Source organism: Passer montanus, unplaced genomic scaffold (genome assembly GCF_014805655.1).
Source record: "Passer montanus isolate IOZ18808 unplaced genomic scaffold, ASM1480565v1 scaffold73, whole genome shotgun sequence".
Classification (NCBI taxonomy): Eukaryota; Metazoa; Chordata; class Aves; order Passeriformes; family Passeridae; genus Passer; species Passer montanus.
In genome coordinates this window covers 1393672-1536301 of record NW_024372481.1, presented here as the reverse complement: position 1 = coordinate 1536301, position 142630 = coordinate 1393672, and the positions used below count along the sequence as shown (strand labels likewise).

At 46.9% G+C, this 142630-nt stretch overlaps 4 protein-coding genes across 4 annotated transcripts; all 4 read right to left on the bottom strand.

The window, feature by feature from the left end:
* Window positions 1–26122: 26122 nt before the first annotated feature.
* TMEM250 (transmembrane protein 250) lies at window positions 26123–28713 on the bottom strand. The gene is made up of 2 exons (XM_039730789.1): window positions 28559–28713; window positions 26123–26681 (listed from the first exon to the last, which is right to left on the bottom strand). Exon 2 carries the CDS (start codon window positions 26573–26575, stop codon window positions 26156–26158), a length of 420 nt encoding a protein of 139 aa, XP_039586723.1. The 5' UTR covers window positions 26576–26681; window positions 28559–28713; the 3' UTR covers window positions 26123–26155.
* Window positions 28714–74599: 45886 nt separating this feature from the next.
* Window positions 74600–80350, bottom strand: LHX3 (LIM homeobox 3). Its single transcript, XM_039730737.1, has 6 exons — window positions 80256–80350; window positions 77657–77828; window positions 77190–77392; window positions 76899–77050; window positions 76618–76789; window positions 74600–75051 (listed from the first exon to the last, which is right to left on the bottom strand). Exons 1-6 carry the CDS (start codon window positions 80323–80325, stop codon window positions 74633–74635), a joined length of 1188 nt encoding a protein of 395 aa, XP_039586671.1. The 5' UTR covers window positions 80326–80350; the 3' UTR covers window positions 74600–74632.
* Window positions 80351–85283: 4933 nt separating this feature from the next.
* On the bottom strand, window positions 85284–106274 carry QSOX2 (quiescin sulfhydryl oxidase 2). Its single transcript, XM_039730639.1, has 12 exons — window positions 105947–106274; window positions 101349–101449; window positions 100127–100175; window positions 98942–99047; window positions 98653–98743; window positions 97310–97455; window positions 96631–96774; window positions 94791–94920; window positions 92782–92904; window positions 91575–91725; window positions 87977–88165; window positions 85284–85834 (listed from the first exon to the last, which is right to left on the bottom strand). The coding sequence occupies exons 1-12, from the start codon at window positions 106272–106274 to the stop codon at window positions 85284–85286; spliced, it is 2109 nt and encodes a 702-aa protein (XP_039586573.1).
* A 2357-nt stretch (window positions 106275–108631) lies between these two features.
* CCDC187 (coiled-coil domain containing 187) lies at window positions 108632–126466 on the bottom strand. The gene is made up of 17 exons (XM_039730829.1): window positions 126412–126466; window positions 126074–126267; window positions 120415–120512; window positions 119951–120061; window positions 119542–119654; window positions 118929–119062; window positions 118321–118448; window positions 118020–118207; window positions 117185–117272; window positions 116255–116469; window positions 114932–115109; window positions 114583–114745; window positions 111501–113845; window positions 110795–111136; window positions 110373–110513; window positions 109830–109955; window positions 108632–109547 (listed from the first exon to the last, which is right to left on the bottom strand). Exons 2-17 carry the CDS (start codon window positions 126189–126191, stop codon window positions 109362–109364), a joined length of 4674 nt encoding a protein of 1557 aa, XP_039586763.1. The 5' UTR covers window positions 126192–126267; window positions 126412–126466; the 3' UTR covers window positions 108632–109361.
* Between the last annotated feature and the right edge of the window lie 16164 nt (window positions 126467–142630).

The window sequence follows — 142630 nt, the reverse complement described above, 5'->3', positions numbered from 1 at the left end:
CACACCGGTGGGTGGTACCACCAGACACAACTCCTAAGCTCCCAACCCACCTGCTGCCACCTGGGCAGCCCTCACCTGGCCACCAGGAGGGAAAACTTCTCCCAGCAAACACCGGAGCTGCCGGCACGTGCGCCAGGGCGGGCACCGGGCTGTGGGCACCGCCTGCACCAAATATTTCCATTGCTCATGCTGCACCCTGGGTCTCACACAACATTCCTGAGGCACCCAGGAGAGGTCAGCAGCAGGCTGCGGGGCTGGGAGTGGACACCAAAGCAGCCAAACAGCACAAATGCCTCAGGCACAGCCAGGGGAGGCTGCAGGAGCACGGCTCCCCTGGGGCTGGCACTTGGCATCACTTCTGATGCTTCATAAATGCACTGCAATTGAACTGTGCTTCCAGGATTTTGGGGGGGGGGAAAGCCACTTGGGAGGTGAGAAAAAGAACCAAGAAATCATGGCTGTCACTCTAGAGAACCTTACAGAAGAGTGGTAAAAGCCACTGGAATATTTTTGTTTAAAATCACTTGCAGTACTCTGCACTGTGGACATCACCAGTGTGCCAATGGAGTTCTCTGAGCTTTCATGATAGTCCAGCAAAAAAATTAAGCTCAATGCTCTGCCAAGCTGTGCTGGGGTGACAGCCTGGACCAGACACACACAGGCTGCAGCTTCTCCTGGTCTCTCCACCCCCTCCAAGTTGTGCTGCCCTCCTGTCCCCCTACAAAGAGTTAAGTCCTCCCTCCTGCATCATTTCTCCTGCCAAATGCAGATTAGTCAGCAACTACTGCAGGATACACCTCTCCTAAGGCACTCATGAACAAAGCAACAGCCAGTTTGGGATCTTAAAGGGAAGGTAAATGAGGAAACTTCCTAAATTTGATTGCAAAAATATTCATGAAGGTACCCCATGGCTCAGGTACCTCCAGCTGCTCTGCTGAAGCTCCCACTGGCTCCCAAGGGACTGCAGAGGTGTGATGGACACTAAATCAGTGCTGCAAGCTGGAATTAGAATCCACCAGTGGATCTGAAAAGCACCCCAGCCCTCACTGCCTGACCCCAGAGCAAACCTTGGGATGGAGGCTCCCTCTGCCCAACCAAAGCACTGCAAGCACCCTGGGCTCCATCTACATTTTTACAGTTGCACAAAGAAACCAAACAGCCAGCAGTCATCTGAAAGGCCAGTTATTAGATCACTTGAAATGAGCTGAAATGAAATTCCCACAGGTTTTATTGGACTACTGAGATATTGATTCTGGTGTGCTTCTCACTCAGCCTGCAGCACAGAAATTCACCCTGCTAGAAATCCCACCTGTGTGCTGGGCCAGACAATTCACTGGGAATGTCCAGGGCTGCTTTTCCTTGCTCCCTCTTCCTGGGCTTAGAACTTTCCCTTCCCCCAAGGGAAAGTCATTTAACTTGACTGGCACAAATGGCACAAACCACCCCTTGGGGCACCCCTGCTGCAGAATACACCCCCAGTTCATCTGACCAGCTGAGCTGGGACAAGGATGGCCCCCACTCTGGCAAGGCCTCCCCCATCCCTGTCATTATTGGACAATTTTGGATCCCCCATCCCCAATTCTCTCAGGTTATAAATTCACGCGATGCCTCGACAACAAAACAACACCACCATAAATTATTATTTTTTTTTTTACCCACATAAAAAGGGAGCAAAACAATTAAACCCCAGGCTGTGCTGTGTGTGCAGAGAGCTCCAAGCAGCCTTGCCCAGCCGGGGTGCCCAGCGCTGGTGCCTGTGATGCGGTGCCAGCGGCACGCTCTGTGCTTCACGCCTGGCTTCCCACGGCATGAACCCAGCCCCAGGCCACTGCCAGCCCAGCCTTCTCCTGCTCCCCCAGCCCTGCAGATGTTTCAGCTCCACTGGGCTGCCTGGCCAGCCCAGCACCAGCCATCCCTCCTCTCCTGCCCGCCTCGGAACGCCGTGAGCGCCTGGGAGGCGGCAGCGCTGCGGCTGGCACGGATCTGTTCAGCTTTTTGCCTTTTTTTTTTTTTTAAATATCTAAATAAAAATTCGTGCTTGCAGCATAAACACAAGCTGGGCTGATACTCCACTCCTCCCTCGGCGGGATGTGCTCATCCCTTGACTTCCAGCTCAGCCAGTCCTGAGGTGCATCATGCCTGGACAGCAGCACGGCCGCCCTCCCAAAAACCCCAAACCCCGTCCCCAAGCTGGCAAGGACACTGCTCTTCCCTAAAGAACCCTTCCCAGCTGAGCCAACATCCCACAGGAGGTGTAAAGTCCTTGGGCAGCACAGGCAAAGCTCTGGAGAAGGTGTCCAGGAGGGTGTAAGGCTGGGACTGAGCAGCACAGAGTGTTCTGGAGGGGCTGAGCACAGCCCATGGCCCTGATGCAGCCATGGCACGGATCCTGGGAGCTGTGTGGTGACTCAGGAAGTGCTGGTGTTGGATTCACTACACAGCCTGTGAATTAGTCAATCCTCCTCTTTCGCCTGGGGAGGGGGGCTGGTCCCAATTCAAATATTGTGTAAGCTGAAAAAGGGCCTCTTATAAAAAAAAAAAAAAAAAAACCAACCAAACCCAAACAGAAAAAATGCAGAAATACTATTTTGGAGGAACTGGGGTAAGCTGAAGCAATAATGACAAACGATTCCTTGCTGTTCTCCCATTCCCTTCCTCCCAGGGCCTTAAAAAGGCCTCTCACCATCCTGCTCTGGCCCTGCTCACGTTACACTGGGATCAACCAAAGCAGAGTCTGGTGCTCGTGTCCTGCCCAAGGTCACCGTGACAGCCAGAGCCCAGGAGGAGCCCAGCCTGGAGCTTCTGGAGCTGCCCAGGGCTCTGCCCCAGCCCCTGACCCCGGCATTCCCAAATTCCCAGGCATGACCTGGGGAGAACACAGACCAGGGAGTGATGGAGCAACAGGGCTGGGTTTTTTTGGGTTCATTTCCATGGACACCACGCAGAAAGCCAAGGCAACCTTCCCAACTTCCCCTTTTTCCCAAGGCTTTTCTCTCTCCCTCCTTTTTCTTCCCCCCAGTTCTTAAAATCCAATTATAGCACGACTCTCTCAGCAGGGGTCAGTGTGGAATAAGAATCGCCCGAGTTAATGGACATGAGACCAAGAAAGATTAATGCCTAAATGGTTTCAAAAGTTGTATGATGCCGATTTCATTAACATTTTAATTGTAATGTATCTTTTTAATCTTCTTTCACACTAATGGTTTTTATATGCTTCAAAAAAGAAAGAAAGAAAAAAAACTGCTGACAACAAAAATATCAACATACCAAAATTAACAGACGGAACTGAGTGCTGTAATGGGAACTGAATGAAATGCAGAAAACCATGTTAATGATGCATTAAGAGTAGAAACTGTGCTCAGACAAGAGTCAAAAAATCAGCCCTACACTTGCATGCCCTGACTTTGAACAGGGGCACCTTTCCCCAGGTGCTCAGCACAACCCCACGTTGTGTCTTTCAGGGGGGAAAAAACCCCAACCTGTCAGGTTTCTTATGCTTAAACGTACATTTCATAATCACTTAGAAGTTTTATGAAAAAACTACCCCAGCAGCTTTACCAAATACTGAAGTTTATTAAAAAAAAAAAGCTGGCAATTAATCTGATTTTTAATCTGATTTAACGAGGGTGACAGAGAGGAGCAGCAGGTTCAGGGGAGGAAGCAGCTGCTGTCCATGCCCCTCTCCAAGGAATGGCACTGCTGTGGCTGTCACCACTCCCTGGGCTCAGGCACCTCAAGCACAGCAGAATTCCCAGACAGGAAAGATGCTGCTGCAACCGCCGTGCAAAATTTTATTTTACTTAATTAGGAGACAATTAAACCTAAGCAATAATGTTTCATTAAGCATGGGCATGTATTGATGATGTTAGCATGGATAAATGGAGGCACAGAAGGAGCAGATAATTGGGGAGCAGACAGATGAAGTTTCAAACAATTTTGGTTTGTAGAAATGAGTGAGAGATATGGTTCTGTCACCTGCCTTGAGGCCAAGCTGCAGCTGCAGGGGTGATGCAAAAACCACAAAGTTTTCCTTCCCAGTCCGTCAGAACTTCTTAGAAGGGAGAAAACCCAGTCAGAGGGATTCAAAGCCTCCTTATGCCCATTAGGAAATCGTAATCCCTAGGTTTTCCATGAGGATGTGGTTCCAGCCACAACAGAACAACCAAAATACACATTATCCTGCTCAGGTTTAAACCTTTCAATGTTTCTGCAGCTGGTGCAGTGCTGAGGGAGGTTTCCAGTGAAGGGGCACCTATGGAGAGAGGGATTTTATCCCACAGGATCTCAGCCATGGAGCAGTGCCTCTGCCAGGAGGGGTCTGCACTCCCACAGGGCAGCCAGGCTCAGGCAGCCCACTGCAAGTCCCCCAGCAAGCCCCATCTGCCTCTCCCCTTGGAAATCAAATCCTTTTATCCACCTCCAAATGGATAAACCCTCACTCCCCATCTCCTCTGGGCACCTGGCCATTGCCTTCATGGCACATGGTGAAACACCAACCCTTTATTGATGCCTCACGTTAAACCTCTGTGGAGCACAACCCCATAAAGCTCAGGAGGGCCAGAACATGATCACCCCTTTGCCCTGTCACCACTGCCCAGCCTCTCCTCCAGCCTCCCTGCAAGCACTGATGTTCTCTCCCGTTTCCCTAATGCTTCCTATAATCCAAGTGTAAATGTTTGTCCTATGACAGGGAGAACTGGCATGTAAAACATGTCCCCCCACACAAAATGTATATATATATCCCAGGCTGCCATATGCTTCCCGGTGGATACCACGGCAGGAATGCTGCGTGGAGCAGAGCCAGTGCTGGCAGGACCCTTCCCCACCTCCACCCCAGCCCCACTGAACCCCCAGCTCCCTGCACGGGCTGAAATGCAGCCCCCAGCCACCCCAGGATGGAAAACACCGGCCTGCTGTCCCCCAGCCCATACATCCAGAGCAGCCCTGATCATCCAGAGAGATGCTGCAGGGGAAAAAAAGAGGGATTCTCTCCTGCACGATGAACAGATCCTGGCCATGGCTTCGTGGCTGTGGGGATGGCACCGGGGAGGTGAAGGGTTTAATCTCATCCCAGTGACTAAATATGGTCACTGTGATGGAGCCACCTCCCTGTGCTCACGCTCTGCTGCCCTTGGCTCCTGGCACTGGGCTCGCAGCAAACTGGCAGGGCCTGGGCACGGCGCCGGCGCGCCGCAAGTCAGCAGACTCCCCACGTTCCTGTGCTCTCTCTCCCCCTTTCCCGATTTTTTCTGGCTTGTAAAAATCTTTTATCAGTTAAAAAACAGAGAGAACGCGCGATACTCAAAGAAAAAAAAAAAGCCCTAAAAGATTTTAAGAGTGCTTTATAGGGAATTGTTGCACGGGGGGAAAAAAAAAACAAGCTGTCAAGTTGTGCTTGTGCTTAAATGTACATTTCATAATCACTTAGATGTTTTGTGAAAAAGAATAAATTCAGTCTTTTGGTGAAAAGTGTATCAATTTATTCAGCCCACATAGGCTGTTAGTGCTGGGTAGTTTGTGGCTGCAATTCCTGCCCCCCCATCCACCCACCTAGGGGAAAAAAACTCACTGAAATACTTGTCTTCATAGGAAATGCAACACCAAAAAATGTACTTGACACGCAAAATTCTGTGAAAAGTCTGATGTGAGGACCTCTGAAAAGCCTGAGGCCAAACTGCGCCGGCTGGGGGAACACACACGGCACAAAACCTGTGCCAAGGGCTATTTATCTTCATTTTATCCCATTCAGCCAGGAGCTTTCAGAGGGTCTTGGTCACAGTTACCAAAGAACTGCTCTCATCACCACGGTCCCAACAGCACCAGCATCCCCCATCCCTCCTGTCCCAGGATCCCAGCCTGGATCCTTCACTGCAGAACCCCCAGCAGGAGAAGGAGGAAGCTCCACGCTCTGCCTGCATCCTCTGTCCCAGCAGTGTAATTTTTATTACCTCCGTCCCCATTTAGGAGTAACCACATGACAAAGCCCAGCGCAATCCTGCCCGGGGAGCTCGCCTGGGATTGCCTCTCCCTCCCCTGGAACACAGCATTTCAGCAAGTTTTCCCTTCACAGCAGAATTTGTGGCTACAAAGAACGTAAGATTTAAGTATTTTTTTTTTCAGATGCCTGCTCTGCCTCCAAACATTTGCTCAAAAACAAGTTGAACTTAAAAAAAAACCAAAAACCCCAACAAAAAATAAACCACTAATGAATCACAGTTCCTAGCAAATGAGCAATTGCAGTTGACACAATGAATTATGCCTGAAGCAAGCTGGGAAACATATTTTGCAAATGATCTCATCCACAGGCAAACCTGGCATGACACTTGATTTGCTAAAAAAGACACAAAGCCTGTCAAAATTCCTGTCACTCCGCAAATAAAGTCAGGTAGAGAAAACCAACAGCCTCACCCTCTTTTAAGCACGCTTCACCTATTTCTCAATTGCTCTACAGGCTTGATTTAATAAAATACAAAAAACCCCACACGCCCTCCTGTAGGTGTGCCCATCCCAGTGGGTGCTGAGGGCCGCGGATCCGCTGCCACTTCCCTGGATGAGGAATAAATGGGCTGGGAAGCTGCTCTCTGGATGCCAAACACAGGCTCAGCTCGATTTGAAGCCTAATTGCAGCAAGATACGATGCTCAATGCTCGCTCTGGCCATTAGGTATGGCAGGGAACTCACAATTCCCTTTAATTTCCTCCAGCTGCATGCCTGGGTTTTGTTTTTTTTTTTTTTCTTTCATTACATTCAAGTAAACCCAAAGGTTAGAAAAGAGAGGGGAAAAAGCCAGTCAAGTGCAGCCCCCCCTGCATCCCTGGAGCTGTCTCGGAGCAGTTCCCTTTGGCCCAGCACATCCCACCCTATTTCCCCACCTGAAAAGCTGCTGGCTCAGAAAACCTGGAAAAACTCAAAGCCATGGCTGAACCCTCCTTCTAACCCCATTTTGTCAGGCTCGAGTATTTTTAAACACAGAGCAAAGCAGGAGCCGAGTCCCAGCACTCTCTCCCGGGTTGTTCCAGGGTGTTTGTCCCCAATCCATGCCACCCCAGTGCTGCTGTGCCAGCTCTGCCCCCATCCCTGCCCACCCCACAGCCCTCCAGGAGGCTGGGCAGGGACCAGGAGCTGTGCAACAAGACAGCCTGAAAGAAATATTTCCATCCCAAGGTGAGCGGGGCTGTGTCCCCAGCCAGGAAAGCACAGTCTGGAGGTTCCTCCCAAGGCTGCCCAGAGCTCCCCGGGTGGATCAGGCTCTGGCAGGAGCTCTGTTGGTGTTCCTTCCCTGGCCAGCAATGCTGCAAAGTGGCCTCGCTCCTCCTGACACCTCCAGCTGGGATCTGAGCCAAAGCCCAGCCCAGAGGGACTCACCTGGATGCTCCAGCCAGGCTCAAGTTCAAGGAGAAGGGATTTTTCTTTCCTGGACTTTACAAGCAGGGAGGATGCTCCGTGTCCCCCCCTGAGCGTGGGGATGCTGCCCTGTCACTGGCACCAGCCAAGAGGAGCCAAAATCTGCCTCCAGCTCCAGCAGGCTCCCTCAGGAAAGCACAGTCATGGCTGGGGGAGCTAAAAGGCTTTTATATTGCCAGAGGGCTCCAAAAATATCACTTCCAAAGTGATCCAGCATCAACGCACGCATCCTGGCTAATGGCATCCATCTCTCAGAACACAGGGGGGCTCTGGGAAAAGCTTGGGGAGCCCTGGACAACGTTTTGGGAGCACTGCCCTGCACAGCCACGGCCCAACCAACACACAAATCACATCTCTGGCCCCCGTGGGACCCCCTGCTCCTGCCCTGATGCCTGGCTTTACTCCACTCTCTGTAATTCCAGCCGCCTTGGGAGAGTTTTTTTTGACAAATTTTAAGTTTCAGAAATCCATCCCCACCCTCCTCTGTCCCAATACGACAGCTTTTACCCAGTGAAGCCTTAATTAAAAGGCCTCTGCAGGAGGAAAATCCCCAAAACACAGCAGTTACAGCCACAAAAGGACATTTACTCTCAGGGGGGAGAGGATGAGACCCCTAATTTTTTTTTATACTTGCCACTTACTTCAAATCCAAGCATTATCACCTCCATCATCCTCACCTTGGGGTCACAGCCTCACTGTCCTCAGCTGGGCAAGCCACAGCAAGTCAGCTCCTAAGGAACAGCTCAGCTTTGCTCTTTTCAGCTAAAAGCTTTCAGAATTTCAGAGCAGGCTGTGAATCTGGCAGGAAATTTGGGGGGGAGGCGTGCTGGGATGCTGCAGTTCGGAGCAGCCCCGGCTCCCCCGAGGAGCCCAGGGGCAGTGTCCCCACGGAGCAGCAGCAGCAGCAGCAATCATCCCGGTTTGTTTACCGATCCCAGCTTCTCCTGCTGTTTAATATTTCAGCCGGAGAAGGTGAGCCGGCACGCCAGCCCCTCAATTACGCAGGGCGAGAGGCAAACACTTGGCAGGCAGCGAGCACATCAAGCTGCCCACAAGCTTCGCAAATGCCTCCGGAAAGGAGGAGGGGGGGGAGAGAGGGGAAAGAATTAAAAAAAAAAAAAAAGAAAAATAAAAATAAAGGGAATATTCAAATTAATGAGCCGGCGGGTAATGGAGACTTGGCTGGAAGTGATCCTGCACTTCGCGTTCGGCCGGGCCGGCGGAGCAGCACGCGATGTACCGCCGGCGTTGGGTTTTCCTAGGGCAGGGAAGATGTTTGGAGAAGTCCTTGAGCGCTGTAACTACAGCAGGCTGCGGCGGGCAGGGAGCGCTGCCCCAGCCCAGCCCGGCTCCCTGCCCGGCTCCAGAGCACCGAGGGGGTTTTATTTTATTTTATTTTATTTTATTTTATTTTATTTTATTTTAATACTATTCTAGTCTATTTCAATATTATTCTATTCTATTCTATTTTCTCCTGGGCACCGAGGGGGCCCCGCGGGATGGGGGCTCAGCTCCCCCCGGCTCGGGGTCCACCCCCAAACCCCAGTTCCAGGGTCCGGCCGCGATTTGGGTTTCAATCTCTCCCTTCTCGCCGCGTTTCCCTCCCCTGGCAGCCAAAGTCCGAGCGTGCGCCTGCACTCCCCCCTTATTTTATTTTATTTTATTTTAATATTATTCTAGTCTATTTTAATATTATTTTATTCTATTCTATTTTAATATTCTATTCAATTCTATTTTAATATTATTTTATTCTATTCTCTTCTATTTTAATATTATTCTATTTTAATATTATTCTATTCAATTCTAATATTATTTTATTTATTTATTTATTTTACATTCTATTCCATTTTAGCCCCCGAGGGGGTCCCGCACACCCCAACAGTCCCCGCCGTGCCGCAGGACCGCCCGCAACCCCCGGACCCCCGACCCGCTCCCCACGGGGGCACAGCCCCGCCAGGGCCCCCCTGCCCTTCCCCTGCCCGGCCGGGACCCCCGGGGCGATGTGCGCGTCCCTTTTATTTATTTATTTATTTTGCATTCTATTCCATTTTATTCTATTCCATTTTATTCTATTCTATTCTATCCCATTCTATTTTTTTTCTATTCTATTTTTTAAAATGTTATGTTTTGCTTTTATTTTATTTTTTGTCCACTTTATTTGATCTTTATTTTAGTCTGTTTTATTTTTATTTTATTATCGCTTAATATTTCTTCTCACTTTAGTCTTTCTTTTATTTTATTTTTTTTGCTGTTCATATTTTTAATTTCCTTTTCCCCTTTCACTTTTCAAATTCCATTTATTTTGTCCATTTGTATTTTATTTAATTTTATTTTTCTCTCTTTAATTAATTTCATTATTGCCTTGCTAATTTACTTTTAATTTCCTTTTTTTTTTACCTGATAATTTATTTTTTCTTTTTATTTATCATTACATTTATTACCTTAATTATTTCACTACATAAAGAGCTCCCATCCTCAGCAAACCCACTGGAGTTTTGGTCTTTATCCCAGATTTGATGTCACAGGGCTGCCCCTTTTCCATACCCTCCTCCTGCAGAAAAAACCTTTCAAGCATCACAAAAAGCAGAGTAATCTGAGGTGGGACTGCTCGAGCCTTGTGGGCACATTTCCATTCCAAATTTCATCCTACAGCCTAAAAAATTTTAAAAGTCCTTTTGCTTTGTTGCCTCCCTAAGCCCAAAATATTAAAATCAGCAAATTTGCATGATGAAAGTGTGCAGCGTTGGCCCTACGTCTGCTGAAGGAATTTCAAAGGAGTAACAAAAAACCTCTTTAAAGCAGGAGCCTCTTGCTGTCTGCTTTGCATGCGAGATTATGTCAGAACTTCTTTGGATCTGGAAGTTTCTCTCCTCTCACGCTCACCAACATTCATCATTTCGAGGCTGCCTTAAAATCCGCAGCAAAATATCCCCATATTTTAAAAATCAGCATTGAATGCCTAGAACTGCTCAAGGCTGAGGAATTTCATTAGCACTTGACACTTTAAAAAACAGTGTCAGGTCAGGACAAACACATTTGCTTTTCTGCTCAAGATAAATTCGGGGGTTTTTTTTTTAGAAATGATGCATGAGGAATATTTCCCCAGCCGCATCCTGAGGCAGAGCAGGCAGAGAACCCTTCCCGTGTGAGACCCCAGCTCCCCTCCCTCGCTGTTCTTTGGAGCATCTCCACATCAGGAAGGAGCGATAGGAAAAGGGGGAATGCTTCCAGGGGTTAGGTGGGATTTTGGGAAGAAACCCTTCCCTGGGAGCGTGGGGATGCCCAGAGCAGCTGTGGCTGCCCCTGGATCCCTGGAAGTGTCCCAGGCCAGCTTGGAGCCACCTGGCACAGGGAAAGGTGAAAGGTGAGAAATATCTCCTGCAAGAGCTCCCCTGGCCCAGGAGATGCCCCAAATCCCCTCTGTGGGGTGACCAGCCCTGTCCCCTGTCCCTCCTTGAGCACCACAGCCACCCCAGAGCATCCCCGTGTCACACAGGACGTGGGGACACAGCTCAGGGTCCCCAAAGTGCTTCACTGAGCGGCTCCGTGCCCTGGCTCAGCTCAGGGATTTGGGGTTTGGGACCCCCAGCACCTCCTTGAGGGTCTCAGAAAATCCAGCCACATTTCCAGGGCTGGAAATCTCCAGTTCCTCCAGCAGCAGAGGAGATCCCAGCTCCGAGACTCGCCCAGGGCCTCCCCAGCTTTGGGAGACAGCAGAGCCCTTAATGCTCCAGTGCAGGAGCATCCTCCCTCCCTTCAGCCGTGGACATTTTAAAAACGTTCTGCGATGGAGAAAGAAACATTTCTTAAGTACCATTTGATGTCTCGGAATGGCTCCGGGGCTAGAGAAAACATGTTTATTTACTACTCTGCTGATTTTAATGCGAAAGATTGGTTCAGTGAGTAGAGGAAACAAACCAGGCAACATTTTCCATAATGTCTGCAAAGTGTTCTTGGGCTGCGGAAATATTTTCTTTCTCTCTCTCTCTCTCTTGCCTGCGTTTTTTTCAATCTAGCATTTCAAATTGAAGAATGGCTTGAGGGCTGAAGAAATCACTTGATAAAATACCCAACATTTACATTCTTGCAGGAGAACAGCTAACTTTTTTATTTTTTTTTTCCATCTGAACAGTGGTTTAGTGAAGCAGAAGAAACAATCCTGCAGCATCCCACGTCCCTTTAACCCTTTCTGGCTGCAGCTCTTCAGCTGAACTTTCACTGTTCACTGCAAAGCTTTAGGGATTTTGTTCCTTCTCCAAATCCTGGGCTCTAAGGCCACTGGAGGTGGCTAAAATACACTTTGCAGCTTGATTTCCAGGTGGATTTCTGGATGTCTGGGTGAGGGAGCCATCCTGGCTGGGGACCAGCCCGTGGCAAAGCATCAATCGCTGCACCAATCTCTGATTTATTTTGTGCAGGGACATTTTGTGACTTTCCAGCAAACTCTGGACAGCAAAAAGGTCTTTCTAATCTTCCTGCCCCCAGAGATGCTGCGGTGGGAATGCCCCTGGACTGATTCCCAGCACTTTGTGGTGTTGGGGATCACCCTGAGCACCCACGGGGCTGGAAGGGGTGCTGGAAGACATGAAAAATTCAGGATCTGCCAGGAGACTCCTTATCCTGCAGCAATCCTTCAGAGGACTTCAACTGTCGCATCAGGGAGAATTTTTGTATTTGCTTTGTAGGTAGAATAAGTTTTTATCTCCCCAGCCCAAGGTGTGACCAATATTTGTGCTGGGCTGTGAGCTACAAAGTCTTGTGGAAGGTGGGGAGAATCTCCAGAAACCTTCCCTGTGATGGCCCCTTGGCCACCACTGCAGCACAACTGATCTTCATGGAGGGAGGAGAGGACACAGGGCTCTGTCACAGCCCAGCAAAGTTCCCTGGGATTAACATAACACCGAGGGTGATGGCAAAAACCAAACCAAAATGTGTCAGAACCCCTCGTTTCTGTGCTTTACTCCTTCATGCCAGAGGGATCTGCCTTCTCCTCTGCTGTTCACAGCCCAGTGAGCTCTGCCAGGCGATGAGTTCTGCTGGTGCTGCTCCCTCCTGCAGGAGTAGAGGCAATATTTAAAACCAAGGAACAGCACCTGGGTGAGGGGTGAGCTGGTTCCGTGGGGATTTGTGGCAGCCAGCAGGGCAGAGGCTCTGGCCACGGAGAGCTGTGACCCTCCAGGTGCTCCCCTGTCAGCCTCAAAGCTCAAATCGGGGCTGAAGGCAGCTCTTGCAGCACCTTTCCTCCTGGAAAATGGACATCAAGAGGTTTGATGGCCCTGCCACCCGTGTTGTGGTGTCTCCATCTCCTCCTGCTCCAGGATTTCTCTCTGCTCCCATCAGGGCTGGATTTCACTGGGAAAGCTCTTACCCTGCTGCAGTAAATCCCTCCTGGGTCACAGGGGGTCTCATTCCAGCCCAGCAATGTTTCCATGTCAGCCCCCAGAGCTCCCCTGGGAGGCCTGGGGCTCACAACTGGCGTTTTGATGGCGTTGGAGCTCTCTGAACCTGGCTGTGACCCTGCAAGGTCTCTCCTCGCAGCCCTCTGGTGACAAGAGCCACTGCAGCTGGGACAGTGAATGTCCCCCCAGTGCCATACAGGGAGGAGGGATGAGGTGTTAACACCACATTTTGGGACAAGCCCCTGAAATCTTTGTTCAGCCAAAGCCACAGCACCCAGGGGGATGATTCCTTACCCAAGAAAGCCTTTTGTTTACTGCCTTTGGTGGCTGTTCAGCTCTGTCGTTTTTATCTCCATGGGGTTTTCTCCTCCCCAGCTCTGAAAGGGGTGTGATGGCTCCGGCTCTCCCGGCCCTCCATCCACTGCAGTCCTGTGATGTCAGCCAGGAGAGGGAAGCTTTGGGGGCTGCCTCTGCCACCTGCTCTGGGCAGGGCTTTCCCCCACATCAGCAGGATGATGGGGGTGATGGGGTGGAACCAGACATTCCTGGAATCCCAAAATGGTTTGGAAAGGGCCTTAAAGACCAAGCAGTGACACCTTCCCCCATCCCAGGCTGCTCCAAGCCTTCCCAGCCTGGTGTTGGACACTTCCAGGGATGGGGTGAAGTTAAAGTTGTTATATTTTATCAATACCATCAATAAATCTCTTGAGTCCTTCACATGAAGCCTCCACACAAGGCTCGAGCATCGCCCTGTGCCACGCAGCTGATGTAGATTATTTGATTTACATTCAAATGATTAGGAATAAGTTAAAACAAACAGAAATGAGATGTCTCCAAGGCAGCTGCGTTGTCCTGACCAAACTGGCACAAGGCTGTGTGTAAAAAGGCTTTAGTTGTTAGTAAATAGAGAAATCCTTCAGATCCTGCCGGGAGGATTGCTCCAGAAGCACAAGGCACCGCTGGTTTCCAGCTGGCTCCCCCGAGGTGAGAGCAGGACAACAACAGAAAATCATGTATCATTGGCCTGGTTTAGTAATTATTTATTATATAATGGTGTGGTGCTTGTGCAAACGGCAGAAGAGAGAGCCCAGCCCTGGGAGGCATTTTCTGGCTGTGTTAATTCGTGGCAGGTACTCAGCTGAGGCTGCTGGCCTGGGAGCCTCTGACCTCCCTGGACACAGCCTGCAGACTGTTTTCCCAGGAGCAGCATTAAAATAAATTTCCATAAAAGTATCTGCTTTCATCTTAAAGACTCAACGTGCTGGTGGATGGAACCTCGTCTGGTAAATGATGTTGATATTTAATTGCCTCTAAAGCTCAGAAATGGTATTTAAGCCGAGCTGGCGCAATTCACAGGACACCACCAGCCTTGCCCTGGCTGCCTGCTCTCTCTCTGGGCTCTGCCCATGATTCCTGCTCCCCAGATGAACCATCTGACACTTGGCTGTGGCAGCAGACGTCCCGTTAGTGCCGGGTCCAAGAGCCCTGGGAGGCTGAGGCAGCTCTCCAAGGGACTCGCTCCTGCTGCAGCTTTGCACTGCACTCAGAGATTGCTTCAAAGAGTTTGGAAAACTGGGAAGGGGCTTCTCTTTTGGGTCTGGCAGAGGAGGTGAAGCTGCTCCCCGGGCACCCCTGTGATGTGGAGGGGGCCAGCCTGGGGGATTTGGGGACGTGGAGCAACACCTCAGGGTGTATCTCAGCCCAAACTCCCTGCAGGCTCTCTCAGGCCTCTCATGGAGGGTGGCTCATTTCTCTAGTCACTTTTTTGATCAGAGAAAGTGGCCAACCATCACTTTTTCAAAGCCTTCCTTGGTTCATAATTTTAATTCACTCAAAGCTGGCCACCCAGTGGACTGCTGAGCCAATAAATGGTGCTCAGGCTCTGCCTGCAGGTCTCTGACACCCCTCACTATTTCTGAGGGTGCTCAGGAACACAAGCAAGACGCCTTTAAATCAAGATGCTCAGGTCACCCTTGCAGGCCAAGTAACTCTGGCCAGGTGGAAAGGGGAGGAGGTGGCCACGTGTGTGCTCTGCAGGAGATGATGATACCCTCGATGAGAGCGTGAAGCTGCCAGAGACAGAGTCAGGCATTTGATTTTTCTGAGCTAAGCATGTAAATGAGCCTGGCATAATCGGTCTGTGTTTCCCCTTCCTTTCTGTAGAGGAATATTTTGGGTTGAAGTGTCTGTGATGTGACTGATGCAGCAAGTCAGCGCTGTCAGAGCCTGATTCACGAGTCGGTGCTGCAGTGCTGGGGGTGGGAGCGGGTAACCTTGGCTCCTGCTCCTGCTCCTGCTCCTCCTCCTGCTGCTCTGCCGGGATCCGGTGTCACCGGGAGGTGCTGCTCTGTCCCCGCTGGAAAGGGGTGACACCACAGGGCAGCAAAACCAGCAAAGCTCCTGTCTTGGTCACTGCCAATGGACCAGGAGCAGCCCAGGTGTCTCCTGAAATATTGCTGCTGCTCTGGGTTTTTATTGCGAGGGATGGAGTGGCTCTCGGTGCTGAAGTCAAGCCAAGTCTCTTCATATTTCCCACAGAAGTCCAGTGTGATCTTATCACAGGAGCTGCAGTGGGGCCTGTGCGTTGGCACAGCTCCTTTGCTATTGTTGGGGAAGCCTTGGTCTGAGAAAATTTAGAGTAATAATGATCCCCCCTGAAGTGTATTGTTACTCTTTATTCTGTGTTTGCCCTGGTAGCTGCACCTTTAAAGCAGAGAGGGCACCCCAAGGAAAAACACTGCTCCAGCCCACCCAGGACAGCACTCCAAGAGAGGGGAGAGAGCTTTGCCAGCCAAACTTCTGTTGGAAATAAACCTTCAGCTGATCAATTTTCCAGGCTTCCCACAACAATTTTGGGAGTTTTTGTTTCCCATTGTTATAAAACAAATTTCTGAGCCTCCCTTCACGAGGAGCTGGGCAGGGATGAGAGGTCCTGCCCAGCCCCCAGACCCATCCACCCCTGGGGGATGTCTCCCACCTGTTCCAAGGTGCTCCTGCTGGGGCTGGGCTGGGCTCCTGGCACCAGGCAGGAGGAGGAACTGGAGCACCAGAGACTGCACACAAAAGCATGGGAAAAAACCTGCTGTGATTTACCCACACGGGGTTCAATAAACATTAGATCTGATGGCATTCATCGTTTTTTCATAGCATGCTCGATTACTGCTTCAGTTATTGCTCAAATGACATCATTCCTGGCAAAGGAATTGATTGATTTTTTAATGAATATTCATATGGCATTTCAGCCAGGAGTAGGCATTAATATTCTAAGAAAGAAGAATGAAACGTACATCCTAATTTAATGAATGATTGTAAATATGTATCTGATGGATAATGTGACGATGAGCATTTAAAAAGGCATCCATAGTCACCTCGGGGGCTCTTTTTGGGAACAAAGGGGCAGCCAGGGTGCAGGCAAGGCAAAGGGGTGAGGGAGGGACTGGGCCACCCGGTCAGATGTCACCAGAGATTCCCTGTCACTCACGCTGGGATTCTCTGAGATAAATCATATATTGATAACTCTCCCTGATCCCAGGCCTTGCTGGGGCTGTGGCGTGGAAAACAGCGATGAGAGCAAGATGTGAAGCTGGGCAAAGAGACAGGGACAGCAGAGAGCCCCCATTTCCCCCCCTGTCCCACCCCAGAGGTGCCGGGGGCTGGCTGGAGGCAGGTAAAGCATCGTCTCCATCCCCCCGTGGAGCTCTGTCATGTTCAATTCCCTTCATCACCCTGCGGCTGCCAGGCTCGTGGTCCCCGAATGCACATACATTTGTCAGACATCCTTAAGATGTCTCCCCGTTCCGAGCGCTGATCCTTTGTGAAGGCAACAGTTGTAGTGCTCAAACAGCGACAGCAGCCTCGCTTCTCCCCCACCCCGTGCCATCCCGGCTCAGGAAAACGCTAAAACCCGGCTTTAGAGCCTCTTAAACAGGTTTAATGCATTCAAATGCGCCTTGGGTCGCACGGGGAGAGCGCGCACCTGAAGCATCCTCCGGACGCAGGGATAAACCAGGGCATCGCCTTGGAGCCAGGAGGTGACAGCCACGAGAGGCTCTTTGTACCCAGCGGCGGTCCGTGGTGCGAGGCAGGGAGCGGGCCCTTCTGCTGACCGAGCAGAACCGCCGCGCTTTGAAGCGCAAAAAGCATCCCCGAAATTCCCGGCGAGCCTGCGGAGCCTGCCTTGACACCGAGGAAAGGGACCTTAAAGCTGCTTTTCTCCCCTTCCCAACCAACTGCTCCTGCTGGAGCTGGCGGGGAAGAGGGATAACCTTGGGGGGGAGGGAGGGAGGGCATCTCCGGTGGTGCCCGGGAGCAGCCCCGGGAGCAGCCCCGGGAGCAGCCCCGGCTCCGTTCGCTCATCCCCGCGCGTGGGACCGAGTTTGCCGATAAAAATACAGCCGGAGTTATGCTTGGTATGGAACAAGCAGGCAGTAGCTGCCGGAGACTTCACAACATCCCGCTCTTGGCTCGCCTCCAAGGCACCAAAACAAAACAAAAATTCAGTTGGCATCTCTGCGGATTGAAGCGAGTTTTTCTTTTTTTTGCAGCAATTGCTGAACAAACGTTTCGAGGCTTGTGCCGCCGCCCCCGCCCCGGCTTTCTCCCCCGAATCATGCGCTGGAAGGGTGGAAAAGATGCTCAAGGTCATGGGCATGCTGTGAACAGAATGACAGAATCCCAGAAGCACTGAGGCTGGGAAAGCCCTGCCAGACCATCGGGTCCAGCCTGTGACTGATCCTCACCTTGTCACCCAGCCCAGAGCGCTGAGTGCCCCCTCCAGCCCTCCCCTGACCCCTCCAGCCATCCCCTGACACCACCAGCCCTCCCCTGCCACCTCCAGCCCTCCCCTGACCCCTCCAGCCATCCCCTGACACCACCAGCCCTCCCCTGCCACCTCCAGCCCTCCCCTGACACCTTCAGGGCTTCCCTGGACACCTCCAGCCCTTCCCTGGACACATCCAGCCCTTCCTTGGACACATCCAGCCTTCCCTGGACACATCCAGCCCTTCTCTGGACACCTCCAGGGGTGAGGCCACCACCACCCCCCTGGGCAGCCCCTTCCAACCCTTTCTGTGAAGAAATCCTTCCTGACCAAACCTGCCCATTGCCTGTCTCTGTCCCCACTGCACCCTGTCACCAGTGTGGAGCTCAAGCCGTGGGTGTTGGGGGCCTTGGCCCAGCAGGGCCTGCAGGACTGGGGTGGTTTCTCCAAACCACTCTTTTATCATTCTGGGGGCTGCTGGACCCCCAGGGAGGTGCAGTTTGTGCACCTGAGCTGAATTCAACCCTTCACCTTCCTCCCATCCATGGGCTGCTGCCTTGCACCAGCCAGGAAGGAGCACAGCCCAGGAATTACAGCAGAGTCAGGCTGGGAAAGATCCCCCAGCAGGGGCCTGAAATGAGGGAAATCAGGGTCTGGCCTCATATTTCTTGTGTGACACAGGACACAAGCAATGTACATCTTCTGTAGGTTTGAGTGTTGCAGCTTGACCTTCCAGGCTTTGCTTTCATCTGGTTTATTTAATTTCCCAAGAAAAAGCAGGTTTGTTTGAGAGGAAACAAGGTGAAACCCTGACCTTGCTGAAAGCCCTGAGAGTTTGCCATTGATTGCAGCAGAATTAGACATTTACACAGAGTTATAACCAGAGGTTCAGGTCTTGGTTCTTGTTTCTTTGGTGCTTGATGCTTTAAAGGAAGAGACCAAAAATTCTCCAGCCCTTCCCTGCATGCCCACCACTCATTCCCCCTCCTGCCAGCCCCTTCCTGCCCTCTCTGGAAGCAGCTACAGTCCTTGAAGCATGAAATTTCCCTCTCCTTATTGCAGCACATTGCTATCATGTCGTTACTGATCAGAAACATTATCCTGCATTTTCCCTGCATCCAGCCCTTCCCGAGGGCGTTCACAATGTGTGAGCACGGGCACCACTGGAACAATCAATCTCTGTGGAAACCACCCCCCTGCTCCTGCACGGAGCAGTCAGGGCACTCCCCTGGCTCTGGGCAGCCAGAGTGCAGAAATGCATCAATTTGGGTGAGTTTTGACCCGACAGCAGCCCCCCCCAAACGCTGCAATAGCAACTTTGCAACCCAGACTCCCCGTGCACCCAGAGGAGCTCTTCGTACAGTGTCTTAATCAGTACATAAAATGCTTCCAGTGAAATGCTGCCTTCTTCTGTCTATTTGTCACAACTGATGCTCTGGTGAGCAGTAAATAGGAAATTTGTTGGCAAATCAGCACCACCAGCTCGCTCTGCAAGGCGAGGCTGGAGCACAGAACTCTGGGCAAGTCCCTGTCGTGCCTCGTGCTGGACCCTCAGTCCTTGAGGCTCCTGGAGGCACATAAATCCATCCTCAACAGCCCAGCAAAACCCAGACAGCTCGTGGTTATGTAATTCCCAGCACTCCTGGTGTTATTAAAAGGGCTGATTAAAGCAATGTATGCACGAGAATTCCCCGTCAGTTTTGCTGGGAAAGCTCCACACTGAGGATTCTGGCCTGTGCCTCTCCCCGCCTCCCTCCCCTCATCCCCATCCCCGTTGCACAACGCTGGTTTCATGTTTGCCACCAGACAGTTTGCAGTCAGCCTCACATGGAAAAGAAGGAAGTAACAGTGCCTACATTGCACAGAGCTGCGAGCAAACGCCTTTCCAAGAAACTATTAAGCAGTGCTCATTTGAAGTTTAAACGAGAGGAAAAAAAAAAAAAAAAAAAGAAGAAAAACTTGGAAGGATTTTTCTTGGCTCGGAGCTTTTTATGAAACTCAGATTTTTGAAGTGAAACGTGGCCGGGCAGCAGAGGCAGAGAGCAGGCAGGGATGCTCTGGCAGAGCCAAGCTCTCCCGGGTGCCATTCCCTGCCCTTGTCCCCTTCCAGAGGGACAGCAGGAGCAGCATCCCCCGGGGCACAGCCCAGCCTCTCCCCTGCTCCATCCCCTGCTCCGGTGCCCGGGGATGCTGGCAGGGCTGCAGCGGGCACGGCGCTGTGAAACGGCCCCTTTGTGCCGCACACAGCGGCAATTGTTCCTCGGGAGCTGTGCAGGACGAGCCCGCTGTCCCCCGGCGGCTTCAGACACCCCTGATGGCAGAATAAACCAACAGGCAGCGTTAAAGCGACAGCGCTGCGCTTTTCGGGTATACATCGCTGGGATTTCGTTTTTAAAGCGTGGCTCATTTTTCCAGGCAGGGAGATAAGACTCCTCCGGAAAAGGAGAAAAATAAAAAAAATCTCTTTGCCCATCTAAATTCTCCCCATTACTGAGCAAATGGTTTGCAACAACAAATTTATTCCGCAGCGTCTCCTGTGCTCTTTTTTGTTTGAAAAAGGCACAAACAGATTGTGATTTTCTCTAACAGATTCACCATCTGGGAAATTTTTCATGCAACTCCTTTCCTCACTGGGAGCAAGTTACTCAGAGGGGAATTCCCAGCAGAGAGCAGACTCTGAAGGGATGGGTCGTTCATTTAATTAGCATGCATAATCTGGATGTCCTTACTCAGGCAAAACTCTCACCAGGGCCAATGGGAGATTTATTTCTTTTTTTCAAGAACCAGCTAAGGACTTTGGTATTTGTCTCTTGGTGTTACATACAGTGTTTTCCTTGCAGGGAGAAGTTGGCTGCACTCGAGGCTGTGATTTACTACAGTCTTGTGCATCCAAGGTCAGTTCGTGGCCCTTGCAGGCCGTGTCACAAGGCTGAGCCCTGGCAGCAGCAGCTGCCTCTCACACACTTCCCCAGCCCAGGGAACGTCCCAGTTTTGGGGTGGAGGTCAGTGGGGGAAGAGGCTCCACAGAGCATCAGCACAGAGAAGTGTCCAGTTCCTTGTGCAAGGGATGGGGGGTGGTTTTTTCCCCCTCAGCGGATGAATTTATCACTTGGGAAGGTGCAGGAAGCTCAGGGATGCTCCTTTCATCTGTTCCCCTAAAGCTGCTCCTGTGGAACACCGGCTCTGACTGCAGCTGAGAGCAGACCCCACTGCCCAGCTCTGCTCCCAGCTCAGCACAGCTCTGAGAGCTGCACAAGGAGATCTTACACTGAGCAATTTTCACTGGCTCATTACTGGACAGAACTTCGCTTTGAACTGACGTTTTCTGGGCACGACGAGTGCTTTGAAGCAGGGAGACAAAATTAGTGCAGAGAGTTGGCAGGTGAAGAAATGACAGGGTGGTTTTTTTTTCTTTCTTTCCCCTAGCAGCAGGGCTGTCCAGGAGCTATGGAAACCTTGTTTGGCTAAATAAAAATGCAGAAAGATAACAAGGCTTCATATTTTCCAGCAACGTGTTTGCTGGAACAGCGTTCTATCTGTGTGTGCTGGAGGCTCCAGAACAGCCAAAGCTGTTCCTGAAGGGAAATGTGCTGTGCTGTTCTCCACAACTGGAAGCAAAGACTGTCTCCTACCTCCCCAGCAGGGAGGGAAATCAAGCCAATGATGCAGGAGAACCCTGGGAAGAATTGCAGGGAGCCTTCAGGCAGGTGAGGGCCTGGTTTCCTCCCCATTCTGTTCCCGGTGACTTTTTGAGACTTGCAGCTATAATCTGGGACAAAACTTGGCCCCAAAGCTCCCTCTAGGAACTGGGCAAACAAGTTCTTCCCCAGGAGATGGCAAAGGCTTATATCCACATATTACTGAAAGTGAAAATGCATCCACCCTGTCCAAATCCTGCTCTCTCTCAGAAACATCCCTCCCTTCAAGGGGGACATTCAGCTCTTGGGGTAACAGAAAGGAGCATCTCCCACACACATGGGGATGGTGGGCTGCTCTAGCCACAGCTGGGTCTCCAGTTTGGTCTGTAATGGTCCTGTCCATGCCATTGTGGTTCTCCAAACCTGTGCTCCGTGGACTCCAGCTTTGCCAGTCCCGGGAGCAAAGTCCTGTCCAGCATCTGCTTCAGGGTTTCATGCTGCTGAACACCACTGCAGTACTTTCCACACGAGGATAACAGGAATGAGAGTGCCCACCACAGCAGGAATATTCCTCTATTCCCAACTGTGCCCTGAAACTACAGCCCTGCACAGCAAGCTCAGCTCCAGCAGGGAAAGGAGCAAAGGCAGCACCTCCCAGGAATTAACTGCTGTGCCCTCAGTGGGAAGTGACAGCTCCTTCCATCCCCTCCACCCTGCACTGCTCTGTTTTGGAGAATCACAAAATCATTCATTTGGAAAGGAACTCCAAGATCAAGTCCGACCTTCAGCCTAAACTGTGCTCCCCCCCTGCCATCCCACCGCCAGGACATCCCCGCATCACAACGACACCACCACCAGAAGAGGAAAAGGAAATTCTTCCTTTTTCTTCCCAACCCCTCCACCAACATGTTAACAACCCAAGTTTAATGTAGGTGGCATGTTTCATACAGAATCTTACAGGCACCCAAAACACCAGCTGGTGCCATGTTCTGAAGAGTTAACGAGGTGAAACTCCAACACTTCAGTCTCCTTCCAACGTTCCCAGGCTGAACAACAGGCCCAAGGCGGCTTCGCCACCGCGGGGATCCCCAAACGCCCGCCAAGCCCTGGAGCCAGCAGGACTCATCCCCCAAAGGGCTTGGAATAGCTCTGCAATGGACACACTCTCCCAAATCCGTATTTCTAATATTTTTCCTAACCAGTCGTAAGGGGGTTTTTAACCCACGATGAGGAATGGAAATGTTTAAAGACCAGACATGGAGAGAAAGGAACAATCCAAACAAACCATCTGCTCTCGCCGCTCAAGATGGGATCTGCATGAAGGAATGATGGAATGAAAATTGCAGTAATTTTAGAGTTAAAGCCATTTATATCTTTAATAGACTTAATATATTTTGGAGCCTGATCCATTCCTCCCAACACTGAATTTGGAAAGAGTGAAATACCCAAAAGAACACGAAATTCCCCAGCGAGGCACAGTTTGCAAGAACCTGCTCAACATGAAATATTTCTGGCAAATACCATTATAAACCATTCTTGAAAAGCAGCAAGTTCAACTTCCCCTGTTTCCTTACTTGTATTCTACAACATTTCGTGTGTCCCTTCATTAATAATGCCAGGTTTTTCAATGAAATTAAAGGGGGGGGAAAGCTCAACTTATTCTTTGCATAAACGTAATACAAAATTTAGTCTGCCTCTTTCCCCCTCCCTCAGTTGTGGTTTGGCTCCCTTTCAGCTTCTAAGAAAGTTTTGGAATCTCAATTCTGCAAGAAAGAAATACTTTGGCAAAATAATCCTGAAAGCTTTTTTAAAAAAAATTAAAACCAATGAATTTACATTCTGAACCATTCCCAAGATCTTACTTACTCTGCAACCTCCTGGGGATGTTGTGAGGTTTAATTAGCTCCAGTTGGAAAAGGCTTTGAAGAGGAAAAGTGCCAAATATTGCTCCACTCAGGTAGAGCTAAAATGTCTAAATTATTACATCATAAACCAAATAATTTGAAAATTAATTCCTCTTCCTTGCCAGCGTGACTTCACAGGGACTTCACTGCCCCAGTGTGCTGGTAGGATCACACCACCAAGGTGTGAAAGGGCTGGTAACAACCAAAAATCAGAGATTTTTGAACATCATGGTGCCTTTGAGGCCGCCTCAATCACTTAATTTTGGGGATCTTTAACTCTGTTTGCCACAGCAGACCTGATCCTCAGGGCATCCTCAGTGGAGGTGCTTGGCCACCTTTGGAGAAGGTGCTGAGGAGTCCCTGAGCTAAAGCAGCTCAGCCCCAGGGCCTGTCTGGAGGAACATCTGGGCATTTGGCACAGGTTGTTTTTTGTGATTTAACAAGGACACGTCCTTCTTCCTCAGCACACGGCCACTGGAAATCTGAGCAGCCAAGGGGGTTTATTGAAGGAAGGTGTAAAAGTGAGGCTCCATCTCCTGCTCCACAAGGACGTGATAATGACCCGAGGCTCCCAAGATGGGATTTTAATGCTCTGTGGTACCGAGGTTTTGCTCAGCATCATTCACTTCCCCACACCTGCCCTTGGCAAGGGTCTCTCAGCCCCAGGAGTGACCTTGAGAGGCTCCAGCTCCAGGCAGATCCCCCATCCCGGCAGCTGCTCAGCAGGGACAGCTCAAAAAAAGGCTCACTCAGGCTGTCATATTTATGGAATAAAGCAGTTGGCTCGCAGTCAAATTACAAGTGATGAAAAAGGTTGTGAGACTCCTTGTACCCACGGGCTGCTTTGTTCCTTGACCAAATTAGCGCTGGAAGAACCACCTGCTATTCATGTGTTAATCGCATGATCGCTGCTCCCCTCGCGGGCGCACACACATCAAAGGCGGCCGTGGCACCCTGTTCCTGTGGGGGTTTGCAAAGAACACCGAGACACCAGACAAGTTCACGGCCTGCCACAGCGCAGACCTTTATCTCCTCAAACCAGCCCAGGGTTGGCCAAGCAGGTGAGTGTGTCCATCACAGAGGAGCACAGGACCACAAATCACCACAAATCCCCCCAAAAACCCACATTTTTACCCAAAGAGCGCTGAAATTCAGCCACTCCCAGGTGGAACAAGGACCCACCGTCCAAGGAGGGTCCCGGCTGCTCTCCCAGGGCTGTTTGCTGTGGGTGTGACAGGTTTTGTGCAGGAATTCTGGAGCACAGCCACCTGAGAGCATCCCCAGCCTGCGACGCTCCGGGCTGGCAGCTGGGCTGGGCAGGGAAGCTCCGGGCTGGGATTCCTGGGAGCTCTCTCTGCACACAGAGCGAGCTCACAGAGCAGCTCACACCTACAGGACACTCAGAGCAATCCCAGGAAAGGCTCTGGGGAGCTCTCTGTCGGGAGGAAAGTTCCAGACACCAGTTTGTGACAGATGCTGATGCTACATCTCTGCTGCAGAAAGAGCCTTTGGCTCTCCTGGGGCTAATCTAAAGTTCACACCACCGTGGCCATTATTTATTCAGCTCTGCTGTTCAGCTGCATTATCTGTAACACTCCATAATGAGAGAATTTTGGGGAGTGCTTCAGCTTTGGGCTCCTCTATTTTCTATCCACAAGCCTCCAAACCAAAGTGTGTCAGCAAACGACAGCACCACTCACCAGCTGAAATGGGAAGGATGTTTCCCTGTGGGCAACTGGAACTCGCAGCTCTGACCAAGGAGGTGATAAAAAATCAGTCACATAATTTCACTTATTTCCCTGTGATTGACCCTGAAGATTTTGTGGAGGGAGGGAAAAAGGTTCTGCAGAATTTTTACCAACTTGTTTTCAAACAGTTCCTTAAAGAATGCAGGGAAAAAGGCAATAGCTCATCATAAGGCAAAACAAACAAACAAACAATAGCAGAATAAAAACAAACTTTAGGCCAGCTTCTGGGCTCCATAAATAGAGTTACTTAACTGACTGCACACTGACATCTTAGATCAAGACCAGTAGAAATGAGCTTAAAATTCAGCTGCCTTTTTGAGCTGTTGGTAATGCTCTGCAGTGACCCTCCCTCTCCCTGCTGCAGAGGTAGAACAATTTGTGTCATTTCAGGGAACAATTATTGCCAGCTCAGGCTGCACCCTGCCTCCAATCTCTCCTAGGTAAGACAGTCTCACCTCATTGTGCTCCCTGAGACAGAAGAATCTCTGTGAGAAAGCTGGAACGAATCAATTCAGGGAAAAGTAGAAGCAAACGCCAGGATCTGAACGCTGAGGATCATTGCAATGGGTCCCCCTTAATCACTGCAAAATGAGAACATATTTGCCGTGACTGGGAATTTCAGGAGCACATGATAGCAAGCCCTGCTCCCATCCCTCCTGTGGATTTGTGCTCTTAGGGAAAGACTCAATTACTCAGCACTAAATGCCTGAAAAGGACAAAGCCACTCAAAGCTACATAATCACCTTAAAGTGGATGAAACAGTGGGGCAAATGTATGTCTTGCATAAATCTAAAAATAAAAGAGGAAAAAAATCCCAAAGCCCTACAGTCTGATGGATTTTGGGCCCAGATTCTTATTGGGAATATGCAAAACTAAAACCTACAAGATACTTATTACATGTCTGAGACAACAAGGAACATTTTTAGGAAAATGGTAAAGATGGATTAAGTGTGGAGTAGAAAATTATTTGGCTTCTGTCCTCCAGATAAATCTCTGCCTTTTTCATGGCCACGGGAATACAGGAACAGCAGGAAAATAGGCTCTTATGGATTAAAAGGAACTTACACTAACCTGCACTGTGCAAAGAATAAAACACCCAGTCAAGTGTTGCACTTTGATAATCAAAATGGCACCTCAACCATCAAAGAGATACAAACTCCAGAGACAAGCACGTTAATTTATCCACAAAAAATTATCACTGAGAAATAAATTAATTTATATTAAAAAAAAAAAAAGAAGATATTGACACATTTCGGGGCTGGAAGAAAAGTCACCTCCTGATCCCACATGCGCTTGGTTTTATTTACATATCCACAAAGACCATGAAACACCAGCCCAGCCCTCCCACCAGCAGCATGGTCACATGGATCCCGTAGATGAGCAGTTCATTCATGAGGCTGAAGTCCACCCGCCTCCGCCCCAGCAGCAGCAGGATGATGGAGAGTTTGTACTGGAAGCGCAGGAAGATGCGGATGCCGAGGTACTGAAGGCAAAACAAGATCGAGAGAGCCACCCAGAGGATGGAGGTGAAGAGGCTGCAGCTGAAGTAGAGCAGGAAGCGGATGAAGCCGTACATCCATCGCGACTTGAGATAGATGTCGAAGTTGTTGTACTTGGTGCGCACCAGGTGCGCGCTGCGCACGGGGCCGCAGGCGGAGTGCAGGCAGGTGGTGTGCGGGCCGTGGAACGAGCGCACCCGCCGGGGAATGGGGATCACCGGCATCGGGCCCCGCCCCGAGCAGCCCGCCCCAGGCCACCGGGGCACATATCAGACGGCAGCGGGACGCGGCGCAGCTAACCCTGGGCTGGACGGCCGCCGGGGGAGACACCTGCGGGGAGGCACAGCGAGCACATCGGTTTGGGGCTGAGAAATATCACACATGGGAGGAATTTCCCTAAGCAACACAGACAACAGGAATTTTCTCTATGTGATTTTCTCTAAATAACACAGAGAGAAGAATTTTCTCTCTATAATTTTCTCTAAATGACACAGACAATAGAAAGTTTCACTTCTCCTGAAGCTGCCGAATAGCGCAGCCGATTTCAGTATCAGCACTCCCTACAACTGCTTTCCAAATCTCAGCTTCTTCCCTTGAAACATCTTTGTTTTGCCTCTTTGCTTCTTATTTCCCACACAAACACGCTCTATTTCCATGCCAGATTGCAAATAAATTCCCCAGCCAGCTCCGGTTGCAGCCTGTTATAAACTTTATCCAGGGTTAACGCGGCAAAGAGGTTTGGTCTGAAATTATCCTGACTAATTCATAGATCCTTCCTAATCTAAGAGCCACCCACCTGAGCAATAATATTCATGTGAGAGCAGTTATATTAGTGTATGTGTTTGCATGGGGTCACATTTCCTTTAAAATAAAAAAAAAAGAGCTCTCTGAGTACTTTCGCAAGTGCATTCCAGATTTGCGCTCATTTCCAAACTTGGCAAAGCTTCACCAAATAAACAAACTGCAAATAATGGAAGGTCTTGGAAGAACAATGAGGCAATCATGTTTTTCACACCCCACAGGATGTACCTCCCCTGGCTCAGGCCAGCCTTGTGCTCTCACTGTCACTGCAGGGCCAGGCCAGGCAGCCTTTCAAAGGCAGCCACCAGTTTATTCCTCCCCTTAGGGACCTGCAGAGATAAGTGAAATTATCTTGATCTTCTGCAGTGTTTAGGATTTATAATCTTAACATCCTTCCACACGCCCATTGTTGTTGTGTGAGTGATGAGCAGGAGCCTCTGAGCTGCTCTCTGCTTCACCCCAGGCTTCTGATGTGCCAAATTCCGGGAATTATGAAATGACAATGCACTCATCAGATAATGCTGGAAAACAACAGGGACTTCCCCAGACCCCTTGCACACCCAAGTGCTCAGATCCAGGCAGATCTTTCCTTTGTTGAACCCAAAGTCTGACTGTTCTTAAAATTATAACTAATTAAATAGTTACTTCAAGAATTCTTTAGTTTCATTACTAACAGAACTAACCACAGAGCAAATGAAAAAGCTGCAGGAAATTTTAGTTTTTGATACCAAAATCCTTCTCCGATTCAATGTGTATCAGTGGGGAAGTCTCTGCCCTGCTTCCTGCCTCAAATTCCATGGAAATGGAAATTCCAGCTCTGATCTGCTCAGCCCCACATTCCAATTCCTTTCTGCCATTACAGAAATGTGAGGCAGCATTGGCTCTGCATGGATCAGGGACTCCCAAAAAGGAGCAAGGGCTAAATGATCATTTAAGGAATTCAGGAAACCAAGGGCTCTCCTCAATCATCACAGACACCCTCATAATTCTGGGTGCCTCTTGCCCTGTTTCCTGTCAGGAGCAGGAAATGCCAATCAGAAATGTGGCTGCAGCAGGGCACAGGAACTGCCCAGGCTCTGAACCAGCCCTGCCTAAACCCAGCCCAGCCCTGGAGCAGGGAGCCCACACACCTCCCCACGGCGGCTGTGAACTGCTCAGTTTGCTCTCAGGGGTATTTTTGGAGCGGATTAAAGCAAGACAGGTCAAAAATCCCACGCTGGGGATCCAGAGCATTCCATTCCTGAGGATGCAGCCTCTCCTGGCAACTTCCCTCACAAACTTTTCCAGCAAGCTCCAGCTCAGCTGCTGTGCCCACCCTGAGAACAAACAGCCTTTGGTGGGCTCATGCTCTTTGGGTGAACTCAAACATCAACACTGGGAGGACAAAAGGAACTCAGGATTGTTACATTTTAGGGGTGCTGCCATCCAGCTCGGGCCGTTCTGGGATGCCACTCAATTCCTGGAACAAAAGAGTGAAGTTTTCCTGGGACACCTTCTAGGAAAGGCGGCAGAAACTGCTGAGGTGCTTCATGAACTCACAACCCTCTGCACAGCAGCTGATCTAAAAGACAAAACCACACGACCACTTTCAATTTTGTGCATTAAAATGCTCGCAATTACCAGGCCTCTCCTCAAGCATGAATTTTTAAGCCCATGAAGACCCTAAAAAGAGCTCAGCACTGAGCAATTTAAGGATTCCAGCTTGTGATCCATGCTGGCACAACCAGGGAGCTGCTGTTCAATGCCAGGACAGAAAACCTTGTGCTGGCCACCTTCTCCTGCCACAGACAGAATGTGTTTCATGTCCCGGGGCACGTGAAACACCACGCAGGGAGCACAGACTTTCCAAACTGAAGGTGGAACAGCAGATGCTCCCCTGGGCGGGCGGGCAGGCCCTGGCACAGCGCGGCTGCCCCTGGATCCCTGGAAGTGTCCCTGGAAGTGTCCTGGCACGGTGGAAGGTGTGGGTGGACGGGGTCAGTTTTTAAGCCCTTTCCAGCCCCAAACTTGCAGCGCTCCCGTGATGATCCCCGGCCCGTATTTCACACGTGGTGCCCACACAAAGATCGGGACACCCGGTCCGACGTTTCGGGGCCGCCTGGGTCATTCCGGGGCACCCCCGGCCCGTCAGAACCGCCCAGACCTCCCCGTTTCCAGCAGACTTCCCTCCCTCTGCGGTGCAGAGCGGTGCCCGGTGAGCAGGGAGCGGGAACCGCCGCGCCCAGCGGGGCTCCACAGCGGCACCGGCCGCTCCCGCCCGCCCGGAGCCTCCGCCGGGCCCCGGCCGCTCCGGGAGGCGCCGCACGACGCTGGGACAATGACAAATAAAGGTGAGAGCGAGCGGCGAGCGGCGGAAACGCCAACTCCGCCCACAGCGGGGCTGCGGAGGGAGCCCGGCCTGCCCTTCCCCGGCCGCGGTTCCCCCCCGGCGACGGGGACCGAGCGCCGCCGCACGGCCGGGCCCCGGGGCGGAGCGGCGGCGGCGGGCGGGGAGCGGCGGCGCGCGGTGATGGCGTCATCGCGCCGCGCCGCCGCCGCCCATCCCGGCGGAAGTGGCGGGGACGCGTTGCCATGGCAACCGGGGCAGCGGGGCCTGGTGACACCGGGGGTGACACCGGAGGGGTCACGGGGGGATTACACCGGGGATTATACACAGGAGGTCACACCGGAGGGGTCACGGGGGGGATTACACCGGGGATTATACACAGGAGGTCACACCGGGGGTTACACCGGGGATTACACCGGGGATTATACACCGGGGGTCACATCAGGGGTCACACTGGGGGTCACACCGGGAATTACACCGGGGGTCACACCCGGGGGTCACACAAGGGCCGAGGTTCCGTGCCCAGAGCAGCACCCAAAAGCTGTCCAGAGAGTCCCCAAAAGACCCCAAAGAGTTCCTAAAAAAACAAACAGGTAGAGAAAAATTCCAAACAGCACAAGGCAAGGAAAACAACTTCCTCCCTGCTGCTTGCCCTTGGATTTAATTCGGAATTCTTCTCCATGATGGAAAGAAGACGCGACTTTGGCGTTGGCTCCCTGCCCCGCTCTCTGTCACAGTGGAAAAATATTAAATAATAACAACTCGGGCCATCTGTCACCTCTCAGAGCTGCTGCTCTGCACAGCCCAAACCCCTCCCGCTGTCCCGGAGCTCCTGCCGGGCCCTTCCCCTGCCCCGCAGAGCACTTTGATCCTGAAACACAGAGGGAATTCTGGATAAGGGAGTTCTCCTGGGAAATTGGCATCTCCCTGTGGCAGGGAGAAGGGGATGTGAGGAGCTGATGAATTTCCCCAGTGGCTTGGAACGGGGAGCAGCTGCTTGGTGGCTTGGAGAAGCAGCCCAGCCACCCTCACTCCATTTATTTCCCTCTGTTGTTCTTTGGGACTGGAGCCATAACCCAGAGATGGGAATTTCAGCCCGAGCAGCAAAATCATGACGGCGCTTTGTCTTCCCTGCCTCGGGGAATCACGAGGGTGCTGCTGAATGGAACTGTGGCAGTGGCAGTGCAGGAATCCCTCGGGTGGGAAAGGTCTTTCCCGCCCTCCAGAAAACCCCAGGGAGTTGCACTGAGTGCTCCAAACTCGTGTGTGCACCGCCGCCAAGGCTGACCCTAGGCCGGTCCCTGGCAGGGGCTGGGATGAGATGAGGCTTTAAGTCCCTTCTGACCCAACCCATTCCCTGATTCTGTGACAAAAACCAATTTTCTGGTGGCACGTTTGCTGCTGAAATGCCCCACAAAGGAGGGGTTGCTCCGGGGTCAGGCAGGAATGGCAGCTTTGACATTCAGGGAGATCAGACCCTGAGGGAGGGCCCGAGCCCAGCCCGCCCACAGCCCTCACGGCTGTATTTCTTCCCCGTGCTAATTTTACTAAAGACACAACTCATATTCCTGTTGATTGAACAGTTTTGTGCTGACAGCGTTGGAGATTTGTGGTGGAACTCATCACCAGCCCTGAGAGCGGGCCCATTAGTCCCCGTCAGCGCGGCCGGCGAGGCCTCACGTGTTTTATGGCCCTCTCTGAAGACAAACACACACATTTATATGTCACTTGTTGCAATATAAATGCTAACTTGTACTTCTTTCAAAACTTTTAATGAATTGTGCGCATTTCGCAAGATTTATAGCGAGAAGCGGACGGCTCAAAATATTGCTTTAAACATATTTGTCACTTTGGCAACAGAACAAAAAAATCTGGAGGATACTGCCTTTAGAAATAAATCATAAATATGTGCGTCTTAAAAGAGTTTTTTTTGGTCATTAATAGTTGATGCTCCCTCCCCCACCCGCCGCAGGATTTAAAGTTAAATTATGCAAAATCAAAAACAAACCTTATAATACTTAATCAAACATGCATAAAACTGTCAGGGCCAAATAAATTCTCTCAATTAACTTGCTTCAGATTGTGATTGCATTTACTAATTTAATCAACACTAGAATAATTTGGAGACTGGGTAATGATGAATTGCTGTGGTGCTGCACGTGAAGGGCCGCTGAGGTGGCGAGCTGAGGCAGGAGTGCAAGAAATGCCTTCGAGGCTGAGGGCAAAAAACTGCAGCTGAGTCGTCACCATCATTTCGTAATGGAAACATCTTTTTCTTCCAGTTTGGAGGGGGATTTTTGCCAGCAAACGCCCACCATGGACAGTCCTGGTGTGGATGGATGGCTCCAGTGTTAGCCCATGGAGTCGATCTCATTTCAGCCCGAGATGAGCAGAGGAGTCAAACCTGCAGAGCTGTTCCCTCCCCATTTTTGAGTCATTTTGTGAGTGTGATCTTTCCCTGGGGGCGCTGACCTCCAGCCCTGCTGCCTTCAGCCTGCTCAGGTCGTTTAGGCTGGAGCTGGAGTAACAGCCCTGCAATATTGAGATGTCCTTTAGCTCAGTCCTTTTGCACTTTGAATGGATCTGCACTTACAATAAAATGGGCCTGACCCCTGCCTAGGAAAGCTTTCAATACTATTACTTGTGGAGAGCTAAACATTACACTTCTGCAGGCGTAAGCAAGGTTTTATGGAGAGGTTCTCATTACAGGTCCACATGAAGGAGGCTTTAAGGTGTATTCAACCCTATAAAATACCTGAACCTCAGAAAAATCACACCCGTATTTGGTCTTTAACCTTTCCACACCTGTTTTACAAAAAATAACAATGTCCACCTAGCTGCTGGGGGAATGAACTCATTGCAAGGCTCTCCTCCTCTCTCTTTCTCTCTATCTCTGAAAAATAGGCTTTCCACAGCCTAACTGACCATTTTGGCCACTTTTTATTTGAAATGGAGATTGTGCTTTATAAATGTCTGGCACTCAGCACCGTTTGGTCCCCAGCAGAAATCAATACATAAAAATCCATGTGCTGAACAGAATATCCAGAAAAATAGTTAACAAGTTTCCTTGGGTGATCCAGAAACAATTACTTCCCCAGCAATTCCAGAGCCATGTAGACATCCATAATTCCTCAGGGTTTAAAGATAATAAAGTGTTAACATGGTGTTTTTCAAGCATTCACTGCTGCCTTCCATTCAAAACCAGCAGCATCTTAAACTTCCTTGGGTTTTGCTGAGCCAGAAATAAAACAAATGAAGGAATTAACTCTTTCCTTTTCCTTAAAGGAGATTTAGGGTTGACTCTGTCCCTTAAATTTTGAATGTAACCAATCCTCCCTGCAAATCTAAAGTGCAAAAGCTTGTGAAATAATTTTTCCTTGTTACTTCTTTCCAGATCTCATCTCGTGGCTGGAAATGTCATCTTTAATCAGTTTGAGGAGATTTGCATGTGTTAAATAATAATGCAGCCTATTAGACTAACCAAATAAAAAGACATGTAGCAGAAAGTGGAACTAATTCCCAGTTCTGCAGCCCTGCAAGCCCCGGGTGCAGCCCTGGAGCAGCACCCCGAGCTGCTGGCTCTCCCAGCTCCCCGGGGCTGCAGAGTTTTGGGGGGTGATTTGGGGTTTGGCAGCTTTGCATCCCGAGGGAGTGAGGGATGGACAGAGCAGCAAGCCCTGCACTGAGCACCCTGCAGGCTGGGGAGCAGCAGTGCCAGCACAGATGGTTGGGTTGTGGAGCTCAGCGAGGCCAGGCTGCCGTGTCCCTGCAGGAATCCTCCTCCTGGAAGGGTTTTATGGATATATATTTTACAGGTGACTTGTGAAATATAAAACCGGAGCAGTCTGCAGTTTCTAAAGAAATAAATGATTGGTGCGAGGCTCGGTGAGACAGTAATGTTTGATGTATTCCATCTACGTGACACCTCAGGCTGCTTTTGGGCATAATAATCTGCTGCTGCCAGGCTCTGCTGCTCTAAAAACAAACCAGGGGATGCTCAGGGGGCTGGGGGCTGCCTGCCTCCCCTCTGCCCCAGAAAACTGCTCCCTCCCTGCTACAGGAATCAGGACAGGGAGGGAAAGTCTGGTGTCAGCTTGGTGGGATCCCAGTGAACCCACAAAATGTTGATATACATAAAAAATGTGTGTTGTCCTCTGCTCAGGGGGCTGGGGGCTGCCTGCCTCCCCTCTGCCCCAGAAAACTGCTCCCTCCCTGCTACAGGAATCAGGACAGGGAGGGAAAGTCTGGTGTCAGCTTGGTGGGATCCCAGTGAACCCACAAAAATGTTGATGCACATAAAAAATGTGTGTTGTCCTATAGCAGGGACACTTGGCTACTCCAAAAGACAGAGCTTTGCTGGGCTGGCTGTTCCCTCCACCTCTGGAAAATGGGAAGGTGGTTATTTTAAAGATGCTGGAGTCATGGAAAGATCCCTGCTGGCCTGCGGGGGCTGGAGCAGGAGCCAGCTGCACACATATGGTGAGTGAGTAACTGTCTCTAAAACAAATGAAAATAGAATGGGATGCTTTGCCAGGGACAGAATTCCTGCCAAAGCTTGTTGCTGCATCATGTTGGCGAGTCCTGATCTGGCTGATGTCAGAAACTGCTTATTATGCAGAAAACTCTCGAGGAGAAGTGTCATTATTGCCTTCTGTTCCTTTGTAGGCTGGGTCTAATTTAAGCAGGAGGCAGAAAAACCCAATCCATGTCTGCCTTGTGGAGCTGAGCTTTGCTGGGATGGCTGAGAAAGCCTCCCAAACCCTCTGGCTCTGCCAAGTGCTTCTCTAAGGGTGATATTTCAGGTCAAAGGAACAGCTTTTCTCTGGGAATCTCAGTTCCCTGATTTCCCATTCATCAAGACTACATCTCAATCATATCATGTGCAGATGGGTCCTGTTAAAAATCATTGCACAGATCCATCAGGATCCTCCATGTGGATGAGATTGGTCTGCTCTGGGGTCACTTTAGCCACAGCAACCTCCTCTTGTGCCACCCACAGTGCTGGGTGACAGGACAGAGCAGAGACAAGCCTTGGCTTGGCAAAGGGGTTTGTGCCTCTGAATCAATGAACTCACCTCCCCTGGGCACTGGCCAGGTGTCAGATTTAGGGACAGCATTCAGCCCAGTGGGATCAATGGAAGGCCGAGTTTTCCTGTTTCTTTGGCTTCATTCCAGAGCATCAGTTAATGTCAAGTCCTCACTGCCTGGGATGGACCATGATGGCATCACTGTCAGCACGAGAGGGTCCACTGGGCCAGGAACCAAAACACCCCGTGCTTTTTGATGGGGTGCTCTAAATACACCTCTAATAATCCAATTTTAATGTACATTACTATAAGAACTCTCTTTTTAAATTATTATTTTCCCCAAACCAATAGGGAAGAGCAGGCGAGAGCATCCCTGCACCTCAAACCCCCGGGGCAGCATCTCCCGCGTGGGGCGAGGGTCAGCCCCGATGGCCGGGGCGTGGGCAGCCCCCGAGGGTCCCCGCAGCCGCCGGGGGTCCCCGCAGTGTCCCCGAGCCGGGGCTGTGCCTGCGGCCGCGCCCCACGAGGCGGTGCTCCTGCCCCAGGGATGCTGCGGCTGCCGCGCCGCAGCGACAGGGAGCGGCGGCGACGGGGAAAAGCAGCTCCGAAACGTCCGAATCCGGGGCGAAACCTCTCCCCGAGGCTCTCTCGGCGTCAGTAAGGCATGTTCCCCTCGTCCCGTGTCCCGGCCCGTTCCCCCTGGCACGTCAAAGCTGCGGGATGGAGCGGTGCTGCGGGAAGGACCAGCAGCGGGAACCCCCCGCATCCTCTGGGCTCCATTCTCCATCCCTGAGCCTTCTCCACCTCTGTTTTTGGGGGGGATAAACCAAACTCCCACGTTTCTGTGGGGCAAAGTACGCCTTTTTCTCTTTTGCTAAGTGGAATTTTGTCCCTGTGCTCCCAGGGCAATCGGCACTGGCAATCCAAGAGGTCTGAGGAAGGGTTTGGCTGCAATCTGGAAAAATGATTTGCTGACAGTTTGAGAGAAACTTCTGGTGCTCAAAAGCTTTTCAGAGTCTTTTTAACATCGATCATGCATAGAGTGTGTAGTACAAAGGAGAAAATGGCTTTCCAGCATCAAACAGTAGCAAAATCCATATGAATAAAAACCATCAAGGAAACGGAACAAAGTGTTTATAGGACAAAACTGTCTTCAGATTTATCAAGAACGATTTTCAAACCGGGGGAAATCATTGCAAGGAAATAAAACTGATTTTGGCGTAGATCACAGCACTGTCCCTCTCCTTATGTGGATCTCCATGGTGAAATTGCCCCTCCATCAATAATATGATATATTTTATGTAACCACAGGAAGCACAGGGAGAAGAGCTGAGAACATTGCTTCCAAAAATGCCACGCTGAGGGTCACCCAAGGGATGTGTTTTGCTGGGGTGTCTCTGCCAGGATGAATCCTGCTCCTGGCTCCCTAACTTTCTGTAATTCACTTCCAGCCTGTAACTTACTGGTGCAACATTTTTGCTCGGAAGAACATGAAGGAGACAAAAAACCCAAAGCCCTCATCAATCACAGCCTGGCTCCTGGTACAATTAGCAATTTCTATTATCTTAAGAATGACACTTGTAGCATGGAGCAAAGCCAGGAGCACCCAATATTCTAATTCTGCATGGAAAAAAGGGAAGGCTTGAATTGCATTAGCATTGCATTAGATTCCCATGACTTTTTATATCAGCACTTGTGAGTTATTTATGAATTCATTTATTTACAAGGACAGCCCTTTCTGCATTCAGTTGCCATGGTTGCTTTAACTCCTGTATCCTATTAATTCTGGATGTTGTGAAATAGATATAGATCAGACAATCATTGTGTGGTGGCAAAGGGTTTTTTTATTATTCTTATTTTACTCTTTGATTCCCTGTGTCCTGAGCAGAAAGGCTTTAACACCCATCATCTCTCCAGAGTATCCACTGCCAGCTGGCTGGGGAGGAGGTGTTGGGGCAATTCCCAGAGCTCTCCCCTCTGCCAATCCTTCCTGGCACAGAGATGCAGCCTGGCCTGGGGGAAATGTGGCAGCTGATTCCTAGCACAGAGCCACCCACTTTGGTCTGAGGCAGCAAGTGAAGAGCAGAGCTGGGGGAAAAAAGGGAATTCAGGAAGGCCAATGCCAGCCTGTCTGGGTGGCACAGGGTGGCACAGGGCACCCTCACCTTTGGGAAGTGCTGCAAAACCTGTTGTGATGGGGATTTAGGTTTTCCTGCCCTCCCCCTGCACAGTCTGTTTGCAAAAAGCACAGTGAATTCCAGGGTACCAAAGTAGGCTCAGCCCTAGGGAGAAGCCAGAGGGTTTTGTGTCACCTCAGAGAGGTCAGAGTGTGTTTGAGAGCACAAATCTCACGTGCAGCTACTCCCCAACTCCTTCTGGAAGGAGGAGATCAGTTTGGCTGCTCTGCCAGCTGCGGGACAGGGAGAAATTCCTCTGACAGGGAGAGCTTTGAGGTGCTGCCTGTTCCAGCCAGGACCTCATCCCCACACTGGGCAGGAATGTCCCCTGGGACTCTGGGACCTGCTGGGCCAAGGAGCTTGGGATTTGTCCCTTGGAGAGGGCAGAGGTGCTGCTCAGGGAGGAGGATGGTGCTGGAGATCCCAAAGCCAATGTGCTGGAAGTGTTTTGTAATGGAATTCCAGAAGAAAATTAAATCAATTACTGAGTCTAATAAAGCTCTCAAGGTTTTTAATTAAATGAAGTTTTAATTAAGGCAGCATGAGCCCATGCTCTTTTGATATTCTGCTTCAGACCCTAGAGGATTGTGACTCCTTTTTGTAATTTACAGGGGCTGGATCAATCACCAGAGTCACAAAAATGTGAGAACTGTGTCAATTTGATGGGATGAAATACTGTACACGAGCCTGCACACTCCAACAGCTCTGGCTGGGAGAGGTTTTTAGTTTGGGATCACCTTTCCTGCCTTGGGCAGAGCATCAGCCTGAGCTGCTGTCTTGGGAAAAGTCCTCTCCCAAGCAAAACTCCTGCCGGGAGGCTGCTGTTAGTGGAAGTTACATGAACTCAGTAATTCCCTGGTCCACACTGAGCTGGCACTTTTGCCCCTCTTCCCTCATCCCAGAGGGATCCCAGAGCCCATCCCAGGCTGTAACTCTGGTTCAGGAGCCAGGCAGGAGAACTGCAGGCAAACCAGACCCACATCTCCCAACCTGGACATCTGGTAAGTGGCCCCAGAATGTTCTGTCTCTATTTTAGTCTTGTTTTGTACACAATATGCCCAAAACATGCTTTGTTTCTTAAGGAGATAAGGATCTTTATGTAACCCATTTTTCCTTAACGCTAAGTCCTTTGTCAGGATTAAAGAATCCTAAAACATCTGTACAGGCTTGGGTGGCAGATGTATAGAACAAACAGCCTAAAATAACATGGAATATTAACCTACTAAATGAGGTATTAAAAATAAAATAAAATAAATGGACCCTCTTGCATTCTTAGTTACAGCCAATTCCCAACCCCAGCTACCATGGTGCAGGTGGATAACAAAGGGGAAATGGGGATTTTCATGGAGAAATGGGGATTTTTTTCTCTGAGGAAGAGAGGGGATAGGAGGGATCTTTGCTCACTGTGTGTTTGCAGAAGGGGGCAAAGGCAAACCTGGCTCCAGCTCTGCCCTGGGAAGGAGAATCCTGGTGCTGTTCCTGGACAAGTGTGCACAGCTGGGCTCGGAGCCTGGGGCTCAGGGGCTGGCAGGGAGCCCCTCTGCAGTGCTGCTGGTCCTGGAGTGCCAGGGGCAGTGTCTGGGAAAGGTTGAGAGCTGTGGAGAGCTCAGGAACTGCCCTCTGTCAGCTCCAGGGGTGCTCCTCAGCTTTGGCAGCTCAGCATGGATGGATGGGCAGGGGTGTGGGTGGATGGATGGCTCAGAGCACTCAGTGACCGTCCTGTCAATACCCAAGATCAAACCTGCTGCAGTTGAAAGTCTCCAGAGCAGGTCAGAAATCCCCTGCAGTGCCTTGGCCAGTTCGAGCCCAGCGTTAGCAGCCTCTGCCATCCTCATCTCCCATTTCCAACGATCCATACAGGTCCCATCAGTCCTGGCCACAGCCAGCTCCCTCCCAGCCAGCCAGCTAAGGCCATTAGTGTGATTACTGGAGGTCATGAAGTTCAAACCAAAATGTCAATTTTCATTTGGAAGAATGGTCCCATTTTAGGAGCAAAGGGAATTTTTTTCCCCTCTCAAAGAGACCCCGAGTGTGGAATCATTGCTCCCCAAAGACTTGCAAATTTCTGCCCAGAGAAAGGTGCCAATAGTTGCTGGAGCCAGTGAAAAGATTAACAAGGGTCACCAGCACTTTCCTCTTTGCCTGCACTCAAAGGCTCTGGGGCCTATTTGGAAGATATTAACCATTGCCTTTACCTTCTGCACGTTCATCATGGCTTTGGGGTCTTTATGGATTTATTGACAAGACACTGCCCATTAATCTTCCCCGCAGAATGCCAGCCTGGGAGTCACTCAGGTTACATCACCCTGCAGACAGGAGCCTTTAGCCAGAGTTTTAAAAGGAAGGTGGAAATGAGGTGAAGTCGGTGGTGGGTGAAGCCAAGCGCTGCTCTGAGAGGCCCTGGGGTAGGGAGGGCACCCACCCAGCAGCCTCTGCCAGTGTGTGATGGCAGAACCTGACCTTGGGGAGGCTGCTGGGCTCTGCCCATCCATTCAGCAGGGTCAGGATGACTCCTCTGTGGTCTGGGGTTAATGAGGCACATTTGGGGATGGTTCAGGAGAGCCGAGAGGTGGTGAGAAGATGGGTGCTGACCCCACTCGGGGTGTCCCGGGCAGGGCTGGTGATGTCATTGGAAGTTTTAGATGTCTCCTTTCTGGAGAAACTCAAAACTGCTCTAAAAGGCCTTTCTCACACCAGGCTGCTGCTGGGAACACTGGCTGGGCCGTTGGCACTGCGGGGTGGCACAGGGCAGGGTGGGCTCCTGCCCACCTAGGAGATGTCACGCTTTTAAAGTGGGTTTTTTTCTTCTGTGTCATTGTGCTAAATAATTAAGTCTGTTCCATCTTTACCTAGTGACAATGTGGCACTTAATTAAGTAGTTTAATTAGAAGCTGGCAGCTTTAATTAAGTTTAGGACTGTAGAGGTGATTGGGAGCCTCCAGCCGAGTCGCAGAGCCTTTCCCTGGGGATGAAAGTGGTGGGGGAGAAACTTTTGCTCCGTGGTCCATCGTCCCTGGACACAGCAGGGAGGGAACCAACACCTCCTGCAGCCCCAGCATCTCCCAGCCACTGAGGGAGGGGGGTTTGAGCACCCTTTGGGAGAGCTGAGGTCACTGTGCCCATGGAGCAGGAGGGGTTGGCCAGGAGGGTGGAAGAGGTGGGACAGCAGGAGGGGCTGGCTGTGCCCAGAGGGTGCCCAAGCCTCCTGACCCTGGCTGAACCTGCTGAACACCTGGGAAAGGTGACTCTGAGCAGGACAGGGTGAAGGCCGTGGTGGGCTCAGAACAGCATCTGCAATTCTACACCATGCCCAGGGCTGTCTGAAAGATGTATTGCTTTTTAATAATGTAAATATGTAAATATTACCGAGGTGCCATTAATCCTCATTGCCTCAACATGATACCACTCTTAAGAACAAATGTAATAAGAGATTATTAATATGCAAAGTAATAGGACATTAACCTGACTAACACCAATAAATTCCCAGCTTAGCACAAAGCCAGAGGTTGCTCACGGAGCAGCCTGAACCCCACTTGCCTTGAGCCACGTCCAGCAGCACCCCAAGCTCTGCACACAGAGGAATCCCAGTTTTCCCTGTAGGATCCCTTCCTTGGGGATCCCAAACAACTGGGGAGGAGCAAGGAGGCCCTGGGAGAGGAGGAGGGTAGGAGCAGCTGGGCTAGGCAGACCCTGCTCCTTGCTTTGGAGCCCCAACTGCTGAGGGTCCTTTTCCAGAGCCTCACATTCTCCCTGTGGGATCTCTTCACCCCTTCTGGCAGCAGATTCCTTTTAAATTCTAAACATGTATTAGGAAGGAGAGTCTTGTTGGTCCCAGAAGCACAGGAGTGAACCCAGGCTTTGTGCCAGAATTCCTGGCTGGGCTTGCTAAGACATGGCCAAGCCTCCATCTCCTTGGTGGCTGCAATTTTCACCCAAGGAGCTGCACCTCTATTCAGAGCCCTAAACCCCAGCTCTGTTAAAGGATTCCAGCCTCCAAGCTGGGTCCAGTGCAGCCCTTTTCTCACTGCCTGCCTTTGCTGGTGTGTTTCCTCTTGGAATACAAGCACATCCAGGGATTACACATGGAAACAAGTGCCCCAATTTGCAGGTTCCTGTCACCTCTCCTTGGCCCTGGCAGGGCAGCCTCTGCCTTGAGCTGTGTGAACTGACAAGTGGGATCAGAGGGAGGACACACAGCAGACCAAAAGGAGCAGGGGAAGCCATAAAGTCTGAATTTAGGGCTTGAAAAGGAAATTATTCTGTGCAAATGGCTGCTTCAGTTCAAATCAGCCCTGCCTTGTAAATCCTGCTCATCCCTCTCAGGAGGGAGACCCGGTGAAACAGCCAATATTTCAGGAGCACAGACTCTCAGAGACCTTCACCTCTGAGTGTCCCCGAGCCCCACACCCAGGCACGGGCCTGGAGAGCAATTCAGGCACGAGCACGGTCATGGTTTATGCAAAAATTAACCTGTTGCCCTTACTTGGGTCAAAGCAATTCCGTTTAATTTGGTAATCTGGGCCCTTTATCATTAATGAGTCCTTGGGGGGTGGGGGTCAGAGCATCTCTTTTTTGGCAGCAGAGATTACTGTTAATATTCAGGCTGTTCAATAGAGCAGAAAGACCTTTTGCTATTGACAGTACTGCTGGTTTTCACCTCATTGGTGAAGGGAAATTGCCAAATTAATCTCTCATTGGATCTGAAATTAATCCTCTATTTTGTGGTTAATGAACCTCAGAGCCACAGATTTACCTGGGTAGAGTATATTGAGAAATTGTACACAGTAGATGTCTGCAAATAATCAAGATAATATCCAAGGAAAATAAGAAAACATAGTTTCCTTTCTGTGGAAGAATTAAGTAGAACACAGTAGAATCATCAGGCTGATTATTTTTTTCCCCAGAGCATTACAGGATGATGGAACTCACTGCTGGAGGATCTGTATAAGTTTTCTTATGAAGGACCTTAAAAAGGCTATGCAAATTCATGTATTGTACCTGCATCCACTGCTTTTAACCCAGGAGTCTCTCATCAGCAGGTTGCTGAGGGCTGTGATATCAATTAAACCACTCCAAGCTCACATAAATGAGGGTTTAGGCCAACCAGAAGAGCTCCAGTTTATCTGCCTGAGCTGTTTTTGTCTCTGTCCCTCACCAATGCCCTCCTTGCTTGCTCTGCCAGAGCTCTGGTGCTCCTTTCTCCTCTTGCTCAGCTCACTGGAGCTCACTGCACTCAACTGCACTTCCCTCTCCAGAACGTGAACCTTCCCTTTCCTTCCAGGGTTTCTTTCATGCATCATCATTTTAGCAGGCCCTTTTGTACTGGAAATCTGTTTGCCACATGTTAGCTGGAGCTCATGTGCTAAGATCCCCAGTTAAATATTCATGGGGAGGGAGCAGTTGAACTCAGGTTACACAGCAGAGATGAGAAGAGTGCTCTGGCAGAGGAGACCGACTCCATATCAAGTTAAAAATCCTGTGGAAATGGTTTACCCCACATAAGGCCTGGGCATGGAGAGGTAGGAAAACATCCTGGTCACACTGTGCTGCTGAAGTGTCACCCCTGAAGTGGCACCCTGGAGCCCTAAAGCACAGCTCTGGTGGCAGGTGAAACACTGTGTGAGCTTGTGGCTGTTGGAGAAGCCAAAAGGAACTTCCAAACAGGTTGAGCTTCTAATGGGAAAAGGAAAATGAAGTGTCCTTGCAAGTGAAGTGCCCAAAGACACAGGGAAAGGAGATGGGTTGGATAGGGAATAGCATCCAACCTGCAGTGCCAGTCTGAAAGAGTGACTCCTGAACAGATGATGCTTGAGCAGGGCAAGGTGGAGAGAGCACTGCCTGTGACAGGTCCTGTGCCTTTGGAGAAGTCTGGGGACAGAACAGTGGCCTCAGCCCTTGGAGGAATGGCTGGGGACAGGACAGAGCCCTGTGCCTTCAGAGGAGGAGGCTGGGACAGACCACCCAGCCAGCTCCCCTCCACCGGCTCTTAACTCCCACAGCGCGGGGACAGGAACAATAAGGGCAAAAGGACAAGGGAGCAGAAGTCAGTCTGGGGTGTCGGGTAACCGGTTACCTGAGCTCTGCCTAAAGGTAACTTCCTCATGAATAGCCCAGGAGCGCTCATGCGAACGCTCAGCCCAGCAGCGCCGTGCCAGGCTGGTGAATTATGCAGGGCGGGTGCTGAGCAGATGGCACCGCTGCTGCAACCTGAGCAGCCCCGCGACACAACGCGCAAAGCCCAGCAATTAACCTTTTCCAAGGTTTCCTCTTGTCTCGGGGATTAAACCTCCTTCAAGCCCCTGCGCTCCACTCCTGCCCGAGAGAAACGAGTAATCCCCCAAATAAATAAGGGAAATAGATTTCGATAGCTCCGGCAGCCCTGTGAGGCTGTCACAGGGCTCCCAGCCCTCGGCATGGATAGCGGCGGGGCTGGGGAGGGAGAGCTCCGTGTTGCCTCTGGCTCTTGTCCTTCCCAGCCCCGGAACAGTCCCACCCCGGTGGGCTAAAGACAGGGAAAAAGTGAATTCCATTCCCTGTCACTCCACCTTGGCAGCAGCTTGGTGGCCACGCAGTGTGGTGTGGAAAGGAAACAAGAACGTGGGCAATGATTTACTGCTTAGATGAAAAAAAAAAATATTTGCCAAATGCAAGGCGTTCACCTTGGTGCATGACAAAAGCTATTATTTTAACTATGATACTTGATCCTCTTTGTAATTAAACTGATTAATTCACAACAATAGAGTCTATATTGCCTAATACTTTTAATTAACAAATTGTTGTACATATACTGGCAGAGCATTACTGGCATGCTTCCTAGGCAATACACTTAATTCTGTAATAAATTATTAGGACAAATGACTAAGATACATTGCACCCTGGAAGAGAATGTCAAGAGAGAAGGACTTGAGGCTCTTGGGCACTGGTTGGACCATCATGGAGCAGAACAGAGCCTGGGGAAGGTAGATATGTGTAAGTACAGCATCGACAGCTACAGCACCTCCAGAACGAGCTGAGTGCAGAGCCAGTCCTGCTCCTGCCAGCGCCGGTGACTCAAAACTGGGGTCACCAGCCACTGTAGGGACACCTGAGGAAGGAAAAGAGTGGAGGTACCAGGGGAAGAAAGCACCAGAATGGAACTAACCAGCAGGACTTGACCCTTGGCACATGCTGGACTTCAGATCTTAGAGGTGACTAAAGTTTTTATGATTGGTTAGCAGGTATGAAAAGGAAACCATATCTTGTAAAGTAAGAATATGGTGGTTAGGGGAAGGAATGTATGCTTTTCCAGGTTTCTTATGATCAGTTAAGAAACAAATACCCTCAGGACACATGCAAAGCAAAATTAATTCCTTCTACTTTTATTGGATCACAGTTGAAGAACCTCACGGTCACAGGTCATCTGAGTTGCTTTAAGACACAATCCCTGGGGTCAAGCTAATTAGCACCAGGGATCACATCGCAGGCTTTTCCCTTTCCTCTTTGTTTCCGAGCCCTCTCTGACCTCTGGTCAGAGCCTCCCAGTCACCACTTGCCTCCAGTTTTCTGGCTGACAGACCTGTGGCTTGGCTGAGGAAACATCCAGGTTTCTTCCTCTCTCAGTCCAGTTTGGAACCAGACAAGAGACAATTCATGGCAAACACCCCATTCTGCCTCTCTCCAAATTATGGGAGCCGTTTGCTGGACAGATGTACCCATAACAGCTGCTGATTGTAAGAGCCCCACAGCACCTTCAGCTGAAGGGTTCTCAGCAGCATCCAGCTGGGCTGAGCACATTCCCTGCTGTCCCTGGGCAACGTGGGCCAGCACCACTTCTCCTCTGACTGGCAGATCCCAGCCCGTTGTGCTTGGTCAGCACATCACAAAGATGAGTTTCATGCAAAAGCTGAGCCTAGCCCCAATCTCATAAATTTGTTATGCATTACATCCAATTAATGTAAATTATTACAGTGACTAAATAATGGCTCTGCATCAGATAAGGGAATAATCATAAGTGAGCCTGAAAAGTCCCAAGGTCCAACTGTGTTAACCCTTTCCCCTGACTCCACTGGACCCAATGTGAGGATTGGGAAGCAGCTCAACTCCTTTGCCTTTGGAAAAGGGGACACTTAGTCCTGTCTCTGAGGCAGATTTAGTGTGGGCTTTGGGGGGGTCTGTGGTCAGAGTGCCCCAGGCAGGGAGCTGATGCTGATCAGAAATGCCTCCAAGTGTCTGTGCTGCTGAGACCTGGGGGGACCCTGGTGTGTTTTTCAAGGCAGAAGTGGTCATCAATGTTTGCAATAATACTGGGCTCAGATTAAATGGAATAAAGGCATGAGTTCTGAGCAATAAATAAATAGTCCTCTCCCTGCCTCAACGTGCTTCTCATGGATTCATTCGGAAGCTTTCCTGCCTCTTCCTCCTTGCCTTGCTTGTGCCCAGCTCCTCGTGGTACCTGTTTTACCTTGGCAGAGCAGCCCACAAATCATAGTGACACACCAATCAAGAGATCTGGAAATTTTTACACCACTCTGCCTCTTGAAAGATGAGTCACCTTCTGCACCGCGTTCCTGGGCATCCAGATAAATCTGTCACAAACTTCTCCTTCCCTCAAGGTGCAAAATTCTCTCCCTCTTTCAGTAGAGCTGTATTTCCTCCTTTTAAGCTCCTCTTTCTTGCACCAACACACATTCCCACCCCTCAGCCATCTCAGTATATTTCTCCCTTTGTTCCTGTTTCACTGACAACTTCATCCTAATAGTCTCCTCAAAGGAATGATGAATGCATAAGCTGCATATTGATCACTGCAGTGATTGATTACTGGATCTCTTTGACAGATGAGCCTACTAAGGTAGTTGCCAATATGGAGGTATGGATGGCAGGGCCCCCTTGTACAACAGTCTAATGGTATCTGACCTGATAGGGCAGAGAGGCAACTCCCTCATTTCAGCAGAAAAAAAGGCCTCTTTATACTCTTTATAAAATAATTCATAGGAAACTTAAAACACTCAGACACAGAGAGATTGCAAATGGGGAAATATGATGGATTATGGGTTGAAAGGAGCCGACTTCTGGAAGCTAAATTGATCCCCAGGAAAATGTTTTTGTCTGCTGTGAAAAATGGGCAATATCTTAGCAGCTCTGGAGGGCTATAATCTGGAAAATAATTTGCTTTTGATTTCCTTTAGTTTCATGCAGGTTTTTTTTTTTTAAGTTGGTTCCTTGCAGGCTTTGTTGCTCAGCTGGGAGAATCAGTGATGAAACAGGCGAGGGATTAGCCATGGACAAATACGAGCTGATCCTTACTTATGGTTATAAAGCCCTCACCCCACCCAGTGTCACTTATTCCACGGGAGATGTTACACCCCCTGCAAACAGCATTCTGCCTAGGAAAAAAAAAAAAGCAAAGCCCAGCACAGAGTTTGGCATGAGTGTATCTGAAATAAATTAGAGAATCTGTGTCTGTGATCCTGCAGAGTCCTGCAACCAAATGTGATGAACACACTCCTTTTCTAAGTGTCTCCAGATTGCCTCAGTGACAATGAGGAGTAGATTGCACAAGGCTTGCTCAGTCCTTGCTCAGTGAGAAAGGCTCTGCATGAAATGGGAGGCACAGTTTTGGGAGCACTGCTGGCACCAGGCAGGCAGGGAGAGAATTCCATGAGCTTGTTTACTGCTTCTGCCCCTCACCAGGATGTCCTGCCTCCCTAATTCAGGGGCTGGAAAGACACAGAACATAGGAGTGGTCAGTAAAGCACATTTAGAGGCTTCTCTTCAGCAGAGGAGTTTCTTTTGCTCCCATTTTTTATTCAGCTTCCCGCTTCTGCTGCTAATAACGAGAAATGTTTTGGCAACAACTAGAAGAGTTTTGTCCGAGTTCAAAGTGCTAAGAATAAAATTTATAGGAATAGTTACAGCCTCTCAGTGCCTGGAAATTCCTTGGCAGTAGGCTTTTGCTCCAGAGAAATATTGAATCAATGGTGTGCTAACAGCTCAGGAGCCTATTACAATAACACGCATACCTTGAGTCCAGACAATCAATAACTCAGCGGGATGCAGCTACCAGAAAACAACAACAAATTAGTTAGATTTCCATAGACTATACATTTGGTGAGTAATAATCTGTAAGTGGAAATGAACCCAGCCTGGAGAGACCACTGAGCCAAATGGAGATCTTTTATTCATGGCTTCAACTATTCACCGAGCAGGACGTTTGGGGAGGGCTTCAAGCTTCTAAATATACATGTGCATGTTTGGCTTCCCACATTTTCCTACTGAGCCCAGCCACTTTATTGCAAAGGTTTCCCTTTGCAATATAAAAAAAAAGTTCTGTTTGCAAAGGTTTTCCTTTTCAGTGTAAGTCAGGATAAAGGTCCAGTAGTGAAAGACTGGCAGGCTTAAATTTAATGTATCTTATTATTTGCACGTTCCTGTTTTGAGATATGGCTGAAAATCCCTAAATACAGTCCAGAGGTCAAATCTTTCTCAGGTTACATATTATTGCTGCTGACTTATAGATCTTCTAAGTCAGCCAGGATTGACCTCTGGCTGTATAAAGCACTTGAAGTATAAGAGCTCTCAGAACAGCAGAACCACAAATCACTGGGTCTAAATACTACAAACAGTTTCAAAGCTATTTCCATGGTTTCTCTACAGGCAAACTCCTCTTTCCTCTGAGATATCAAAGTTCATTTTTCTCCCTCTGGAATAATGAACATTTGAATTAATTTTTAATCATAGAGTGCCTATCAAAAGTTGATTAGTCCTTTATTGCTAGAGCTTCTGTTAAATGATAAAGAAAAGTGTGAAAAAGCACAGGTGACATCCACACCTTCCCTACTGATTTATTCAGGCCACAGCTGTGCCTGTCCTGTCCCTCACAGATCTGGATCCCAGCTTTTACCCAACACCTGTACAGAAGAGAAGGGGTCACAAAAAATTGTTTAAATTACTTGGCTTAATTCAAAGCAGCTCAACTTGCTCATCTAAGTGTAAAATTAGATCAGAAAGTAGCCATGGAGCATCAAAACATTAAATGTTTCTCACGCTCACCGGGCAGGCAGTTTCTGAGGAGGCAGATCTCACAGGCTGGGAGCTGATTTTATCTGCTCAGGCATTAAACTCTCCTATTCTTGACAGATTTTAAGGAGCCCTTTTCTGAATAGCAGGTTTTATTTTGCCAGCTGAAACACAAATACCAAAGAGGATGTGTTACAGAGATGTATTTGCTTATTGCTTTTAGTAAAGCCTAAATGTCTGCTGCAAGCTCTCTGGGGAAAGCACATCTGCATTAAAAGTGGCCTTTCCAACAGGAGAGACCCTTCATAACTACTGCTATTAGTCAAAAAAGCTTTTAATTACATAGTTCTGACTGGAACCAGTGACTGGTTACATGTGCACATAACACTGAGCACTTGCCTCTGTATTTCTTTTTATTTTGTGGTCATTATATAATTGTATTTAATTTAGGAGAAACACAAGTTGTCAAAGAAAATAAGAATGCCTATAATAACCCCAAACTTCTGGACATTTCCAACCCTGCACCACACTTCAATCCAAGCTGAGAACAGGCAGGAAAGAGTCTCTTAAATGAAGATATGAAGATAAGGCTGTGCCTATCACACATTAAGTTGCTCCAGGAACATATGTACCTGTGGGGGTGTCGGGGAGGGACCAAAATCGTGAATTCCATTTCAGGGAGGCATTTTCATATGGATGTGGGGAAGCATTCAGCAGTGTCATGGAGTGATCTATGGCTATTGCCAGCACAGGCCAGGCACAAGCACTGCAGTGAACTTCCACACTCGTGCACGTGGAACTATTTTTCATGGATCTGATGAATTCTGCACCGACGTTCATCGCAGTAGGACACATTATTGCTGCAATATATGACTATCAGTAACACCTACAAGCCTTTAATATTCTGCAGCTGAGCTGTGGAAACAGAAGAAAGTCACTTGTAAATGCCTAATTCACAGTGTAAGTGGGTTGTCTGTCAAAATAATGCTCACATGTGAAACTTCAAGTAGGAAGCCTAAAAATCAGAAAAATGCAAGGAACCTCTTGATGAATGTTAAAGGCAGTTTAGAGAAGGAGAAAACGACCAGAATACTTTTCTGCTTTCGTCCTCATCACAGAGTTGCAATTAGCTCTGTCTGTACAGGTATCTAATCACAGGAATTTCTGCAGTCTTAGCAACCATCATCTGAAGAGTAAAGAGGGTTGTTTCAAGCAACAGGGCTTTGAATATGGCAAAATGGATTCTGCCCTTCATTTTGCCACTCCAGGAAAGGTCTCCTGCTTATTTCTGTCTCCCAGTTCATTTGTTTCAATAGAAGTGCTGGTTAAGTGTGCTGTGCTCCAGGATTTGCAGCTGCACTCCGTGTTCCTCTACAGATGGAGTCGGTCTCCTTCAGAGCACCCATGGGAACACGTCCTCAACTCTACCCCCTCAAGGACATGAAAGCTAGGTGGTGGCAGGAGAATTCAGATTCGGAGAAAGAATGAAGAGAAGGGCTGCCACACAAAACCCACATTTTAAAAAATGGGCATTTTGTGTTACATGACAGGATTGTCCTCTCCTGCCTCGCCCCAGTGCCAATCCCGCTGCGGGATTTGCAGCCTGCGAGTCCATCAGACCTTCCCTGTTGGTGCTGCACCCACACGGGGCTGGCACGGGGCAAACAAGGAGCGCTAGCTGCAGAAGCTGCAGCACAGACCGAGGGCAGCGCCCCTCTCCTGCACCGCGGCCATCCAGCGGGACAACCCTAGTTGGCATTCCCGTCATTGGAACCGCCCGACAGCTCTTTGCGTGAAACATCGTCCCAGGCTTTGGCAGGAAGTTGTGCTTGCCGACAGGCTCTCATAGGAGGCACTTGATTATATTAGACAGATAATTATTGATCCAGCTATAGTTTATCCTTGCTGCCTAATTTCAATAAACAACAGCTTGGGGGAATTAGCAAGGGATTCTGTTCCCCCTCCCCCTGCTTCTTCAGGATTTGTCAGAAACAAGATGATTTATGTGTATTCCAGTAAGATTCTCGTTTGGTGGCAGGCTGCAGGGATTGTTTGGGGTTGGAAGTACTAAGCTTTTATATTTAAATGCTTCCATGCGAGTATTCATGGGTCTCACTGCCTTGCATTGTAATATCTGAATAATAACTGTGACTTATGCAAACCAGTTTTCAGCTGTTCATCGGGATCAATTTTTCATTTTAAGCAACTCCCTGCCATCCCAGGGAAAAAAAAATAATAATCTGATAGGCAAGAAGAGTGAGACCCAAGGAAGGCAGCAATACTCTTCCCTTTTTAAATAATGCACAACTCATTTCTGGAGCACTTTCAAATGTGTTGCTTTCTATTAAGCACAGATAATATTCTGAGGATGTTCCCCCTCCTTTCAGGTGAGGCTTTTGGAATAGCAAACATCCACAAAGCACAGGCAGCATGGCCAAATAACTTCAGTTCCTTCAGGGAACACCTCGGTGTCATTTCTCTTTTTTAATAAAAATCTCCCACTTGGACAGTGAAAGAAAATTCTTACTGCTAATACTTAGATCTCTGCAGGTAAATATTTTTTTTAAAAAACACCCTGGTTTTATTTCTACTTCCTGGCTCCTTTGGGAATCCCAGTTGCTAGAAGACTGCTCGGGATTTAGTTGTCTCTTACTGGCACAATTTGGAAGCTTGCTGTACAATAAACACTTCATTAAGCACCAGACTGATGAGTTACAACACGATTTACAGATGAGCACTTGGGAATGATCTGCTCACTTCCAGGCCCGGGCTTCCCAACGGGAACCAGATCCCAGCTGGTGGTTTTCTCAAGGCCAGTTAGATTGATGCTCTGGTATTTCAGAGTCAGAGCAGCCAAAATTCTTTCATTAGCTACCAGATACAAAGGTCACACAGGAAATGGCTTGAGTGGGTATCCATGAAAAACCCCTGATTTGGCAATGTCCGTGTGCTCTCAGTCTGTGCAGTGAGGAGGAGCCCGGAGTTCTTGCAGGCGTCAGCAAGGAATCCTTTTGTCCAGGAAAATAGAAAGTAAAGAGATTCTATACAGGGCACACAGTATTTCATACTGTCACTTGATTATTTACTTTACTTTCAAGAAAGGTTTCAGGATAACCTTTAAAAACTGAAAACCAGGAAAAAAACCCTAAAAAACTCAAAAAACTCAACACAACCCTCTTCCCACCTTATTTCCAAGACCTCCTTACTCCTGAGTCACAGTCCCTATTATAAATTGTAAATTTTGCCCAGAAAAAGGTGAAATAAGGACCTGTTGTAGCTGGGAATCCCAAAATAAACTGTAAATCTGAGATGGCACAGCCTGCCCATTTCCTTTGGCCTCCCACAAAAGGAATCAAATCCTTTTCCAGAAGCTTTTGCAGCAGTGGGACAAGAGAACAACCTTCCAACAGACCCCTGGCCTGGTTTTAAAGACTTCATGGGGAACATCCCCACAACCCATGGGAAGAGCCCAGCCGTGAATCATTAGCACAGCTGAGAAAATTTAACAGGTTCATGCAAGAATTATTGGAGTGGGACAGTTTTCACAAAATATTGAGGCTTTTTCAGAAGAGATCCTGTGTTATTTTTCACTCTCTTGCAGCACAAGCATCCAGGATCTCCTTTGCTGCATATTTAGTGAACAGCATCTGCAGCATCTTAATTACAGTAGCTGTTCTCATCTTAATCCCTTGCTTCAGAATAAGGTTAAGTGTAATCTGTCCTAGATTCTTATACAGATGGTTCGTTTCTTAAATACTTGAGAAGAGTTTAGTCGATCTTTAATTCCTTAATCTGGGAACCAAGACCAACCAACCTGACTCTGACTGATATTTTATCAGATTTTACATGAAAAATGTAACACACACAAACACGGGTTGGTTCCTTTTCAATATATATTTTTTGTTCTAATGAAAGTCACTGGGAGTGAGAAGATACATGACTCTGCCTTCCTCCCATTTAACTCCAAGAACTACACAGCATTATGGATAAAGAGCACCTGAATGTCAGAAGAAGCCAGTAAATAATTTTTTCCTTAGCTGAAATATAGAAGTTTCTAAACAGTTCAATAATATAATCAGTAGATTTTTTTTTTTAATCTATAACCAGATTGCTGGCATTGCCAAAAAATACAAATCCTGATTGGACATAGATTTTCTTTCTTTCTGCAAGAAAGTTGTGCCGACCCAATTATGATCCTGGCAGGGAACAAACTGAGACACACAATGACAGTTTCAGTCTGGTTTATATTGAAACAGTTTCAGTCTGGTTTATATTGAAACACAGCAGTGAAAACTGATGTAAAATTTTAAACCAGAGTTTTGGTTTCTAGTTATTTATCTGAGTCTTGAACGAAACTTCTTGACCTTCACACAACCATGAAGAAAATAAAAGGGTAGATTTTTCACTCAGACTAAAGGAATGAAAACCTTAAGGGTTCACTACACTTTTTCTTGTCTGCTTCAATTTCCCTTTACGAGCTGAGTTGCTCTTTTATTCCCAGTATGGCACCAAGGGAACCCAGCTGATGAGAGCACAGTTTCATCACTCCACGCTCCCAGTGAGAAGCAATGACAGCTCCCAAAAGCAGCCAGAGGAAGTTATGAAAGAGAAATCACCACCCCAAAATCCCGTGGCAGTGTCAGCCCAGGATGCTGCATCCTTGGAGTTCCAGGCTGTCGTCCAGCACGGCCCTTCTTTTCCAGAGGAAATAACTGTTCACCTCTTTAAGCTAATAATCACTTCACCATTTTAATTCCCCAGCTCTTGGCTTGCGCTTATGATTTCAAGCTTTGCATTCAGTAAGACCCTAAAGAAAGCTCAAGAAATGAGCTCCCCAATAGTCACTTCTCTTGATGGGCTGTTCCAGAACAAGATCTGCCCACACTGACCTCTGGCAAACCTCCAGGGAAGGCATTTTATTGCCCTTTCCAGCAATTCTGGGAGCTCCACATAAGATAATTGAGATGTTTTGTTTCCCTTCAAATATGGAGTGAGGGATTTTCTGGGAGCATTTTAAAAAATAGACGTGATAGGCACAGGTTGGAAAAAACCTCTAAGATCATCAAGTCCAAATGTGCATGAAGAAAGCCTACGAGGAAGATGAAGAGGGACTTTTCATAAGAGCGTGTAGTGATAGGACAAGAGGGAATGGCTTCAAACTGAAAGAGAACAGGTTTAGAGAGATATTATTAGAGAGAAATTATTTCCCATGAGGGTGGTGAGGCGCTGCACAGGTTGCCCAGAGGAGCTGAGGCTGCCCCATCCCTGGAAGCATCCAGGACTCCACTACTTCCCTAGGCACCCAACGCTTTCCACAGAGAATTTTTTCCCTAAACCTCCCCTGGCACAACCTGAGGCTGTTTCTTCTGCTCCTTTCACTTGTTACTTGGCAGAAGTGATTTTCTTGCTCCCCTTTTTGATTCTCAGAACTGGAGCCACACGCTGCAGGATACCTGCACCCACCCTGCAGGGCGAATGAACCATTCCCCCAAAGCCTCGTATTAAGGCATTGATCCGAGTTAACAATAATCTTTATTTATGTCCTTGATAAATCAGCAGCTCCTCAGGCCCAAGCCGCCCAGCAGCACCCCTGGAGAGCCGGGTCTCCCCACACAACCTCTTTGTCACAGCCCCTTCCCCCTGCCCGCACTCAACTTCCCCAAGTTCCTAATGTGCCTCTTGGCAAGCCGCAATTTTTCTCCGGGATTATAAATTTCCGCGGTTGCCCTGATCCGGCAGCTGCCGGGCTGCCAGCGCGCCGCGATTGCTCCCCGGTGACACGAGCAGATCGATTTCTCGCCTCGCAGCGCGCGGGCGGATTAACACAGTGATAAATGGCCGGGGATTGATTTGCACTTAATTGACAATTTGGTGAACCTGCTCTAAAACCCCGAGGTTTGGCCCCGGGTAATGGAGCGGGATCGATCCGTGAGGGGAGCGCGGCGCGGGCCGACAGGGGGCGCCAGAGGCTGCGGCACCGTTGGCGCGAGGCCCTGAGGGCTGAGGGGAGCTGGGGGGGGCGGCGGCGCCTTCCCGCCTCTCGCTGTTCCCGCCTGTGGAGTCACATCCCTAAAAGGTTAAAAAAACATGGATATGGCCCCTGGGGACACGGGGTAGTGGTGATCATGGTGGTGGTGCTGGCGTGATCACAGAGTCACGGAATGGTTTGGGTTGGAAGGGCTTTGAAGCTCATGCTCTGCCGTTGGCAGGGTCGCCTTCCAGCCTGGTCTGGGGCAGCCACAAATTCTGTGGGGAATCTGTGCCAGAGCCTCGCCACACTCACAGAACTTTTTTTCTTTGTAATATCCAATCTAAGCCTACTCTCAATTTGAAGCCGTTCCCCCTAGTCCCATTACTCCAGACAAAAATAAAATAATTTCTCTCCATCTTCCTCGTAGGCTCCTTTCACGTACGGGAAAGTCACAATTAGCTCACTCCAAGCCTTCCCTTCTCCAAGCTGAACCACCCCAATTCTCTGAGTCTTCCCTTACCCAGCTGCTCTGGGAGTGGTTCCAAACTCATTACCTCTGGCTTTACCTGTGGCATTATGTTTATCTTAAATGTAACATAAACTCCCCCCAGGATCAGTCACCTGTGACTGCAGGGCTTTATGGACAAAGCAGAAATGGGCTTACTGGCAGGAGAGAAAGTAAAGGCCAGGGAGGAAGTTAATTAACAAAAACTGTAACCTTCGTTTGCCTTTTCTGTCGTCTTTTGTTCTTTCCTTCTGTTGTGCCAAATCCCACAGCTTTTACCCAACAGCCCCACAACACAGCCTGCATTATATGATAAAAGCTCCGTGCAATTCACAACAGCAGAGCAACGTTATCCTCCAGTATTTATCTATTATTTATCACAAAGAACTTTAGAGTTGACAAGAGAAGCACTATGGAGCCAACCTGTTGAACAACACATTTCATCCCCACCTCGTGTTTGAGGTTTCTGAAGGGCTGTGTCCCCATAGTGAGTACAACTCAGGCGCCTCCTGAACATAAAGGATGTCTGAACTGGGAGTTTTTCCAGTAACTTTTTAAATTCCAACTAACCTGAGCTTCAGTTCCAACAACAACATCCATACAACCACCTCTGCATTTCAGTCTCTAGGTTACAATTGCTACGTCTGGTGAAAAAAAAGAAAGGCAAAGAAAGATAAGCCCTTCCTATTGAAGAATTACTTTAGGCTGCACACCTTCTCTTCCTGCTCACCCCAGTGCCACCTTCTCCCAGGACATTGGCACAAACTGATAATGAGTTTCAGTTTTGTGAAACAAATGCAGGATTCCAGAAAGGATGAATCATTCGACAGAGCAGAGCAAGTCCTGCATTCCCACAACCATGTGTGCACACGTGTAGAACACCTCTCCCTGGAAATGCAGAGCTCCTCCTGAAAACAATCACACACTGCCCCCACAATGGGCTCTGACCCTGCAAGGCAGCCCTTCCTTGAGGAAAATCAGAGTTTTTCCCAACTCCAGGACTTGTCTCCAGCTCTGTTTCAAGCAAGAATGACAGTACTACCAAAAACTCAATCCACCTTGCCTACAAGGCAGCCTTCTAGACTCTTTTGTTACACTGGTTACATAATGGAAAGGAGATAGAGAAGCAAATTAATCACATGGGATAAAGAAAAGATCTTTTTAATGTTACCTGTAGCTTTGTGGCATCTTCATACTGATTACAGCAAAGGGAAAATGGATTAGAAGCCAAGTCAGAATGCACCGTCAGTACATTTCATTGGAAATGAAAGGGCAGGTTTACTAGTTAATTAAGAACCATATCAAAAGGCAGCTAAAATTACATGGAAAGAAAAACTTGAAATTTCTCTGGCCCCGGTATGACCTGCACTCCTGCCTGCAGCTCCCTTTGTATGTGGTTTAGCCAAACCTCTGTGTATTCCTTACCTGGAGACACAGGAAAGTGGCTGAGGGTGCCAGGAAGCAAAATAACAGTGGTTGGCATAATAAATAAATGCAGAGTTATAACTCCTGCCATGAAGAGGGTTTAAATAATTGTATGTTCAATGATTTTATTTCCTTGCGCAAGAATCAGGAGGTAAAATAAAACCTGATACTGCTAGAATGAAATAGCACCTTCTGACAATTCCAGTGTGGTAAAAGCTGGTGACTGCTGAGCATTCGTGTTTTAATTATTGGACACACATAAATCATTTATTACACATTGATTTGTTTTTTAAGGATGTTTTGGTAGTGTGAAAACAGCTGGTAATTAACTTGTGATCAGATAGATTTAGCCCCTTAGCAAAGCAGAGGGAACATCTGAAGGCTTATGTTTATCAACCATTTCACTTTTAATTCTAAAAACAAATCCAAAGCCCACAGGTTCTTGCTGAAGACATGGAAATTATTTTGTGGAAAGTCATTAAAAATTGTAAGAATTTTCCCTGTCCAGAAGAACCAAGAGTAAAGATTTCAGATTCATAAGAATTCGGATTGTGCCTGTGATTTTTATTTGATTCAAATCTTTGGTCCTTGTCCTCAGTTCCTTCTGCTGGCTCCAGTGGGTCAGGGTTTCACCCAAAGGCTCGAAAGCTTTTCAGCAGGGAAATAATTTTATTTACTGCACTTTTACAATGAAATTCTTAATAAAGAGACTTTCCTCTAAAAACAAGCAAGGAGGAACGGAAATGAGCTACTCTGTAATCAGGCAAGTCAAAGCAGCAAACGAACCTGGCTGGTTTGAGTTTCTCATTCGGATGCTATTCAATGCCACTCTTATTTCTGAGCACGATGGTGCAGCCAAGTCTGGAAATGGAGGGATTTGGAAAACAACAGGAAGAAATCCCGTATCCCCTACCTGTCCTGTGAAATGCTACAGGAGACCCCTGGATAATTATTGCCCACGGCAATCTGGGTCTGCACCAGGGGACAGAGGGTTAAGCCCAAGTTATTTTGAACAATAGATTTCACTTTATTTTCCTGTTTCCTACTTTGCAGACTTACATTCTGAGGCTTTACTACTTAATCCCCACTGTAGTAATAAAAATTTTTAATCCTGTGTTTAAAATATGAGATTTACTTGTCAAAATCTGGATATACAGCATGGAATTATAATCGCTGTTCAGCAAAAGCAATTCCCCTCAAGTTCAGGCTGCTGTTTGGGAGAGCCTGTCAGGTGCTTTGTGTCAGCACTGGAGGAATGTGCAGACTGCAGGGTCACAGCAGCTTTCCCTGCACACTGGGGACACAAGTTCACACACATTTCACAGGCACCAGCTCAGATTTCTCATTTTTCTCTGATTTTGTATTTTAATCCCCCTATTCTTGCTGGGGTGTTAATAGCAAGTTTGGCTCCCTCAGCCAGCACCTGCCAGGCAATTACTACCTGGCAATTAACGGGTAAAGCATTCATCCAGCACGAAATTAAGAGCAGATTTTTCACAGAACGTCACAACCACAGCTGGGCACTGCTCAGCTCTGCACAGACTTAAGTCAGGGAATTTTTGGCACCAGGAAAGCCTTGGAAGCCTCAGCAAGGATCACTCCCCTGCACTGGGCAGGCCCAGGATGCCCAGACCAGCCAGGCACTGCCCCAAAGGGTCAAGGTTAAACTTCTCCTGAATTAAAGTTGAGATGCTGATAAGGAGCAGATGTGGGATCTAACACAGATTAACATCTGATTGCCAGCACTGCCTCTCTGGGAGAGGGAATTCCAGGCTGACCTCACCACTTAAATAATAAACTTGAAATATATTCCTCACTGGAACAACATTTAGTTTCCTCACCCAATATTTATTCAGAGCAGGTTTGGAATGTGCCACACCTACCCATCTTGTGTTACAATAATATTACAGAAAATATTAAACTCCTTATGTGTTAGTGTGGTAAAATTAATACCAATATCCCTGAGCTGTTTACTGGATTCTTAAACAGCTCTAAGCTCTCACACAGGTATACAGATACTGGAATAATTCAGTTTCCAGCAAAAGCATCTCCAGGAAAAAGTCAGATGCCAATTTATCAACGGTTATTCTGGATTTTTTTTTATGTTTGATTTGTTTTGAGACAATAAGTAATAAACTTGAAATATATTCCTCACTGGAACAACATTTAGTTTCCTCACCCAATATTTATTCAGAGCAGGTTTGGAATGTGCCACACCTACCCATCTTGTGTTACAATAATATTACAGAAAATATTAAACTCCTTATGTGTTAGTGTGGTAAAATTAATACCAATATCCCTGAGCTGTTTACTGGATTCTTAAACAGCTCTAAGCTCTCACACAGGTGTACAGATACTGGAATAATTCAGTTTCCAGCAAAAGCATCTCCAGGAAAAAGTCAGATGCCAATTTATCAACGGTTATTCAGGATTTTTTTTAATGTTTATTTGTTTTGAGACAATAAACTGGGAGTATTGTATTTATCCCAGTGCCACCTCTCCCAGCATTAATCTTCTCCCAGCTGGAGAAAAAGAGAAGTTACTGCTTGGATTTTTTTTCCCCTTCAAATTGCACCATTCCCTTTTGCAGCTCATCTCCCTTATTAATTACAAAATTTGGTGCTAGGAAAGGAACATACAGTGAGCCAACTTGTGGCAAGGAAGGGTCATTACTCGGGGGTGTTTTCAGGGTACCTGGTTATTTCAGCATTGCTTTGAGATTGTTTCTAACCAACAGCTCTTTATCTTGTTCAATGGCAAGAACACTTTCCCTTCCTGGCTAAAGGAAGGTTTAAATCTCGATGAGGAAAAGGAAACCTAGGAATAGTGATTTTTTTTTTCTTAATGGAAAATTATAACTATCAACTAAATCATCCTTCATGCTAGATATGACAGACTTAAGCACTTTGAAGTGATTGATTTTTAAATGATATTATGATTTCGTGGTTGAAGCAGTAATACTCTTTGCTTTTTCAGACCCTCTGTATCATCCTATTCCTTACCCAGCAGAGACACCATTAAGTAGCAATTTGGGACATTTATTACTAGAGATGGAGATAAAATTACATTATTTTACTTGTACAATGCCCACGTGTCTCTGGCACACCAGGTCACGTGCACTGCCCAGGGCTGGCTTTACCCAGGACATGGTGCTGCCCTGCTTTTTGCTGTTTTCCTGAGAACTGCTCCAGTGTCCTCTTCCTGGCCAGGAAATGAGGACACAGCTCCACCAAATCCCACCTGCAGCCAGCCCTGCCTTTCATCCTGTTGGTAAAACCACTGCTTCATTCAGGGAAAGAAAATCTTCAAGGAACACACCCAAAGCATTTAAATTGCAATCAGCCCCCAGCCAAATATCTCACTTGGTTATCCTGCCTTGAAAACCTGTGCTGCAGAATCAGAGCTGGGTTCCAGCTCCAGTAGCTGGATAAAATAAAGATATTCTCTCTGCCTCGTTGGACCCAGCACAGACTCCCTTCCCAGCACATCTTTGTCCAAACACTCTGACCTAAACTGCTACAAATGGAGCCAACCTTTCCATCAAGAAAGCCTTAATTTATGGTGAGCAAAGAACAACAAATCACAGCCCCTCAGATTTATGGCCCCCAGGATCTGAATTGACCATACAGCCTTTCCAGCACTCGAGTCATTTCTTTAATAAAGTTGAAAATATCAAATCTGCATGCATGCAGAGCCACCCCATCTGAATTTTATGTAAAGTGCACAATAAGTTTATGGATGGTAGTAACGTATTACTCCTTGTAATTTCATTATGTAAAAAGACACAGTTGGGATCTCCTAGGCCCCTATTTCAACATTTATGAATTAAATAACAGAATGTATGCAAGGCTGGAATTGCAGAACAACATTTTCAAACAGGCAGAATTGATGAGGAAGGGCTCTCAGTATTTTACGAGGCTGTAACAAACTCTTTGCTGCCTAATTAGAGAGAATCTGACAGAATGAAGGGGGAAAGAACAACAAAGGAAAGCGGAAATCTGTCAAGATGGGGATAAAGCAAAACTTAAATTTAGGACCTTGGAACAAACCCACCCTGACCTGCAGATAGTTCTAGTGTCAGACCTGGGTGCAAACTTTAGGACTTGTGTCTGTCAGCAGGAGAACTGGGATCCCCTAAATCAATCCAGAAGCCCTAATGGTTACTCCTGCAGCTGTGTGGAAAAACCTTTGCTGTATCTCATCAAACTATAAAAATATGGTCATGCCCTGCATCTGTTCCTCCTCTCACTCCCCCTCCCAGAAATCTTGAATTTAATTTCATTAAAAGTTCAAGAGTTTGGTCACAAATGCTGTACAACCAAGGAAGGAAAAGCCTGGAGTAGATTCTGGGTTTATGATGTTATGCGTGGGACATCTCATGCCCTGAGTTAAGTAAACTCTAACCTGTTTGGGCAATGCCTTTTGGTCCATAGAAATGCCATTATTCAGACTATCACAATCAATAAATTGGATTTTGCTTTTGCAAGTGAAAGGGCTGTTATTTTTCATAGAGTTTGTCAATAGGCTCCAGGTTAGGAGATATATGAAAGATATTCTACACAGGCCAGAGAGTTATGAGCTCTCAGGCAGATGAATTATTTAAGTTCTTTTCACTTCTATAAAAAAATAAATACAGAGATGGCCAAAACAGATGCCATAAATTGTGGGTTTGATGTAGGATTTCCATCTTTCCTTGTCTGTTCTAAAAAGCCTGGGTTCTTTGTGCTGAAAATCCTTTTACCATTTGCATCTGTGCAGTGAAAGACATTATTACACACTGAAATAGTGTCCTGTGAACTGGACTTCCAGGTGAAGACTTACTGCACTCACAGCTGTTGGGTCACCCAGGGAACTGCAGCAGCCATTTCATTCCCTCCTGCCCGTTCCCTCCCTGGTGTAGGCCCCAGGAAAAGGCAGGAGAGCACAGTATATTTCATTTTTCCTGACATCCCTGTAATTCCTGCCTTTCTGCCAGTCTAGCAATTACCTGCCCCCATGAGCTACTGTAAAGAAATCTCAAATGAACCTAATTAATGGTAAAAATTATTTGAGAATATAACAAACTCTGTGTGATCTGAACAGAGAGTTCCTATGTTCCAGTGGTTTGAAATCTGTCTCCAACCTGCCCCTTCTCTTTGTCCCCAGTCTGTCTCTAACCCAACCACCCCAAGTCAGCAGAATTTGTGCCCTGCCATGATCCATTATTTAATCCTAATGTGCTCTGTATACCTCATCAGCATGTTACATACATATTTTCATTTACAAGTCTGCTCTCAAGAGCCAGGACAGAGAACAGGGCCTCTTTGCTGCCGGATGCTGCAGAAATGTTTAAGCAGAAAGGGAATTCTTACATCCAACCTCGTGTATTAGGGTATTGGTTCCTTTCCTCCACCAGCACATGCTTGGAGCACTCTAAGCCAGCCAGCTCTGCCCTTGCTGTTTCCTTACCCAATCCACTCTAGTTAAATACCTTTTTCATAAGGAGTTTTAAATTATAAGTCTAAATGAGGCCAATAAATTATACTTCATAAAATCCTGTGCACATCATTTCCTCACAGAAGAGGCTCCAAAGAAATATTTTCCATGCCACCACCTATGTTCCCATCCCTTTGCAATATAACATTTATTCTAATATTAAAATGGCAGCTGCTCTATAAATTGTGAATCATTAGCACTCTTCATTGATTTTTCCCTTGCAGCCTGCAACCCTGGGCAGCGACTGCGTGTGAATATCAGTCTATTGGATTGAGATTCATATCCTATTTGAGGGTCAAAGACCAAGACCTCGTGAGCTTGAACTTCTATCAGCCTAAAGCTGATCAATACCTGGAGATGTATTTGATCCTGGCTGCTAGCACAGATTAAGGGGCCATAAATACAACAGAAACGTGAGGCTGCTGGGGGAGCAGGAGATGCCAGCTCCAGTGGGATTTCTGGGAGCAGGGACAAACCTGCAGGGCTGGGCCCTGTAATTTTGGGGAGGCTCAGCCCAGCATGTGGCTGCTGGAGGAAGAAAGGAGGATTTGCAGCAGAGACTGGATGCAGAGCTGTTTTCCATGATGTTCCTGTCAGACATGGGACCACTTCACATTCCCACACCCCAGGTATCCCAGGATGTGAGGGGACTGCTCCTGACATGGATCAGAGCCAGCTGCTCTGCTTGGCATGGACACCACAGGGAGAAACACTGGGAGGATTAATTGAAAAACATTAAACAGGTCAAATAAGCCCCTTTTTTCCCTGTGTCCCCTCTCCCCCTCTATCTCCAAGTGAAACTTTAAATATATGATTAAAATGACCTATTAAAGAGAAGAGACTCATTCCATTTGAGTATATTAATGGTGATTCTCTGCTGGCTGAGGAAGAAAAAAATCCATAATCATAAGCCTTATTAAAGAACAATATCCTTCGAGAGCTTATTGTTTTCCCTTTTAGAGAGTGCGAAGCCTTGAAAAATAGACCTGGAAACAGAGAGAAATAAAGACACTGTGTAGCACTGCTCCAGACACCACGGCACTCAGGGAAATTACCTCCCTATTTTTAGGCATGTTTACAACAGGCCTATTTGCACTATTACCTTTGATCCTAAACTCTAATTTAAATTATTCTTTTAAACGCTTGGGAGATCAAGAGGCGAAATAATTAGAAGTGGCAGGAAGTCTGAAAAAGCAAAAGGCTCTTCTCTGCAGAAAGTGGCTGTGAGATGGGGTGGAGGATGCGACTCTGGGTAAGCAGCAAAGGGCACAAACCATCCTTGCTGTGTGTGGGGGCACCAGTGGCACCATCAGGGCACCTGCAGGATGCAGCTCCCTCGGTGCTGATTTTAGGAGAGAAGCCTCTGTCTGGTTATAATCAAATACAAGCTGGTGTTTATATTTACATGGTTTCATGTCCTTGTGGTGTCCTTGGGGGGAAGAGACTTCATTATCATAAAGAATATGTTTTTATTCCACTACATAAGTACTACTTATTATAGTCTCATATATTTTCTGACACTACCAAGGGGTCTTTATTGTTGTACATCGAGGTCACTGACAAGTAATATATTCAATCTATTAAGTTATTAGGGAGATAAATAATTTGGATGCAAGCTGAACTCTGAACTTTTACCTTTTCCCCTGACAGCCGGGTAGTTTCTTGGCATTCATACTAATCTCAGCTCTGCTTGAATAGTAATTCCATTAGGGTTATGGCTGCAGCTATACATATGCAATGACCTCAAACACAATTTCTTTATGGACATGGGCAATAGGAATATTAAAATTTTAAGCCAAAGAGGATGTAATGTAACTTTACATTATTTATTGTAGACACAAATCCTTTATAATATTAAAGGATAAAGAATTAATAAAAGAAAGATCCCATAAACAATCCATAAAGTCAAATGTAGTTCTTGATTTAATGCAATTGCTTTTTAGTGTCTTGTGGTTACAGACTTACACTTCATTAAAAAAATCTCGTCAAGAATCAGGAGCATCCTGGTAACTCAGTGGTCCCTGGGTGGTTTGGAAAGCAGCTTTAACCTTCTGGTTCTGCTTGTGGCAATCTACCCAGGGATGGTCATAAGCCAAGGAGGGGGTCAGCTTAATCCAGAGTTATTACAGTTATTTTAGTCCCTGAAACCAGGACTAACTGGTTATCTCAGTCCCTGGAGCTGGGACCTCTGCACCTGCTAAGCAAAGTTTCTCTCTCTGAGACCACACGAGCCAGGTCTTCCTGCTGCCACCTTGGGACTGGCTTGAACCTGGCAGTGCCCCAGGGAAAGCCTCTAAATTGGGAATTATTGTTTCTCCCCTCCCAAATGTTCCACCGAGTAGTTTATTACTCCTGATAAACCCAGCTGCAGGGACTGTGTGCCTCTGAAGCTGCAGTATGGGAATGTCATGTGCCAGATTCTGGGAAAGGAACTCATCCCTGAACACTGGAGCAGGGACACTGCTTCCTCCAGGCTGATGTGGTGGGTCCTGGCATCCAGAACTTTAACTATGCCAAAATCACATCATATTTGATAGGTGTTGATAACCAAAGTGTTAAAGCTGCTTTCATGTAAATTCTCTCTAATTTAGACCTGTAATATCAAGAGAATGTAAACCTTGCTGAGAACACCAGTAACCTAAATAATTAGCTAAACTTTGGAGAGAGCTTTTCTCTAATGAGAACAGAATGAAAGTGGAGGAAATAAACCAACAAGACTTTCCTATTGAATCTTATATTGCAAATACCTGCTGCTGTAACTTGTGGCAAGAGAACATTGATGATTATTACTTTTTTTTCCTGTGTTTATTTGGAATTGGAACTTGGGATACATATGAAAGAGTGTTCTAATCACCTTCTGGGCATTCTAGAACTACTCCTGTTAACTAACCTGGATTATTTTTCCAGAGGGAGGAATAGCTGTGCAATCCTGTCTCTAACTGTCCAGGGAGATGTTTTATTCCTGCTGCTGAAGACAGAAGTCAAACCCATCTGTGGTGTAACACTGCCACAGTCAGAGTTCAAGCACTTCTTTTCACATTCTCCATTCTCGCTTCTTTTTTTCCCTCCTCCCTCATTCATCATCCCCTGCCCACACCCTCTCACCACTCCTCAGTGTCTTCATCCAACAGGGAAATCTCCAGGGGCTCAGAGCAAGTTGTTCCCCAGGCAGCTGCAGATCCCATCCCACTCTCCCTGGGGATCTGGACACAAAACAGCCCCCCAGCACCCAGCCCATACAGAGCTGCCCAAATCCCTCCCTCAGCCCAGGGCAGCAGGAGCTTTGCCCACAGGGAATGTTTGTGTATGATGTTTTCACACTACAATGTGCCAATCAATGAACTTGATCCAGATTTTAGGTTTTTGTCAGTTTTCCTTTTTTTTGGGGGGGTTGTACCTGTGGGGCATTTGGCCTGCTCCAGCTCTGCCCCGAGCTTTTGTATTGCAATAAACAAAATTCACTTTACAGCACCACTTTCAAACCAAATATCTCATGTGTGCTATTGATTTAGATTTAATAGAATTATGCTGATTAAATAATTACCCATTGATTCTAATAGTGAATTGGGGGTTACTGAACTTGAGAAAAGAACCTTAAAACACTTAGACTGCAATAGTGAAGCTGTTCTGCCCAGCAGGGCTGGTGACCTGTTCATGAGTGGGCACAAAGCCAAGCAGAGTGAGGAGCTTTGGGACCCCCCCCAGCAGCTGCTCCCTTCCCCAAGTCTGCTGTTCAATAAATCAGTGATGGATGGGTCTGTCAGGTGGGCACAGCCCTAAAGAACACCCCTGAATTCTGTGGAACGGCTCTTGGGATGCTCCCAGGATTTGAGTTTGGCCCTTCCAAATGAGCATTCCAGCCTGGGGAGGGGTCCCTGCAGCCAGGGTGGGCTGGGATGTTCCTGCAGTGTGAGGGGAGCAAACCCCCTCTGTTCAGGGAGGGACATGAGGGTTTAGCTCTGCTGCTGCAAATCAAACGAATGACATGGATTTGTGGCCTATCATCTTGACAGCCTCCTTTAAACTGCTTATTTTAAAACAGGATAAACAGAGGATTAATAACCTTGCAGAACACACAGAGCCTGGTTCCTCCCAGGGAAGCCTCTGTAGCATCCCTCCCCAGCAGCTGGGAGAGGATGTCACCCCCCTCCTGCCCTGCACCCTGGAAATTGTGTCCCCAGGAGTGAGCTGTGTCCCCCTCAGCCTGCAAAAATAATTCAGGATACACCCCTGATTCAGTTACAGGAAAAAGATCATTTTCCTCTGTACTGCTTGATTTAGGAGGGAAGTGTACTAAATCTGAATATTTTCTTAATCATCAAAATAAAATTATTTCAAGGCCATCTCATGTTCCCACACTGAGGAACACTCTGCTCCCCCATCCCTCATTCAAGTTGGATAGAAATGCTCTTCCAAAACATTCCTGCAAGTTAAAGCTGTTGAAAAATTCACAGATTCTTTCCAATAAACACAAACACATTTGTATTAACAAGTGAGTAGCTCCACTGAGCAGCAAGGGAGGATTTGGTCCGAGTCCTCCTGTCACTCAGTCATTTCAGGGCAGATTTTCCATCCGTTGCTGCTGGACAGCCCCACAGAGCCCGTGGGTGAGCAGGGAACACCAGGAAGGTCCCTTTCACACTTCTGCCAGACCTTGCTGACTTGAAAATGCCACATTTGCAGCAAAGCAGCAGCACAACTAATAAATCACATCTGTACACTGCTTTATTCACAGGCACTGACAGTTTAGGATTGACGACACCCAGGGCAACCTAATGTCAAGCACTCCTAATGAAAACTATCCCATTTTGCTCCAGTAGCAGCAGCTGCCAACAGACATAATCTACTGGCATATGGAGAAGGCCATGCTAATCCCTGCAAGGTCATTAACAAGAGGGTGAAAATTACATGCAAAGCACCAGCTGTGGCATCCCCGCTGCCTCACACTTGCTGTAGCAGGGGCAGCAGAGGTGAAAAATGTGGCTGGGTCTGAGCAGGCTGAGTTCTGGTAGAGCAGAGCTATTTCCAGCCCTTCCTTCCCCAAAGCAGGGGTCAGTGCTGCGGAAATTCTTCCTGTGAAAGGAGTTGGGAGAATTCCAGGTGTCACCATCTGCAGTGGCTGGAGGAGAGAAGGGCTGTGGAGCTCACAGGAGAACAAGGAGGTCTTGGCTGCCCTTGGCACTCGGGCAGGAACCACGTCCCACCTTCCCAACAGCCTGACACTGCTGCCCTCCGTGGAACAGGTGAAAAGAGCATTCCACACCCACCTTTCCAAGCAAATCCAAGGAGATGTGGTGCCTGGGGAATGGGTTAGTGGTGGACCTCAGGCTTGATGGTCCTAAAGGGCTTTTTTTACCCTCATAGAGCACAGAATTCCAAATGTCTTCCTAGCAGTGAGGAGCAGCATTACACATGGACAAAGGGAAGCAAAGCCTCCAGCCTCTCTTTCCTCCAACCCCTAATCCACAAATAAGGCCCCTGTCACTCCAGACTCACCTCAGGTTTGTGCATTTTAACATTCATGTGCACATGAGCTCTGCTTCCATAACCCCAAACTCATTCCCAGAGAATATCCTACTCCCATATTTACATGGGAATTCAGGATCTCAGTTTGTCTTTCCATTAAATTGCACAAACATTTTTATAAGCCATAAATCAAAAAGTCTCTTAAAACCTCTCAGCAATGACTACCTAAAACAAATCTTTTCCAATTTAAATCCCGGCCTGCATAACGATCAATCCCATAAACCCCTAATTGTTAACATTACTTTCGGTAATGTTTAAAAACATTAATTTCAAAAAATGTAATAGGAAAAAAGCTCTTTAAATCGGCAAAAAGATAAATGGTCTCTAGCAGCATGACCTTTCCCCATACCACAGTGACATTGAATCATTTTAAAGTTATTTACATTTTCATTCTTCCCTGGAAAAACGTTGACAAGGCTTTCACGGACCATAATGGATACACAGTAACATCTGTGGGAAGTGTGACTGCATCAAGAGCCCTTCCTCGGTTCCTCCTCACACCAACCAGCCTTAATTAATAATGGGGAGGTGATTCCAGAGCGAGCAGGCTGAGCTCACTGTGGGAGCTGCCACAGCTCCCCAAGACGGGGTTAACCAGCAGTGCCTCGAGCTCACGTCCCTTCAACTCTGCTTTTCCGAGGTGAATTTGGCTCATAATCCCCATCAGGCTGCAATTGGGCTGTGACAGCACAAAAATACCTGAGATAAGTCTTGGCTTTTCTTTCCAATCTCTAGTGGAACATCCCCTGGCAGCTCCCTGGGCAGAGGATGTGTTGTTGTGTGCACACACTGTCCCCAACACACCAAACACACCAAAAGTGCTGCTGCAGGGACCTGTGACCTCAGCAAGCCTTTCCCGGGTAGGATAAAGTTTGGCACCACCCCTGTGCTAATTCCCAGCAGGAGCAGGGACAGGCTTAAGAAAAATGAAGAGAACTCAGGTTTTCCCTTCCTCCATCCTCTGCTGAGCATTTGGGGCTTTAGAAAGTAAAACATCTCCTCTGGTGGAAGCAGGAGGTGACACTGAGTGACTCCTGTCCCCACAGACACACCAGGAGTGGTGAGGTCAGACTCAGCCCTAAATCATGAGCCTTCAAGAGCTTTCCTGGGTATTCCAGCAGCCTTCCCTGGCATTCCTGCTCCCGTTCCAGCCCAGGCATCCCAGCCCTGTCCCTGCACCGCTGCACCAAGGCTCCCCGATGAAACTCGAGCCCTGCTTGGCTTCCTCTAATATTCATGACAAGTAATGTGTCAACCCCCCGAGGCAGCGAGGGATCGAATTCCAGCAGTGCCGTGCCCAGAGGGGTGACACAGGCTCACCTGGGCTCCAGGGTCATGCCAGGGACCAGGACAGGTGCCAGGGCACAGGGACACGTCCTGTGTCATCATGGACGCACTGCAGATGTCTGAGCTGCTCCTTCAGTGTTATTTTGGTGACAGCTCCTGCAAATGCTGGCACTGAGGGCTGGCTCAGGACTCATCCCTGTGCTTGGTCCAAACACTTCAACTCACACGCAGGACATGATCCTCGTGTTGAAGTGGGACAGAAATATCCCACCTGATCAAAGCATGTCAATTAGTGTTCATCTAAGTTAACGAGATGCTTCAACTAGCACAAGGGAATTTATTTTGGAACATAATGATTTTTCTGCTGGCAAATGTAGTGATAAAAACCTGCACAAATCTGTATTTCAATTTCAGACTGGCTCAGCGTGGTTGTGCTGCCCTGGTGCTGTGGCATGGCAAATATCAGCATGCCACAATTAGCATGCAGCTTATTAATCCCTGCAAATAAATGAGCCTGGTCCTCCAGTCCAGAAAAACACTTGGGGGACCAATTCTTTATTTCTGAGTGTACGATTAGTACAAATTAAAACCAGAATAAGTTTTAATTTTGCCACATCAAGCAGGTTCATCAAAACACCCTTAACCCCCAGAGTCAGATTCCATAATGGCATAACAAGGGGATGTTTCAACTAGAATGATTAGGATAGTCCAGGAAAATTAATTTTGAAGTTCATGGCAGCCTCCTGTCAGAAACAGGCCACAGTGAGGAGGGAATGTTCAGGAAATGAAAAAGAAAAGGCTGTCCTAAGTACTGCTGGTGGCAAGGAGCAGGCAGGACCTGGCTCTGCTCCTCCTCAAACACTCTCATAAACAAATCACATCCTATGAAGCCAATTCCATGTGATACACTCAACAACTGGAGCCCAATTCCCAAACACAGAGCCCTGCTGCCCAAATCCTCCCTCATTTACTAAAGGCTCCCCGTGGCTCTGATTTGGGCTGCTCAGAGCCATTGGAGCAGGTGCTGCTGCAGAGGGGCCCAGGGGCTGCACATTGACCAACAAACACAGGGCACCGAGGACAGCACTGGGTGTTCAACTTCACTTTCGAAAAAGCCAGGGGCTGCACATTGACCAACAAACACAGGGCACCGAGGACAGCACTTTGGAAAAAGTCAGGTTTTTTTGTATTTTGTTGTTTTGTTTGTTTTTTTTTCTTCTATTTGAGAAAAGAATCAGGGGTCCTCCTTATCTGTTTCAGTTATGGTCCAGACAAGTGCCAGGAGAAATCCTGGGGAAGCACCAAGCACCACGTCCTGAGATGAAATCAACCCCACACCTCGTGATTTTGCAACCACCTCTCCCAAACACAACTGGCCTTCAATCCAGAGGGAAGACTCAATCCCAGGTCCTACATGGTCAACAGAGAATGACCCTGTGATCGTGGAGAGAAATTAGGAACCAGCAAGGACACAGCCCTGGATAAGGGGAGCCAGGAGCTGTTAAATAATTCCTCTCTGGCCTCACCTGTGGAGCCCAGGCAGGTCTTGGTGAGGCCCATCCCTTTTTCCAGGCAGATTTGGGGAAATCAGCTGTTTCAAGTGGAAATCAGCCTTCCACCCCAAACCCTGCCAGCCCTGTGTGGGTGTCTGTGGGAGGGAGGCCCTGTCCTTGTATTTTTTTTCCCTCCTGTGTTTTGCACTTCTGTTCCCTGCCCTGATTTCCCCCAGCACAGTGAGGGGAGCCTGGCCTTGCACTCCATCCCTGCTGTTAATGAGTATTCCAATGGGCTGCTTCCATAGATTGAGAACAACATCCTCCCCGGGCAAAACAGAAGTGATTCCTGAATTAATTTAGATTTCCCGCTGCCTTGTTAGACCAGCTGGATATGGCACGCTTCATCTTCCCTGCAAACAGTGCCGCCGTCCCTGGGGGACACTCAGCACTTTATAAACCTGTCAAGCCCTTAAAGCCGCTGACCGTGAGGCTTCCCAACAAAACTGGGGAGGTTTATGGCCACACACACACCAGCCAGCCCCAGAGAGGAGCTCCAGCACGGATGGGTTGGGACTGAGGGGATGTTGTTTTGTGCTGTGCTTTCATTTAAAAGCAAGCAAGCAAAAAAAAAAAAAAGCGCCGCATGATTTATTTTAAAGCATCCAAGCTGCTGCAGCCTGCAGTGCTTTGAGAGCGTGTGTATATACACGGGAAATGGGAGATTGTCTCCAAAGTCATTTGCATTCATTCCCCTCTCCCCCTCCTCCGTGCAGGGAGTGTTTTTAAAAGGCCTTATCCTGCAAAGGGCTGAATACCTGCAACTTGTGCAGAAATCTGCCTTTGGGGTGCAGAGCGCCTGATCGAGCTGGTTTTTATTTAGGAAACATTGTTCTGCCAGTTCCCCCCTCCAATGCTGATGTGGTTCTCTACTCTTAGACAAGCTCCACAAAATATTTTTTTACACAACAACATTTTTCAGCATCTCTGTGACCCCGCTGAGGCCCGGCACTCCCCCAGAGCTGGGCAGGCAATGCCCAGGGGATGCTCCCGCTGCCCAGAGCTGAGCCCAGCCTGGAGCACAGGGGATTTGGGCTCCAGGCTCCCGAGAGGGGCCGTGCTCAGCTGCCGGATGCTGGCTGTCCCCCAGCTGGAGGGGCTGCCAGCTCCCGGCCACTCCGCTGTCCCTCGCTGTCCCCTCCCGGCCGTTTGCTCAGCCTGACAAGCCGGCATCTGACGGAGCCGCTGCCGTTTGGGTCCCTCAGGGATTATGAGATGACTGCAGCAGGTCCCAGCTATTCTCTGCAGCCCAGCATGTTGTTGCTTCATTAAACGCCAAATTGTTACATTAATTCTAACTGCCCTGTAGAGATGTAGCTGTCAGGAATGATTTACTCGCCTCCAGCTGACTCGGAGCCTTTTTCCAGGCTCTGCAGAGGCGCTGGAAGAGGCCAGGGCCTGGGTGGGAGTGGGATGCAGGACTTGTGTCCAGCCTGACACTGGCTCTGCCCTCCCTGGAGAGACAGGGACACTCCTCAGAGCTCAGTGGAAGAAGAACCAGGGAGATAAAAACGTGTGGAATTTGCTTTTGCTGATGTGTGGGCGGCTGGTGATGAAGTTTCCTGTTAACAGGCAGCATCTTTGCTGGAATATTTACTGAGACCAAATCTCTGGGACTCTCCCTCGTGCTACCCAGCAGCTCTGCCTGAGCTCCAGGAGGAGGTTCCAGAGGTTTTCCTGCCTTGTTCCTGAGGATGGTGATTTGGGCAGGGGGAGGCCCAGCAGGACATGAAGGCAGTGGGAACACCTCTGCTCAGATACTCTGATACATCTGGGAGAAGCCACCAAAGGGACCTGAGGATGAGCTGGCCGTGTCCACCTCCCCTGCTCCCTGTGGATGAGAGGCTTCACCTGGCCCACACCCCCAAAAGGGGCACTGAGGTCCCCAAGCTCCGTGACAAAACTCTTGACCCCCTTTTGTCACCTCCTCCCCTGGATCAGACTGGGTAGGAGAGGAGGTGTCTGTCCCCTGGGCATGAGGGGCTTGGTTTCATTGGCCTCACATGGGAAATCCAAATAAGAAAAAAAAAATACACTGCTTCTACTATTTGGCATAAGATCTAAATATTTCTGTAGGGAACACAAGTTTAGGCACAAAGGTGAATATGCTGTTTGGAGGGAAAAAAAAATCGATACAGTAGATTTTCCTCATTGATAAGACAAAAAATTTCCTGCCTCCCATGTCATGAACTGATGGAAATCAGTGGAGGCTGTAAAGCCACCTGCAAATTGAGCAGTGCAAACCTCCTCTTCCTAACTCTGCCTGGGTTTTACAAGCTGTCAGCCAGTTGGACAGTGTTAGTTTTATTTGCCTCTTTCAAATTGGTTTTCTTTTTAACGGGAAGAAAGCATTTATATTAATGGAATCCTTGAGCCTCGGCCCTGAAAGGAGAGGCTGAAATGCAATCCCTGAATTTGAGCTCAGGACACTCAGAGCTCTTCTCCCTGCTCAGAGCAGCATCTTCCAGCCCTGTTCTGCCTTTCTGAGCAAAGCACAAAGGCAGGGGGAGATTTGCATTTCTTCCTTTCTTAAATTCAGCCGTCCCCTGGGAATTCCCAGGGGCAGAGGAACAACAGCACCCGTTATTTACTGGGAGGGAAACAATGAGAAAAATATCTATAAAACACAGGTTTGATTACTACAGTTATTAGACTGTTTTTATAACAACAGAATTATCCTAAAACCAACTGCATTTCTGCCTTTCTGTTGTTAATTCTTAATTTTTAGGAAATAAGAGTATTTCAAAGTATTTTTTTAGCCTTTTATATGAAAATATTATGAATACTTGAACTGCCAAAATATTTTGATGCAAAACACTTTCCCAGATTTGCTGAGGGCATTTCTAGACATAGAATTCTTGAAAATACAAACTCCTCTTTTCTCTTTCAGTGAAGTTCTGCAGTCTGCTTCTTTTAAATCCCACAATTTTCTATTTACTCCGTAAGAAATGTCCCTGTGGTGTAACTACAGGCTGGCAGCAACAGTTGTCTCTTTATTATTCACTTCTGGAGAAGGAAGGAGAAGCTGCCGAGCCCAGCTCTGCACTCGGGAGCTCAGAACTGAGCACAATTTTTTTCCTGGGGTTTCTCCTGTCCCTGCTATGGCTCTCGGAGTGAATCTGCTGCAGTGAAAAAGGAATTTCTCTGTTGGATGAGCAGTTCTTCCCTAAAGCCGTGCCCATGGACCTGCTGTGCTTCGGGCAGGCTCCTTGTGCTCCCTGAGAGCAGAACCTGGGTGCCAGGAGGGAAGGAAGGAGGGGGCGAGGGCATCGTGGGCAGCACAGCCCTCAAACTGCCCACGTGTCCCTTGGAAAAGGTGAGGAATAAAATCCAGGATGCTCCAGGTGACCCTGGGGCACGGGGGCCGTGCCAGGCGCTGGCAGCCCGCAGGGCACCCGCAGGAACCAGGGCACCATCCCAGGCTGTGCTGCTGCTCTCACGTGGAAAATCTCGATGCAAATACTCCTGACTTCCCCAGGAGCGAGAACCTCAGAGCTCAGGAGTGTTAAAGAGTGTCTGTCCTCAGATCCTCGAAGCAGAGAGCTCAGCACGGCCCTGCACTGTGCCCCAGCAGTGTGACCGTGGGCACGTGGATGTGTGTGCTTCTTTGGATTTGTATTCATGTGTAAATATAAATATAAATATAAATATAAATATAAATATAAATATTTGGTCAAACTGACTCCCTTAGGAATTTTTTCCCTTTCTTTCTGGTTGAAATATTTACATATCCGTGTTTCACATTCACAACTTTCTGCAGACAGACAACATCAGACTATTTCCTGTTGCTGTTTCCTGTTGCTTTGCCACAAATATTGAAAAATAACAATGTCCCATCAAAAATATGATCAAAGCCAGAGCAATCCTGTTCTCCCAAGGGCTGCCAGCCTCCCATGTCCTCATTTTTTTTTTTGTTCCAAAGCATTTCTACATTTCTATGTTTCAATCCTCTACAATAGAGAGTTTGCTCCGCTATTGAAAGGGAATATTTCAACACTTTGTTCAATCATGGCATCGAGTTTTAAGAGCTTTGAGTTTCAGGTGTTTTATTTACTGATATTGATGTGAATTTATCAAAACACTATGTAAAGTTTAGCTGACAAATTTATTTGTAATCTTGAAGTATTTGATCATCAGAGAGAGCGAGAATATAAATAAAAGACACTGGACATCCACATAATCTACAGTTAATTCCATAATTTTTACAGATAACAATATACATATTGTCTTGCCTTTCCTCACAATCAGCTTGCACGATATCTGTGGAAATACACAAATGCCTGGAGCAGGGACGTGTCCCCAGGGAAGGGGGTGCTCCCTCCAGCAGTGCCTGGGGAAGGGCTCGTCTCAAACCCGAAACCCCGAGAAGGTTTTTGGCAACAAGACATCAGGGTGATTTTTGAGACACTTTGCAGTAAAACTGATACAAAGAAATTTCAAGGAAAAGCATAAGATCCACAACCCAGATCCACCACCGGTGGCCCTGGGTCAAGAAAATTCACCTCTTGACCTCGTGATAAACGTGGAATTACTTGGTAATAAATACATCTATTCACGGTTTAATGCTTATATGGAAGAGTCAACCTAGCAATCTACAAATTAAAAAGGGGAGAAGCAGAATTAACAAATGATTTTCATTTTACAAAGGAAAAGGGCTGTTGATAAATGATTGGCATATTAAAGAGAATTTCGTTTTAGAAAAGTGGATGTAAATTCAAAGTAAAACAAAACATACCGCATTGGTGCACTTTTAAAACATCTGTTGGAAGAACAGAGAAGTTTCCTACCATGGATTTCTGAAGTGATTCACTATGAACATTTCTCCTATAGAAATATAGACATTGTCACACCTTTCACCGTGGATGAGGATTTTATTTTCCCTTAAAAATGTTTCGGTGTGGATGGGTGACGGAGCAAGTCCTTGCTTCGGAGAATGCACCGACAACAAAACGCGAAATACCTCAGACCAAATCTGGAAAGCACAAGTCTTGGTGTTTGGTAAAGACACGAGAATCAGTTTGTTGGGACGCTCCGGGTGCCAGTGGTTGCAGTGCCAGGGCCTTTATCAGCACCACCATGCCAGGGTCATCTCCGAAATCCCCGTGCCACGTTCCTGCCCCGCTCGGCACTCACGGCTTGTCCTTTCCAAGAGCAGGTGACACTTCACGGCACCGAGTCCTTCCCCTTCCCACTGCCTGGGGGTGTCCCCTGTATCAAAACTGAGCGTGGTCGACCTCATCCAGCCAGGAGGCCGGGCTGGCCGGGAAATCCGGGTACCCCCCACTGCTGCCGGTGGAGAGGTCGGAGCTTGGTCCATTCCCCGCCAGCACCCTCATGGGCTGGGGCACGCCTGCTCCGCTCTGTCCCATGATGGCCAAGGCGTTGTCTGGGTAAACCAAGCTGGAGATTAAGGGCTGGTGGCCTGGCAGTGCCTGCAGGGACGCCGGGGACGGGGGGATGCCGTAGGGGCTGGCGGGGCGCAGGTCGTGGTACTGGTCCTGAGCTGGCAGCCCGCTGTGCTCCAGGGCAAAGCTCCCGGTGGTGCCAGCCTGCCGCGCCAGCGCCGGCGACGCTTCGCTCAGGCCGCTGTAAATCCCGTTGGAATGGCTCATCTCGGACATGGAGGGCTCGTCTGCAAGGGAAAAGGAGAGGTTTTACTGGATGGTCACCCAGGAATTCCGGAAAACTCCGGGTATAAATAGATTAAAAGGATGGGAGCTGAGCAGTCACACTCTTCCATTTGTAATTCCTTATTATTCCCATCCTTGTTGATAAATCTTCATAGGCAGCCATGGGATTATTATTTTTTTTCCTCAGTACAAACATCTAATATGTCTTGTATTTTAAAAATATGCATGAAAAGTACATATTAAAATATAAAACTGTGATTTAAAAATAATTCTTTAGAGGGGAAGTGAATTGAATGCCTTTCCACCCTTTGTTTCTATTTGGTTTTGAGGTTTATTGAATTGGTTTGGTGTTTTGAATTTTGATATCACTTTTAGGAGTTACCTGAACCAATGTAAGATAAATTCCCCATTGCTCAGGAAAAGAGATATTAAATTAAGATATTTGTCTGCTCAGGAACAGGCTAATGAAAACACAGGAGCAGAGAATGTATTTGTATGGCTTAAAACACTCCTGAAAAATGAGCAATATTTTTAAAGTTCCCAGCAAAAATTGTTTGTGTTCGTTGGTGGCTTTCTGGGCAGTGAGATCTACTCTGTTGCCAGGGATACAAACCTGTTTGTGGCATCGAGCTCTCAATAATTGTTCGACATTTTTTAGTTATTATTTATAGACTATTCATATTTAATGAGCTGATACACAGTGTGCATAAACAGACTCGAAAATCAAATAGTTTTTAGGAGCACGGCAGAGGAGCTGAGATGAAAAAGTGTGTGTTTATAAGTCCACAGTCTGTGTAAATATACACAGAGGTTTACATTTCAGTTTCTCTCCCACTCCTAAAAATGATACAAAAATTTGGAGTGGAGCTGGGATTGTGTAGAACATGTTCCTGCAAATGTAACCCTGCCCGGGGCCCTGTCCCTGCCCCTGCAGGTCTGGAGAGTGCGGGGTGAGCTGCTCTTGGTCTGCTCTGGGTTTGTCACCAAAAAGGGGACAAAAAGGGGACACTGTGCTGCAGAAGCCGCCTAACAGGCAACAATTTCCTTTTTGCAGCACAGGAACAGCTCCCATAAGACTGCACAAATAAAACCATCCCTAAATAAGACTAAAAAAAAATATATTAAAGAAAAAAATCGCACTCTTTTTCCCATAGATACATTGTGGTTCTGGGCTTCCCGGTTTTTGCATAAGACTGCACAAATAAAACCATCCCTAAATAAGACTAAAAAAATATATGTTAAAGAAAAAAAATTGCACTCTTTTTCCCATAGAAACATTGAGGTTCTGGGCTTCCCGGTTTTTGTATTTCCGAGAAAAGGCCGTGTTTGAGCAGCGGCTCTGGCACCGCAGAGCCGAGCTTCCCCCGCCCTTCTCGGGCCCGGCTGCCCCTCGGTTCCTCCCCCGGTGAATCCCATCCCTTGCCGCTCTGCCCTTCTCCCGCTCGGTGTCACCCGCTGTTTATTGCCGCAAATTCCGACCGCGGCCCCGAGGGGCTGGCAGCAGCCGGGCCACGGCAGGAGGGCACAGCCCGAGCTCGCAAAGCCCGGCTGGGGCTGCGGGCACCGACCTGTGAAGGAAACCTCGGCGTCGCTGTCGGGCCCCTCCTCCTGGATGCTGTCCTTGTCGGACTTGGATGTCCCCCGGGATCGCTTCATGTTCCTGAAGTACTGCCCCCACCGCTGCCTCCCCGCGTCCTTCTTCAGCCTTTTCTCCTTGGCCCGGCGGTTCTGGAACCAGACCTGCGAGCGGGGCACGCCGGGGAGCTCGGGGCTGCGGGGCCGCCCCCCGCCCGCCGCGCTCCCCGGGCCCGGCCCGGCCCGGCCCGGCCCGGCCCGGCCCCGCTCTCACCTGCACCACCCGCATGTCCAGCCCCGTCTCCGACGAGAGCTGCTCCCGGACGTGCCGCGCCGGTTTGGGCGAGTTGTTATAAGCGTTTTTGAGCGTCTCCAGCTGCTTGGCCGTGATGGTGGTGCGGGGCCTCTTGGCCGTAGACTCAGCCTCTGCCGACACGGGGCGAGTTAGGGACCCCCGACCCTCCCCGGGCAGTCCCGGCACCCTCCCGCCCGCTGTGTAAGCCTGTCCCGGGGGGCAGCAGCCCCCCTGCTGCCCCGGGGGTGGAAGGGACGGGGCCAGGGGTACCTCTCTGCTTGGCCGTCTCGTAGTCCGCCTTGCAGACCAGCCTGCTGTCCTCCATGAGGTAGAACTCGTCGCCGGTGGCCAGCTGCCGCTTGCAGACGATGCAGGCGAAGCAGTGCAGGTGGTAAACGAAGTCCTGGGCCCGGCGCACCACCTGGGTCGGGGGGATGCCCTGCTGGCAGGCGGCACACTTCGTCCCGAAGCGCCTGAGCATGGGGGACAAGCGGCGGCCGCTGAGCCGGGCACGGTCCCCGCCGGGCACGGTCCCGGGCACGGTCCCCGCCGGGCACTGTCCCCGCCGGGCACGGTCCCGGGCACGGTCCAGGGCACGGTCCCGGGCGCGTTCCCCGCCGGGCCCGGCGCTGTCCGCGGTGCTGCTCCGGTGCCGCTGTCCCGGTGCTGAACCCCAAACGCGCCCGGGCCGCGACACCCGCCCGGCCCCGGCCGCCCCCCGACCCCTCCCCACGCACTTGAAGAAGTCTTCCTTGCAGTAGACGCCGTCCCCGCGGCTGAAGCACTTCTCGGCCAGCTGCGTCTGGCAGTCGGAGCATTTCAGGCACTTGCTGTGCCAGTGCCGGTCCAGGACTTTGAGGATGAACCTGTCCACGATGTGCTGGTTGCAGCCGGCGCACAGCGGGATCTCTGCGGGGAGGCAGCCCCCGTCAGCATCGGTGGCCCGGCCCGGCCCGGCCCGGCCCGGCCCGCCGCCCCGGGGCTGCCACCGACCGACAACGGACGCGGGGGTGGCCCGAGGAGCACCACGGAAAAAAGCATTATTCGTTCAAATTCGTTGTCACGGCATCGTGGAGAGCAGCGAACGCCCGAGCCGAGCACACTCCGGGAGAAGTGCCCGGGATAAACAAGAAGGGAAGTGATGGAAACGGAATCAACCCCCCGAGCGAGCCGCCGGCAAAGCTGTAATTATCACAGGCTCTTTTTCCTTTTCCTAAACTTCCAAAATCCACCTGCAAGCAACGGCAGGGTAGCCCGAACGGAGTGGGGAAAGAAACTACCAAAAATTACGAGAATTGCCCTGAATATAAAAACGCGGCAGTCTTGTCCCGTCCCCCTCTAGACATCGACAGAGATTACACAGAAAGAGATAAGGATACAGCTATGGAGAAATAGAGATATAAAAATAAACAGATACAGCAGACAGAGAACGAAATGTACAGATATATAGACATAAATATATAGATTTCAGTATAAAGGTATAGATAGAGATAAGCAGGTGAAAATATGGATATGAGGTACATAAATACAGATATATCGGTACAAATAGAGGCAGAGAGATGTATGACACAGCTGTACAGGAACAGATGGGTACGGACACGACAGTATTTCCATGTAAAGATATTCCATGTAGATATAGGCGCTGGATCGCCGTGCACAGGGGTGAGAGGTGGAGGTGATAATTGTTATCCTCAACAATTCACCGCGCCCAAAAAAACAACCCCAAGAGAGGCAGCGCTAAAGGCGGCGGCCCCGGCCGGGACGGAGCTCCGGCGGCGGGCACGGCAGCACGGCACAGCCCGGCACTGTCCCGGTCCGGCCCGCTCCGCGGCTCTTACGCTGCATGGCGATCCGCGGCAGCTCCGCTCCCTCAGGCGGGCCGCGGGCTCTGGCGCATCTTCCGCGGGGCGCGGAGCCTCCGCTCTCCCCCCGCCGGGAGCCCCCCCAAAACCCAGCGGCCGCCGTGCCCCGCTCTGGGAGCCGCGGATTTAATTCGCTAAAGCGGGTTATTTTTAGACGCCGGCCCCCGCCGCCGGTGCCGCTCTGAAGCGCCGGGCAGGGAGGGCACGGCGCTGTATTTAATCCCCCCCGCCCCCGGGGCCGGCGCTCATCCCCTCCCGCCGCCCCTTCCCGGCCGCGCTCGGCGGGAGGGACGCGGCCCCGGGGCCCGCAAAGGAGCCCCGACGGGGCCGGCGGCGGGCGGGGGCCGCGCCGGGGGAGGCAGCGAGCCGCAAACCCCGGGATTTGCCCCGGCACGGGTAAAGCACCCCACTGTTCGCCCCCCACCCCGGGACCGGCCCTCGGCCACGGTAAGCCACGCCGAGCCCTTCCCGCTGCCTCCGCGGCCCCGACGGAGCGCAGGACCGCGGGGCCGTGAACGAGCGTCGCGTCCTGCGGGAAAAAGGAGTTTGCGCGTCCCTCGTCCTACCGGGGGATCGATTTCGGCGATGTCGCCTCCGCCCCTGCGGAGCACGAGCAGCTCCCTGTTGCTCCGGGTCCAACGCGGGCCGCGGAGAGCCCACGGGGACAGCCAGGGGAAGGCGAACCGGGGAAGGACCGGGGGCACCGGCCCGCTCACGGCGGGTGCGGAGCCGCGCGGTCGGTCCCGCTCACGGTGACACCTCTGTCCCCGCACACCGGCGAGGCCCCCGCCCCGGCTCGTCGTTGATTCTCTTTTTTTAAGCCCCATCGACAGCTTTCGCTGTTGATAAGAACCGAGACGGCCCCGCTGCGGGACCGGACCCGCTGCCCCGAAGGCGGCTCGGGCTGCCCCGTTGAGCCCCGGTCACACCGGGCGAGCGCAGCCCGGTTCTCCCGCCCCGCCAGGGCTGGCCCCGTTCGTTCAACGGGACGAAATAACGTTTAAGAGAAGAATTAACGGAGTTTCTCTAAAGCGGGGGAAAAGCCGCGTGGGAGCCGGGCAGGGGGGCGCGGGGGGTCCCCGCAGTCGGAGGGAACCGTCGGGCACCGGGAGGTCCCCGTTCCGTCCCTGTCCTCGTTGAGCGGGGAGCGGCGGGACCCCGGGGCAGGAGCTGCCGCTCCGCCGGGCAGGGCAGAGCTCCGTGAGCGCCGCTTTTCCCCGGGATGGACGGGGACCTGAGCCGGCAGCGCACGGGGGGCAGCGAGGGGGGCTCTGAAATCGGGGACGAGGGAGAAGAGAGCGAGAGAGAGCGCGGGGCGGGCGGGATGGACCGGGACCCTTCCCCGCAGGCAGCCCCGACGCGGCCCCGACGGTGCCCCCGGGACACAGACGGAGCTCGGCCGGGCCCGGGGCTCCCAGAGCAGCCGCCGCTGCCTCCGCGGGGGGACGCGGGGATCTGCGCGCCTCCCCCTCACCTGGGCTCCGCGGGAAGGGGCAGAGCTCCGCTGCCTTCTCGGAACCGGCGCGGACCCGCTCCAGCAGCATCGCGGCCTCCGTGGGCGCCGTCCGAAGTGCGCGGGTGGCTGCGGAGGAGTGGCGGAGAGCGCGGAGGGGCGTCCCGCCGTCCCACGCGTGGCCGCGCCCGGCGCGGGGGCTCGGGCTGCGGCCCCCGTGAAGCCCCCGGCGGCCGCACGAAGGGGGTCGGGGGAGCCGCCGTCGGGGGGAGCCTCCGCCCGGGCCCGGCTGCCCGCCGGCCGCCCCCGAGCCCAGATTTCGTTTGTGCCCGCGGTGCGGGGCTCCCCCGACGCCGCCCGTGGGCAGCGGGGGGCTTTTCCCCCGCCGCTAATTAATTAAAAAACCAGAGAGGTAGCGGGTGCCTGACCCGCGGCCAGAAGCGTGCGGCGGCTGCGGGAGGTTAATTGCGCTAATTGAAGACGGGGCGGACACGGACGGAGTGTGCGTGTGCGGAACACGCGGGGCCGTGCGGGGTTTTTCCCCGGGGCCATGCGGGGTTTTTCCCCCGGGGCCGTGCGGGTTTTTCCCCCGGGGCCGTGCGGGTTTTTCCCCCGGGGCCGTGCGGGTTTTTTTCCCCGGACCGTGCAGGGTTTTCCCCCGGGGCCGTGCGGGGTTATCCCCGGGGCTGTGCGGGTTTTTTTTCCCCGGACCGTGCAGGGTTTTTCCCCGGGGCCGTGCGGGTTTTTTCCCCGGGGCCGTGCGGGTTTTTTTCCCCGGACCGTGCAGGGTTTTCCCCCGGGGCCGTGCGGGTTTTTCCCCCGGGGCCGTGCGGGTTTTTCCCCCGGGGCCGTGCGGGTTTTTCCCCCGGGGCCGTGCGGGTTTTTCCCCCGGGGCCGTGCGGGTTTTTCCCCCGGGGCCGTGCGGGTTTTTCCCCCGGGGCCGTGCGGGTTTTTCCCCCGGGGCCGTGCGGGTTTTTCCCCCGGGGCCGTGCGGGTTTTTCCCCCGGGGCCGTGCGGGTTTTTCCCCCGGGGCCGTGCGGGTTTTTTCCCCGGGGCCGTGCGGGTTTTTTCCCCGGGGCCGTGCGGGATTTTTCCTCCGGGGCCGTGCGGGTTTTTTCCCCGGGGCCGTGCGGGGTTATCCCCGGGGCTGTGCGGGTTTTTTTTCCCCGGACCGTGCAGGGTTTTTCCCCGGGGCCGTGCGGGTTTTTTCCCCGGGGCCGTGCGGGTTTTTTTCCCCGGACCGTGCAGGGTTTTCCCCCGGGGCCGTGCGGGTTTTTTCCCCGGGCTCTGGCCGTGCACACAGGTGCGGGGTGCGTGTTCCCCTGCCCGCAGCCGGTGCCTGTGTCCTGTCCCACGGCACCTCGGTTCCCGGGGCGCTGCCAGGGCCGTGTTTGTCCGGGGGAGCCCCAGCGTGTGCGCACCGCTTGCCGCAGGCAGCCGCGGCTGATAATTGTGGTTGTTACTGTGAGCCCGTTAATCCCCCGAATCCCTTTACCTCCTGCTCGCAGGGGATTACAAATTAATAAAAGCAGCTTAGGGGCGGGAGCCTCCAAACTCACATATGCTCCTGCCGACGGCGGCACCGGGACTTTCGCCCGCTCCTGGGGGCGGCCGTGGAGCCCCCGGCGAGCCCCGGACCCAGGCACCCACCCCAGAGCACCCTCCCCTCCTCCGGGCCCTGCGGGGCTGGCCCTGGATCGGGCCGGGGACAGGCTCCAGTGTGCGGGACAGCTCAGCCCTGTGAGGCTGGGAAAGGCAGGGACACACTCTGGGACCAGGGCTGGGGTCCCCAATAAAGCACCCAGGAACGCCAGGCGGGATTTGGGGTCCAGGTCCTGCCCGAGTGGGACCGGTACCGTGAGCAGTGACACCGGGTGGCACCAGCACCTCCCCAGGGCCGTGAACACCTTCTGGGGACAGCTGATCGCCCACACCGTCCCTTTTAAACTCGGTTTTAAAGTGGATTTTTAATCTGAGCCTCTAAGGAAGCACTTTGAGCAAACCCGTGTGTGGTGGTGCCCGTTCCTCCGGGCACAGGGCAGGGGTGGGGCAGCTGTGGCCGGGCAGGAGGGAGGGCAGGGGCTGGGACAGAGGGCAGGGGCTGTGCTCCATCAGGACAGAGCCAGGGCTGAGTCTCACTCAGGAGAGAGCCAGGGGATGTGTCACATTCAGAACAGAGCCAGGGGCTGTGACAGAGAGCAGGAGCTGTGCCCCACTCAGGACAGAGGGCAGGAGCTGTGTCCCACTCAGGACAGAGCCAGGGGATGTGACCCATCAGGACAGAGGGCAGGAGCTGTGTCCCACTCAGGAGAGAGAGCAGGGGATGTGTCACACTCAGGACAGAGCCAGGGGCTGTGTCCCATCAGGACCAGCAGTGGCACCTGCCAGCCCCCTGCTCTCTCACGCTGTGACATCCAGGACCCCCCAAAGGTTCTTGTGCTGATCTCTCCCTGCACCCCCTCACCCATCAGGACAGAGCCAGGGCTGTGTCACACTCAGGACAGAAGGCAGGGGCTGTGACAGAGGGCAGGGGATGTGACCCATCAGGACAGAGGGCAGGGGCTGTGTCCCACTCAGAGCCATGGGCTGTGTCCCACCAGGACAGAGCCAGGGGCTGTGTCCCACCAGGACCAGCAGTGGCACCTGCCAGCCCCCTGCTCTCTCACGCTGTGACATCCAGGACCCCCCAAAGGTTCTTGTGCTGATCTCTCCCTGCACCCCCTCCTGTGCCCTCCTGCTCAGGGCCAGCAGGCACCAGACCTGCCCATGGCCTCCCTCACTTGGGCTTCTGCCATTAATAAAAAAAAACCATTAATAAAAACCAACCCGCTCAAACATTTGTTTCTTCCTGGTTTATTTTCTCTTCCCTCGTTCAGATTCTTTAGCAGCTCCTGAGAAGTCTGAGCTTAAAAATACACCTCCCCAAGAGGATGGGTGTGGTTGATCATGGACACGTTCAGGAGCTGTCCTGGCAATAAAGTTCATCTCAAAACAATTTGCAAACACAGATAAAAAGCCCAAATGCATCCACTTTGCCCAAACGTTTGCAGTTTATTTTAAACAAGCACATTAATTTACAATTTAGTACAAAACAGTCACTTTTCCTTCCAAGAGAGGAATGAGACAGAAAAAAACCAACCCAACCAGAACAGACTTGGAAATGTCAAGTTATTGACTTCAAATAAATAGAACATTTAAATTACTGAAATGGTACTGTCACTATTTTTAACACCTCATGTGCAACACCACACCTGGGACCTTTGTTCCCATCCAGTTCTGTGCAGGAACAGCAGGGTGGGTGCACTGCTGGAAACAGAAAATTAGGAGTTCTCACAAATAACTTCATCAGGTTTCTTTAGCACTTGCAGCTTTTCTCTCTCCTGGTCCATTCTATTCCTTTTATTTTAATATTTCCTGTTTGAAAACATCCAAGAGCAAAGAAAGCTCCATGAATTACAAAGGGCCAAGAGGAAAGACCCAGGATGGTTCCTTCTGCCAGAACTCTGGAATTCTGAGGGTCCTGAGATTTCTTCCTCTGCTCACAGCAGCCCCAGAAAGCTGCTCCTCTGTGTGGAACTGTAGTGTTACTGTGAGAAACTTCAGCTACAAGCAGTGAATCTTTGCAGCTCAGCTATGTCATTCCAGCTGGAAGCTGCAGAGACACGTCAGAAATACTCAGTTTTGTGCACAACCAATGTTTGATTATGAAAAAATAACCCTGTGGAGTTTAGGTGCTTTTTTGTTGCCAGGCTTCAAACTTTCTAAACTTTTCTCTTTCTCCTCAGAGGAGGACACACCAATGGTATAAATCCAGGGAACTGGCCAGGCACTCCTTATTCCTTCTCGTGTAACAGAGGAGCCAGCAAACATTCAATTAAATTAAAAGTTGCAAATGTAGAATTGAAAGGAAAAGCCCTTTTATATAACATAATTAATCTGGAGAACTCACTGCCACGAGAAAACATTGAGGCCAAAACCTATTAGGATTAACTAAAGATTAGGTAATGGATAACTAGAACATGCTCAATTACATTGGATAGGATTATAAACTTCACTATCCAGGACGTGAATTATCCCCCCCAGCCAGGATCACTGCAACTCCTACTCCCAAGGATGATTTTGTAATGTTTTCATGATTTCTTCTCACTGCTGCTCTAAGTACCCACACTGAGCTCTAGAGGGAACTGGACATCCCAGAACAGAGCAGCTCTGGGTGGAAATACCAAGGGAAGTGTTAATTGCTCTCTTGTGATGGAGAAATTCAAGAGAAGAAACTCAGTATTTGTAATTTTCCAATCTGTTCTGCCACGGTAACACAAACCTTGCTGTCCTTCAGTAAAAACATTGTTTTCCTTTCCTAGAGTTCATCAGGATTGGTTTCCACCTGGATAATACCATAATTACTTAGCAATCAGCATCAGGCTGCTAATTGTGCCCCAAAACTCTCATCCTAGTGATGACACATGCACATCCTTGGCTGGAACGCACCAGAGAATGGATGAACGATTTGAACATTAAATGCTTCCTATTTTAAATATGTAAATAACATTTCAGAAAGTCACAGAGGTTTAGAATTGATTTAATCAAAAGAGAACTCATGTTTCCTGAAAAGAAACATCAGAATTCCTGCTTCTCCCAGTGAAGCAGCCAAGGTACCATTCAGCACTCAGGGAGGTGAAATCAGCTCGGGATGAATTAAAAAAAAAATAACACCTGACTTGAAAATACACAAAACAATATCCAATTTCCTTCTCCAGCAGGCACAGTGGATTGCATAATGCAATGTTTACTCTGGAAATGAGTAAAGGATGTTGGTGGGAAGTGATGGAAAAACCTCAACTGCCAAATGCAACGCTCCCGGGTGAGGACATTGACGTGGCCTTGGGCAAAGCCTGGGGATCTCAAGGCCAGCTCCACCTGTTCAGCTGAACACCTGGGAAATGCCTCGGGAAGAAAGGGGCCTGACCCAAGGAATACTGCATATAAAATCCCTGATCATAAATATTAAAGCTGTGTCTGGGACCCAACAGCCACGAACAGCGAGAACTCCTAGACCGAGGAGCGGTGAGACTTCACTTTCCAGCGCTTGGACCTCACCCGGAAAAAAAAGTACATGATCATTAAAAACAAGGAGGATGCCACGTAGAGGATGACACACAGACTCATGTCGAGGTTGGAAAATCCAATCCCCAGGAAGGACACAGCCTGCCTGGTCCCTTTGAGGCTCACGGATGCAGCTGCGTTTTTGCCGCTACCTTGGACAGCTCCAGGATTTCCCATTGGATTCTCCAGCGCCTTGGAGCCTGGATCTCCTGGGTTCTCCTTATCCTGGAGCTTGTTTTCTCCATTTCTCCCCGAGTTCTTCTGCAGGTTTTTGTCTTTCACCTCCCTCGTGTCTCCCTGCTCGTTGTCACTGGGGTCAGTCTGGCTCTGGGTGTATTTATAGAGGATGTTTTCACTGCTGTAGTGGGATTTCAGGAATTGCAGGACTTGGTCTTCATTCCAGCTGTGCAGCCCTTTGACTTCTTCATGACATGCAGGACAAATGTCTGGAGTTGGCCACTGAACTTTGGGGAATTTTGGATCTTCAGTCAAATCACCTAATTGGGAGGGGAAAAATATAAATGGAAAAAAGTCAGGAGGAATGAAGAGGGAAAGCTGCACCACCAGACACTGCCCAGGGAGTGCAGGGAGCTTGGCATGAAAAGCCACAGCACAATAACTGAATTAAACAAACAAATCTGGAGCTTCTCTCATCAATTCTGACCCCAAACATTTCATAATACAAACACTAACTCACAATTATTTCCCTTTCCTCACAGTAAAAGCTGCAGCATTTCAATCCCAAGCCCAAATCCTGCAATTGCTGCTTTTAGGAGGCAGGAACACACAACAGCCTGGGCCCTGCAGGGTTAACCTGAATTATGGTGCAAAACAAACTGCTCTTTTCACTCCTTAATCCCTGTTTTCTGCCTGGTTTGCAAGAGCAGCTCCAAGGCCAGACACTCAGATATTTTCATTTTCTGTGTTGTGAACCATTCCATGCCAAGCTTGCTTTTCCACAGCTCTGCATCATTACCAGAACAAATTGTTTGCAGTATTTTAAAAGCCATGTTCATGTTTAAGATGTATTTTTCAGCTAAAAACCAAGTCTTTAAATATGTGACACTGTCTTGAATTAGATCTAATTTTAACATTTCAGATGCTCACAGCTCTGGCCACGTTTCTGAGCTGAATACTGCAGCTGGTCTCACATTTTGCTCTAAAAAATGATATTTTAAAATGTGAATGGAGATCATTTTTAGAAAAAATATCTCCACCTGGTAAAACCCCTAATTTATTAATCTGATTAGTACACTAGCACTTAAAATATTTTAGAAATAATAATATTGCATTTTATTATAATTTCATTATTTTTATTATTTTTAAAAGCAGGAAGCTTCCCCATGATTTTGGGTAAAAAAGGGATTTAAAAGACATTTTAAAATATTTGTCTCCTTGATATTTACGAGCACAAGAGCAAATTGGCTTTTTTATCCTAAGGATCACTCAGTAATCAATTTGTTTCAATAAAAATGCAGAAACAAAATGTGTTACAGCAAGGTTACAAACAGAAAACTCCCTGTACTTTGTGTTTTCCTGCCAAAGAGGGGAATGCTGTAAATCCTGTGCATTCCAAAGGAACAGGGAATAATTCAACAGGGCAGAGCCACATCCAGGCCCCTCCTGACCCCCACCCCAAGGTGTTTGCACTGACCAAACATCATTTCTCACACAGCACCACAAACACAGATGCAGCTTTTAAGGGTGAAAATACATCACTGTCCCACAGAGAAATTTTAGCAAACTGAAAAAGCGTAATTTAACATTATTATTTATTCCAGTGTGTTTATACTTCTTACTAAAAGGGTATTTTAGCTGGCTGCTGCATCACCTAAATCAATATCCATGTGAGTTTTCCAATACCTTAATGTTCTAAATAAGTGCATTGCTCCACACTTGGCCACTCCAAATCCACAGGAGTTGCCTGTTACAGGAGCCAAAATTAGAGGATGTTTTTATTTAATCTCTTATTATTTACCTTTTTTCTCCTCAGAGAAAGGAGGCAAACTGTTTGTACTCACACCAGTATTTAATTCTTCATAAATCTTGGGAATGCAGCAGGAGCACAATATGAACACAATGTAGCATATTGAAATTGTAACTAATGCTGCATTACCCAGATCCATAACAGCAGACAGGGATTTAGTGCAAAGAGAAACCAATTTTCTTTAGTGCTTTAGTTACTTGATACCTCCATAACAGAATGGATTAAACACAACCAGTATTTTAACAGCACTTTCAACTGAAAACACAGGGATCTGGAGGGGGCACAGATTTCCTTTATACAGTAATTTTATTTTATTCAGCTGCTGATCTGCCAAGAGTTGAGGCTCTTTTATCCTGAGGAAGCCCCTTGTTCAATTGCCATCATTTTCCAAAACAAAACAAAGGCAGGTTTTAACCCTAAACTGCTACAGAAAAAAAATGCAATTATTTTTTTATCCACTTCTAAGCAGCTGAATTGCTTCTTAGATTTGTGCTCCAGAAAGAGCCTCACCAAGCAACAGGTGAAACCTCAGAAGAAACCAACAGGTGAAACCTCAGAAGAAACCAACAGGTGAAATCTCAGAAGAAACTATCTCTGATAATGTTGTTTTTCATTCTCTACCAGCCCTGGTTCCTGAGTTTCTCCCCCCTACCTGCCAGCCTGTTGTTGACCACGTTGTGCTTCTCCCAGAGCCACAGAACAGCCTGGTCCAAGCTTTTCACAGAATCCATGGATTCCTTGGCCATCTCCTCGAAGTGCTGAGCACAAGCCTTGCACCCAAAGAAGTGCTGGATGTATCTCCTCATCACCTGCAGCACGATTTGGGGGTTGTCCTCAAGGCCTGCAAGACAAGGGACAGACTCAGCTCCAGCAGCAGGGAAGGGAAGGGGAAGGAGGAAAGGAAAAGTTGCTCCCTTCTTGTTGCATAGAATTGACACCTGAGCTGGAATGAATCTGGAATTAATCACTTTTGCAATTTGAAGTGGCTGTTTGAACCACTTCAGCCTGTACAACTGTGCTCAAAGCTACCCACCACCAAATAAAAGTCAAGTGGTCTCCACAGAGGAACTTCTCCTTTCAGAGTATCTTAAAATTTCAGGGGAAAACCAAACTTAATGAAATCCAGACATTATTTTTATCAGAGAACATTGTGAAATTGTTAAAATATACAAAATTCACACTTGGTGTATGTCACAGCTCCTGTGGAATTGGAGATTTTCTCCAAGTTCTTGCCCAATATGTAAATGAATGTTTATATTATGCCTTCACCTCTATATTCATGGCCAGGCACTGAAGTTATGGTGACTTTGCTACTGAAAAATCAGGCGTCAAACCCCCTCTTGGTGAGTCCTGCACAAGGTGCCTGTGAGGGCTGTTTGTTACTCCTCAATCCTGAGGAATTAGAGAGCACCAAAATCTCATTAGAATTATTAATTCCAAGGCTTTTTTGGCAGGCTCTGAATGCACAGAGCAGCTGCTGGAGAATAAATCAGCAATTCCTCCTAAAATAAACACAAACACGTGATTCTTTTTGTAACATTCACATTTCCACACTAAAGATAATGCAAAAGAATAATGAATTGTGCAGGAAGATGAGGCCTGCACAGGTTGAGAACTTTGTGGCCTCTCTTGTGTCAGCAGGCAGCTCCTCACATCTCTAAGTGCCTTGAAAACCTGATATAATTTGTTGAAATCCTAATGGTTTCATCTCTGTCGCACAGAATTTCTGATTCATGCTTAATTGACCCAGTAAATTATGTCAAAATGTATTTAAAAATGTCCTGTGTGTTACCACGAGCACACACTTGTCAAATTAAACACATTTTATGGTGCAGATTGATCAAATTACAGACTCCTGCTGCTGAACACCACGAATAATTTACTATTGCTTTGTTTTCTTGGGAAAAAAATCAACAAAACCTGCTCAAACTATCAGAGCACTCATCTGTTATAGATATGGGAAATATATAAAGACTGCTTTATTTAGAATGACAACAGGATATTCTTAAACAGAGCAGCAAAAAGAAGTATTTAAAGCAAAAGAAATACTAAAAAAACTCTGATTTCTCCTCAGTCATTCAATGTCTGTGATTGAACAGACATGTATAAATAAAAGGTATGAGATTAAAGCAGATTAAATTACTGCATTAAAAGGAAGGCTGGGAAATTATTTTGGAAGTTAAATGAATTTCAAGCAGAACAGTTTTACCATTTATACTGAAATATGTATTTAGGAAAAACAATAAACACAACCAGCAAATTATTTCTTTGTGGAGATACAAGAGATTCATACACAAATTTAATTTCATCTGATCTCCTGTGCAATGTTACACACTTGAAAATTCATTCTGTGGGGAAATCTGTCAAATTCAGCACTAGATTTAAATGCCAGATAATTTATTATAAAATCCACAGTCCTGTTCTATTCACACCAAGACATCCTGTTACCTAAAACCACATTTCTTGTCATGAAGTGTGCTCAGGAAATGATTTCTACAATGATTTTACACATCCCTGGCTGTGAGTCCTGAGTTCCTTTGGATCCCTCCTGTTACTCCCACTGCAGGTTCAGATTTTCCTGTCCTATTTCCTTTCCTATTCCTATTTCCTATATTAAAATGTATCAAACATAACCCAATAAAATCATTTTATCAAGCCAGCCACAGGGAGTTCACCCAGAGTGCCAGGCCCTCGAGCAGAGGCCACGACCAGGAGAAATCCATCTGCTTCAGAAAGCAAACAATTGCAAAATGGCTCATTTTGGTTGTTTTTCTTTTATCAGCCCCGAGATGAATCTTCTGTTAACATCTGCCATGTATCATTGTGTAATCCTCCTTTTTTCTTTCCTCCCAAACTACTGCAATTCAGGGTAACCCTAATCTTTAAAGTGGACAAGAACCATAAAACCCTACCTGTGGTGGGAAGGATTAGGGAGTACATCATGCTTTTTAGTAGATGGGATTTAAACAAGCAATAAGGAGAGGAAAACCTCCCAAGACATAATCCCACAGTCTCAGACTGACCCAATTCTTTCACCATAAGAAGTGATCATCACATATCTGGCCCGATTTACAGCCAGGGTTAACTGTGCCAAAGAGTTCTCAGGTCCTACAATGTTATTTTTAACTTCAGGCTCGTGCCTGAAACACACAATTTGAGGGGAAATTTTGTGTAGTTAAATATTAAGAATTAATAGACTTGATCAGAACACTTTGGGACTAAAAAGGGGAAATTTAAGTTATGCAGGATCCTGCTGAACAGCTCAAAATCCTCCAGCACAAACCCCTCAAACTCACTGCACTAAATTGCAGAAATTCAATCTACTGCCCCATGAAAAACAAACAAAACAGTGAAACAAAAATCAACAACAGAATGATTTGCAATAAAAAATGCCTGTTCTGCAGGAGAATTATTCAGATTTGAAGGATTTTCACTCTGACTGCAAATAATGCTGGACAAATGCATGGATCTATAATGTGAAATAATAAAATCCTTTAAAACATACAATCAACAAATGGTAAATTGAAAATTTCTGAGGTTTATGATGTCCATGTAGAATTCTCATATTCCTTGGAAAAGACATTTAAAATGCTTTAAATGAAAATGAAATAGAATTGTAACCAAACAAAGCACTGTCCTGGCAAGAATAAAACCCAAACTTTTAGCATTAGTGATTCTATTTTCATTGGGTGAGGAGAATAGGTTTTATAACCAGCATGTTTCTTAAACAGGAATCATCACCAGAATATTAACACTCAGCTTCACAAGATGCTGCCAGTCTAAAAATGAGCAATTTTACAGAGTGCTGGCAAAGCTGTAAATCACTGCAGGGATTAATGACAGGTACATTCAGCTGGAAAAAAAATAAACCAAAAAGTTGCAACATGCAGTATTTAAGAAATAACATTACAGAAGGATCAGCTAATGGTTGTACATCTTTTATAGCTACTAAACTGTATGCTTAAACCTAATTTTCCACAAATTTCATTCCCAGTGCAACCTCAGGTAACCTGAATCATTTTCATCCCTTTTCAGGGAGCTCAACATTTCTTTGCTTGAAATTCTCTTTCTTTTTTTTCCTTTTTCTGCTTTATTACTCCCAGCTTTAGGGCCACACACTTTATTTAGCACACTTCCAAACCTTCCTGCTGCAGCCAAGCTCTGACCCCTGCTGGTGCAGCCTTGCAGCCACTCTCCTCCACAAACTGATTCCTTGAGGATTTACACACCAAAAATTATTTGCTGCTCACCTGTGTTTAGCAAAGCTTTTGGTCTCAGTGCAGCCTGAACAGTGAGGGTATGGAACAGCTTCCAGAGGGAGCAGCTGTAGCCCCTCAGCTCTGGTCTGCTGCCCTGGCAGCCAACCCACTGCACTTTCCTGGGGAGAAATATCCCAGAAATCTGCAAAAAAAAGAGATGTATTTAAGGTATGTGCTGCTCTGGGGTCTAAATGTATCACTGAGAGTGGCAGCACTGCTGATCCCACGTGGAACTGAGTGATCCAGGGTAAAGAACAACAAATGGCTTTCTGCACTTGGTAATCAGTTCATGCTTCAGGCAAACACAAACCCTCATGTCTGAGATACTCTGAAGCATCACTATAAAACTCATCCCTTTTGGACAAGATACAAATTGTTCAGTCATTGACATCAAAACCTACTAAAATCAGTCTGACAGAACACACAAAGTAGTTTAACCTTTGAAGATTTTTATTTTTTTTTAAGAATACAACACATGAAAATATTCCTGTACATTGACAGAGCTCCCCTGGGCACATCCAAGATTCCCTATTACTCCACAAAGTTTACAGAGTAAAGCCTTAACTGGCTGTAAAATTCCATATTATTTCTTCTTGTAACAAAGGCACTCCTTATTAATTACACCTGAAATCCAGTGCAAGATTTTAGTTTCTGAGACTTTTCTCTCCTCTTCCTAAAACACACAGAAGGCTTTCAAAATTCAGGCAGAAATCACAAAGAAATTGTGAAGTTCTGTGCAAAAACAACCCTCTGGCAGGGCTTTGCCAAAGTGGGCTGGGATTCCAGCAGGGAAATTAGAGAGTATTTGGGGAAACTCTTCAGGAATAATGCACATTTCAGTGGGAAAATTTCCCATCACTTAAACTCTGACCTTCAAGAGAATCCTGCTGACAGCAGGCACAGCAAAGTCAGAAATATCCTCTGGGAATCTTGCATCCCTGGGGATGACATTAGGGAACAAGTATTGCTTGCTCATTATAAAACCCAGCCAGGATTGAATGTTTCAATTCTCTCATTTCAATTTCTTTGTGTGGATGTGGGTTGTTTTTTTCTGCTAATGATTTCACTTTATTTCCATGTTAACCTTCTTATAAGTGCATTATGACTGGGGGAGCAGCAGTAAGTGATGGCTGAGATTGATATAGAATCTTATCCTTTCCTAATGCCCTGTTTTATGCTGGAACTGGGAACAGCTTACCCGCATTTTGTTGTTGACCAGATCCAGGATAGCATCATAAGGGATTTTGTCTAATGGAAGGCTCACCAGCCACTCCTGCAAGGTCTCTAACAACTTCACCACAGGCTGACGGCCAGGAAAAAGCTGAGAAAAATAAAAAAACAAACTATGAAAAAACCATTTTCAAGCACAAATCTCATTAGCAATGAGACGCTTTTGGTTTTATCCCAATGTTTTTGCTGTCTGTAAAATGCTTCATTCTGTTTTCTGATGAGCAAATTAATTACTTGTTATGCTTGCAGGAAAAAGCCATCTCACACCAGATTTCGCTTACAAAATTCAATAAGTTTTTTTGCGCAAAATGTTAAAAGTTTTTAAAATTTTAAAGTTTTTAGCAGGCCGGAATGCTACAGAACAACTTGACATTACCTAGGATTTCACATTAAGGTAATTCAGTTCAGAATGTTGCTCAAAACAGAATACAACACCTCAGTGAAACAGAGGGCTGAAATCCTTCTCATTTTTGGAAGATCAATCACAAAAATCAGCTATTTTCAGTCAGATTTCTGTCAGTTTAGGAGCTGTTATCCAGAAGAACATTTTCCTTTCATGTGTAACAGTGATTTCCAAAGGGATCTGGAATCAGAACTTACAGGAGCCACAGCCTGGCAGATGAGTGTGAAGAACTGAAAATCAGTGGTAAGGCCATTATTTTACAGATTATGGCAGATTTCTGCTATTTCATAGCAGAAATGCTATTTTGCTTTAATGAGGGTTGGAATTATTAGAGAATTAAGTCAAGTATCTGTCATTCTTTAGGATCCTTTTAGAGAGAGCAGGATTTCAGTCATGAAAATTCCCCAGGAAGAAATCAGAGATCTCTGTGCCTTTGGATTGACCATCACCACAAACAGGAGAAGAATATAAAAGAATTCCTAACAGAAACACCTGAAAATATGAATGAGAGAAGTGAGGAAAGTGTTACATGACAAAAAAAATGCAAATAAAGGATGGCAACCCCTGGTGGGACAGGGCAGGGGGAGATGTGCAGGCACCTAGAAGAGAACATTCCCCATTTATCATCAACAGCCAGGGAACAAAATGACCTCAGCTGGGTAGGAACCACAGGGAAGAGCAGAGGATGCTCTGGGGATAATATGATGGGAAGATTAGCACCACACTTTCTTAAAGAAATGAGGCCAGCTGCAGATTTCTGGCCCCTGGTGGCTGCAGGGGGGAGCTGGCTGGGTAAGGAGCTGTCTGTCTGATTTTCAGATAAACCCAGATATTTGGAAATGGTTCATATAGGCCTTATTATTCCCTTAAGAATAAGAATTAAGAGTTATTGATTCACTTTTAAAAAATAAAACAGTATTAGCTACACAGGGAGTAAAAATAAAAATATATTGGTCATTTCAGGAAGCTGGCATTATAATGATTTAAAATTTTTTCAATTCATATCACATTATATGTATTTTCTTTTTATGCAAATGTAACACATAAGCATTTTAAATTTTTAAATACTCAATTATATTCAATAGCTTAGTTATTTTTGAATACCTATTTAATCAAAATCAGTCCCTCAATTATATTCAAAATTCAGACAGAAGCTTCTAACATCTCCAAATAGAACAGCATTTGCCAAGTATGCATTAATGAAATTCAAAAGTCAAGAATGAAAAACAAAGGTTGGTTTAATCCCACTGAGTAACAATAGCTACTTATCCTGAAAATCTGATAAATGGACTATATTTACAGTGTTTGTTCAATATGTTGCAGACTACTTAAGCTTTATTTAATTTTGAGCCCCCTAAGGTGAAATTAAATTGCATTTTAACCCTGCAAGTATGTCAGAACAGCAAACAAGACCTCAAAAATATCATTTCAATAAACCCAGCAGCCTCTTTTTTAAGCTACTGAGGATGCACACACTCGAACACTGTGCAAGACATTTTGAGAGACTTATGTCCCACGATAAATTTTCTGGTGGAGTCACTTCATGTTCCCAATCACAGCCCAGAGGCGCCTACCTTGGCAGAGATGGTGACAAAGTCCTTGAAGGTTTTCAGCTCAGCCCCCTCGAGTGCCTTGTGCGTGGCCAGCTCCACCCGGAGCAGGAAATGCAATCCTGACTCAAGGTCAGCCATGTAGAGCCTGGACCTGGAACACACATCAATCCTGGCAGCTCCTGCCCCTCCTTCCCTCCCCTCTCACCCAGCTCCAACTCAGAGAGGGGTGGCATTGAAGCCCCCTAGGGATGGCAGAGTCCTCCCAGCCTGAGGGGCACAGGCAGAGTTTGGACAACTGAAGCACTGCACAACATGGAGAAAGTTTTTTTTTTTATATTTGACTGAACTTTTTGCTTCCCAGCCAGCTTTACCTTGTAATGAAATTACAGCCCTGGTGTAAGGGAATTACAGCTCCTCTGCTGTGCTGACCACAAACAGGAACAGGACATCTCTGAACAACACACAGGGCAGGGGTGCAAACAGGACTGGAAATGTCACTGTTGGGAAGGACTGGATTAGAAATCCTTCCCAAATGCAGCAGTTTTGCTGCAGGTCCTTCATCTCCCAGTTAAAACACAGCACCTCTTAAGACAAGAGTTCTGACAGGTACAAGTAAACCATATAAACCAAATAAAACATTTCCCAAGTTCTTTCTCACAATGAAATATCTTCATAACTAAACCTGCTTTACAAAGTACAAATGCAGCAGGCACACAGCCCCAGCTTTCAGTGCTTTTCAGGCAGTGTGAGACAGAGCAATGGAACTGAACAAACAGAAGTTCAGAGAGCTCACACTTCTTGTAAGAGTTCAGCAGCATTGCTCTTGCTAAAAAAACAGAATTAAAAAACAAACATTGAAAAAACTGGCTGCTCCCACCTCCTAAATAACATGCAGAAAAGAACACATTAAAAGACAGAATCATCTATAATCATATATATTACACCTATAATTTAATTTAAGCCACAGACATATTCTGAATTTATCTCCTTAATTAATAAAGTACTCACTTAAATTATAAAAAACAGCAAAATTCTGCTTCAAGTTTGTTAAATAAAGAGACATCCACATGAATGCAGGAGGCTCTCCAAAAGGATCCTATTTAGAAGATACTTGGGGTGAAGATTCATGTCCACAAGATTTTGCCTTGCTGGAAAGCAGCTCAATTTAACTAAGTTGTTTTGCTAACTGAATGTTCCATATAAAGTATTTTATAATAGGCACTGAAAGAAGATGACACTAATAGTGTCCATGAAAGGAAAATAAGTATTATATTAAAGCACTCAGTCCCACATCTTTTCCATCTAAAGATGCTGAGGGATTATCTCTCTGCAAAGGCTTTGCATCCTTCTCTCACAGAGGCAAAGAGGGTGAAGATAAACCTCAGGGGATTTGGGGTGATAAACATCTTTTACAGTGACTTTAGTATTTTCTGTTATACTTGCATTTGACAAGCCCTTTTCAGTGGGGACTGTTTCACTACTGCACACACAGAGAATCTCCTACAGAAATGTTACAGCTTGGTATTTTACCCTGTATTTTTTCAGGGACACTGATCACTGCTTTCAGGTAGTGGGTGATAAGTCCTTGGTATTTTCAAGGTAATTGAATATTTCACAACACTTCTGGTAAAAGCATTCCTTCCAGAGCAGTGCAGACATTTGCTGCTAAAACCAAAATACCTCAGTAATTTCACCTTGAATTGTTTGAAAAGCTGTTCACGATTGAACTGGAGTGAAATGAAGTAAAATATGGAACTGCTCTAGGATTTTATAATAAATTACAGCACAGCCTCTCACATGGCAGGAAAAGGCTGCAGGTAATTTTTAATAACCAATTATAAAAATCAAGGGCATCACTTACTTATCAAACTCTTTCCACACCTTGATTTCTGTGCTCTCCTCTTTATTTTCTGGAGCAGGAAGCTGCAGTGGCAAAAGGAGTTTTTTCCTTACACCTGGCAGTGACTTTAAATATGAAGAAAAGAAAGACCGTAGAGGCTTCAAACTGCAAATGGACAAAGAGAGACCACTTTTAATCTCAGACTAAGTGAATGTCCAAAAAAGCAAATAACTCTATTTGTAAAATAAGATATTCACTTTAATTTATGTTTTACAGTCCTAGCAGCATGGCCTGTTTTGATACAAAGTGAAATGAAATAATGTTCAATTTATGAAAAACAAATCACTTGGGTTAGGGGTGTGAAATTCCATTCAAAATAACAACAAAATAACAAATGTTTATCCAAATGTCAGTTCACGTTACACAAGAAATGGGTTTTCTTAAGAACTTTGAAGCTTCATTTATTTTTTCCACTTTTATTCCAAAGTTTTATTCCTTTGAGAAGTATCACAGTAATAAATTGAAGTTATTAACAGGCACCAGTGACAAGTAAAAGTAGTATTAGTTCTTTTATTGATAATATAGGGAACACACAAGTTCAGGCACTATAATGTATTGATGAGGTGTCAGGACATCAAATCCTGACATTTTTATAAGTTAAGTGAACGTCCCCATAATCCTCAGACAGATAATTACTTACTTGTTAATTAATCCATGGCTGCCATTCGGCTGTATCAGGTAGCATGAGGGGACTGAGGTGACCCCCAGCTTCTCCAGGAAAGGTTTATCAACATTCAGGGCTCTCCTCACCACGATGTTTTCATACTGGATCAAGTCTAAGATAACCTGGGTAACGAGAGGATGCCATGAATTATACATTGTTCAAGGAACAGCCAATCTTGCAGGACAAGACACATAAAGAGGTGAAGTGCATCATCCTTTAAGGGCATCATTATGCTGTTTGCAGGAAGTTCAGCTATGGCTACTCTGTGCACAGAAACAATTTCACTTAAAGAAGATTTAGTCTTCTCTAGAAATTATTACTCCTATTTTCCTTTTTTTTAATTTTAGTTTTTCTTGGTCTATTCTGTTCTTTTCCTCCTTCCTTCCATCAGTGATGACACATGGCCTCCTTTTCTTCAGCAGTATGGGAAGGTTTGTCCATTTTGTCTTGTGTTGTAAACATGAAAACAATGCTATTTTCTGTTTCACTAATCTACTCCATAAAGCTCAAATACTACATAACACTAACAAACATTTTTTATCCTGAAAGCACACTCCACTTTGTGTTAATCAAATGACTCTGTCTTCCCCTCTAACTGTAGATAATAAAAACAGTGTGATAAAAAGCTGAGGAACTTTACAACCTTCACATTTCTTCAGTAATGCCCACTTGCATCACCACAGCAGCTCCCAGAACACAAATGCCTGGAAGGAGCCTGATCCCAAAGTGATTCCCACTCTTGGCAGCACAGCCTCCTCCACTCATGACACTGGCCAGGGGAAATGGTGCCCAATCAAATATTTTATTGGGAAACAAAACCTAAAGACCTCCACTTCCTCTGTGTTTCTGAACTGGGTAAATAATTTTATGCTATCAACTTAATTTCCCAAAATTTATATGTGAAGAAAGGGAACTGGAGAGCACAGATTATTACAAACAGTTGTCCAGAAGAATGAGTAATAAAAATGGTTCGCCAGTAGTAACAAAACAATAATGTAATCTGGCAATATTTTTGTTGTGATCTTTCAAAGTCTTGAAAGAAAATTGTGCTGAGAACGAAACTGATAAATTAACCTTCTACTAAAATAAGAATGAAAGAAAAGTCAGTATGACATCACATTCTTTTGTAAGCAAGTTCCTCTGTGTGAGTGAACACCAGAGCCCTATAAAATCCCTGGGTTTTATCATCCCCCAAACACGTGTGAGCTGCTCTAGTGCTGCATTCAGGGAGCTGTTGCTTGGCTAAATGAGCTCAAATCCAGCTGGTTTATGGTGACATCCAGTCACAGCCACTCTGTCCCTCACAAGTCCCACGTTACCTCTCGGCCCACGTAGGAGCTGTTGCTCTCAAACACAATGGCTGTGTAGTGGTGGCTGTTCTTGTCAAAAAGAGATGGGAGATCACTGGACCTTTGAGGAAAAGAAAAGGAATTCAGCACAGAATGCAATACACCCACTGTTACTCATGGAATTTCCTTTTACAATCTCATAGCAGAAGTCGTGTTTAAAAAAAAAACCAAAACAAACACTTTTAAAGATTTTTAATCTTTCACAGTCTATTTAACTGAGTAAATAGAGAGCAGCTACATTTGAAAACAAGGAACTTACAGCACTGGATCCAGTGGTGGGCAAGCAGGAGGTCTCAGCTCCTGGGAATGGTTCTGCAGGAAGTCAATCATCATCTGACGAAGTGTTTGCAGCTCCCGATCTCCTCCTGCTGAGAACAGGTTCCAAAAAAACACAACCCTTCAGAAAACTGGGGAAAAATGACTCACATGAAGGTTTGCTGTGCATGCTTTTCTGAGTCAGGTTTTTCCTTTAAATTCAGACTTAAAACTCAGCATACTATTTGGCTGAAGAAAAGGAACTAAGGATTTGGGCGTAGGATTTCATTTTAATGTTGCTGTGAGATCATATTTAAAAGCTGTCATCCCACCCTAAAATTAATAAAACTTCAAGACTTTTCCAAATGTATCCATCTGCCTGCCCTGCTCATTTTCTCTCCAAACAACTTCTCAATGTGAACATTTTCACAGTAGTTGCTGTGGGCAACTGCAGCAGGATAATAACCACAAATTAAAATCTGCCAGGGTATATTATTCCTACCAAATGGAGAGGCCATAAAGCCATGGAACAAGAGGAGGAAATAACTGAAGTGTGAAAATATTTTATTTGCTTTAAAAGAACCACATTAAAAAGCAGAAAATACTTCAAATGCCCAAGAGGTAAAACTAAGGTTCCCTTGTACAGGAAGGGTTAATGGTGCAGGTGGTCTCTCCTCTGACCTCTGGCCTTTTAAATGTTCATCCATGGAAAGGGACAACATTACTTTTGTCCCAGACAAACTACCTCAAGCTGTGATCCTGACAAACCCTGGGATAAGCCTATTTTCAGGGAGTCACCATCTGAATAGAGGCTCTCCCAGTGCAACTCAGGATGCCTGGAAAATGGCTGAGGGATCAAAAGTCAGGATTGAGTAAATTGGATCTCGTGCTGATGAGGAGTGTGGTAGGAAGAAAAGGGATTAAAAAAAAATTACAAGCCATTTGTGAAAATTAGGAGCTGCATAAAAAAAAAGGAATGTGATTCCTAAGTTTCTTGGAGAAATGTTTTGCCTGCCTAAAATGCTGATTAACACTTTGTAGAGTACTTGAAATATTCTGTCTTCAAGAGGTATTTAGTGTCCACTCCATCCCTGCCCAAAGGAACTGACAGGATTTTGCTGGTTGTGTGACACAGCCCTGGCTGACAGGAAAACTGCTCTGGGAATTTCTCACAGTAAAATGTTCTTACCTTGGTAATTTTCTCCAGTTGTGAAATGCTTTGTAAATGCTTTGAAGTACTGTGTGGGAGAAAAGAAAAGTCACTGTATCAGACAAAAAAGCCCAGTTTAGGAATTAAAAAGGCTTTCAAGTGTTTTTACTTTTACAGATCTAACTTCAAAACATTTTTATTTATCTGCTCAGGAGACAGTTTTCCCCCTTAACCTATGAGTTCCAAAAAGCTGCTTCTCACCTACCTGAGGGCAAGAGGAAAAATCCCTTAATGCATAATTCAATGGTGTGTATTGATCCTGCACTGCAACCATTAACAAATGAACTGATCACCAAATCTGTGCTACCAACTGTGTGTGCACTTGGAACACTATTCACATTTTCCCAACTCCCTCCAGTGGCTAAACAGGAGATCTAAGGGAGCTTAGCTGCCTTCTGCTACAAAAAATAACATGGAAAAGATTCTGCGTTTAATAAAGAGGATAACACAATTTACACCTAAAACTTTGGAGAGTGAAAGAAAATAAAAATATTGCTTTTACCATCAGGGTGAAAGATCACAAATGCTACATTGAAATGTCTCCTGTTCCCTCTCCTGTCATTACAAACAGATTATTCAACCTTCTCCATCCACCACATTCTGCTCATACTTAATAATGTGATTAACACAGACTGACAGAGAAGGTAAAAATTGCATAAAAATGAACAATGGCAGATACTTTTGGCTAACGTGGCATCCTCTTTAAAATGCAGTTTAAGTATTTTATGATGAAAAATATTAAGTTAATCGCAAAAATAGCGAAGGATCTATCAAAGGTAAATTTTTAATTGGTCATGCAATCAGCTGTTTTCATGTGGCAGTTCCAATGTGCTCCCTTTACTTTCATACACCAAAACAAAAAACATTATTAATAATCCCATAACAGCGGAATTTGAAAAATATTTATACAAATGGTTATTATCTAATAAATCTGGTGAAACTAGGGATTATATTCATGTGATAAGATGATACTTTACAGAATGATCTCTTCTCTCAATAAGAATTTTTCAGATTCAGAACTGAATAACTGCTCAAAACAGCTACATCAGCTCTTGCATTCACAAAACCCCCACCAAATTAATATTTTATCAACTCTGCAATTTTCTTAGCAAAGCAAAGAAAGCTACAGAACAATGAGTGACACAGTTTAATTACTAGAAAACATGCATCGTCTGCCTAAGGCAGGATGTTCTGCACTTACCCTAAGAGTTGGGTAATAGTGAATCCCATATTCTTTGCACGTCTCATAGTTCCCTTCTTCCCCACAGTCCAGCACTCCAACTCTAATTGCAGATTCCCAGTCTGCAAACAAAGATATCTTTCAATTTTCAGCAGGAGAGACCACGGATCCCAGCTGATGAATTACCTTGCTTCCCATGGAAACCAGCAGCAGGACTCTGAGAGATTCCAGTGGCATAAAAATCCAGCCCTGGGTCGATTCTCATTTGCCATTCATTTCCATCCCCCAGTGTAACACAATCTACTGATTTTTAAAATAACTAAAACCTCCCTGTTTTTCTTGGCTGCATCAGTGTTTTCCATGCACCTGAACAAGAGGAATCCCAGCACACAATGCAGCAGTTCCAGGGGTGAATCCAGGAAGATGAAATCAGGGCCAATCCAACACTTGCAAGGAACTGGATTGAATTCCTCAGCTTTTCCCATTAGCTGTGCTCATAAAATAGAGCATGCAGAATGTATATAACTGAATAAAATTCATCCAGCAGTTACTCATCCACATGGATGTCAATTACAAACCCATAAATTTGATGCACCTTGTATTAGAGTTTTTTTAACAAGCTGCTTTTTCTCCAACTTACAGTTTTCTGAGAGGCCTCAGAATTACAAACAACTCCAGCTCATTGTAGTGTCTGCTGAAAGCTGCATTTATCTGGCAGTATTGTTCAGAAATGCCTTAGTTATACCCCCCAAAATACCAGAGTTTAAGCAGAGTGCGTAATAGTTGAGTTTGAGCATCACTCTGACTTTCCTTTATAGCAATAGCCACAAGAGTTCAAGGATTTCCATAAATATGCTTATATAACTTCAATAAAAGCTTTCAACTAACTTACAGCTTTTTCCTTCTCTTTTTGCTGGGAATTTATCTTTTTGAGCCAGCCTCTGCTGCAGCAATCACTTTAAGGAAGAACCACTCCAAGAGAAATCTTAGACAGCTGCTTTTTAAAGCAAAGTTAAATCAAACCCGCCGTGGGCAGAATTTGAAGGTCCCCCACAATTCCCAATAAAATTTAAAAAGCACTAAAATTAAACTTGCTTTTACAGCAAAGAGCATGACAGCTTCATCAAGTTCAAGAGCTGATGGACGGTTCTGGTCTGTGAAATTTAGCTTGACCTTTACTTGTGTTTGGAGGAGGCCAGGGCAGCTGATGGAGAGGTTTGTGCTGAACATGCCAAGAGCTGAGCGGGCACCAGGAGAGCTCTCAAACACGCTGGAGCAGATGGGCACCCATTCACAGCAGCACAAAGGACACAACAGCCCATTTCATCAAATAAAACGCAAAACACAAAAGAAAAGTTTGGCTTCTGGTTATCTCCTTCATTCAACTTTCACCACTCCTCCTCCTTTTTCCACCTGTCTGGATCCTCCTCCACGCCATGAATGGGAGCTCTCTGAACTCAATGCAAATAACCCCGCACAACAAAGCAGCCCCACCCCAGCTAAACACCCGGGTTAAAGAGCACCAGCTGGGATGTGCTGCTTAGCATTCCTGCTGCTGGAAACGGAGCTGCTCCTTTCCAAGGGGTGCCCGAGCTGCTGGAGGGCACAGCTGACACTCCGGAGTTACTGCGGCACTGCAGGCTGGGCTGGCTTTTTTCAAAATGCTGATTAATTTCAAATTAGCATTAGTGGTTTTGAAATACTGACTCGCAAGCGATGGGAAAGAGGCAGATGAGGGATGCATTAACCAACAGAATCTCTGTTTATGCTAAACAAGCTCCAGTGAATGACAGGGCTGTGTTGGACAAACTGGAATCCTGCAGGTGGGTCAAACCTCCCACGTGAGAAATGCCACAAGGCATTGACCAGAGAATTACAAGGAATTCACTTCCTTTCCATAAACCTGGCTGTTCTCCATCAGGAAGTCTCAGTCAGGGGGGCAAAAGGCTCATCACAGGCACCTCTCTCTCACAGCTACTTGAGAGTTGCCTGTTTTGACACTTGGCTGTTTCCTGAACCATGACAAGGTGACTGCAGTTCCCCACCAAATGTGTTCAAAGAACAGTTTCAAGCAGGAAATCATTATTATGGATTTGAAACAAAACCTGCTAAATTTGGACAGTTACTCCAAATCCTGAGGAGTGAACTTATTCTGTGTATAATTCACAGGTTGTCCTATGTGGGATTTCCAAGGGTTTGTTACTACACATCATTCCAGCCCGTATATATTTTGCTGGATAAACTTAATCATCTTTTAGACAGAAAAAGGATAATTAACTCTAATGGCCACTTTGGCCACTGCTGTAATAAAATGAAATGTGTGATTAGAAAAGCATCAGCACTGACTGAGCTTAAAGCCTGTTCTGAGAGGGAGTATCAAAACAAAAACATAAATTACACAAAAGCAAGCACTGATCCTGTTTTTCAGGAGGATTATGTTCTGCTGTGAAGGCTGCAATGGTAGTATTGCCAAGACTTAACAAATGAGAAACAAAATTAAAATTATGCCTATTAGCACAGGCCTTTTTGGACAAAGCTGTTGCACCAATTTAACTGGATTTTGTTTGGATACCAAATCAGCAAACATGACCCCAGTGATCTAGGAGTTCCCTAATATAAAATCTGCAACCTCAAGGGTATCCTTTAATATCCTAGCAGATGAGTAAATATCTTTGAAAAACAAATGTTAAGACAGATTAAGTGGGCAAAATGTTTTGGGTTTGGTTTCTTTGATGAAGCTACCAATGAAAAGTGTGACTGTTCTCAGTCTCCTAAAATCCATTCATCCAACTTGAAAATGGAAACATTTGGCTGACAAATAACACCAAAAGCCAATAGCATTTGCTGGTTGTGCCAATGTCCACAAACATTCAAAATCCACTTTCTAAATGAAAGTTTTCATAAAAACTCAATGGATTAAAGGAGAGAGAGGCCTTCACCTGATTGCAGTGATACAAGTGCATGACAGCATCTGCAGTTACCATGTCTGCTGGTGAGAATGAAAACATGTATTTGAAGAAGTCTTTACAAGTCACAAAGGTATCACACTGCTGTCATCCTGCCTAAATCCCTGTCCTATTTTGACCAAAGCTCTGGCCAGTTTGGGCTCCTCATGCTCTCCACTGCTGTGCTCAAAGACCTCCTTGTCACTTCAAAGAAGGAGAAGATCCAATATTATTCTGGTCATGAGCAGATGAAAGCAGGAGAGAAAATGTTACATAAACTTATGCAAATTAAACAGAAGAAAGTTACTGGTTTATAAACAAACCCTTCATGCAAGCAAGAAGCATTTGAAGTGCTCTGAAAACCATGACAGTTCTGTGTTTCTCTGCTTTTTAGTTTTTGCTCACCAATCACAATTCCTCAGAGTGTGATGCACCTGTTTTAGGGTGGGTTTCCATTTCCACAGATCTAAATGCACACCTAATACTTCACCTACATTTCATGTGAGCTGTTAATGCTTTTCAGAGTGTCACAGAATGGCCAGAGCTCTTCAGTCCCTCTCAAAGTGAAACCACAAGTGCATTAAAAACTGCTGTATCCATCCTGGAAACATCTCCTGGGTGAAATGTGAATTAAGAGTAGTTTAAAAGCCTTTTACACTGCTATATTAAGCATAACATTTCCTACAAATCTGATCTCAGGTTTCCTCCCCAGCAGAAGTACTGAACTTTAATTGATACCTCAGGGGCCCGTTTGTTTCCTTAAATCTACAAATAAACTCTTCAGCACTTGCCAAAAAAACTGACCAGGCTAAGAGACAGCAAGGCAGGTCCCTCAGCATAAGTTATAGATGCCACCATTACTTTTAAAGTCACTAATTCATAAATCTGAAAACCTGGTTCTCACTTTGCTTGATTTTTGTTTTACTTTCTGGTGGTTCTTTTCCCCCTTCGAGCCCATCCACACCACACTGAATTTGCAAGATATAAATCAAGTGTGTGCACGGCCTCTCCAGTACCACATTATTTTTTGCTTATCTTCTGAAACAAGCTGCTCTCTTTATAAAACATTTAGAAGATCAACATTGTGCCTTCAGCAGTTCAGTGTAAACAAACCTCGGGTTCACAGGGACACTTACATGCAAACCACACTGCTGTGTGCACGCAAAGTAATATTTTATGCCTGGATTCCTTCAAAACCTTTAATTTGGAAGTGGATGGAACACCATCCACCCCTTGCTCTGTCCCATGTGCTATTTTGGCTGTGTGGCAGCACCAGAGCAGGGGATGAGGGTGATGCTCACACTCCAGAGCAGGGGATGAGGGTGATGCTCACATTCCAGAGCAGGGGATGAGGGTGATGCTCACATTCCAGAGCAGGGAATGAGGGTGATGCTCACATTCCAGAGCAGGGGATGAGGGTGATGCTCACACTCCAGAGCAGGGGATGAGGCTGAAGCTCACACGCCAAGGCCCAGCAGCTCACACAACCCTCGGCACGCGTGGATGGCCCACAGGTGACACCGAGGCCCCGCGGTCCCCCAGCCCAGCGCCCCGGGCACCGCCAGGCACCGCCGCGGCCCTGCACCGGCCCCGGGCACCGCGGGAGGCCGCGAAGGGCCGCGGGACAGCGCCGGGCCGGCGGGGCCGTGCGCGGTGACCCGCTCCGAGCCTCACCTTTGACGTCCCCCGCCAGCGCTCGCCAGGTGGGCGCGAAGGCGATGCAGTGGCCGCAGGACGAGCTGTAGAACTGCACCACCCAGGCGGCCGAGGAGTTGAGCAGCGCCGGCCGCACGGAGCCGGCCGTCAGCACGGTCAGCGGGTCGTGGCCGGGCCGGTACAGCCGCGCCGTGGCGGTGGCCGCCAGCAGCACCAGGAGGAGCACCGGGAACAGCACCGGGAACAGCACCAGTGACGGCCCCGGGAGCGGGAGCAGCGCCCGCCGGCCCCCGCCCGCCGCCGCCATGTTGGGACGCGCGGAGAGGGGCGGGGCGGGCCGCGCCATAGCAACGCGCCGGCCATGGCGGCACGGCCTGAGGGCGGCGGGGATGTCCCCGTTCCTGAGGGGAACGGCGGGCAGCCCGTGTTCCTTGGAGGAGCCGGGATTGTCCGTGTTCCTCAGGGGACCGTCCTGTGTCCCCTGAGGGGATCGGGAGGTGTCCCGTGTCCCCTGAGGGGTGCGGGGATTGTCCGTGTCCCTGACGGGACTGTCCGTGTCCCTCAGGGAAGCAGGGACCGTCCGGTTTCACTGAGGGGAGCTAGGACTCTCCGTATCCTCTGAGCGTGAAAAATACGGAACATATAATTTTTTATTAAAAAAGAGTGTTCTTTGATATTTGATTCAATCCGTGAAACAGAGCAACCAACAAGCTCCAAGTGCTAGAAAAGCGCTCGTCGCCAGAGTGGCCAGGCACAGGAACAGGTTGCCCAGAGAGGGTTTGGAGTCTCCCTCACAGGAGATATTCCAGAGCCATCGGACACGATCCTGTGCTCTGGGATAACCCTGCTGGACCAGGAGCTTGCACTGTGGTCCCTTCCTTCTGTGAGATCACTCGGTGGCCAAATTTTTGCGATAATTTATATAAAAAGAGAAGTTTTGACTTCACGAGTCTTCTGGCTGAGCAGAGATGAAAGCAGGGCAGCCTTTGGGTCGGGAGCTCTTTCATCCCTAAGCGCCTCTCTCGGCAGGGAAGAGCCTTTCTCCTCAAACTGAAGCTCTGATAAAAGGCTGTGTGTAGGTGGTTTGAGAGAAGTCCTGTCCTTTCCATAAATTCAGGATGAGCACTAAAATGGATTTTAGCACCTTTTCCCTCTGGCCCACTATGGAAATCTCCTTTTATTTCTAAATGCAGGCTGAAGAATTTTCATTATCTTAATGAGAAGCAGAGACCCAACAACGTCCCCAGAGAAGGGTTTCAGAGGATTTAAAAACTCAGATTATGAAAGACTGAGGTCTCTGAAAAGATAATTCTTGCTTCTGTTGCTCACAAACACTTCTTTTAATCCTTGAAGAACACGTAGGGAACAAAGGGGTTTAAATTCTTACTTCAGGCCCATCGGGAGTTCAGGGTTAGAACTTAATTCATCATTGTTTGTGGCCAACAACCCACAAACAGTACAAGAGAAAAATTCTGCTACTTTTGCCTTTTTCTGACTCTTTTATTTGACCATTAAATCTAAAATGGTTCAGACACATATCTTTTGACCCATATCCATGACCTAAATGGTTTCTCATATCACATCCCAGCATTGGGGTTCTCTCTATTTTTTTCTGGGTACAGCAAGCAACAAAATAAATGGTTACAATAGCAGAGCTACAACAGCTTCCAATAACTGAAAAACCTTTGTAGCAGCTGTTAATTAGGATTTTAAAAATCTGCAGTGCCCAAGATATTTTAGAGCACATTTTATTTAGAAGAATTGTTAAATGTGTGAAGATGAAAGAGATGGATTACAGGAGAATTAAATGTAGGGTTTAACTGAGAAATAATCATTTTCTATGAAAGATAATGACTCCTCTTGAGGCTAGTATCAAGATTTATTGACCCAGGAGGTTAATATTGATCAAACCCAAGGCAAACAAAATATTAGACCTTGAAGGAGAGTAATCTTGATATTGAAGCCTTGCCACGGAGTGAACAGGTCAATATATCTGGGTGCCAGAATCTCAGGTTTTGAACACAGAATGGTGGGGGATATTAAACATGTCTGACATGTTCTGTGTACACACTTTTTATTCTCATCAGCAGAATAGTTTATAGCTGTGTCCTTCCCTGCAGAGCAGCCTGTGAGGGTTCAGGCTTCACTCACAACCCTCTTTGTAATCTGATGGGTCTCTGCCTCAGGTGGAACATAAGGCTAAAATCAAACAAGTCCTTCAGCTCTTTATTCATACCTAAAGTGATATTTTTAATAGATTTCATTCCAAACACAGGGATCCTGCTGCTGTAAAACCAGTGTGAGAATAAACTGAAGAGTCAGAGTGCTGCAATTTATAGATTTGTCATTGTATCCAACACTCCGAGTCCAGGAGAAGAAAAAATGAGTTAAATTCTGCTATAAACTGACACCAAGAAAACAAGTAACTTATGTGGATTAACTAATCAATGAGGATAAAGTCAGAGACAAGGAAATGTACCACTAGAGAAATGAAAATAGTTTATAGGATAAGATCACCAGTTAAGGCGCTGGGGGCAGAAGTTGCCTTTTTATTTCTGTTCATATGGCAACAAGCAGGGGAGGGTTTAATGTGCCCAGCAAAACAAAGCAAAAATGTACCCATTCACTAGTGAGAAGAGCAGTGTGTATAAGATAATCTGTAATTCTAACTGATTTCAGTGAAAATAAATAAACAAAATAAGCCATTTGTATCATATTTTATTCAGAAAACAAGTACAAAAAACAATTAAGCCAACAGGGTTTAAAAATACAAACACAAAATGTCTTTCTATTCCCCCAAGAAGATTTTAAGTATTGTATTTTTAAATCTTAAGTTTATCTATAATTTATCTTTATTGATCCTGATTTTAATTTTATTTGAAAGACACTCTGAATGAATAGGATTGGAAAAAATCTGATCTCTTTACAATCAATTATTCAATAATGAACAGTTTCTGAATTCCAGTAAGAAATATTTGCACAGTATTTATTTTTAAAAGTACTAACAAAAATTTGATTTTCTCAATACGAAATAGGTGGGACCACAGCAATTAGCAAAGGGAACAATTACCACGCTGAGGAAATGCTTCTATTCCCTTGTCAAAATCTTGATTTTTCCAGTTTTGCCAATACAAAAGGAGTATTGATTTCCTCTCTTTTGTCTATTAAAGTACATTCTCAGCACCCCACATTTGGATATTGTAAAAAATTCAATGAATTGCATGATAAATAACCCAAGTACAGGCACACATCTAGTTAGGAATTGAAGGTGCTGATAGAAAAATCTCCAATTTAAAGTGCATCACATTAGTATTTACTTCATTTGCATAAAATTATAGACATTTAACCTGATTGTCTGGCTCCAGGTCCTGCCATTCCCTGTGCTACCTCTCTGAAGCCATCTCCAGGCTCCTTTTAACAGTTCCACAATGTATTAAAGGAAAAAAGATGGTGCACTGTCACCTTTCCAACAGGCTTTTTTCAGATAAATCTTATTAAGAACTCTGATTGTATCAAGGATCAAGCTATCAAATATGGCTTCAGTCATCCTCATCTTCACTGTTAATTCATCATCACCATAGGAAGTCCACTGAGATTCTTCTTTGCGGAGCTCCTGGATCTAAAACAGAACATGGAAACAAATTTTTACTTCAAAAAGAAGAGCTTCACAAAAGTACTGAGATACTGCACCTAATCCAACAGCTTTACATCTGCATCATTAATTTTGAAAATTTAAACCACTCACAAGAGCTAGAAATACCGGATTATTAATTCAACTTTTAAAAGGCAGTAATTTGAAGTTCTGATTAAGTTAATTTAAGTAAATGTGATTCTCACAAAAGGATGAGAATTTCTAGTTTAAATCTAGAGGAAATAAATCCCCATTGGAAATTCTGCTTACCAGAATAAGGTCCACTCTGTCTCTCTTACAGTTTCCATACTTGGTCATATTTAGGTATTTTCTTTTCATTTCTAAGTCATTCTTTTCCAGGTTCATTATTTTAATAATTTCACCCTGAACAAACATCTACAAAATAAAGAAGGCTGAAAAGAGCTCTCCTCATAAGAATTCTGGTGTTCCAGATGAGTGACAGGTGCCAGTGTGAAGATGCAGCTTGAAGTCCAGAAACATCCCAAAGTTCAGGGGACTGATCTAGAGGCAGCTGATCAATACTGGCCAACCAACACATTTTAATCATAATATTACACACAAATTAGCCACAATTAAGAGAGTTTAAAGGCCCATTCCCATTCTTAACTCCACACATATGGAACATTTCAGTGAATCAGTTCAGTCTGAATTTGTTCAGACAATTCAGGGTGATGCTGTTCCTTCTCCCATCACCTCAGTTACATTACCATAATCCTCCCAAATGTCACATTTCTTTTTGCAATCTCTGCTCTTTTTGCTCTTGTTCCTGTATTTTACATTGCCAGAACATACCTTGACATCACTGACATCTGTCCTGCAGAGATGCCTGGAACAGGGAGATCCCACTTCTTTTTCCATCCATGGGAACACATTTGGCTTTGCAGTCACTTGATATTCTGCACGCAGCAACTCATGGCTCAAATCAAATATAACCTGTAACAAACTCAGCAGGACACTGAAGTCAGGAAAACTGGATTCCAGTCCCCAGCCTTCCATGGAACTTGGCCTTCCCTGAACAGACCCAAACCAGACACTGGGTCAGGTGTCCAAGGGCTTATGGTGGAACTCTAGCAAAACTCTGGAGTCTCTGCAAGGACATTTATTATACTGGAATTATTCTGCAGCAAATTGCCTGGAATAACATTAAATATTAGCTAATATGATTCAGCCTCCAGAACACTAAAGTTAATTAACAGTTAGTGCTTTAAAAATACCTGATTATACATCCTCTTGCTTTCTGCTTCCAAATCATTCCCTGGGAGATCACTATATTCCAAGTGCTTTGGCATGTTGATGTTCCTGAAATTTGATTTTATGTTCTCTGGGGTCCATAATTCTTCCACAGCATATGCAGACAAATTTTTAACATAAGAACTGTTGTGTGGTACCACAAGAGGAACTTCCACAGTTTTCTTCCAAGGAGCTGAGTGCCACTGGTCTAATTTATACAAGTGTTGCTTTTGTGTCTGTCTCACCAGCATATTTTGGTCAGAATTAGGCTGATCAAAATCTTCAGAGCTTCCAAAAACACCAGCATCAAGGATTTTTAAAAGGAGCTTCAAGAGTGAAAAAGAAAAGACACATATATTCCATCTTTTCAGAGGTTTTGAGATTATTAGCAACTGGTCAAGGTTACACTTCAAACCATTTTATTCATGGGCTCAAAGAAAGGCTTACTGATGTATTATTAAAAATTCCTATAAATAACTCCCATTTTCTTTGTTTGGGCCATACATGTACTATCCAATGGCACAGAATAACTCCCTAAATAAGGAATGGGTCACATGAAGTGAGCAATCTGGTTCCTAACACTGATATAATTTCTATGGATGATGAAAAACTGGGCCACACAAATTCTTGCCTCTATAGACCCAGCTTCGGGGCCAGCACTTGAAATAAAAACTTTCTCACTGTACTTACAGGCAAAGTGGTTGGAGAAGTCTCTGGAGATAAATGATGTATCTTGTCTGCTTTTGATCTGTGTTTTCTTTTAATCTTCTTATATTCTTTAACTGCATCATCTATAAATTTAGTTACAATTCTGTCTGTTACTGTGTGACAACCATGAATGCAAAGCGTATCAAAATCACCCAGCAAAACATCAGAAACCTTTGCTGATGGTTCAGATAAGGCAGCAACTGAATTTTCTTTGAGGGGAAATGGTTTCTGATTGTCTTCTTGCCTCAGGTCTTTGCCATAATTCATCATGTCTTTTTCAAAGGCACTTTTATATTTGTGTTGAGCTGTTTCAGAAAATGCAATTAAAATGTCAAACAGAAGTTTTTTACTGAGTTCACTTGCAATATCATCAGCAAGTTTAATTCTTTTCTGATCCTCTACCAAGCAACAAATATTTTTGCTTGTGTTTACCTCATCTGTCTTGCTTTTCTCTGGAAGAGCATCTGCAAATATAGTTTGTTTTATTTGTGCCAGTTCTGTTTTTTCTTTATCTGATCCCAAGCACATTAAGTTCTTTTGACAGAGGAATTCATTACAGTTACACTGGTTGGAATGGGGAAATTTTTGCCCTTTTCCACACAGCAAGGTGCTGTGTAACCCAGACTGGTTTTCTTTCACTTCTGAACCTCCTGCACTGTTTGTATCTTCTGCTTTCTCCTCTGCACACCCCACTCTCTGCTCATCATCTTCAGAATAGTTGCAGTCTCCTTTGAGGGAGTCATCATCATCATGGAAGGAGTCAGAGTCTTCATTCCCCGTGGAACTGGAGCTATTTTTGTTAACCCCAAACAGGTGTGAAATCTCATCAGGTCTGACAAAGACCCCACAGTGCTGAGCACACTCAAAATACTTCACCCCTTCATAAGTTCCAGCATTGTCACCTTCAGCTTTGTCCAGTGCAACACCAGCCCAGTGACCACTGCCAAAATGAGTCTGGCCTTTGAACATCAGGGTTCCAGGCTGGCTCTGCTTCACCAACACTCTGTCCCCAATTTCAAATGATGATAATGGGTCATCACTGTCCTCCTCTGCAAAATGTATGAAAAGCTGTTCAGTGCATTGTTTCATTGGGAATTCAGGACTTTTACTTCCACCAGAAGAATCTGTATTTGACACAGGCAGAAACTCCAAATGCTGCAAAGGCATCTCCTGTTCTCCATGCTGGTTCTTTGATAAACAGCTGGAAAGAGCTGTAATAGATTGTTCTGAGAGACAACCATCCTGAGTTGAAAAAGCACCACTTGTTTCTGTACTGAGCAGAGGAAATTCTCCAGGCATGGTGTTATCAGGTAATGGGGGTAATGCATCCATTTCCAGTGATATATCTTCATCCATGCCCTGACTAGACTCTGAGCCTGTCATTTGTTCTGGTGGAGATAGGAAATCATCCCTGCTGGAGGCAGGATCACCATTTTTCACTGCATCTGCACCTAAAGGGGGAGGAGGAAGATCTTCACTTGGAAATGACAAATCCTTTTTGTTAGAGGATGGCGAGTCAGCACTTCCAGAGGACAATACTTCACCCACAGGACACAGCATTTCTGACAAGATATCCTCATCAGCTGGAGGGAGACCCTTATCACTACTGGAGGTTTCATCTGTGCATGAAGGGCTGGCAGCTGCATCATTTCCCAGTGCTGGGATCTCCTGAGAATAGGGTTTGTTTCTGCTGCAGCTTTGTGAGGCACCCAGGTGTGGCTCATGCACTCCCTCAGAAGGGTTTTCAGACTGGCAGGAATGTGCTGACTCGGTTCTGGAGGCATTTGCTTTGTCTGCTGGGATGAAGGAAAGCAGGTGATCAGTGCAGCCATGATCCAACACATCTCCAGGGTATTTCTGGGAGAGAGATGAAGTCTCAGCTCTGTCATCTTCAGGCAGCTCACGTTCATTGTGTTTGCTACTAGGTGATGTTTCCTTTCCAGTGCTTATTGCTATTGGCATCTCTTTTGAGAGATTGGCAAACACATCACCACTGTCACAGACAAACTCTTCTGGGACACTGACATCTGTGTCATCTCCATGTTTCAGCTCTAATTCTGGGTCTGAAATGGAACTTTTTGAGAAGCTGATCCAAACTGCAGACACTTTCTGAAATTCTGAGTGAGAAGAGTCTGATTTGGCACTTTCACATTGCAAAAAGAAGTTATTTGACTTGGACAATGATTCCGTGGAAGTTAATCCCTCAGAAAATGCTTTTAAATTTAGTTCATCAGAAGCTTCGTAAGAAACATGGTCCAAATGCTTCAAACATTGACTGGCATCCACCTGATGGATCTCAGAAGGAGTAGGCACTTCCACTTCTTTAACTGGAACATTTAAAAGATTTTTTTTTAAATCATCACGTAAAAGAAAGATATTTTATAGAAGAGCTTTCTGCTAGATCACTTAGGACACTCAAATCTATCATGCTCCTCACTATGATATCTAGGAGTGAATTAGGAGTTGGACTTTATGATCCTTGTGGGTCCCTTCCAAATCAGGATATTCTATGATTCTATGCTATGCAGAAAGATGGTTCATTAGAAAAGTGACAGAAATAGGAAATACTGCCACAATATGTAAATATTTATATTACAGAAATTATGCATACCCAGAACTATGTAAATGATATAACTGACTCATATATAAACAGACGGTTTTATTTTTCACCTGTCCTACTAAGAGTAAGAAATATGAACTGAGGATAAAACCCGGAGAAAAAAATAACTCCAGCATGTCCTGTCCAAGTCTATCTTCAACTGATCTATGTTCTTTTGAAAAGAACAGCCTTAAATTCTTGGAAAACTATATCAAAAGAGAGCAAATTGTTAATGACACAATCAGAGCAAGTTACGATTTTGTTCTGGGGAAGCAATATAATCATATCTCTTAATAAACCTCTGAGAGATCCCCACCATCTTGCCCAGCAGTGATTTATACATTGGCTATAGTGAGCAAGACACTTTGGTAATAAATGAGAAGATTGTCTCTCTTTCTGTCTGGATTAAAATTTGATTGAAGTAGTTGAAACAGATTGGACATAATAGCATTAAATATGATTGACCTGTTCCTCCAAGAGTATTTTCTGCCTGAACCAGGCTTAAGTTACACCAAGTAGGAAGCATCCCCAAGCCTTTCACTGGGTACTTTCTGCCACATGGATTAATATCTTCATTATCTTTAGAATCAGGGTTTGAAAGAAGTGCCTTGTCCTCCAGCACAGATTCCTGGAATGTAAACATTTAGGAGACAGAGTTAATGTCTTAAGGAAAAATTGCATGTAACCGACACACTTATTTTGACCTCATATTCCTAAGCGCCAAAAGAGTCTTGTGCTGGTCCTTTTTTAAGGCAATTATAATCTGGGGCACCCTTTCTTTAGGCATTAATGGAACTCCAGAGGTGGTCCTTACCAGAAATACACACTTTTGGCCTTTTCTTGTAACGAGTGTGGCTATAGGTTCCATTTCAGCTGAATTTGTAGGTTCCAGAGGTAAGAAAACATCATCCTGAGCATTAAGGGACTGCTCCAAACCTGGCAACTCCTCCACCTGTTTCTGGTGTTGTGACTCCTTGTTCTCAGTAGAAAAGCTGTAAAGAGTTAGACATGGAATGCTTTGTTCCTAATCACTATAAAATATGAACATAGCCATGCAGGTGGATAAATAGGATAATCACCACTCTGCACTCCTACACAGGACAGAGATCTAGGGACAATCAGCCAGGATTTGGGTGCATTTGATTCCACCAGCCCCTGGCTGCTCCAGACTGACACCAATATTCACTGTTCTCCTACAAGCAGCCTTGTCAGTAATAAGAAGTGAAAGCACAGCCAAGAAACCTTTTAAAGATTTCTCTGACTTGTAATCAATAACACCATGAATTATAGATCAGTTCCATGCAGGGATTTATTTGAAAGCCTTCCCCTGTGGGGACTTAAGTAAATGCACAAACCTGACTCACCACCCTGCTAAAGCTCTGGGTAACACTGAATGAAAGGGGGTTTTAATTCACATTGATAAATATATGTCTTTAACTGCTTTTTCTCTTCCTGAAGCAAACTATATTTTTGTGTGGAGCAGTGTGGATGCTGTGGGGTTCTCATTCACACTGCTCAGCTCCTCCAGCCCAGCAGGAAGCAGACAGGGATGCTCCTGGGGAGCAGCAGGAGGGGGATTTTTCAGTCTGACTAAACTCCTGAATTATATCTCACTGTAGCATTTCACATGACACCTCTGTGCTTCAGTTTAAGCCTAAAATTTGTCCCTGTGTATTACAAAATCCTTCTCTGGTTATATCCTCAGTGAAGCACACACCACCTCTGAGGGGCTGAGTGATACAGAGGCCCAGAGCCAGAGGGTGACAAAGGAGTGAATTTCCCCAATTAAATCAATAAATTTCTACTCATTCCATATGGGTATTGTGAAGCCTAATTAATATATAGTTGCAAAGTGTTTGGGTTTGTTGTTAAAAGCCACCATGAAAGCATGAACTATCATTAGCAGTTGTGTGGCATCATTAAAGGTGCCCTGAGGAACTCACCATTTGGGACAGAATGATAAGCAGTGATCTTGATTTATCAACTGCTTGAACACAGAAGTTGGAAAAATTTATTATTAGACACTCCCTCTTTGGAGTATCTAAAGCTCACACAATTATCTAGGACATACCTGTCTCCATCTTCTCCACTGGATTTGATCTTACCTTCAGCAATCACTGAGAAAGGTTTTACTTACCCCTCATATTTCTTGCTTCTTTTATGCTTTAGCTGGACACAATTGTCTTTACTCCCTGAATTCACAACCTCCTGCTTCCCAGCCAGACTGTGCAGCTTTTCCTGGAGTTGTGCTGCTGAATGCTGCATCATTAAGATTTTTCTCTGCTGCTTTAATAAAAGCTTCCTTTCTTGATGGGCTGCCCTGTGGATGTTTTTCAGGTGCTGGATTTCTGCCTAAACAAAGCAGAGAAAGAAAGGAGCATAACAGAGTGAAGATAATGAAGAGCTATACTTAAAAATATGTATAATGTTTCTTCACATAAGGCACAACTAATTCCAAAATACGCTGAAAATTCAATAGTTTCTTTTTTTATAAAAAATTTGCAGTTTTATTTTTCAACAGGGTTTTCACCTGTGAAAAGTGATGACAGGTAAAGGGATGTTTTGATGGGGTGTCAAGTGGTGAGACCTTTAAAAATTGTCTTCAGATCATTCAAAACTACAGGGTACTTGTGGTTTGCACTAGGAATTCCTTTACTTAAATGAGAGGCTCCCACTACATAAGGAGCAGGACAGAAATTTTCTGACTACCAAGTGTAATTATGAACCTAGCATAGAGGAATAACTGAGACTATAAAATTAGCTGTCAGATTAATTTAATATATTTCAACATCACAAGCATAAATCAGTGGAAACCTACATTATATGACCTGTTTGTTATGGCATAAATAGAAAAATCCACAATAACAGTGAGGTAGCAGAAGAGGAAAAAAAAAAAAAGATGTTTTCTTTTATCCAAGATTTACAGACTGCTGACTTTGGCACAAAAGCCACCTCACTGTGGGTATGTAGGAAACATGCAGAATAATGGATGCAAAGTGATATTTTTTTTTAAACACAAACCCCACTTGCTACAGCAACTCCAGACACCTCCTCACTGCAGCGTTACCTGCTCCAGTTTCAGCTCCATCAGGATTTTGTGTTGCTTTGCTGCCATGGCAGAGGCTCCTGTACTATCCTGCAGGTTTTCCAGAACACTGGAGATCACAAGGATGAGAATCAGAGTCAGATCACTAAATGCCTTGAATCTATGGATGGGATGGGAGCAAAGCTCCTCTCGAAGCAGATGTAGGTATGGAAGGCTCTGCAGAAAGTTCTAATGGACTTGAAAGATATCTCACCACCCTGGGGCTGTGGTGCCTGGACCTCTCCTGAAGCAAATGGAGTCTCCTGAGCACTGGGGGGCTCCTCACAGTGTCTCAGTGTGGTCAGTGCTGAGAAACACCCCTCACTGTCCCTGAGGGCTCCTTATCTTCATCAGTGCTGAGGGACACCCCTCACCGTCCATCCCTGAGGGGTCCTCAGCCTGGTCATCGCTGAGGGACACCCCTCATTGTCCCTGAGGGCTCCTCATCCTCATCAGTGCTGAGGGATGCCCCTCACCGTCCATCCCTGAGGGGTCCTCAGCCTGGTCATCGCTGAGGGACACCCCTCATTGTCCCTGAGGGCTCCTCATCCTCATCAGCGCTGAGGGACGCCCCTCACAGTCCATCCCTGAGGGCTCCTTAGCACAGTTGGTGCGTCACACCACCACAGAGGAGGCCACAATAGAAGCTCAACTCTGCTCTGGAGACACTAAAACCATGCAGGCTCCTTTCCTCTCCTCATTTTTTACTTGGTACTTGCTTTCTAAGAAGATTTTACATTTATTGTGTTCCCCTGAAAGGAGGAAAAGCAGTCCCGGCCCAGCAGGCCTCCAGCGCTGGTGCCCCCGTGGCCCTCACCGCCTCTGGTGGCCCAGCCAGGCCAGCTCGGCCCTGGCCCTCTCCCGCAGAGCCTTTCTCCGGAGCCGCAGGAGCACTGCCTGGTGCCGAGCCTGCAGCTCCTCTGCCCTCAGGATCTGCTCCACCACGGCCAGGCTGGAACCGCGGAAAGTGCTGGAGCCTCCAAAGCGTGGAATGGCCGCGCTCCACTGGGGACAGAGCAGAGTATTGGTGTTATCAGGTGATAGAGGGACTAAAACCAAAAAACCAACCAACCCAGAGACAGAAACGCTCCTCAGACTGTTTCGAGAGCTGGTGTTACCTGGCTGTTGGAGCTGGCCTGGTCACTGCTGTCCCCAGAGCTGTCCCAGGTCTCCTCATGGGGCAGATTCACCCAAGGTGACAAGAGATTGGAGGTGTGATGTCTGTGCTGTGACTGCCTGTGATCTGCTGGCAGAGATCCCAAGGCAAAGAGTTAACGTCACCAAAAATAAAATATGTGAAAGGAAAAGACACAAAAAACAACTCCCCCAGTACAAGTTAACATCCATTTCTGAACTCAAGGAGCCTTTGGCAAATATTTGTCAGCCGAGCCCGTGCACTGCCCTCAGCAGGAGCTGGAGGAGTCATCCCTCAGCTGTTCACTTCCAGGAGCAAGGTATGGACATCGACCTCCTTTACAAGTGAAATCATGGCAAACAGGTAAATATTTAAAAAGGGGCCTGTCAATAGGGTAAATAACTCTCAGCTCCCAACAAGATTGTCTTAGCAGGGCCAGGAGTACAAAGGAACGTGGCCATAGTTTAAATATGCATAATGAACATGAATATTCAGGTCAAAGTTTTCAAAATTAGTTAGAAAACTGTGTTCCAGGCCAGGTTGAATGGGGCATTTTCCCAATACCACTAAATCCTTTAATGTCATGTTCACCTCCTCGAAGCACTAGGCAGTATGAACCTCCTCCTCCTAAAGGCTTTCTTTCTCCCAATATTTTGGGTTCCACTGGATTGGGATCTCTTTCTATCTTCAATGCAGAGTGTCTCAGTGAACCCATCTCTTGATTACTGAAGGGAAGAAAAAGGAAATATTTTCTTACTGCAGTCACAGATATTATTTCAATTTCTTACTTTCACAGCCAAGTCCTCCATGGAGATTGAATCTTTTCAAACCAGAATGCTGCTCATTTTTATGTGATACTGAAAGTTTTACCTGTGCAAAGGTGCCTTTCTGGTAATCGCATCCATAAGACCCTGGAAGCAATTCTCAAGTCTTTATGCCACTTTAAAAATGCACATACAATATTCTAATTTATATCGAGGGTATGACAGTAAAGCAAAATGAAGAAAATTATACTTTTCACACAAGTTTCAGAGGGGTTTCTACTCTTCTAAAAGTGCAAGATCTCCCACAACATTGGAAAGGTGTTAATACTGTAGTTTGAGCACAAATCAGAGTTAAAAAGACTATAGAGCAATTACTTTAGTGCCCCAAAATATTAATATAGTCAAACCACAAATCCTTGGAGTGCCTCACTGTATCCTACCTCCTGTAGCTGCCAGCAGCAAGGTCACCTTCCAGCCAGAGTCCTCTCTGTGTCTGCTCTGTGTGGTAAGGTCCTGTCAGAGCAGGATCACTGCCTTTGGAATTCCTGCTGTCCTGCACACACACAAATTGTCACATGTCTCAATGATCTGAATGATTTGAAAAGCAAAACATATAAACCTTTTTTCCTCATCTTCTTTAGAAAGCCTCTGGTTGTAAATAACTTTTCCTACGCTTTTCCTATGCCAACAATTCCTAAAGAGTTGATTCTTTAATGGGCTGGGAGAAAGCTCTGTGGGCATGTGAGGGTGAGGTGCCACAGCAGCTCACAAATTGCTGTGTGTTTAGAACCGCTCTCATGAGAGCTGGGACCCAGAGGTGTTAACCCAGGCTCTGAAATGATAACTTACCTCAGAACTGAGCTGCAGCAGGCCCCTCAAGAACCTGTGGCTTTCCTCAACCTCTTGCTTTGCCTTCTCCCTCAGCACCAAGAGCCGATGTTTCTGCTGCTGCTGCTGGAGCTGTGTTAGGAAGTGACACATTATAAATGGTATCTCCAACCAGGTGACACAGCACCTGAGAGCTGGGGGGCAAAGGGCAGGACAGGAGCTGCACAGCCAGCTCCTGCCACATCCTGCTGCCCTGGGCAAGTACAACATCCTCTTACCCACGAGAGCTACACTGCTGTCTCCAAACAGCAGATGAGGGCTGGCACCTCACCTTTATGGTCCATAGGGTTTATAAACCTGACTCAGAGCAGCTGATGCAACTGGTTATGGCCTAAGCACAGCTGAATCTGGGGATGGGGAGCACTTTTCCCCTGGGACAGCAGAACTGGAATTCCCTTTTCTCATTACCCAGGTTTCCCACTGACCTTCAGTTTGTGAGCCAGTAGTAAGGAGGTTTGCCTCAAAATGTCCAGGTGTCTCCTGTGTTTGTGCTCCAGCTCTGTGCTGCCAAAATCTCCCTCACCTGCAGAAGTTTAGGGGCTCATCACAAGGGGAATGTATACATTGTTCCAACTGCATGTTCCTTTGAATCCTCCCTGGGCCTATTTTTGGAAGTCTCCTACATCTGACATCTGCCTTTATTCCTGAAATAACTTCTGTGCATATATTTACCTCTTCCACCATAAGTGGAGAAGGAAAATGTCAGTACCTACATCCTGTCAAGAAATGGGTTAGCATAAAGTCCTGCAAGTATTTGGAACTGTCAGGACTTAAGGAGAGAGGAATGAGGAACAATTCCTGTTCTAAGCCTGAATTTTGGAGTGTGGGTTATTGTCACTCTTGGTCCCACTGCTCCTTTGCTGCACCAACAGGATCAGAGCCACTGGACACAAAAGAAAAAATTCCCAACATTGTGACAAGGTTTCCCAAAAGAAAAAATATTTGGGAACTTGAGCAGCATCCTGCATGTCCTCTCCATCTGCACTGGGATGCAGGCTGCTTCCTCTCTCTTTCGTCACGGAGGGACACAAACCACTGGAAAAAAAAATCTTTCATTTTAAAGTGGGGAAGTTTCCCCTCTTGCTCCAGGTTCAGCTTTTTCACTGCTATTTCCTTACTGCACCTCCCCTGCCTGTGTGTGACAGTGCAGCTGATATTATGTTTACCAGTGAAATGTTCTTGGCTGCTTGAGCTTCTCAATTGAATTGCTCAGCTTAGGCAAACAGGTTGTGTGTTTATTCTGTGCTGTGCTACTGTCACAGCAACCAGAGTCATAAAAGAATGGAAGTGTGGGTCATAAATAGAAATAGGTTTGATTTGGAAACTTGAGATAAAATCTCTGTCTCTATCCAGGTCACCTGAATCTAAATTACCCCATGGTGCAGGATAAGCCCGTGACATGCAGAGTTTGTGTTTGTTTTACAGACTGAAGGGTCTGTAACACAGAAGGAGCAGAGATGTGGGCTTGTTTGCATGCCAGGATGGGTTTTGTGTTTATGTGGGTGTGAGTGAAATAAAATATTAAATCTTTGAGCCTGGTGCAGATTTTCTATTAGAATGCTGCTCTGTTTTTATAAACAAATTGATTGCAGATTTCACTTTCCTCCTACAGTGGCACTGTACTAGGCTTCTCTTAACGCCCTCCTTTTCAGAGTCAACAGACTGGATGGAAATCTCATCCTTTCTTTTGGTAATGTGCCTCTCCTGGTTTTGGAGGGTGGTTTGGAAAGGCAAAATCATACTAAATTATCTAGACGTGCCAAATTAAGAGTTCATAATTTCAGAAAGAATTTTCATTTTAGCCAGTCTTTCTAATTTTGAGGACTGAGTCAGACTCCTTAATGCTGATAGTTGACTAGAGATGATTTTGTGCAATGACCTATTTAGGAAAACTGAGTGGATGAAAAGGCTGGGTTTTGTACAGGGAAGTTTTATTAGCAGTTTTAAGCAATGCAATAGAAAAAAAGACAAGTGAACAATTCTTCAGTGAGCCCACAGACAGCACTTTCAAAAGCTCCTTCAATGGTAACAAATAAGGTCATTCCACAAAAAAAAAATTACAAGCTATATTTATTGATGCTAAGTTGTCTAAGTAGCTTTTAATACTAGTATCTGGGCCAGTCAGAAGTATGAGTATCTATTAGGATATAATTTAAAACCTGACAAATATTTTCAATTTGTGCCTCAAACTGAACAATGCTCTTGTTATTCTGACTAAAGCCCAACCACTGGTATTGACCTCAAAGTGATTAAAAAGTTTTCTCTGATCTCTTTTCCCTTCTTTTGAATGTAATTTTCCTAATTGTGGCTATTTCCAGATGCATTTCTTGTGTTGCAACATCCTGCATTAAAGAAAATACCATCTGGCTAAACTTCACGTCCTTTTAGGTGATGATGAATGGCATTTACTGCCTACCCAGATAGCTTCAATGTGCATACACTCAGCCTTGTGAAAAAAAAAATGCTATTTATTAAATCACTTTCCGCTGCACCTGCAGAATCTCAGCAAAGCCCTGTAGAATCTCCCTGACATATAATTAAAAAAGCCAGGCTAAAAGTCTCATTTTTCTAATCACTTGAAGCAAGGCAGAAGCATTTACTGCTGCTTTACTCAAGGACAGCTTTTTCTCTTTCTGCCCATGTCAGCAATCAGACCAACCCAGTTATTATAAAAAGACATAGTTGCAACTTTAACTGTAAGCATGACTTTGTCTGCATTATTGTCTGGAGGTGTAGGAATATGGGGTGTAAAGTGTCCTGAAATGCTGCTGTGGAGTGCAGCAGCAGATCCAGAAGGAATTTCCCCATTAGCCCCCATTTGGGCATCCTTCCTCTCTCCAAAATTACCATGTCAGCTCAATTGCTTTATTATTTCAGGATGCTCTCTAGGCAAGGTGAAAAACCACCCCGACTTCAGCACCCTCTGTGCAGGAAAGACCTGCAGTGGTGACAGGTGAAAGGAGAGGAAGAAAAGAGGTTTGGTAACCTCTGGTCACAAAGGGCAGTTTGGCCCTTCACAAGACCTGGGAGCCACGAGCAATCCCCAGGCAAGAGACTCCCAGTGCGAAGGCTCTGCCTGCTCCCTCAGGAAATCCATGGGCTGAGCTGCACCCTGGAGAACCTTGAGAATCTGCATTTCCACAGCTGCTGGATCAGGTCCTTCTCTCCTCTCTGAACACGTCTGGTATCCTGCTTGGCACTGAGGAGTGGCTGCTTACCAAACAAGGGGATTAGTGTGGCCTGTGCTGCTCCTGTGCTCTGCATGTTTTGTCTTTATGTCTAAATCCTCTGGTGTGGAGGGCTGGCCTGAGTTCAGCTCCCAGCCAGATGTTGCAGCACATGGCAGTGCCTCACCCTGCTGCTGCCCCTTGTCACACGGAGCTGCAGGGCAGCTCTTGGCTCAGGATAGCAACAGAGCTGGGCCTGAACCTGGACCTAACCGGAATCCCGAATTTCTGTGGAATGGTCCTTCTGTTCCTTATCAGTTATTCTAAACTCTCTCAATCAGTGACAACATCATTGCAGACAACTCCAGAGGTGCTGAAGGCAAGGCTGGAGCTCACTGGAGCTGTGGGAATTACAAAATACAGCCAGGATTTGGGAGGGAACATGAAGAGCTGCCTCAGCTCAACATTCTCCATCAGAGCACAATTAGCTGAAGCCATGCTGATACATTTCTGTGCTTATTCCACTTATTTAATAATTTCTCCCTCTTCTAGAAGCAAGAAGGCAGCTCCCTCTAGTGATACAAGAAAATATGTCAATCAGCAGTTTAGGGGACAGATGATACATACAAATACATTTTCCTGGTAGTTCAGGTTAAAATTCTGCATTTCAAGAACAATGGAAAACATTCCATTTGCTTTCCTAATGCAAATTATTTTAAAGCATTAGCCATGACTAAGCTTCAACATTTAGAAAATAATTTTTAAACAATTAATTTCAGCTTAAATGTCAATATCTCTCAAATATTAAAAAAAAAAAAAAAAAAAAAAAAAAAAAACGGGGGGATGATATCTCTCAAATACAAAAAAAAAAAAAAAAAAAAGGAAACAAAAAGTCTGGTCTAGTGAAATGAGATTTCTGGCTCATTCAGTCCAATCCATTTCAAAGACCATTCTCTAGACTGTAGGAAGGGGCACAGGCAAAACGTTAGGGTTTTAAAAAATCATATAGTTCTCTTATTTAATAGAAATACAGAAATTTGGATACTGTGGGCAGTATTCAGAGGACGTGCTGGAGTAGCAAGGGGAGTACAGCTCATCTCCTCAGCTCCAGAGAGCCCTGGTGGCTTGGCAGGAATGACAGAAAAATTTTTACATAGCAGTAAAATATGCAAAGTCCTTCCTTATCAGCTCATTGCTTACAGCAAGTTTTGTGCCTAAACTGATGAGAAATTCATGTAAGTACAATGTGAAATACTTCCCAACACTACCTGTGGAGACAATTTTTGCTCACCACAGCATGACCTTACAGGATTTGCAATTCTAGGTTTTATACTGGCTGTGTTTAAAAAGAAGATTCAACAATTCAGGACAAGTTCACTGTCTTACCCCAGGCAGTAAGCAAATATTTGGTGAATATCTTCTTCTCTCTGCTTTAAGATGTTTGAAATGAAATTTGCTATTTTGCCAAGTGTGTTTACTACAGAAAATCTTTCTTTGGCGCAGCAGTGGGTGGTCAGGTGTCTCTCTGAAAGGTAAATATGCGCATTTGGCAGCAGTTGCAGAATTACACCTCATTATCTTGCGTGTGCACGGTGACTCCTGTGTCCCATGAAAGGACAGAGCCAACTGCTGGGTGATGCCTTGAGCAGACAATGCAGCCTCAGTCTGAATGCCCTGTCCCTGCTCTGGGTGGTGACAGAGCCACTTGTGACCCATATTTCAAAGCCACTTTGTGCTGAGCACGACAGTTCTGTGCCTCCTGTGCAGCAGCGTGGCCATGGTGGGAGGGAGCCTTGGGCTGGCAGCTCCTGCAAGTGCTCAGGGAAGGGAAAGGTTTCTCCTGGCACAGACACGAGGCAGCAGCTCCTATTGTTGTAAATAGTGGGTGGCTAGGCCTTGCAGAATTGGGGTCCTCAGTTATTAATAGTAAATAAATAGGTTGTCTTTCGTTTAGGGTAAAACACTTCAGACAACTGCCTTGCTGTCCAATCGTCTAAGATGCCCTCCTGGTCCCTGGGGGGGAGGGAGAAGCACCGTAAACAATGCTGGCTTCTCCACCACCCCAAAATCCAATATGATGTATAAAATGTTGTGAGGAAAACAATGAAGAATCCTTAATAAGAGCAAAGGCTTTTTGTAAGTACCCTCTTTGAGGAAAGGTTATCTGATCTTGTTCTTTTGTCTCGGAAAAGCCCTTAAAACAATGCACCATCTGCTCCTGTTTGGTGGGAGCAGGCAGAGATCTCTTCAGACAGAGAGGTCTGCACGCTACTGGTCGGTTTTTAACCCTTTCAGCCACAAACTTTCCCTTGTTTCCTTGCAAACCTCTGCTCCAGGCAGACATGGCCATGCCCTGCACCCCTGGCCAGCCCTGGGCACCCTGCAGCACATCCCTCCATTCCTCCTGCACCCTGCCCAAGTCCTGTGCCTTGATGTCTCTTGCTGTCCAAGCAGGACAATATCCCACACTGCTGGGATGGGGTAATTACGAAGAGTTAATTGTAAGGATCCCAGAGACCTTCAGATGAAGCTGTGAGGTGCTGGAAATGTCTCTGAGCCAAATGGGGTTTGCTCCACCTGTAGCTGTCACAGTGAGCTGAATTCATACCTGTGACAGCACAGCATGGAAAAGGCAAAGAGCTTCTGCAATTTATGCAATTTTAATAATAATTCCATATAATCTCTTAGATTGTGCATAAATGTTGAGAGGACAACTTTTCCAGCACTCCTTTTTCACCTTTGAATTCTGGAAGAGAACTATCTATTTGAAATTCCCCCTCACCCCAGAAGATTTTTCAGCCCTAGCCAGACCATCATCAAGAATTCTGTCGCAATGAGGGACTGTTCATTCTATTGCCACAGCACAAGAAATATTTTGGGAGGGCACCGAGTGACCCTCTGGGAGATGTCACCTTACCCAAGTCCTGCTCAAAGCTGCCAGTGCTCAGAGTGGCAGAGGGCTGGAAGCTCAGGCTGTCCCAGATCCTCAGGCTGTCCCAGATCCTCAGGCTCTCTCCAGGAGATGGGTTGGCCATTTCCTCTTGGTTCTGAACTTTCAAAGCAGTCTCACATCCACACTGATCCCTCCGTGCCGTGAGCTCTCCCTGCGGGCTGTGTCAAGGTAACAACAACAATTACTACATTTTTGAGATGTGTATAAAGCAATCTTTTGAACTTTAAAAAAGGGTTATTTCATTTAAACAGAACTATTACATTTTGTCAAATAGAAACAAAAGACTCCCTGGGAAGTCATACCTGGAAATGAACAAAATCTTCTGTCTTGTACCTTGATGCTGTCAGGAAAGCTAACAACACTCATTTTTACCTACTCTGATTACTGCTGGGTATTTTTCAACCTGGTGGCAAATACAAAAAACAACCTTGCAATGTGGAAGCTTAATTTATGGGGGCTGCATTGTACAATCCGTGCCATTGTTGGGACTTGGTTGCACAATCCAGCTCTGAGCCTTGGCAAAGAAATCTGTTTAGAAACACAAAGTCCTGAACTCTGTTCTAGTGTTTCTGGGACTGTGCTGAGCATGGCTGTGGCCCAGCTAAGATCTGGGAGTGATACATATACTTTAATATTTCAAAACATCGTCAGCACCAAGTCCCTCAGATGAAGACCTCAGCTAGCTGATTTTACTTTGTTTTGGTCTACAGCTATCTGAGCTTAACTAAAAAGATTAAGAAAGAAGGTGTGAAAATGGGCCTTTATTGATCAAGCCTCAGCTGAACCACACGCAGGGACACTGAGACACTGAAATGGTGACAGATGTTTTCTTTTTTATACAGAAAAATGAACGTGGAATTTTTTTTATCAGCAATCAGCTTAGGGAAATCTTATTTCATTTTTCTCGTTAATAAGCTTTTCTTTGTTTTTCATGACCCAGAAACTGCTAAAACGATTAGTACAGCTTCCACTAACGCGTCTTGGATGTAGTCTTCAGAAAGTGGGAGCAAAGGTGCACGAGAGAGAAAGAACAGAGGAAACAGGGATTTCTTACAAAGCAGTTCTAATATTCATTGGTTAAATGTGCTGAGTTTTGTCTCTGCAATTGTGTTGAGATGGTTTTTTAGGCACTGTTCTCTTTGGCTCTTGGGAAATGCCTCCTCTGTTTGGGGAGACGCCAAGGTTTGTGTTCTGGAAAGGCATCAGTGGAAATCAATGCAGATTCTACAGAAAACACTGTGTTTCCACAGGAGGGGCCAGCAACGCCGGCCCTCCAGACACAGCCAGCTCTGCATAAACCACCACAACTCCCAGCTGAGGCTCTTTGGGTTTGCAGTGAAGAGAAAGCACTGCTGAGTCCACGGGAGGAGGCAGAGCTGTGATCCAACAGGTGACTCCAGCCACCACCCTCTGTCCCAGCCCCCGAAGCCACCCAGAGCACTTTCAAATCTGAACTTACATCAAAAACCTGATTTTTTTTTTTTACTCTCAAGAGTGTAACCACTTATAGAGTCAACAGAAACAAAATAAGATGGAATTGCCCACACATTTTCTGGCAGTTTGGAGAATTCCCATCAGTGAGTCATTTGCATCAGCAACAAACCTCCAAACCTCCGCCAGCCGCCCCTGCGGACGGGGGAGCAGCCGGGCATGAAATGGGAACATTGCTTATGGAAACAGGCACCTGCAGGATTTCGTGCATGAACACGAGCTGCTGTTTTCAGAGCTATAATTAAACATGTAAACAGCAAACCGTGCTGTTGAAACTGGCTGTGGAGAAGGTCACGCTCAAGAGCGCTGGGTTTGGAGTGCTGGATGCTTTGTATTTGTGAATGAGGCCAGCACACAGTCAGTTTGAACAGGTGGCTTTGTTCAGATGAGCTATTGGAGAGACAGGACTTGGGCTCTTATAGCCAAATGTGGACTCCTAACTCCTTAGCAGTGGAAGTCAGAGCACAGATCCAACTCAGCTGCTTTTACCAGCACATTTTGTAACCCAGCTCTAGCTACATCAATGAGAGCTCTGTAGAAACAGGTTTACAAGGCCAAGAACACAGCATGGACCCCTCCTGTTAGCACAGCCTGTGAAGTTTGTGTGCAAGTTAAGAGACAGGCTCCCTTCACTGCCTGCTGGCACTCCCCACAGAGAGTTCATGCACTCAAAGTGCAAATGCTCCTGGAGAAGGAGAAATTACGGCCCTGCAAAGTTCCTCAGTCACCTCCTTAGAGCACACTGATGCTCCTTTATCTGGTGGCTTTCTGTCTGATTTGATCTGTAGTGAATCAGTTGATACCAGATCAACTTTAGGAATAACTTAATCATGGGAGCCTCACTTTGTGTCATAGGACTCACCCACTTTTGCCTCTTGTGAGTGTGCAGACTTCAGGAGAGGTGCTAAATCAGACTCTAGATTATATAAAAATAAAAGCTGAGGGCAAAAGTCTGGCTTCTACTCTGAGCCTTTGTGTTAATTATGTGCTTTACCAGAAGCTAAGGAAGGGCTAGACATGGGGTGCTCTTTCCCTTAGATTGTCCCCTCACTGTCACTGCTGCTGCAATACAGGGAGCCCTCAGCCCAGGAGATGAGTCTGGAGTCATTCACAATACAGCCACACTTTCCACTTCTAATCTCTAAATACAGCGATATTTTATCTGCAAGTAGCTCTCCTCATCTTTTGAAGCAGCACTTGCAAGAGGGTTGTGATTTATTGTCTGAGAGGCTTTATTGGTGGTTTTTTTTCGGTGATGCTCTGAGGACTTTTTGACTCTGGCTGCTTTGCTTTCTCAGTAATTGCATTGTTCAGCAGATCACTGCAATCTGTCTTGTTTCTTCTTGGTTTGATGCTTGTCCCTTGCAGCTGGGGGCTGTTCCCTTTGGGCCCAGGGGATCCTGCACCTACCACCATTCCTGTGAGTCTGGGTGGTGTCAGCACAAGAGTGATGGAGCCCACAGCTGCTGGGCTGTGCTCCCCAAGGTGCAGTGCACACACAGCTCTGACTCTCCACTGCACACTCGGAGTGCCCATTGCTCATGTTTTATACATTTGTCATCTTCTGTGAGAGAACAGCTCCATAATCCTTGACACTGATCTCTCAGAGCAGAGATCAGCCCAACCTTTGTGAGTGTGGTGGTTGTGCACAAAGAACAGGGGTTTAACTCTTGGTAATTCCAGTAATTACTCCTCAGAACTTTGGTAAGCTCATCTGTCTGGACTTATCTCCCCAATTTTCATTTTCCTCCTGGTTACTTTGCACTGTAAAGCTGTGAACAATTTTCTTGAAAACAATGCTGAGCCTAATATCCCACCTTCAATTAAAAAGAGAAAAACCACTATTTTTCCCACCCGAGAACTTTAGCTGCAGGTAGTTTGGCCCAGCCAGCTCATTCCCAGGCACCATCAGGGCACCCATGGAGCAGATCCAGGCCATTCCTGCCTGGGCAGGATCCCACAGCACCAGCTCCTTGTCCTTGTCTCTGAACGGGACATGGGGACGCGATGGCCAGTTTGCTGCACATATGTCCCTTCTTTGGTAATGCATGTCCAGGTCATATTTAATCTTCCAGGGCTCAGGGGATTTGTTCTGTTCCCTGCAGAGTCGTGTGGCTGGGCAGGGACACGCTCTGACCTGCAGTTAATGATTGTCCCTTCACGGTGTCCCCTGCCACCAGAGAGGACCCAGTGGGGCACTTTGCTCTCTAAGACAGGCCAAATTCAAAGAGGTTTCTCTCAACTGCTGTCTACATTAAATATTTAATTAACGTAAGCTGACAACAATCTACATTAATATAATCCTTTTTTCTACACTTCCTGCTACCAAAGCAATTTTCCATGATAATCACACGTGTGCTGTGCAAGGAAAGGTGCTGTGTGCGAGCAGGTGTCGCTCCGCATTCACACAACCTACAGAGCTGCACTGGTGGGAGTCTTTCACCCACTTTTGTAGCAAAGCGAGTGAAAACAAGCACTAGAAATTAATTTTTTTGATTAATCCCCGCCCGAAGGAGGCCGGGCAGCGTTACCCGGGGGCTCGCTCCGTCCCGCTCCGCGCCCGCGGCTGCGGCGCCCTCCGGTGGCGAGAGAGCGTCATGGCAGCGCGGCCGGGATCCGCCGGGCCCGGGATCGGCCGGAGCCACCCGGGATCCACCCACCGGAGCCACCCGGGATCCACCGACCGGAGCCACCCGGGATCCACCGGAGCCACCCGAGAGCCACCGACAGGAGCCACCCGGGATCCACCGACCGGAGCCACCCGGGATCCACCGACCGGAGCCACCCGGGATCCACGGGAGCCACCCGGGATCCACCGGAACCACCCGGGATCCACCAGAGCCACCCGGGATCCACCGGGCCCGGGATCGGCCGGAGCCACCCGGGATCCACCGGAGCCACCCGGGATCCACCGACCGGAGCCACCCGGGATCCACCGGAGCCACCCGGGATCCACCGACCGGAGCCACCTGGGATCCACTGACCGGAGCTACCCGGGATCCACCGGAGCCACCTGGGATCCACAGACCAGAGCCATCCGGGATCCACCGACCGGAGCCACCCGGGATCCACCTGAGCCACCCGAGATCCACCGACAGGAGCCACCCGGGATCCACCGACCGGAGCTGGGATCCTCCAACCAGAGGCACTCAGGATCCACCAGAGCTGGGATCCACTGACTGCAGCCGGGACCTACTGGAGCCAGGATCCACCAACCTGAGCCAGGGATCCACCACTCCTGGAAGATCCAGTAAACCCAGGGATCCACCACTTCCAGGAACACACCGGACCCAGGGATCCACCAACCTCTCCTGGGGATCCACCACTCCCGGGGGATACACTGCTCTCTGGGGTTCACCACTCCCGAGGAACCCACTGAACCTGGGATCCACCAGCTGCTCCCTAGGATCTGCTGATCCCAGGAATCCACCAGCCCCGGGAACTCACCATCCCTGCTATTTATTTTAAGTCTGTGTGGCCCATTCAGCAGAGGACAATACATCCAGCTTTGTTATCCTCAGATTTCCAACTACATAGGGTCGGGTTCATATTTCCTTTCTTACTTCTGGGAAAGCCTAGGCAGCAGAAGAGGAAGTGATGTGTCCAGAATCAGTGATGAAGCCACAAATAAAATGATGAGATGTCATTTCACAGATGCAATGAGAGGAAAGTGAAGTCTAGAAGACCCACTGCCCCGAGTCTGGCTCCATGCTGAATTGGTGCTCCTTATTTTAGATACATTCAAGGCACATTAAGCAGAAAATCAAATATCCAGCTTTTTTTACCTTCTAGTGAGGAATCTGTGAGCTGGAGAGGCTGGGCTGGTTATTGGCTTTTCATGCCATAGACTTATGTCCATCTTGGAGCCCTTATTCACAGGGAAACCTTTTAAAAAGACAAATGAAGACATTTAATAAATATGCTCTTCATAGAAATGAAATGGCCCAAGCTTGGGCATCTATTCACTGCCTGCTTATGTGTGAGCACTTCATTTCAATACAACTCTTCTTGTCCACAGGTTTTTAACTACATGGGCTTAGGTTTATAATTATTTTACTTCTGGGAAAGCCTAGGCACCAGAAAGTGACATGTCCAAAATTGGTGGCAAAGCTACAGATAAAATTTTGAGATGTAGTTTCAGAGGTGTAAGGAGAAGGGAGGAAAGTAAAACCTAGGAGAGCCACTGCTCAGGGATTTTCCAAGGCACATTTCCAATAAATAGCCAAGGGCAGATGAAGCTTAACCCCTGCTTGTAGCTTTGAAAGACCTGGGCAGTGGCACCTGAGCATCCCTCTGCTCAGGGATTTTCCAAGGCACAACATTTCCAATAAATAGCCAAGGGCAGATGAAGCTTAACCCCTGCTTGTAGCTTTGAAAGACCTGGGCAGTGGCACCTGAGCATCCCTGTTGTGTCATGGGGAGAGGATTTACCTTGCAAGGTGTTGCTCAGCTCTCCTGCAGAGCTGAGGTGACTCTGTCCTGCACTACGAGTGATCCAGGGCAATTGTTCCCTCTCAGCTTTCCCTCCAGGCAGAGGAGTTGGCATTTCCCTCTGTGTGCCCAGGGCTGCTGCCCCCTCAGTGCTGCCCAGCAGGCCCATCCTGCCCAGCCCATGGCATTCCCTGTGGGATGGCACACGAAGCACTTCAGGATTTGTGTCCAGAGGCATTTGTGCAGTCATTGTCCTCTCCTGCCTCTCCCTGGAAGTCTCAGGTTCTGGGGCACAAGGAGGAGCACTGCACAGGTCCAGAGCTGTCTCTGTTTGTTTGCCAGCAGAGGCTTTAGCCCAGCTGGCTGCACTCAGCCTCTTCCTTGCCACGTCAATCCTTTCTGCAAGCTCCCTGGACAGACTGTGAATGGCTCTCACTCGATCCTGTTTGCTTCTGTGTGGAGAAAAACCAAAAGATGAGTCCTTGGACGAAGGTTTTGCATCTTTCTGAGGAGCAGAAAAGCTCAGAGGAGGTGAATGCAGAGCTGGGGGAGAGCAGTCCCTCAAGTCTTCACATTTCAGAGGACTGAGAAAGCAGCATTCAGATTCCAGTGATGCTGGGGGACCTGATGCTTCTCCTTTTTTAGGTGATTGAGCTGTTTCCAGGAGTTGATTCCTGTTAAAAAAACCCAAGAGAGATGTCTGCAGTGTGAGCTGAGAAAATGGCTTTCTAGGATGCCTTTTGTCTGAGTACCTGCCTCTGTGATCTTCTGGTGATAGAGGAGAGGATGTTTCATCCAGCCAGGCCATGAAACTCCTTTCCTGTACTCCCCCACTGGTTTGCCTCTGAAAGAGAAGAGCCCAGCAGTGTAAGCACTCAACAGCTGGCAACAGCAGGCTAATGTTTGGCTTTTATTCCACCTAATAATTTGCTCATGGAACACAGCAAACTTGTTCTTTTAGCTCAGGCAGTGGAGATTTCCAGGTTTTTGGCCTGAGGCTGAGGGTTCTAGCCCTACCAATAAGCCCAGCAGTTTATGCCATAATTATAAGCTAATTGCTCTGCTTTTCTAGATAAAACTTTTTGTCTCTCTCAAAGCATTTGTATGAAGTGTTTCATGTCCTGCACAGCACTGCACTGATCAAGATTGGAGGGGTTTCAGTCTGCCACTCCTTAGGACTTACTTGCTCCAGTTCACTCTGAGGGTTTCCTTTGGCAGAACCTGTTTTCCCAAGGGGTTTGTGCATCTCATCAGGACACGATTTCTTCCCAATAGCTTCTTTTTGTTTCCTGTACAATTCTTGCAACCTCTTCTTCTTCATCTCCACAGCCTGTGCCAAAGACTTTTTCTCTTTGAGGAGTTTTCTCTTTCTTTCTGCCTTTTTTTGATACATAAATTCCCGAATGCTTTCAGGGCTGTAAGGGTGAGGTTTTTTAAGGTTTGCCCTCCTTTTTGAAGGTTGCTTAAGGTTTTCTTTCTCAGACCCTTTCTGTCTCTGAAGAAATGCACTTTTCCCTCTGCTGCAGCTTCCTGAGGTGCTGGGCTTGGCTCCATCTTTCATTAATGAAAGTCCAGGGGAAGGAGAATGGATCCCTTGGGGTTGGTGTTTCACAGCCTCTCTGGAGACCCTGATGTGTCTGTGTTCCTCACAGGACTGCCTTTGCAAGAGCAGGTTCCTGAGTGCTTGGTTTGTACCCTCTGTGGGTGCCTTGCTGCCCCTTTCAGCCTTGCTGGGGGTGACCACAGCTCTTTGGGCTCCAGGGCTCTGCCTCACAGGTTCATTTCCCTTCACCCTGGAGCTGCTTTCCATCACTGGCATTGCCCCAAATCCTTGACCTCCTTCCAAAGGTTCTGTGGGAAAGATTTGGAAACAACAAAGTGAGGTAATTATTTCAGAGAGTAACAATTTCTGTATCTATAGAGTGCATCTCCCAGCCTGCTTCCTACCACAGCTCTGAGGACTACTTGCACTGTCTGTTGTAAAATCTGTGATATTCAAGACAGAAGATAAACCTCTAAAGGTTAGAAATTACAGTGACCAATTGTTATTGCAAGAGCCATTAAAGAAAGGTGATTAGAAGGGCCTGGAAAGCTTTTGTTTAAATTAGGTTTAATATGGCTTTTTAAAAAAATTTTGGCTATGCCAAAACAGCCAGTGCTGTAGAAGGACAGCTGTACCAAAGGTCTTTGCTGTGCTCTGCTCTCCAGTTCTGCTCCTCAAGTGTGGAAGTGGAGGGGGTGGACCCAGCAGCCTTCTAGCCAACTTCTGACCTTCTCTCCATGCAGAAACACCAGCTAGATTCACACCTGAAACAGAGAGTTTGTATTTCATTATTAAAGCCCCACATGTTCTTTGAAAGACTATTTTAACTCTCCTATTCAAAACTATTTAATGGTGATTTCCAGGAATCACACTCAAGGTATGGGGAGATCTAAAAAGCTTCAGTCAGAGCAGGTTTAAAATAAAAAAAAATTGGTGCTACTTTGATAACAAAAAGTTTTGAAAGCACTCAAACTTTGAAGGCTGCCAGGGTCATGAATCAGATGAGTTCGGGAGTATAAAATGTGAAGGTTCAGTGCTTTCCTAAGGCTTTACCATCAGCAAATATATAATTTAACACTTGAAGTGTATTCACACAGTTCTTACAAGTTTTACTCAGAAATCACTGACTCCCAGAGGCCTCAAGAACACTGAGAAAAGGTCAGAACTTCCTGGGTACCAGCACATTTAAGAACTGAAGGGAAGAGGATAACAAAATTATTATTTTCCTTCCTTTGAAGTGCTTACTTCAAACTCACCAGAGGAAACGAATTCATTTTTAAACTGGTGAGAATCAGCAGGATGTGGTGTGAAAGAATCAATGGAGGATACAGCACGAGGGACAATGTCTAATGCAGAAATAAACTGTGCAGAATGCAGCACAAACAAATTACTCTTGCTTAATAGGTGGTGTCACATAATAGACAACATTTATCACTGTTTTACTTCATAATTTCAGATTGCATTCACAGCATGCCAATACTGGCACAATTATGTATTTATTGCAAACACTTCTCCAGCACAAGCTGGCTGAACAGGTACTTGGTTGGGTTTTGCATGGAAATTCTACCACCCAAAATCTCCCCCAATTAAAATACTCAAGGGTTTTTTAACAGGAAAGATTTTACTCTGAAATCAGCCTCAGCTCTTGTGGTTCAGTGCCCAGTCAGTGGTGCAGCACCTCAGGGTCAGGGAAGCTGCTGGACACAAAGGATTTTCCATGGCCTCACAGCTCAGTGGGACTGCCCTGAGATCCCCCAGTGCTTTGGGAACAGTGTAAGGCAACATCTCCTCTGTCCCACGGCCACTGGAGGGGTCCCAGCCAACAGCTTTTATTCTTCATTTGCAGCAGCCTCTGAGATGCTCTGCAGGCTCCTGTGAATCGTGTCACAGGGAGAATGATGCTTTTCAGACAAGGAAAAGCTGCACTCCCTGCGGGGCTGAAGTCACTTCCTACAATCCCATGGACTTCCTTTGGAAGGAATTATCACCAGATCTGTGCATGGTGTTCACAGCAGGAGCACAGAGGGAATTGTCAGAATCTGCTGGGCTCAGGAGGGCTGGGATCCATCCATGTCTTTAAGGAAACACCTTGCTGTGTCACTTTGTTTTGTGTTCAGCAGTACTAAAATTGCATTTATTTCGTACCCTGTCTTAGCTCCTCTGAATGCACCAGACAAATTAATTTGTGGATCTAACAATCTTTGCCTCACCATGTTGTTTATTTCAATTAAATCTTCTTTTTATCTGTATTGTGTTCATTAACTACAGCAACTACGATGCTAAAGTTCATGAGCAGCCTGCATTCCTGATGAGAACAGTTGATAGAAGAAACTCTTTTGATTTAAATATTCTCCTGGGTTTTTTCCCTACCTACGAACAGATGAATATTTTATAGCTGTGGTGACTTAATTTTTTGTTAACTACAGCAAATTTATAATTCATCAAATTCCTGAGTACTCTGGCTCTGACCCCTGCCCCCCATTCATCTCTTTGTAGCCCTGCCTTGGCTCTTTCAGTGACAGAAACTAATAGCCAATAAAGACACCATGACACTGGCAGTTACAATGATGAATGCTTCACGTGGCATGGTCTTATTATGACCCACTCTCAGAGGAAGAGCAAGCCATTTTTCAAACAATCCATTAAAACAAAAAAAAAAAAAGGAGGGAGAAGGAAATTATTACATATTTCATGCATTTTAAATCATACTTAGGGAATAGAGCACACTATCCTGATAATTCTGTCTGGATTAGAGAGCTTGGATTTTTTAATTTCTGCTTCACACAAGTGACTTGGGAACTTGGCTGGTGTAAAGTACAGCCCACAGCACTTCCACTTCTTCCCCACAACATTTGAATGCAACCATTTCTATGCAAAGCTATAGCATTAAATGGGTAAAATGACAGCAGGAATTCCAACCTGCCCTTAGAAATACCTGTCAAATAAAACTGAGAACCAGCAACTGAGACTTGGATAATTCATCTGACTTTTCAGTCCCTGCATGGCAGGCCAGGAAATCCCTGCCTTTGGTGGCACCCTTAATTCATTAGGGAAACAGAACTGAATAGGTGGCAGACAGCTCTTCCCACTGAGGATGTACGGCTTATTTTTCATTTCTGATGAATTTTAATCCCGGCAGGTCTGGAATTCAGCTGCTGCAGGCAGTTCTGTTCATCAGTGCTTGTAATTTCTCATGGTTTTCAGCCTTACCTCTCCCTGCCACTGCTCTCTCCAGAACACTGGGCTTGGATGAAAGCTGCCTCTGGTGTTCTGTTTGAATTCTCCATGCTGAGCCTCTCTCTCCTTGGTCTTAATCAGGAGGTGAAAATAAAACACAGAAAAGAATTAGTGTAGCTAAAATCAAACTTGCTGAACCAAACATTTCAATCCCAGCCCCATTCCCATGGAATGCAAGAACAGGAGTCTTTATTGAAACTGGTCACAAACATGCAGGACTCCTTCTTTATTTCATTTTTGTTGTATAGATGTCCCAGCAGGGGAAGCAATGGCCTGGGTGCATCCCTGAGGCTCCATCCATGACCCTGTCCATCCATACAACACAAGAAACAGCCCTGCCCTGACTGCTGCACCCTGTGGGTGCAGTGGGACACCTCCCTTGGTGTCTCTGGAGATCCAGGCCAACCTTTCCATGCAGAGCAAACACTGAATACTTGGGGAAGTTCCCAACTGTGATACCTCATTGCTAACCTGAGATCTTTGGGGCTTTTTTATAATCCCTTCCTTGTCCAGGGAAGGTAAATCCTTCTCTGCCCGGTATTCTATGCTCTTCATCAGGCAAGGAGGGAACAGAGCTGGGTTCAGAGCACTAAAACCCAGAAAAACAAATGTTGGAGAGCAATTAGGCTACAAGAGCTGTGCAGATGCTGGGCTGAGCTCCTGCAGGTGTGGAGAGCAGCACTGGGCTCCCAGGGCTGGGCTGCAGGTGTCTGCAGAGGGAGCACTTGGCAAAGCAGCTGTGACACACTTCTTTCAGTAGCAGGGGACAGGCAGACAAAGTGAACGAGATGCAGCTGAACTGAGTGTCTGGAGCTGTGAATGCCCAGCCTCAGAGTCTGTGTGTGTCCCACAAGTGGAACAGTTTGGCAGTTCCCTCTCTCAGTTACATGAAACGGTCTGGTTAGAAACAAACTGAACTAGCCTTCCCTTGGGAATGTCCTGGCTCAGCCTGGACTGTGGCTCTGGCTTTAGGAGGGGTAACATCAGGCACTGGTGACAGAAAAAGCTGCCTGATGCAGCTGGGAAGGGACACGTGGCTGCCACAGAGCTGAGGGCAGCACCACAACATCTCTCCCAAAGGTGGCAGGGAGCAAACCCAAGGGAAACGCCCCTGGAAGCTGGCAGGGTGTGCCAGGGATGCCAGTGCCCAGTGAATTAACACTAATGCTATTACAGCAATGAGATTTGTTACGTGCAGCTTTCCAGCTGGGCTCCTCTCATGCCGTGTTCCCTCAGTAATCCCCCTGGGCTGGGCTCCCCCGGGAACCCCACGCCTCGCTCCAGCAATCCCAGATCTCCAACCACACTAAACTGAAGTGACAGCTGTAGATGGATGGTTCTTCAGCCCCAAATTTAGCAGCAAAGCAGGATAAGAAGGTCTAATAATATTTGCTTTCAGATCCACACTAGTTCCACTGAATGAACAGTTAAATCCCCTGTAATGCCTCTGAACTACACAATTCCTGCTTTAAATACCTGTGGTGCCTCTCCTCACTACTGTACTGCCTCCTATTCCATGTTTTATATGTGGCAAAAGGAAGGATGTGGGAGGAAAGGGGAGATTTGCAGCAAATTCTCTACTATTTTGAGGAAATTTATGAATTTGTGTGTGCTGGGGAGTAAATCCAGTGGACTCAGTGAGCAGGGTGGGATGTACAGCACAGGGAGGTTTGGACCTGCAGAAATAAATGGATTTATCACAAGAACATGGGTGATGTCCCTCAGATACCACAGGGAGGGGTGGAATCTGTGCTAAGTTATTCAGCTGACCCAAAGCACTGCTAGGGAATACCCAGAGATTCCTGAGATTCTTCTCCAGGGTTCCTGACCACCACTGACCTCTGTGAGCTGGAGCAGGAGGAGCAGAGGCCACTCTGCAAACCTTTCTTTTCAGGGCTCTCTTTGGCAGGGAGTCTTTAGCAAAAATCGGGTGCTCCTGCTCCCGGAGTGATGCTTGCTGCTTTCTCTTCTGCTCCTGGATCCTCTTCTTGAGTTCCTCTAACTTATTTTGGGGTGATTTTCCCCTCAGCTCTTCCAGCCTCTGATCTCTGGCCTTGCTGGCTGCTGCCAGGTGGGATGTGGGAAGCAGGAGAACCATGGGCACAGGGACAGAGAAGGAGCTGCTCCCTGCAGGGCAGCGACGTGGGCCATGCAGGCAGCAGGGACATTTTTCCTTCTGTGCTGGGAATCCTCTTGAATCTCCCAGCTCCCTGAAATTGTCCCTTCTTGGGCTGTCCAGGCTCTTTGCAGGTGCCCATGTCCCAACTGAGCTTTTTTCATGCACAGCCCAATTCCTGGCAGGGCTGCAGGGTCCTGAGGCTGCCCTGGGGGACAGAAGGGACATTTGGGATGGAGCAGAGATCCCAGAAAAACAGGTCTGTGAGCCAGCAGGGGAGAGAACAGCAGAGCTTCTCTCTCTTTGAAAAAAAGAGAAACAAGGGTCAGTATGTAGGGTTAAAAATTATTAAATTGGTCAATACACTGACATGAGTGACTGCTGAGTTTGTTCATGTTCTGGTGTGACCTCAGCGTCTCCACAGAATCAGCACTTTGCCAGCCGCCAGCAGTCTGGCAAATGAAGATAATGTTGGGGAAGTACAGTGCAAATTGTGATCTGATATGAGAAATTGTGAGCATGGGCAGAGAACTGATAGCAGGCACTGCCTTGTTGGTACAGCTGGGGGAGGAATTGTTTGGTGACTTTTTTGTTCCTTTTTCCCCCTAATAAACAGTAAGATGCTAAACTTTTTCTGAAGTCCTACATCCCAAATTTTAAATCCCTTTATGTGTGCCTTCACCAGCTCACCCCCAAGTGCTGTACACTCAGGTTATTATTTACCTTTGGGCTGGAGCAATCTCACTGCTCTTTTTCTCACTCAAAGCTGTTTCATCTTTGTTCCTCTCACCATCTACAGCAAATCAAAGCTATGTCAATGTCAAAATGTCAAAAATATTCCTTAACCATTAAATTCAAAGAGAAACTTTGACTGGGGACTACTCCCCAAAAATCCTGGCCCATAAATATTAAATAAATATGAAAGGCTGGCAGCTGAAACTGCTCCCAGCCAAGAAACCACCTCAGAAACAAATATTTAACAGATGCAAAAATAACAAGTGAAGTCTGTTCTTGTCATTAATTTGTAAGAACATTCTGGAACTGGGTTAAATTTCCTGCTGTTTCCTTCTCCCACTTCATCTTTTAGAAACAATTTAAAACACATCATGTATTTCCTGCCAAAGTTAGCAAACAAAATGTTGCATTTACATCAGTTTATCTCTAGGGAAGGAACCCTCAGAGGAGAAGCACAGGGAGCTTTTCTGTGCTGTAGCTGGTGGGTGTTGATGCTGCAGCTTCTGCCTGAGCTCTCCCCAGCAAGGTATGACTTCCTGTGCATTGTGATATTTTGCTGGGAACAGGCATAAAGCTGATGAAAATACACTCTTGCCTCAATAAAGAGAGTTTTCCCTACCTCCTGTCACCTTCCCTTCCCTCCAGCACCAAAGCAGTCCCATCTCAGCAGTTTCCCAAGAACTCAGGACTCACCAAAGCTCTTTTCGTGCCAAAGCTTTCTTCTGGCTGCCTGTGATTTGGCACAGCTCCACGTTTGATGACAAAATTTGTTTTCAATCCTTTGTAGCTGTGAAAAAGCAGATTTTTCTTTTGAAGGGAGACATATGTTTTGGGTTTTTTCTGGAGACGCTTTTTGCTGGCATCCGCTGCTTCTCTGATTAGTTTTGCAGCTCCTAGTTACTGTGTAAATACTGGCTTGTCTGAGCATGTTCCATGTGCTATTTCCTACAGTTGGAAAGAATGCAATTGACTGGGAAGATAAGAGGTGAAATCACCTCTCTCCTTTATTTACTCTTTGCATGTCTGTGTGCCTAAGATTTTTACTGATGGTTTTAAAACAGCTTAAGCTGGAGGTGACCCCAGCCAAGAGCAACTTCAGCAGTGGGATGCTGCTGTCAGGCTTTGCTGTGGCACCAACACCCCGTGGATTTGGATAATATTCTGCATTTCTCCAAGGAATGTCAGTTATGATAGCAGCTGCTGTGCTCACACCTCCATCATGTCCCCTAAGAGGATGACGAGACAGGGAGAACCCAGAGGATATCCCAGCTGTTGTTCTGAGAACCCCTTCTTTCAAGAGAGCAAGAGGCTTGATTTTTGGGTTCTATTTAGGGGATTTTTTTTTAAAGTTTCTGATCTTTATGATTATAAGCAAAAACTTGATAATATAAAATAAATGTATATGAAAGTCTCAGGTGAATCTTTCCCCTCGTTGTGGGTATCACTTATTTTAAGCATCATAATTTTTTAAGTGTTAAGCATTTGAAATCTGGGCTGTAACCACTGAGGCTCTCCAGGTTTTGGGTTATCCGGAGGGAACAGTCTGATAAACCAACAGCAGAGGGCAAACGCAGCCTGCACACAGGAGCTGCAGCACTCGGTGTTTGGAGCCTCCCGGCCCCAGTTCTGCCGGGACAACCCAGGGAGGGGCAGGTGCCACCTTGGACAAAGACAGCCTGGACCTGAAGCAGCAGCAAAACTCTCACAGCACAAACAATTCACTTTTCGTTTTCATTCTTTTTACGGCGCATCTGATGGACTTCAATGGGCTGTGATGTCCTGGGCTCAGGCCTGACAGTGCATTTCTTACAACCCCTGAAAATTACCTCTGCAATGCCATAAAACACATTTCTTCTTACCCCACTTACTGCTGCTGTGGGTTGAATTTCAGTGGGTACCCCAAGAAAAGGCTCTGTATCCTCTTCTCCCACCCCACTGCAGAGCAGAGCCAGCTGTGTGCTGTTCCATCAGCATTTTGGTTTCTATTGAATCCGACTCCTTCTTCTGGTTTATATCTTCAATTATTTGTTCATTCTTTATAAATCTTTATGAGTCTACAAGATTTGCTTTTAGCAGCAATGTCAGGATTGTGAGTGTTGGTTATTCCTGGAAAGCACTCAGAGGGTGAGGCTGGCACCACCTCCTTCCATGCCCACGGATCCTTGTGGTCTCTGAGAACTCCTCCTGAAGAAACAGACTCAGCCTAATCTAATACATGTCCCTGCTCAGACATCCCCAGAATTTCAGCTTTTCAAGCCTAACCAAACAAGGAATTCCAGCCTGGAGTCGCAAAGTTCCCTTTTCAAGCAGTTCCAAGCCAACGTTCTGGCCTGATTAGAGGTTTCAGTGCTGGGAATGCAGAGCCTGCCCAAGAGGGAGCCACAGCTATTCCGGGTGCACGAGTGATAAGAGCCCTAATTGCAGTCCCAGGGCTCAGGGCTGCAACCTCCAAGAGGGGAGAGAGCACAATGTGCAGCCTCAGCAGTGGGAGGACAACGCTCAGGGAAGATTTGGGAAGATGGGGAGCTGTGAGAGCTGCCAGGAAAGCCCAGGGCTGGTCCCAGCCTGCTGGGATGGGGGGAGAGCCAAGTGGAGCAGGAAAATCTGTGCTGTGACAGGCAGAGCTCTCTGCTCTGTGTGATTCTGGGTCCCTCAGGTCGGACTGGTGCCTATTTTGGCTCTGTATTTTCTCAGCAAGCTGTTGGAGCTGACAAGAGCCAGGAGAGTGACAGATTGCCACTGTGTTATGCTGCACATCTTGGAGTGTTAGACCACAAATCTGCTGAGAGATGAAGTGAAACCTATCACTGGGCCAAATCCCACTTCTGCAGAGTGTGAAACTCCCAAGTGAGGGAGCCGAGGGTGAGCTGAGGCAAAGAGGAGCAAAGCCATTAGGATTTGTATTTTAGATCTGCAGGAGCAACATGAGCCAGGCATGTACAGTTCTGTCCTGCTGACTCCACAGCTC

Coding starts and splice junctions, on each gene's coding strand:
- CCDC187 (XM_039730829.1), bottom strand. CDS start 126,191: ATGGCCAACCCATCTCCTGGAGAGAGCCTGAGGATCTGGGACAGCCTG. Junction 116,470..117,184: donor TGGAGCTGAAACTGGAGCAG/GTAACGCTGCAG, acceptor TGCTTTGTTTAG/GCAGAAATCCAGCACCTGAA. Junction 111,137..111,500: donor CTTCTCCAACCACTTTGCCT/GTAAGTACAGTG, acceptor TCACTCTTGAAG/CTCCTTTTAAAAATCCTTGA.
- TMEM250 (XM_039730789.1), bottom strand. CDS start 26,575: ATGCCGGTGATCCCCATTCCCCGGCGGGTGCGCTCGTTCCACGGCCCG.
- QSOX2 (XM_039730639.1), bottom strand. CDS start 106,274: ATGGCGCGGCCCGCCCCGCCCCTCTCCGCGCGTCCCAACATGGCGGCG. Junction 98,744..98,941: donor CCACCACTGGATCCAGTGCT/GTAAGTTCCTTG, acceptor TTTTCCTCAAAG/GTCCAGTGATCTCCCATCTC. Junction 94,921..96,630: donor GTGTGGAAAGAGTTTGATAA/GTAAGTGATGCC, acceptor TGTGTGTTCCAG/GTCCAGGCTCTACATGGCTG.
- LHX3 (XM_039730737.1), bottom strand. CDS start 80,325: ATGCTGCTGGAGCGGGTCCGCGCCGGTTCCGAGAAGGCAGCGGAGCTC. Junction 77,829..80,255: donor CCCCTTCCCGCGGAGCCCAG/GTGAGGGGGAGG, acceptor GCCTCCCCGCAG/AGATCCCGCTGTGCGCCGGC. Junction 75,052..76,617: donor CGCCGAGGTTTCCTTCACAG/GTCGGTGCCCGC, acceptor TTTCCCTTGCAG/ACGAGCCCTCCATGTCCGAG.